General features: G+C 37.2%; 1 protein-coding gene and 2 pseudogenes across 5 annotated transcripts; 1 reads left to right on the forward strand and 2 right to left on the reverse strand.

Moving 5' to 3' along the window:
- Positions 1 to 6,522: 6,522 nt before the first annotated feature.
- On the reverse strand, positions 6,523 to 8,373 carry LOC311601206 (glucosamine-6-phosphate deaminase 1-like; annotated as a pseudogene). The gene is made up of 3 exons: positions 8,302 to 8,373; positions 7,342 to 7,591; positions 6,523 to 7,184 (listed from the first exon to the last, which is right to left on the reverse strand). The product of its transcript is annotated as a glucosamine-6-phosphate deaminase 1-like (transcript).
- Positions 8,374 to 13,731: 5,358 nt separating this feature from the next.
- Positions 13,732 to 76,818, reverse strand: P2RY10 (P2Y receptor family member 10). 3 transcript variants are annotated; one of them, XM_084790751.1, is made up of 3 exons: positions 76,802 to 76,818; positions 30,406 to 30,503; positions 13,732 to 18,201 (listed from the first exon to the last, which is right to left on the reverse strand). In XM_084790751.1, exon 3 carries the CDS (start codon positions 18,150 to 18,152, stop codon positions 17,166 to 17,168), a length of 987 nt encoding a protein of 328 aa, XP_084646877.1. In that variant the 5' UTR covers positions 18,153 to 18,201; positions 30,406 to 30,503; positions 76,802 to 76,818; the 3' UTR covers positions 13,732 to 17,165. The 3 variants fall into 3 exon arrangements, with proteins under 3 accessions (XP_084646877.1, XP_084646879.1, XP_084646878.1); XM_084790753.1 differs by lacking the exon at positions 76,802 to 76,818 and adding an exon at positions 30,690 to 30,737; XM_084790752.1 differs by lacking the exons at positions 30,406 to 30,503; positions 76,802 to 76,818 and adding an exon at positions 30,104 to 30,365.
- LOC311601207 (actin-histidine N-methyltransferase-like) lies at positions 49,761 to 51,893 on the forward strand (annotated as a pseudogene). Its single transcript has 2 exons — positions 49,761 to 50,106; positions 50,642 to 51,893. The product of its transcript is annotated as an actin-histidine N-methyltransferase-like (transcript).
- Positions 76,819 to 144,179: the final 67,361 nt, after the last annotated feature.

Genomic DNA, 144,179 nt, shown 5'->3' on the forward strand with positions numbered 1-144,179 from the left:
TATGTCTTTTTTTTTTTTAAGACAGGGTTTCTCTGTGTAGCTTTGGCTGTCCTGGGATCCCTTTGTAGACCAGGCTGGCCTCGAACTCACATGGATCCACTGGTCTCTGTCTCCCTGAGTGCTTGAATTAAATGTGTGCGCCACCAAGCAGGCTCTGGCTCTAACTTCTAAGTACTGTGTTTACACGTATGTATGACAATGCTGGTTACAGATTCTTATGCATTTTGAATACTAACACCGTATCAGAAAAAAATATTTCAGATACTTTTTCCCATTCTGTAGACTTTTTTATGTTGTTGTTTTCTTTGTCCAGCAAGACACTTCTAATTTGAGGTAATTTTGCTTCCTGAATTTTGCTTTTATATCTGCACTTTGGGCATTATATCCAAAAATCCTTTCGAAAGTCAATGTCAAAGACCTTTTCTCATTTCAAGAGTTCCATATATGCAGGCCTTATGTTTAAGTCTTTTTTTCACTTGAATTAATTTTACATGTGACAAAATAAAAATATAGTGGCATTCTTTTATGTGTATTATGCACTTTTTTCAACTTGAAGAGGCAATACATTATGAGTTCCTGAAAACTTTGGTGTTTTATGTATAGGCAGACTCCCAGAGAACTAGTTCAAGTTTCTCAGGTTCTTTTGTCTGAAGACAAAAAGTTGGATGACAGATTATACTTAGAATTAGAAAGAGACAACTTGTAAAAGGAAAAGTTCTTCCCTGAAAATAATTTTTGTGCAGGAAGATAGATATGGGTATAACTTTCATTCTACTTTTTCAATAATTTGAAAAGTATTGGATGCAATTCTTCTTTGAAAGCTCACTAGATGACTGTGTCTCTATCTGGACTTGGCGTGCAATTAGTTGGAAGAATTTTTCTTACTATTTAAATCTTCTCACTTGTTCTGAGACTGCTTGAATTGTTGAGTTCTCAGTTTAATTTTGGTGGTTTAAGTGTGTCAAGAAACTCATCAATTTATTTTAATGCCACATATTTTTTAACTACTCTCTTATAATTTTCTTAACTTCCTTGGTATCTGTTTGCAATGTTTCTTTGTTCATTGCTAATTTTATTATTTTGGATCTCCTCTTTTATAAGGGGAGTTGAGCTAAATGTCTGTTGTTTTGTGTGTATGTTTGTTTGTGTGTGTGTGTGTGTGTGTGTGTGTGTGTGTGTGTGTGTGTGTTTCAGAGAACCTGCTCTCAGACCCATTGATTATCTACAGTGTTTGTTAGAATTTTCATTTGTTTTTCCATGACATTAATTTCTACCCTGATGTTTATTTCTTTCTGCTACTAAATTTGAATGTGGTTTGTGTTTTTACAAACCCTAAAAGTACATAAGTTATATATTTGTGCTTTTTCTAACTTCTGAATGGAGATACTTAGAACTATAAATTTCTTCTTAGCAGCAGTGCTTCCCAGATGTTTTCATTTTGACTCCTTTATGGGAGTATTTGATTTCTTTCTTTGTGCTTTCTTTGACCCATTCATCATTCTGTAGTGTGTTGTCTAGTTTCCATGCGTTGGTGGAACTCTTAGAGGTTCTTTTACTCTTGATTTCTACCTTTATTGCATTGCAGCCATATAAGACACATGGAGTCATTTCAATTTCTCTACTTATTGAGATTTGTTTTGTGTCTCAATATGTGGACCGTTTTAAAGAAACTTCCATTGTCTGTTGAGTAAAATGAATATCCTTTGGTGTTTAGGTGGAATTTTACATATGTATCTATTAAGTCCATTTGATGGATAAGATCTGTTAATGCCAATGTTCCTTTTATTTTTTTTTATTCAGATGACCTGCCCATTAGAGAAGGTAGGATATTAAAATCACCTAAAATTACTGAAATGGGGTTAATCTGCACCATGAAGTCCAGTATAATGCTTGTTTGGTCTATAGATGTTTAAGATTATGTCTTCTTGGTTAATTGTTCCCTTGATTAGAGGGAAGTGGATTTCTTTCACTGTTTGCTCATCTCATATGAGCCTAGCCTTCCCTGCTGATGCTGAGTGGAAGTTTGCTCAGTTTTCGCTATTGCTTCAACGTGGTTTCATTTCAGGTCAGATGGAAAGCATGAGCAGTTTACTGTCATAGCGACTCAGCATTGGTTGCTGATTGGAGAGGATGAAATACACTCGGTGGTAACTAGTGTGACAGAAGGGTAGTGTGATACTGCTTGGGTGAAGTCCCAGATTGTCCTCTGGTGTATCTCTCAGCTGTGCCTTGGCATAGAAGATTAGTATAGGTCAAGGGACCAGGAAAACTCTCTGAAAAAGCATGAGAATCAGCATATGGTCGGGTCTGGGCCTGAGCCTATGGGAAACACAGGCCCAGTGACCTGGGTCAGACTCACCAAATGAATCCACAGATGATGATCCTGGCTAGGTGTGAGCCAAGGGAACTTGAAAAAATGTCTTCCTTCTGAGCCTGGAAAGGTAGTGACAGGTGAGTCGTTTATCTGACATAGCAAGAGAGCTTGCAGGTGTGGCTTCTACATGTTCCTTGGCCATGAGAGGTGGTATTAAGCAACAGTAATGGCTCAGAGTGAGAGTCTTAGGTCAGACTCAACAAGAAGGCACATGGATGAGGCTGCTGCCTGGGCTTCATCTTGGCAGGAAGGCACCGTGAGAGAGGGAAATGTGTCACAAAAAGAGTACCCAGAAGCAACTGCTACTTGTGCTTAACCATGAAGAGGCAGCATAGACTGAAGGTCCTGCATCAGACTTACCAAGAGAGCTTTCTGATGTATGTGGCTCAGTCCTGGGCCTGATTCTGTCTCTGGGCCTGGAGTGTAAGCATGATGTAAACAGAATAAGGATCTTGGGGCAAAGAGAATATTTTATTGAAATAAGACATCTATCCATTATCTGTCCTCAGACAGCAAAGCACACCTCTTAAACTTTGAGCACCAGGGCTCCTCCTGGGGCCAATTCTCTGACAAATCTAAAGCCTCAAAAATAATTGAATTATGTCACTGTTGTTCCTGATTTGTAGGTTGCTGGTGGCATGCTTTAACTTTTCTTTACCTTCATAATTTTATGATCCTATACTCAAAAGCCTCCTCTTTCAAAGGCATTTATTTATTTATTTATTTATTTATTTAAAAATTTTAAAACATGCTGCATGTTAAGTATCATGGTATAAAAAATCTGTTTTCACATCTCTACATATCTTATTAGTTCTGTTTCTCTAGAAAATTCTGACTATTGAAATTTTTTTGGTATGGAGAATTTTGTATAAGAATAATTTTCATAGTAAACTGAAGTCGTCACAGATCTGCCCTTTCTTTGCCCAGTTGTTTGTCCTTTAAAAAGAAAAAAAAACCCATCAAGATAACACTGTGCAGCCTAAATATACTTGTATGTGTGTCCTTCGGGTGGAGCCTTACCTTTATGGAAAACTGTCTCTCTCTCTCCCTCCCAGAGTATAACAATTGCCAAGCAGCTTCATGAATAAAAGTGGGGTTTCATGTCCAACTCTCCTCTCCATAGTGGGGCTTAGTCTGACTTGGGTTTTCACAACTACTGTAAGTTCATATGTGAGGCCTTCTTGTTGTGACCAGAAGATAATGTTTCCTTGAAGTCACCCACCACCTGTAACACTTACACTCTCTCCTCTCCCTCTTCTCCACTGACCCCCAGACCTTGAGAGGAGGAGCTGTGGTGTATATGTTCCATTTAGAGCTGAGTATTCTGAAATCTTTTACTAAGTAGGAATGGTTAAATGGGGTTGAGGAGAAAAGTGTATGGTAGAGGAGCGATATGAGAGGGATAAATGCCACTAGTGTTTCTTTCATATATGAAATGTTTCATATATGAATATTAAAGATTGATTACCTTTTTAGGCTTTTTGCCCATGTTATTTCTTCTGACTGGACTCTCACTAGCCCTTTGGCTATCCTTTTTATATTATTCAAGTGTCAGCACAAATATATCATCAAATTATTTATTGCCCACATATTACTACCTAAGTTTCTTCTAATTTATTATGTTTCACAAAATATATTTACTTTATGAGACTTGATACAATTAACAACCTTTTTAAAAACTTTTTACATTCTATGGTGACAGATATTATCTTTATCTTCTTTGTCAGTGTTTTGCAAATACCTAGTAAGTATAAAGTTCAATATATACTTTTCAAATAAGTAAATAAATAAATATTTTTAGAAAATATATTTGTATATTAGTGGATGCACCTCATATGTGTTTGTTGGTAGGCTTGCTAATATGTGCACACACACACACACAGGAACCAGAAGAGTCTTCAAGTGTCTTACTGCAACACTCTCCACCTTATTCTATCAGACAGAGTCTCTTGTTAAATCTGGAGCTAGGCTAGTAGCCAGCAAATTTCAGTGATCCTCCTATCACTGGCCCCCATAATGCTGGAGTTATAGGCTCATGAGGTTATGTCCAGCTTTTTGTGTGGCTTTTGTTTGAGATTTGAACTCAAGTTCTCGAATTTGCACAGAAAGCACATTCACTTGTTGAACTATCTCTCTCTCCAATCTCCAAGTAAATATCTTTCTTTTAAATATATTTTTATAATATGAAATTTTAATTAGCTCATAACTGTATACAAAATTCTGTATATTCAAACCAAATGCAATCTTGCATTGTATCTTAATCAACATTGTAATTATTTTAAATATTAATAAAATAGTTTGGGAGTTTAGGAGACGGGGACTTTTTTATTTTTATTTTTTTAGTATTCTTTACTTTTAATTAAAAGAAAATAAAACCTTTAAGATGACATTGTAAGTTTTTCTATTCCAACATGATTTATTTTTGATAACAAGAATTATTTTCACAACAATCTTGGTTGTAATAGTATCTTGATTTTTGTTTTTAAAGCATATGATTGCATAGGGGAGGGGAATAAGGGGAAAATGGGAGGGAGGGAAGAATGGGAGGATACAAGGGATGGGATAACCATTGAGATGTAACAAGAATAAATTAATAAAAAATTTTTAAAAAGAGTAAATTTAAAAATAAATAAATAAATAAATAAATAAAGCATATGACTGGTTTTGATGTTGGACATTAATTTTGTTGATGACTTTAACTGGATGTGAGGCTTACTCACTTTCTAGATTCACCTTTATTTGTTCTGGAGCTCAGTTGTGCTGCAGGAGCTTTTTAAAAATACTAGATTTAATAGAAAATATCACATTGTAAACAAGTCTATTGATCTATTAGCTTAATACAGAATGACATCACAATCACATATAAAAACTACAAACAAAATACTGGTACCAACACAGTACTCCTGGAGGGGCCTGGGCCAGGATCTGACAAACCTCTCCTTGAAAAAGGCAGCTGTAGTTTCAGACAGGCAGAAAGACAGAAGAGGAGGCAGACACATGCCAAACAGAGGAGCCTGGAAGGGGGGCTTGAAGGACAAGTGGGTGAAGGTTTGTTTTTCTGATGCTCTGAGAACATCAGAGGTTGTCTTGCACCCCTGAGAGGTAGGAACGAGAGGGTTGTTTAAGGGAGGAGACAGTACTAGTGTGTATATAATCTTGGCATTTTGGCTCTGAGGAAACGGAACACAGAATGTGTTTGTGCAGATGCCAGGTCTCCACTTTGGGTTAAAAAAAAAAAAAAACAATTAAACCATGGCCTTGTCTATTACCCGAGTGGACCTCCTCACTATGGAGTGTTTAAGAATATGGTGAGAAAACCACAGCTCAAATGGGAAGGGGCTTTAACCTTTCTCTGCTTGGAATCTTGAGAGAGGACAAGACATGGCTGGCCTTTGGAAGGTTTGAGTTCGTCTGTGAAAGCCACCTTAGCCGCCATGCCCAAACTTACCGAGAAAGCCTATTTACAGGAAGGCTAGCTGTTGACAGAAGAAAAAGAATATCCACACAATGGGAAGGAATAAGGGACAGGCTTCTCCCTGAGGTGCTTGGTTCCAGCAGGAATGGCTGCTTCCTTGTGCGTAATTCAGGTTGAGGAAATGTATTTTTTAACAATGATTCTCAATGGGCCGGCCTGCAGAAGAGGGGCTCTCAAGGTTATGTTCAAAATGCACAAGCCCTAATCCTTGGCTACTTGAGAGAGCACTACTACAGATTCTTAATGGGGGTATGTTGCTTACGTGTGTAGGGACAGAAAGTTAGTCGAGAGTCCTCACTTGGGTATAATGACAGGCAATGATGGAGATCTTATCTGATAATTACAAAAAAAATCATTAAAAGGGGGCAGAAAGTTGGGCACATAGCTAGTTAGAGGAATTGCCTGGCATGTGCAAGACCCTATGTTCAACCCCCAGTACAGAAGGAGGAAGAAGAAGAAGAAGAAGAAGAAGAAGAAGAAGAAGAAGAAGAAGAAGAAGAAGAAGAAGAAGAAGAAGAAGAAGAAGAAGAAGGGAAGAGGAGGAGGAGGTAGAGGATGAGGAGGACGGGGAGGAAAAGTTATAAACAGAAAAGTAATTCTATCTCCTACTATTTCCAGACCTGCCTGTCCCTCTGAGGTACTCAGTGCCATGTTCCATCACAGGTTAGTCACTCTAGGGCTTTTTAGCAGACTGGCTTTTCTGAATTTCCTTCTCCTTGATACTGTACAGGGGGTCCACCACCAACTTGTTATGAACAAGCATTAAACTTTTGAAATGCATGACTGTCTTCACTTTCACCTCCAAGGTGGCATCCTCATCACACACAAACTTAGTTCAGGGATGTTGCAGGAAGGCCAACACAGTCCACATATGGTTCATGCCCTCCTCACTGGCTTTGTGCAGAGCAAAAACCTTGTGAGCACCTGTGATGAGGATCATCACCTCTTTAGCATCCATGGCAGTGCCTACACCCACTGTAAGGGCCATGGTGGACACCTTGATGAGATCTCCATCAAAATTCTAGTATTGGCCAGGATGGTGCCCATGGCCAGAGTCTTCACCTGGGTCCTGGACACCAGACTGGAGCCTGGCTGATTGAAGGCAATGTGCCCATAGGGGCCAATTCCTCCAGCAGAGTTCCATCCTGCCTGCAGCCTGAATCTTCTCCTCTAAGGTGTTGCACTGCGCCTGCATGTTAACAGCGTTCCCATCCAGAATGTGGGTGTTTTCAGGGTGGATGCCCATGTCCTTGAAGAAATTATTCCACATGAAGGACTGGTAGCTCTCTCGAGAAAGGCCCATGTACTCTTCCATGTTGAAGGTTTTCTTCAAAGCTGTCAGATACAAATAGCCAAAACACTATGAATGTACATGTATATAATTCCTGATTATTTTATGATTGTTCTTGCTGTAGGTAGTTTATTGCATATATGTGTAATAATATAAATGTATATGTAAAAATATTTAATAAAAATTGTTTTAAAAATATATAAAGGGACAGGTTCCCATTCTTATAGTACTCAATCAGTTTCTGGTAGAAACTAACTAGGGTGTTTCTGATGGGGAGCCCCAGGGTGAAGTACTTGTCAGGCCCTGGGTTAAACTGGATGATGCAGTTCCTAATATACTTGGCTTCCCATTCACTGGCCTGTGAATGTTTCAGGACAATGAGATTTATCTTGTAGCAAACGATTCCATCAACCCGCTTCCCCCCCCCCCCCAGAACTGTACCAGCACCTGCCTTTTTTTAAAGCAGTAACTTAGTGTGTAGTTCAAGCTAGCATACATCTTGCTATGCAGCCCATACATAATCTTGCTTTCCTCCTACATCAGCCTCCTGACCATTAAGATTTCACATGCATGTCACCACATATGGCCCATAACATAATTTTAATGACTGTTTAAAATCATGCCAGATGGTAAGATGTCTTCAATAAGAAATGGCCACCATAGACTTGCTCCCCAATTGGTAGCACTGTATGGAAAGGTCATAGAACATTTAGAAGATGGAGACTTCCTTAAGAAAGTACATCACTGGGTTGGGCTTTGAGGTTTTATATCTTTTCTCTTCTTCCTGTTCCTCTTGCTTCCTGTGTTCAGTTAAAATGTGATCAGTCAGCTTCCTGCTCTTGTCACCTGCTACCATAACTTCCCCACCATTATGGACTCTAGCTCTCTGGAACCATAAGCTAAATGACACTCTTTCTTCTATACATTGCTTTGGGTCATGATATTGTATTACAACAATGAAAATTAATTAAATACAGATGGATATAATACAATTTATTTTATCGCCCTTCCCCCATCATTGGTCATTCATTCTACTTGCAAGTATTTACTGCCAGAGTGCACTCGTATCTTTAATTTTTATTTATATATTACATGTGATTGTATATGTACATGGACCACAGATCAGAGGACAACTTGCAGGAGCCAGTTCTCTCCTTCTACCATGAGGATGATGGGGCTTGAACACAGGTGATCATCAGGCTTAGTGGCAAATGTATTTAAACACTGAGTCATTTCAATGGCCTCAAAATGAACTTTTGTCACAAGCAGTTTTTTCAACTTTAATTCACCAAGGAGTCCTCAAAGTATCATTGCTAATTCAAAATGTATGAATATTTTCAAGTCTTGATAACATTTTGCCAAATTACTTTTAATAAAACAAGTCATATTTTTACATTTCAGTAAAGTCTTAGCAAGGCTGGGCTCCCACATTTTGTCAGTACTCAAAACCACTTCCACATGTGATCTACAGAAAGCTGAACTTCAGGAGGGTGGGGCACTTGAAATTCCTTCTATTAGTCATCCCTCTGTTTGCTATATAATCGTCTAAAGTTCTGTTTTAAATGTTCATATGTTCTGATGGGTAATCTATAGTGCTCCCATGAGGCAAAAACACATCATCATACATTAGTTTATTGATTTGAAAGAGAACACTGGGGTAATGTGACATAAATCAGGTTAGATTGTGAAACATGCATGTATATGAAAAGATGTTAAGTAGATGTGCCCAGATTTTAGTGAAATCTTTCAAAGACAAAGATTGTCATATTTTTATGAATTCCTTAAAAGTTTGAAAAAAGATCTTCCACCACAGAATGAGCACTAATGGAAACTATTACTACAGCAGTTTATGGAGCCTGTTAATTGTCATTAGTTAATCTTTATGATGCTATTAGCAGGCCACTATTGGTAGTCTATGTTTATATGTTAGAAAACTAAGGCTTGAAACTTCTTAGTTAAACAAGGTAAAAATGACTTACCTATGGTCAAACAACCAGTAAGTAGAACCAGCAGAACTTAAAAATCAGTCTATGCTATCCCAAAGCCACATTTCTCTAGTGAATTCTTCTGATTATCTGAAAGAGTAGACAGAAGAAAGAGAGGACACAGACTGTTGGCAGAAGAGAGGCCAGTGTGGCAGCTTCTGTGCAACCAAAACTGAAACAAAGTCAGAAAGAGATAGACACCAGGAAAAACTGGCATGGTGAAAGCTCAAGCTGACTTCTTCCCACGCTTGGATGTTCCCTCTTCTCTGTAACATCATTTTTTAATTACCAGAATTCTCTTGTGCTTCTGTGATGGTTTGAGTACCATCAGAAAGAGGAGTTGAGCATCCTGCTTCAGTCTGTGGTTGGAAGGAATCTGTGTCTATGGCATCCTTAGATACATGTCAAAAATCCAAGTGTAGCCACACTGTGTATCAGGAACTGATGATTCACTGCTGTGGCTTGCCGACTACATAGAATGAAGCTCAGTAATTCTTGGTTAAAGTAAGTTTCATTTTCCAAAGAAAAACAGACTAAATTCCTTTCCCTCAAACACTTCATGTTTCTTGAAGAGTTACAAAGAATTTTAATGAAAACTTGTCTTTCTTGATGGCCTACTAATTGTACTATGAAATTTTTTATACTTATTCCTTCATAAAACATAGTTCTTCATTTTTAAATTTTTCCACATGCCTGAAAATGCAATTTGACTCATGTTTTAATGCCTTGTCTATATTTTTCATGTCTACACGTACATAATTTTCTTGATCATGAGCATAGACATAGACTGTAGAGATGGTTATAAAATATTTCTTATTCCCCAAGCATAAGTATGACTGATGTTATGCTTTCTAGACTCTGCTCTACTGTTCATGAGTCAAGCATTTATTTATTGCAAGTGCCTGGAAATATTACAAACTTCAGTTACTCTAGAATTTAAACACTCAAACTCAGGATCGAATTTCTGTTTTAAACAAATGTTAATAATCAAGTGACTTACATTTGCATTTGACCTCTTTAACTATTTAATAACAGTCAATTAAGGCAGCTTTGCTGGTCCATTCCTCACAGAATGAAAGATATTTAAACTCAATTTCATTTTTATTTGGGGAAGAAAAGGAACAGCAAATTGATTTTGTTAGGTTTATTTATAATTGAATAGATATTTTATTGAGTTCTTATATTCCTAACAGTATGCTAACATTATACTCATATAAGCTTTGCCATAAGACTCTACTTAAATATAATATTTTTCAGATTTTAATGCATTAAATTGTATTTTTCATCATTTTACCTAGAATTTTTACTATATTTTTAGAGAATTTAATTCATTTTTATGCACTTCAAAGTAAGGATACAATTGCATTATAGGATGATTTACTATACCTGTTTCTGCATTTTAGAAACCACACCAAAAAATTAACAGTAAAATTAATAGGAGTCGCTCATAAAATCCCCTGGAAAAGGGGGAGAAAGGATTTGAAGGAGCCAGATGGGTCAAAGACAAGATGAAAACACAGCCTACAGAATCAACTAACCAGGGCCCATAGAGGCTCACAGAGAATGAAAAGACAACCAGGGAACCTGTACATGTCTGACTTAGGTCCTCTGCAGGTATGTTATAGTTGTGTAGCTTGGTGTTCTTGTGGGACTCCTAACAGTGAGATTGGGGTATCTCTGACTCTTTCATCTGTGAATGAGACCCTTTTTCTCCTCCTGGGTTGCCTAACCCAGCCTTAATATAAGGTTATATGCCTGGTCTTATTGCAGTTTGTTATGCTGTGTTCAGTTGATATCTCTGAGAAGCTTGCTCTTTGCTGAAGGGAAACAGAAGAATAGATCTGGGGGGAATTTTGGAAGTAGAGAGGAGGTGTTGGGGAGAAGTAGCAGGAGAGGAGGGAATGAAAACTGTAGTCAAGATATAATATATGAATGAAGAATACAGAAAAAGAAAAAACATAGTTCAAGTCCGCAGAAGAAGAGAAAAATGTGTGTGTGTGTGTGTGTGTGTTAACTTTGTAAATTATTTTAAAAATATAATCAATAGTAATATGATCATTGAACATTTTAAAAATATACATCATTTATAGCCAGTTGCCCTCAGTGAAAATGCACTAAGTATTCATAATTTTAATGTAATCAATTTTTAAACTATTCTTGATGCATTTTGGTAATTCTTACACATAACCATCTATAACAGTAGGATTTTCATCAGTGTATAACTACAAGCAAACAGTGTATTTTAGATACTGCAGGCCATTTTCACATAGGAAATGACAGCAGTTGTGACAGAATACACAAAACCTGTCAAGGTCAATGATTCAGCATGAAGACTGGAGTTTATTATGAAATTACAGGCCTAGCCAGGAAGTTGTTGACAATTTTGAGCTTTTGGGAGAGAGAGAGAGAGAGAGAGAGAGAGAGAGAGAGAGAGAGAGAGAGAGAGAGAGAGAGAGAGAGAATTTTCTTTAAGGGTTTAGCCCTTGGTGGATTGACCACACTACAGTGAAAGTCACAAACCAAAGAGGATATGATCATCACAAACTATATTTGATGGGTTAAAAAAAGAAACAGGACACAAAATTGGATGGGTAAGTAATGGAGGGTACATCCAAGAGGAGTGGGAGAGAGGAGAATGTGATCAAATTACATTGTGTAAAATTATCAAAGATCTGATAAAATTGTGAATAAACATATTTTATATTTATTTGCATTGGATATATTATCATGAGTCTGCTTTCCTTAATTTGTTTTTCAGAGGTAGGAATTAAATTGTATCCAAGGTCATGCACATATTCCAAAATACAACTTTAGCAATTACACAACATTGTTTTCTACTTTTATTTTTGAGGCAGAGTCTCACTTTTTTATCTAGACTAGCCTCAAACTCACTGCGTAGGATAGGGTGGCCTTGAATTTGTGATTTCTTGCCAAAACCCCTTCTGTCTGTCTGTTTTGTCTTATTCCAGTGTGTTAGTTTTTGTTTTTATTATATTTTATTTTCTTATCATTGCTTAGAAGCCTGTTTGTTTTCTAATGAAAGACAGAAAGGGAGTAAATCCAGGTGGAAGGGAAGCTGGGGAAGAACGGAATTGAGTAGGGGGGAGACTATAATTAAGATAGATAATGTAAGGGGGAAAAGCTATATTCCATAAAAGAAAAAAATAAATTGCAAATCACAATCTAACCCCATGCAACCAGTGTAGAAAAAAGTCTTTCAAATAAATTGAGCATTAAAATGTGGAGAAAAAAAGATTTCCTGTATGCAAAGGTATGCTTCCTAAAACTAAGGCCATGAATAACATCAAATGTTTAGGACTTGTTGTCACATAAAAGACAGAGATAAATATTTAGAAAAAGTATGATACAATGATATTTAAATTTAGGGGGTGTTGAGACAGGGTTTCTCTGTGAATCCTTGGCTGTCCTGGACTCATTTTGTAGACCAGGCTGGCCTCGAACTCACAAAGATCTGCCTGATTCTGTCTCCCTGAGTGCTGGGATTACAGGCATGTGCCACTGTGCCTGGCTTGACATTTAAATTTTTAACTTAATATTTCTTTAATTTTAAAATGACAAATTATGATTTTATATTTTTAGATTTATTTTCATTTTTGTTTCTGTTTTAAATCTTCTTTATTGTTATGAGATAGTCCTCATTGTTGGAAATAATAATTCCAAATATAGATTTATAAACAGCACCCTTCTTTCAGTACTTGTCATCTCTGTCTATTAAATAAACTCCCTAGTGTTGATAACTGATTTTATATTCAGTGTGGCTCTCATTAGCAAAATATAACTGAAGGAAAAGTTGTAACCCATCTCCAATATCCAACTTTTTTGAAAGTTGAATAAAGTTGAAAAAGATGAAATCCAGTGGTGTTTGAAATCAGTTTGATAATTCTTCTGAGATTGTTTTCAAGAAAACACCTATATTCATAATCACCTATATCCATATTGTCCAATAGACAAAGCCTCATAACCTAGTATCTGTTTCAGATATACTCATTAATTACCTGAGTTTTAGTTACACCATTGAAAGCAATCGGAGAAAGGAAACTGCGGTGAGAAATGGTCACTAAGCTTCATCAAGGAGAAAGTTGTTAAGCGCAGTTGTTTGCAAGCTCCAAGAGACTGGATCAGAAAGCAATTACACTTTCAGAGACAGACTAATAAGGCATTGCAGGTTCAGTCGGCACTGTCCCCTCACCAAGTCCAAGTGGATTATTTTCATTTTTACGTGTGTGTGTGTGTGTGTGTGTGTGTGTGTGTGTGTGTGTGTGTGCAGATGCCAGACCGTAAAAGTGTGTCAAATCCCCTACAGTTTAAATTACAATCATTTATTTGCTGTCTTCTGTCCTCTGTAAGATCAGCATGTGCTCTTAACGCCCCTCCCCGTCATCTCTCCATCCCGTGTGTGTGTGTGTGTGTGTGTGTGTGTGTGTGTGTGTGTGTGTGTGTGCGCGCGCGCGTGCGCGAGCGTGTGTTAAGAGATTTTATGAGTTGGGTGTAGTGGCTCATACCTTTCATCCCAGAAGAAAGGGAGGAGAAGAAAAAAAGAAATTTTATGATTTGGGAAAATGTGAATGAAACAGCACCACAAGTATCACAACATTCTAATTGTATGGCATTTTTAATAAGATTAAAATTACTTTAAAAATATGAATGAGCATTTGTCAGACATAGTGGTAGAATCCTTTAATTCCAGCAGTCATGAGACAGAAGGAGATGGATCTCCATGAATTCAAGCCAGCCTAGTCTCCATAGTGAGAACCTACAAGTTCCAGAGCAGCCAGAGTTACATAGTATGAGATTCTGCCTTCAAAAGCAAATGAGCATTTCCTAGAAACTTAATTTAGTTGTAATATTGTAGTATTATAATTACAGAATAGTATAATTCACTTATAATATAGAAGTATAGTGATTAAGGACATAAACTCTAAACTCCAAACTCCAAAATTAAAAATCTTGGCCCCATCATTTATTAACTGTATACTCTTCCTTTGAGCTGTCATTAATGTTTTTTAATTAGCATATGAAGAACTGGGTTTCATTCTGACTAGCAGCATATGCTATAGTTTAAGTGTAAGTTTGTCTTTTTGTCTTTTTTCACTCTGGAAAGAGGAAATAAATATGGTACATACATGATGTTATTGTAAAAAAAAATAGTAAGTGTGAAATCCATATAAAGACTTTCATATAATTATACTAACTAGATGATAGCTATTTCTTTTATATCTTTCTGATTATTCAATATACCTTTGTGACATTGTCTGGAGAAACTGTGCCTCAAAATGAATGAGTAAGCAATGATATACACTAACCCCTAGTACTGTGTTCTTATTCTTGTGTTCCAATCATTTATGCTTTCACAATTTTAATTGTCAGCCTTGTATCACACTACAAATTCCAAACCTGATGCCTGGCATTCAAGGCTTCCTTATTCTAAACCTTTAATTTTATAGCCATATAAATTGCTCCTTTTTAAATTTCTATCCAAACTATAATGCTCTTTGCTAGTGACTTTTTCCAACATTTGTATAGGAGGAAATTGACAAAAATGTTGTCATTCTCACAGAGTGAACTGAAAAATATTATACCTATATGTTTTCTGACATTTACCATTGTATGAAAAATAAGAGTAAACAACACCTTATACAAATAAAATCCCTTTCTCCTAGAAAGTAAACAGCATGCCTAATCATTCAGAAACTGCATTTAAATACACATGTATTTTGAGTTATAATATTCTTTGCAGTTTTTTCAAAACTATTAGAATTAGTTAGTATTATATAATTTGATATGATTTGTAAGTAGAGTTTAACAATTATCTTAGAGATTTTGGGGATACTGTAGGACAGGTACAATTGGAAGTGACTTTTGAAGAGTCAGTTCTCAGTGGTATGGTTTGCTATCCCCTTCTTCTGACCTCATATTTCTGTGATAAACATAATCATAACTTTCACAGTTATTATCCACTGTATTAGCTTAAATCATCTTGCTGGTTACTTTTATTTCAACACAAAGTGGAACAGAAGAGTTACCAACTATAACCTGTTTCTTTCAGATTTCAGGCTCCTCATGTAAGATGAATCTCATCATTTCAATTAGCATCAACATCCTCCTTGAAATCCAAAAACAATCATTGCTTACTTAGATATTATCTTTTTTTCCTCTATGGCCACATTACAGATTCACAATTGTAAAAAGCTCAGATTCCTTTTATATGAAGGACATATTGGAAAATGTATAGTTTAATTTGCATGCTGTTCAACAAACTGCAAAAAGAACGATATTTCTCCCAACACTTGCAAGGAGTCATATAAAGTGCAAACTATGAGAGATAATTTTTCTTTTCTCCACAAAGATATAGTAGGATATATGGTTCCAAGTGAATTTCTTAAAAAGTCATCTCTTTAAAGTGAGAAAGTCTGTACAGTGACTGTGGTAATGCTACCATTAATCCCTAATGCACTGAGAACCCTCGGTAAGCAGTGCTTACAGATTCAGGCTAATAAACCACACACTATTCCAAACTTTTTAAAAAAACAGTTTATTACTTATAATTACAGAACTATCTCATGCCCAAGAAACCAAGAACTGTGCCTTTTAATTCCTCCTTTTGCTGGTCCCTTCCTCTTCCTTAGTTGACACAAACGCATATTCTAAGAACTACCACTTCCTTCCCTTGCCTGTACACCAAGTGTCTATGCTATATAAATTTCATACCTAAATACCAATGAACTATCAACCTGAGAAGTTTAGTGGCCTCTCATATTTATATCTTCTACAAGACACTTAAAATAATAGCCATAACTTCCAGAAAAATAAAATAACCTTACATGTGTCTTTTATAGTTATACAAATGTGATAATACTTCTGTTTCTAATGCAATTTGTGAGTTATAATAACCAAAAATGTCTTGAAATTTTGTTTAGTGACATGTAGGAATGTTTAAGAATTATAAAGCAGAATAATTTTTAAAAAGAAAACCTACATAGTCTAAAATGTGGCTCAGTTTTATAGCTTTCTATTTATGAGATTTGCAAGACTTGCATTATGCTATAAAATTGATTTTGAAATAATGAACTACTGGGCTTCTTCTCATCACAACTATATGGATCATTACAGTATTAGGACCATATATTTATCATAGAATTCTCTGTAGCCAGATTCATACTAATCCTCAACCTATGGATTTTTTGATGAGCCCAAGAAAATTGTGTTAAAACGATCTTTGTTTCCTATGCTTATCATTAGTTTGTGTCTTCAGAATTCAATTCAAACTTACTATTGACTTAATACATATAAAATATAAGCATATGCCATGTATACGTAACTGTTAACCCTGAGGCATACTGCTTAAACTTTCTGCTATTATATTTATTCATTTGTATTTGTAATGTCGTTATTTATTGTCACTTGTATTGGAAAACTAAGATGAGATTTTTTTGTAAAAATACATAGCAATATGCCAACCCAGAAAATAATAGACATCTATGAATGTTCAAGGAGTGGATTTTCATGCCCTCCGTTCAGTCGCAAGAATCCAGTGCTAAAATTTTAACATTTTGTGTCACTTTGCCCGTGTTTTATGTTTTAGAAATACTTGAAATCTTTACCACATTCAGAAATTAAGTTACTCTATCCAAGCCATTAACTTTTCTGTAAAGATTAATATATAGTTTGCATCTCAGTACTATTCTGTTTACAGAAGACAATTTTAAATACATGCATTCAATTTATATTTGGTTGGAAACATCTGTTAAAAATTTAATCTCGGACTTGTAACTAATAAAATACCATGAATTTTAAATTGGAAACAGGTGGATCCCATTTTCCTTTCTTCTCCCACATTTTTCACATTGTGCCTCCATCAACTGTGGAAGCACAACACTGAGACTACAGGCATCACACAAGAAAACTTATTTCTGCTATTTCCAAGATTATGTAAAGAAATTGTTTGCCTGGCAGTTCTTGCCTTTGGAACAAGCCAATGAACATAGGGAAAGAGAATAATAGCTGAAGAATTCTTTCATTTTAGCCAACCATTGATGAACCACTCTCCCTGCTCATGAGACGAGAACGGGTAACAGAGCTACCATGGCGAGATAGTTGGTCACGGAACTCTGAAGCCATGAAATAATAAAGAATTGGGTCCAAAAGGCAACAGAGACTTGCAAGACACAGGCAAAAAGGATGGAAATACAGTGTGCTTCTGACAATTGGACAGCTGGCAATGATACTTTCCTTTACCATGGTGTAAAAAATGAAGTTAATGTGATAAGGAGTGAAGCAGATAAAAAAGACTGCAGCACACATGAAAACCATCCGCAGAGCTTTTTTCCTCTCACTAATCCCTTGAAAAGCAATTGGTGGCTGTTTCAAGGATATAGTTGTTTTCCAGGTACAACATGCGATGATGATCACCGGAATCACAAATCCAGCAAGCTCAGCTACTGTAACCATGGTGACCAGAACCGCTGCATCCATCTGTTTGTATCCAAGATCAGCAAAGCAAGATTCACTATTATTGGTTAAGCCAGCACTTCTCAGGATGGGAAAAGGCAAACAGGCAGTCCCCACGACGATCCAGACTGCAGCACTGATGCCCACGTCGTACCTACGCTTCCAGTTTCTGGCTCTGAATGGCTTGAGGAGAAAGAGGCACCTCTGAAGGCTAATGCATGTCAAGAAAATAATGCTGGCATACATGTTGAGATATTTCAGATAGAAGCACAGCAGGCAAAGGGCCCTCTGGAACGGCCAGTGACGGTTGATATAATAGTAAATCCGGAGAGGTAAGGACAGGACGTGAGCAAGGTCCGCTACTGAGAGGTTGATCATGAAAATGATGGCCTTATTCTTCTTGCTGATGAAGCGGCACAGGACCCACAGGGCTGCACTGTTAGCCAGGAGACCCGGGATGAATATGAAGATATAGGTGGTGGCATAGAGAGAGTACTGAAATGTCAAATGAGTGGCACTGCAATTACTCTCAGCGGTGCTGGTACTATTGCTGCCCATCTTGAATACCTCAGTGTGCTCATCAAGGTAAACTGTGCAGTTATGGCTCCTGCCAAAAAATCAAATAAAAAGCACAATAGTTAGCAAATACTTTAGTGAATATCCAGGACTCTGTCTTCCACTGAGATAAAAAATATTCCAATTAGAGATAATGCACAGATCTGTAAGTGAACACTCAAAGAAGATGATGTACTACTGACCCAAGATTGCACAGTAAATTAGTTAAGATATGATGGAAATGTGCCTTGATATGTTTATTATATTCTTCTTACCATACCAAGGACATTGTGCATTTAAATATATTCCTTAACCTGGTTCTCTAGCATTAAAAAAAAATGACCTTGCCTCCTTGAGTTTGAATTGCCACTGAGCTGGCTGACTTGGGGGACCTGGGAATATGACTGTTTCATAAATTTATCACAATAGCTTGCTACTCTGGAGTCTTCCTGAAGTTGTTTTATCTCCCTGGGTTTGTGTCCCATTCTCAGCTTATATGAAATACTTCAATGTTGTACTATTTTAGATACTGTACTATGATTACTTCCTTCTTGTAATCTTGGAAGTATAGTGCTGAGGTTTCCCTCTCTGAACAATCCTATATCATTACACATGTCAGTCTGTATACATAGGCATATATACTTTAAAAAAATGTTCCTATCCAATCTGTATACATAGACATATATACTTTAAATAAAATGTTCCTATCCAGGATGACAATACTCTCCCCAAAAGATATAGACTATCTAGCAAAACCCCAGTGCCAGGCAAGAGAAGCCTCTTCTGAGTTGTTGATTAGGGATGTTCAAGAGACTCCCCACATTATAGGCTATAGCTGTTGGCCTTGCTCAACAGAGGTGGAAGGTAAGTTCCTATTGCTGAAGACACCATGCACTTTGGACACAGGACCCAGAGAACATGAGCTGTATCTGACCTGAAAGACACCTCCTTGAGGACTTAGCTTTCATGGTACCAGAAGTCACCATGCAAAGCTTCCAAAGGAATAAAGTAGATGAAAGCTATGATGCCTATGAATCACAGAAACAACCAGCATTAGACAGTAATCCCATAGGTCCAATCAGTACTGCTATGTTACCTTGGTGGTAACAAATAGCTCTCTCACTTGGACTTAAGGCCTGCCCACTCAAGAAGAAGGAAATTATGCCTGGTACTGGAAAACAGTCAACTACCCCACACTAATGAACTCATGAATATTGGAGGAAAACTTACAGCTGACATTTCACTAAAGCAGCATAATCCCTAACTACCTTCTAAATATTTGTCCTACCTAGAGATGTGTAGCCTTCACCCCTCATTAAGTAAAATCCTCTTTGCAATAAACAGAGGCCAGTAAAGAAAAAAATGCAGATATCTGGACCCCAATCCTAAGGAATACTTCTACAGTACAATTCCTGAATCTAAGGCTTGGAGATTACTGACAAAGGGGTGGAAAGATTGTAAAAGCCATAGAAACAGTTTGCTGTTTGACTGTCTCTCTTAGAAACACCAGGGAATATATGCCCATAAAGTCACATCAGCATGACTGCCTAAACATAAGCTAAACATGGATACCACCAATAGACACACTAATGCGGAAGGGGGAAACTCATGAGACAATAACCCTAGCAAAGAATTACAGACAACTAAGAAATGTTGAGAGCAAGAGAAATAGTCTTCACCAAGAAAGAGCACACTAATTGGTTATCCAGTGCCAAATGATTAGCCCTGAAAAAAATATGTATGTGTGTGTGTGTGTCTGTGTGTGTGTGTACATATAGATGTATATAATGTCATTATATGAACTGAGCACATTATATGTATATATTTAGGAGTGCACACACACACAACAACAATAAAATAAAAAGACCATGAATTTTAGAGAAAGTAAAGTGGATACATGGGAGGAGCTGGAGGAAGAAAAGGTAAAAATAGAAATGCTGTAATTATATTATAATCTCAAAAATGATTAAACATTTTAAAAGAATCCTATACTAGTACAAAATCAGTAGAGGATACATTGTCCAATGGTCGCAGTGAACATTGTCCTATTACCAGTAAAACAGGCCATCTGAACAGATTTTTGAAAAGAACTTAAAATTTAATTTTGTATTTGTTAAAGTAATCATCATAGGAACAAAACTTTTGGATTTTATATCATATGATGATTCATTGTGGTTTTAGTTATGTGTTGTGTTGGAGTATAGAAAAAGTAGACTAATCTGTAGGGCTTCTCAAGTTCTGCACAGAGTTGTACAGGTTACCCGCAAAAGACATTGAGAGGCACCAACAGACACATCATTTTTATTTAACTACTTTATAAAATATCAAATTAGAAAGACCTTTGGAATAATATATATATATATATGTATGTATGGGAAACAAGGGCCAAAGAGAGATTTACAAGTGAAAGATCTAAGAATTCAAATGGGAGGTATCTTAATCTCTACACATAATCTTCTAAATCTTCATTTCCCACCCCACATCAATTTACACAAGCATCCCTTTTATAAGATTTTAGAAATATTTATTTTATTCAAAGCTTCAAAGGAACAAAAAAGAAATAAGGAAGGAGGGAAAGAAGGAAGGAAGGAAGGAAGGAAGGAAGGAAGCAAGCAAGCAAGCATGCATGACCTGGGGATGTTTCTGATGTGAAGTGGCTTATTACTTTTTTTTTATTCTGTTGTGCATTCTCTTTATTTGAGGAGGATGGCATTTTATATCATTTTCTGTACAGCTGCAACACAGAGAGATGGAATAAAACCCCAAGTGATGATTTCACAGATAGAAAAGAATCTAAGTACTTTCACTTTTCCTCCTCTTCTCCTTCACATATAAATCTACCTGGCATATCATCAGTGCTATGTCATAAAACATAATGTAATCATCGTGTGTGTACACGGATGACTTAGAGCAGAGAGGTACTCAAATATAATAGGGAGGAAGTCATATTTTAACCATGAAGGTGTACACTTGAATCAACAAAAGAAGTATCCATATGTTTTATCTAATTCACTTGTATACAATATTATTATTCATTATTACAAATAATAATAATTATTATATATTATAACAATAATATATTATGATTATGATTATTATCATAACACAGATGGGAAGACTAATGTTCAGAGAAATTTAGTGGATTTAGATGTTGTCTTAGTCAGTGTTCTATTGTGAGAATTCACCTTTACCAAGGTAACTCTTATAAAAGAACTCATTTAATTGGGAGTTGCTTACAGTTTTAGAGAGTTGGCACATGCTCATCATAGTGGCAAGGAGAAAGGCATGGAGCTGGAGCCTTATGTCCTGATCCATAAGCATCAGGCAGAGAGAGAAGAGACAGAGAGAGAAAAGGAGAGAAGGAGAGGGAGGGAGAAGAGAAGGAAAGGGAGAGAGAGAGAGAGAGAGAGAGAGAGAGAGAGAGAGAGAGAGAGAGAGAGAGAGAGAGGAAGAGAAGGGGAGGGGAGGGGAGGGGGAGAGAGAAACGGGCCCTGGCATGGGCATTTGAAGTCTCAAAGCTCATCCCTTCCAGTAACACACCATCTCCAACATGAACATCCTTCCCAGAAACTTCCACTGTTGGTGATTAAAGGGTGTCATTCAAATCACCACTTAGGTAACAAAGCTTTTTTTTTTTTTTTTTTTTTTTTTTTTTTTTTTTGCTTTTCAAGACAGGGTCTCTCTGTCTAACAGCCCTGACTATGCTGGACTCACTTTGTAGACCAGGTTGGCCTCGCACTCACAGCGATCCACCTGCCTCTACCTCCCGGGTGCTGGGATTAAAGGTGTGTCAAATTTTAAGGTATTTTCATTTTGTCAGTTGCCTCCGTGGCGCTGGGTGTGACTTGAAAAATGTAGCTAGCTTATGCAACATTTTCACAGATTCAATAAGAATTCCCCCTGATTGATTCATGTGTTAGGTTCTATGTCCTCAGCTCATGGTGCTCTGGAAAATTTAGAAGTTGAGGTCTAACTTAGTGAGGTGGGTCACTGAAGATCAGCTCTGTCTCTGTTTTCCATCCACCATGCTGGAAGCTCTCTGCCATGGTAAACTGAATCAATGTGAACCCTTTCCAACAACCACTCTGACTTCAACCTTGGCATGGCTTCAGTTGTCACCTGTTACCCATGCAGAGGCTGCCACAGAGCAAAGGAAGTTACCAGCACACTACAATTTCAAGAACTACGAACAGCTCACGCCCAGTCAGATCACACTTCCGCTTCTGCACTTAACAAACATGGCTATTTGGTTTTTGCTTCATTGGTGCAGACAGTTTCACTTACTAAGAGCACATTCCCGGCACACCCTTGAGCTAAATAACAGAGCTCAGGTCGGCCAAAACAGAATGCTCCAGTCCAATTCACACCTTTTTTTAAAAAATTGTGGGTTTGCGTGCCTCTGAATCTGTCACATATACAGCTCAGAAATTCACCACTAGTCATGAAGTTAGAGAATGTCACTACCTGGTTACCAAGGCTCTTTTCTTCTCCAAACAGAAGAGTAAATGGGAAGAGGTTTCCCTCAATCTCCTCAGTGAAATTTAAGTGTAAAATCCCCATGCTGGAGAGAGATGGGGAACTTATTTTTGATTCAACAGAAATATAACACCTTGAAAAAGGTACACCTAGCTTGCTCTGAATAATTTGTGTCACTTTGAAATTTAAGAAATAAAAACAGTCTAAAACTCTACTAATACCAAAATGTCCAGTATGTCCCCGCTTTGCCTCCATATTTGTTCTCTATTGCTTCTGTTTTTCTAAGGTCTGTGCCTGTATATCCCTCTATCTCTCATTTTCTCTTTCTCTCTCTATTTCTGGGTAGTTTTTCTTACGTTGCCAACATTGGTCTCATTTAACCTACGTGTGTTTTGGTTCCTGTGGCATGAAGAGATGTGAAATCCATGACTCGTTCTGAGTGTGTGCTTCCCTTTTCTGCATCTGTTGCTCCCTATATCTAGAATTTGCCCCTCCATATGTTTTTATATCTAGCTACTCTGAGTCTTGGTTTGACGGTTAAGGAAGCCTTCACCATTTGATCTTTGTAGGCAATCCTTTTATCCTTGCATGATCTTTATTCTTAATCTTTGTAGCATGAACATTGGAAATGCACAGGCTCACTTACTCATTTACTCACCACATTATTCACTCTGTTGTTGACTTCATTGGTGGCATAAAAAGATGTTTTGTCCATCACCATGTAGCTACTAAGCACTCAAAGAATTTTTATGTAAATTGCTCTAAGCCCCATCTTAAAGAATTTGGCAAAAATAAAAACCTTGGGGTATCAACTAGCACACTTTTGTTACCTGCTGCTTCCCTAAACATTCTGTCTGCTGATTTGGATTATTCGACTGCCTAGCGTGTACTCTTTACTGCTCAGGAAAGTCAGGCAGGTCTGTAGAAGCTTAAAAGAAGAGGAAAGGAATCATTTAGAAGTCACAGATGGTCACACATATCCTTTAATAAAATTCAACATATCCCGGGGTCTCAGACTATCCATCATCAGCTGGACCACAGGAGAAGGGCAGTCTTTGTAATAAGTTTCTCGTGGATTTTTATACTTTCATTAATTTTTGTTGCACATGATAAAAGTATCACAGATATATGTACCTGATTTATTTTATTAGAAAATGGCTTGTTATCTGCACATGGGACTCAGACTGACAGTGAAAAGACTGAATCTGCAGATCCCAAAGCTCTTGACATGTAGAAAGGAAATATAAAATGAAATGACCCTGCATATTTACCTTTCCCCTGATGGGCTTCTGAGGACTATGGCAGAATCCAATCCTATGAGTCTTGTGATGGATTTTGTGGAAAACACAGAATTTTCACAAATAGTATCGCTATGAAGCTCACTAGAGGAATTTTCTAGAGAAATCTTTGAAAAGATGTTTCAAATATCTATAAAATCAGTGTATCACATGCATTAAGGTGAATGTGTTGGGTAATAAGGATTTTTTAATCCCTGTGAGGTAAGTAGAACAGATATCATAGTTTTAACTAACTGGATGATTGTATTCAAGAAAATTTTAGTGCCTTGTTCATAGTCACAGGGTTATTTTATGCTAGAACTAAAATCAGGAATCAGGTATGTAGGCCTATTATTGACCTTTGTGCCTTGTTCTCCCACTTTTGTGAAATTCTAGGCTATACGGTATCTCAACTGAGTGAAGATGGTACTCATGCTGAGATGTTTATACTCTCAGATTGATCTCTATAGGAACAGGATTTGGGAGGAAAACTAAGGTTGGATCTGGAGAAAGGAAAAAGTTAAGCTTAGTTTGCCTGAATTGTTGACTACTCTATTTACATTGTAGCAATCTTTCAAAACTAAAGTCAAGTTCCATCTCTCCAATAAAAACTTCCACAACCATGGCAATATGAATTCATTGTTATTAATGAAATCCATCTGGGACTTAATTTGCAGTTTAATCTAGCAAGCAGGTATCCTAATTACTGAGGATAGGGAAGTCAAATGATAAATTCTAGAGAAAAATGTGCTTGATTAATGTCCTTGCTTAGTCCTGATGCCACTTGAGGTGTCAGGGTGAGTTGATACCCCTTGGGGGCCTCCAATTCCCAGAGAAGAAGGAAAGAGGATAATAGGGGAGGGGGCTTGTGGGTGGGGCTGGGAGGAGAGAAGGGAAGGGCTGAGAACAGGATGTAAAATGATAACATAAAAAAAAAGTTTGCATCACTGGGCTGAAGAGATGGCTGAAGACTTAAGAGTACTTGTTCTTGCAGAGATAGAGTTTGATTCTCAGTAGCCACATGGAAACTAACAATCATACATGACTTCAGTTGCAGGGGATCTAATGCCCTCTTTTAACCTACACATGCACCAGGCAAGCATGTGCTGCACAGGCACAACGGCACATAAAATTTAAAATACTAAATGGATCTTTAACAAAGAAGTTTGTAGTCATGTGATAGAGAATATAAGAGTAATTCACAATAATAAAATGTAAAAGTATGCCATAAAAGATGTACCAAAGTTATTTCTATAGAAAGAGAAAGAAAGCTTTTGTAGAAATGGTCAGAATTGAAAATTGAAGGATAAGGTAATTTTGACAGTCAGAATTGAGGGTAAGCAGCTGTAGGAGAAGAAAGAACTTGAGAGAGAATTCAGTGAGAATGAAGGTATAAAAGTATACCAAGGTATAAAAATGGCAAAATAGTCATTCTACTGCAGCTGGTAAATAAGATTAGATTGTAAGAGTATGAAATAAGAGAATCCAGTTTAAGGGAAAGATGATTAAGGCAGATGGTAGCATATCATGAAAGGTTTTAAAGGCATTCCAGGGGAAGATACAATGCTTGAAAGATGCTAACAAGGATTCTGATATAACTATAACTTAAAGTTCAGAGTGATCCCTCTGTCAACACTTAAAAATTGTTTGAAAAGATGGGACATGGTACATCCAAGCCCTTTTGGTATAGGTAGGTTGATCAACAGCTCAGGATTGCCAGAAATGTGTAGGATGTGCTATATTCAGTGCCCAAACCACAAAAGACCAAGTCAACAACAAACTGTTCCTCCTGACTAGTACAGCAACTGAAGTGATAAAGAACAAGCTCTAACTTGGTAAGACATGAAAATTAAAATTTCAAGTAAAAGGCAGATAGATTTGGATAGGTCCTGAAAGTCAAAGACAGTTTTATTATAAAATGTTATAAAATTTGCCTCTCTTAAACTAGTATCTCTGAAATTTTCACTTTCTGTCAAGATTCATCAATTTTTGTCATTTCCATGAACTTTTTATCCAACATAAACACTAAGTTCCACGCTAAAATGTACCATGCTCACTTGTCCAAGATATATCAAATGTATTTATACTCTCCTTGATAAAATCTTTTCTTTAGATATCATCTCAGAGGTCAGTAGTTTCCTCTTGTCTCAAATGCTCACTTTGACCTTCATTTATTTTGCAGCAGTGGGCAACTATACTTTGACTTTCCTCTTCTTCAAATTCCTACTCTATTTACAGATTTCACTAAGAAAATGCACGTTCTATATAGGAAGATTCTGTATCTTAGGGGTATATATATATATATATATATATATATATATATATATATATATATATATATATATATATATATATTAGTCTACTTAGCAAAGGTTTAGACAAGCAATAGGAACATATACAGAGAAACGTACGTAGTGTAGGTATATGTTAGCAAACACTTAAAAAAGGATGCTTCTTGTGTCTGTCCCATGAATTACTTTCCCAGTAAACAGACATAACCTTTCACCCTCTGCTCCTGAAATAAATGAGGCTAAACTCCGTCAAGACATCTAAGAAATTCAAAGCCTATAAATTCCAGATTTCTATTTCCAACAGGAATCTAAAATGCTTAAGTAGAATGTCATCACTTTGCTTTATATTTTTGTAGGAACAATTATGTTTTGTTTCAAAATACATGTTTATATCAGGCTTTTGAGTCTAATTTACTAATAATGCTCAGGCTAGATTTTAATAGATTCCAAAAAACTAGCTCCCCTTCCTAACAAACTATATTAATATCCAGCTTTTACAAAGATACAACTAAAGCATGCCTATATAATTATGATATGAGCTTTGTCCTTAATTCATAATAAACTGATAAATCCAATTCCCTATGTTTCCTATCAGTTATTTAATGCTATTCTTATGTATGTAAATAATTCTTGTAGGAATTAGGAATTTTATTATACCTTTAAGAGATCAGGAAACTTAGTCTCAGCAGGATTAAGTTTCTTTCCCCAAATCCAAGAGGGACTGAAATTTGATTTGTAATAAAACTCTTCACAAAAATAGAGAAAGCTGAAACTCCATTTCCAAATGAATTTTTGCATGGAAGAAAACTATTCTAATATGCCCTGATATGCAATATACTCTTCCTAAAAATAAAGACAATGCACTTCCTGGATCCAATTCTAGCACTTTTATCTGTATGCACTATGCATATATGGCAAATGACTGCCCACCAGGTGTCAGGGTGCTGTCATATCAGAATCAAAGCTATTTATGAAGTTTTGTTTTGGGACTTAAATCTTAGTAGACTGCCAATAGAAAATCTGGGACTATTTAATTTTAATTTTGATTGCAGGAGTGCTGAGTTGAGCAAGACTTGTAGGATATATAAGATTTAAAACAGTAGACCATATTTTTTTAAAAAATACATTTGGATTAAAGAGACTTTGATTCTACAAGTCAAATACGAATTCTCTTTGCTGCTGGGATAAGCCCTTTCTTTCATTTCTTTATTGCTAAAATAAGACAATTGAACTCAATGGTCTTTAACTCTGTTCTAGCTCTAATGTACCTTGTCTATATGGACACTGCCCCTAATGCTCCTAGCACTGCCGCTAGATGCCATCAGCATTTGGCAATCCTGATGCAACCACTGTCCCTGATGAGCGCATACACAGAGCGTTATGGACATGTATTTAATTGTCAAAAATCATTATTGAATGATAATTACAAATATTCATATCAAAGAATATCATCTAGTTGAAAGTTGAGGATATTAGCACTCAACTATGAAATCCCATTTCTCTGAAGGTATTAAGCTCTTCCCTCAGAGTATGGAAATTCAGTTCTATCCTTAAGCACCATCTCTATGAGTCTTCACCTTTTCAGCTCTCCTTCTTTTTTTAACCTCTTATCATTAAGAAAGCAGAATAATTTAACAAACATGTTTATGAAAATTACTTCTATTTTCCTTGATAGGTGGAGCAGCCTGTGAACTTGTTTTCTTGGAAGAAGAGAAATTTAAAAAGAGGAATCACTACATACATGTCGGGGGAAACAAAATCACTGTCTTAAGAAAACTTTTGAAAGTATAGATCTCCACATATTTCTTGGTAACTGGATACATGGTAGTTGCAAAGTATCAATGCAATGGGGTAGATTGTTCTGAATCCAGGATTCAGTTCTTACAATCAACAGCAACCCTACATTATTTTTGTTTGTTTGTTTCTTGAAGGAAATGATGGCTTAAAAATTCTTATCTGAACCTCAGGTAAACTTTTTTGGATAATTTGATAAAAATAAACTATTACAACTTTCTGCCCAATCATTACCCTGATCGTGGAAATTTGTCCATAGTGTGATTTCACAGAAACATCTCTATGTTCTTTGTAAGAACTATGAGACAGGCTTTGTAGGATGACAACTTACTTATCTCAAACACAGATAGCCACCAAACACCACCCCAAACTTCCCCAAAATATGTGCTCATTCACGTAGAGTTCTTTGCTCTTCTACTACTAGGATTTAGTAGTCCATACCTTTTGAACTAAGCAACTTTCTCAGTTAAGCCCTAAAAAGAACGGTGTTTGACCAAAGAAGGGACTGTTTTCAACAGAAACCATTTACAAAAAGCAACTGTCCTAAATTTAATGACCTTATTTTCAGTATAGTTTATACAATTAGCAACCAAAGTATATCGGCATATCACCTACCTGTGTACCCTGTGTTTTAGTTTTTCCTAGATAAATTCCCCAATTAATAGAAATAGCAATGAGTACCTGCATCCTATTTAAACAAACAAAATAAGAATATCCTCATTTGAAGAATTCTAAGAATTCAGACTATCTTCTACCAAACACCAAAGCAGAACCATCGCCATTGTATCTAGGCTAATTCTGGAATCAGCTAAGCACAGTCTACCGTGAAAAACGCCCCAGATAAGCTTCCTTTTGACTCACTACTGCTAACTCCACTCGTAAGAGGCATCACTGAAAAGATAAATGACCCACATTTGGACTCTGCTTCCTAGAAGGACTGAGGTTAAGACAGCAATTGCCCATTAACAAATCAAGGAATATCTCTGAACAAACTCTAAAATCATCTGATACATTATTTTCCAAAAACAAAATGGTAATAGGTAGATTTATGATATTTCTGAAAGACATGGGCTTCTGTAGGGGAAAGGAACATGAGTGTTAAGACTCAGTCCCCAGCTGGCTTAGAATGGAGATTTCTGACAAGAGACTGAGAACCCCATGTTCTGCTTCTCCAATTTGAGGGATGGGGCCGAGATTGCCTCAGGAAGAAGACTGGGGACTTCTTTTCCTAAGTGTTGACTGGACCTCAGGAGGACCTCATAGATCCAAGGGAACCTGTACAGTCACGAAGCTTCTGGGAAGGTCTGAGAGGAGTCTGGCACACACCTCTTTTCCTATTGCTCTCAGCCCCTTCCAGGGATGGTGGGTGGGCACAGAGACAGTTGCATCTCCTGAGCTTCCAGATGTGAGTGGTATTCTAACCAGGCTTCAAGAGCCTCTTTGCCTTCCATCAAGTGTATAGATGGACATTGCCTGCCAGTGGCTTGGGCGTTTCACCTCACAGACAAAAAGAGACCAGAGCCCCATCCACTCCATGGAAGCCTGTCACCACTTTATAAGCAAAGGCATGATGTTTCCAGCAAGACCTGACATAGCACACAATGTTCTCTCCAGGGCCTGGGAGGGTGGCAAAAAATAAAATAAATAAAAACCACAGTCCTTAGCTGTCTGTAATCCTGCCACTAATTACCTGAATAATCTTTAAGTGGTTTCATTTCACTGAGTCAGATAATTAAACTGTAAAAATCATGAGGGATTTTTATCTCTATAGCCATTTTAGCTCTGAAATACATTATCTGATGTTCATTTTTTCTTAATATTTTTATTTTATTACACATACACTTATATACTACATAGAGCATGAAGAACCACAAAACAAGAAGAATGTCTATTTGCATTCAAGGTTACCAAATACAAATAGACAATCTTCTTTTATCTTAGAGGAAAATACTATTTGTCTCAGTACACCTGCAATCTAAGCTTACCATTAAGAGCTCAAACCTAAAATGTTTTCCCATGTAACCAGATAAATTATACACAACAGAAGTTCAATTCCTCATTTATAGGCTAAATATCAAATCATCCCAAATGAAAGTAAATACCACCCTGTACCTACCTTTTGTGGCATCCACTATTCCTTGTCTACTCTACAGAAAGCCCTTTTAGCAATCAGTGAGTTGTATCACATACTACAAACTGCTGTTGTAACAGTGGGTGTTGATAATATTAAACTTCACTTTGAACTCTGGTTAGACTCAAAGGCAGTCACATCCGTTCCCTCTGTAAGAATCTGACAAGAATCCAGAGACCATTTCATGCAAAACACTGCCTTCACATCTGCTCTTGTCCTGATCTCCCTGTCTCCACCAATCCTCCCAAATGGAAGCACAAATGTAAAGGTGCTGGGCTAGAACTTACCCTGATGCTGAGCTGGGAGAAGGAATCTTGTACCTTTGCAAGGAGATGAGAGCAAAAAATGTACAACTCTGGGCAGCATGCACATATCCTGCTGATAACTGTAAAAAAAATTAGTGTTGAAAGAGGAAGTTGAGCACACTGATGTCTCACCACAGAAACCTTACTTGCACAAAACGAAGGTAAGTCCCTTGAGCAAATGACGCAAGTCGAGTTTGATTTCTTCTTTATTTCATTGGTGCTACACAAACAACTAATACATCTTTGCTTTCTTAACTGTTACCCACCTTATTTCCTTCCACCACAACCCAAATGTTTTTCTTATTATATTCCAGTATGCTTTGTGTCAAGATAAGACTTCAATGCCAAAGAAGAAAAAAGTTTGCCTAAGAACTGGAAAGCTTCTGCTCTTTCAATTCCAGGGGCAAAGGCTGAGGAAATACAAAATACATGTCAAAACTAATAACAGGGCTGTCTTTGTTTAAATATTCCACTCAAGTGAGTACATACCATGTGTGTCTTTCTAGGCCTGGGTTGCCTCACTCAGGATGATCTTTTCTAGTTCAATCCATTTGCCTGCAATTTCATGATTTCCTTGTTTTTAATAGCTAGATAGTATTCCATTGTGTAAATGTACCACAATTTCTTTTTTTCTTTTTTATTGTAATTTATTCAAATTACATCCCAAATGTTATCCCCTCACTTGTATCAGTTTCTTTATCCATTCCTCAGTGGAGGAACATCTAGGGCTGCTGTGAACATAATTGAGCAAATGTCCTTGTGGTATGGTGGAGCATCTTTTGGGTATATTCCAAGGAGTAGAATAGCTGAGTCTTGAGGAAGCCCTATTCCAAGTTTTCTGAGAAGGTAGAGCTGTTCCCAATTTTCTAAGAAAGTGCCCGATTGATTTCCAAAGTGGTTGTACAAATTTGTACTCTCACCAGCAATGGAGGAGTGTTTGCCTTTCTCCACCTCCTTACCAGCATGTGCTGTCACTTGAGTTTTTGATCTTAGCCATTCTGACAGGTGTAAGATGGAATCTCAGAGTCATTTTGATTTGCATTTCCCTGATGATAAGTGGATTTTAACCACTTAGTAAAGGATAAACATACTACAATTCATAGACCCAAAGAAGGTAAATAAAAAGGAGGACCGAAGATAGGATGCTTAAAACTCCCTCAGAAGGGGAAATAAAATAGACAGAGGTTGTGGTTGAAGAGAGGGAACAAGGTAGGAGAGAGAATGCAGAGAGATATGAGAGTAGATATCAGACCAGGGAAAAGCAGGGCCAGGAGGACAGAAGGCAGGCAGAAAAAAAGCAGGGGTATCTCTGTAACAAGCTGCAGACCTAAGTTAGCTATTACTAGGCCTCTGGGAAAATATGAGTGGGACTCTAGCTGAGACTTTTAGTAGTAGTGGTAATGGAGACTGAAGAGGACACCCACTAACTTGACAAGATTCCTAGTGGAGGGAGGGGATCACCAATCCAATCCACCCACAAAAACTTTGATTCAAAACTTACCCTGCCTACAGTATATGCAGGGATAAAGATAGAGCAGATATTGATGTAGTGTCCAAGCAATGTCTGGCCCAAATCAAGACCCACCCCATGGGAAAGATCCAATCCCTGATACTATTAACAATACTCTATGCTTACAGACAGGAGCCTATCAGGGTTGTCCTCTGAGAGGCTCCACCCAGAAATTGTTTGAAACAAATGCTGAGACTCACAGCCAAACACTGGGCAAAGCATAGGGAGCCTACTGGAAAAATGGAGGATGATGGAAAAGAAAGGGATCTGGAGGTAACAGGAGCTCCACTAGAAGATCAACAGAGCCAACTGACCAAGACCCAGAGGGCCCTGTGGAGACTGAAGCACCAACCAAGGACCACGTATAGACTAGACCTAGGTCCTCTACATAGATGTAGCCTATGGGCAGCTCAGGCTTCATGTGGGTTCCCTAGTAAGAGTAGCAGGTGCTATTTCTGACACAGACTCTGTTGCCTGCTTTTTGATCACTTCCCCCTGATGGGCCTCCCTTGCCAGGCCACAAGGAAAGAGAACAAACTCAGTCCTGATGTGACTTGATGACCTGAGGCAAGTGGGTAGGGGCAGGGTCTCCCCTTTTCTAAGGAATATGGTAGAGGGGAGGAGGAAGGGAGGGTGGGACTGGGAGGAGGGGAGGGAGGGGGCTATGACCTAGATATAAAGTGAATAAATAAATTAATTAAAATAGAGAAAAGAAAAAAATTTCCACCCAATCTAGATCATCCTCATCTTGATCCATCTATCTTTAGGTTGACATTTTAATGTATAGTTTAGTTGTTTTGTGTATTTATTGTGCCTTTAGTATGTATGTCTAGATTATCTCTGCGTTCCAAACTAAGCATTTTCATGAATGTTGTTTGTATGAAAATGGAGGAAAGAGGTAAATAAATAAATGCCCAAAGAATGCATATGTAAATAAATGAAAAGTACAATTAATTGTAGAGTATGCATCTAGTGTAATAAGAGTGTAATGATTCTGTACTGTGTCTACAGGATCTTCAGAAATATGAAAATAAATATCACCAATTAGAAACAGCACTTTCAGCTGAGTTTCAGAATAATTCTGAGAAGCAAGGTTTAAAAAGTAGTGCAAACCTCTACAGGCATATAAAAGAACCACATGCAAAATTTTTAGCCTGGAGCTGCAGAGACTTTTTTGTAATAACCATAGTAAAGAAGAAAAACATAAATACTTGTGGGTTATGTCAAAGAGTAGCTTTTTGATTCAAAGATAACACTGATTAAAGAAGGAAATGGAAGACCGTATTTTTGTAGGAGGGCATACTGGATCTGCAATAGTTCATTTTGAAACAAACACATCTTATAAAACCAGAACCAGTAAAGACCTAGATGGAGCTAGGCCCAGTACTCAGGGATGTCCAATAAAAATCACAGGGGCATGGAGGTATGAAAAATAAATGGTTTTAGCATTGGAAACTAAGAGCCTGGGCTGATTGATGATATGACCATGACTTGTGAGAACTGGCAAGGGGATAGGGTATTCTTCCTGGCTAAACTATGTAAACGAAACAAACTTGACCTTGCAGTACTCTTATTAATTCTGATTTCATAGATGTATCCAGCTTCAATCTGTTGTTAATTTAGTTTTTTGACTTGGCATCCCTACAGAAAAGAGACTAAGTTGACAGGCCAACACACATCTCAGTCCATTTGGCAGTTCTCTTCTCTACTATAAATTATTAAATTGGCGTCATGATACAAATCTGTCCCTTGCGAGTTTGAGTAGTGTGAGCCAGTTTTCTAGGGTATTATCCTTCTCAGACCTGTTAAACTTTGAAGCCAAAGCCTGGGGTAGAGGGAGAAAGAAATTCCTTCCTGAAAAGTGACCAATGTCACCACATACCACAGTCATTTTACAGACACCTTCTTAATGTTGCTAGAAGAAAACTTGACTACTGACCTCACCTCTCTCTTATATATAAGTAGCCTTGTCTATCATTGGCTCTAACAAGGAGAGGAACAGATCAGAAATTAGTGACTCAATTCAGGCAAAAACATTTGAATTCAGTTAACTTTGGAAGTCATCTAAAAGGAAGAAAGCTGTAGACAAAGTAAAAGAACTAATAACTTAGCAATCATCTGTAACTAGTTGCTGAGTGCACTTTGTGGCCTGGGTGTCAATATCCCAGGCATAATAGTCTAAATTTACTATAGTTGACTCATCTTACCCATCAGTCTGAGTGCTTCCTTCCTTCTTGCTTACTACATCATATACTCCCTAGGCTGGGGAAAGTTTACAATTAGTGCTTCAAATGATTTTAGGCTTTCTAAAAGTAGCATTCAATAAGTAAAGATAGAAGCATAAAATGCAACTTCTGTTCTCCATGAGTTGATTTATGACAGGTTGATCATTCCTAAAATTAACTAGAAAGTATAGCATAGTATATAATTTGATATTAAATTGTGTGACTACAGTATGAGTTTGTTTGGCAAAATATGTAAGTTCTGGATGCTCAGTAGACAAATTTTACATCTTAGAGCATAGAATTAATTAGATCCAGGAAGTTATGAGGTAGGTTTTTAACAGAACCAAGACGGGGGAATGAAAAGTATTATGAATACTTTTGGTGTATTGTCAGAATTATACCCAATTTATGCTTATCATCTCATTGAATCCTTCCTATCAAGTAGGAACTGATATTATCTCTTGTCTTATCCATTACTGGATTGAAACACAGAAGAGTAACTTCTGAAGATGGAAAAACACGTAAATAGGAGAGGCAAGATTCTGACCTAAAGCTGTTTGCCTCTACAACTCCATAAAAGAACTCTTAAAAGGCAAAACTAAATGATGAAAGCTCTTTTGGAGGATATATTAGTAATTTAAGTATAAGATAATAAGCATGAGGATTATGGCAACAACAGTACAAATGAAGATGAACAGTAATTTCGAAAGAATTATTTTTCTCTAAAGGGCTCTTAAACCTGTAATCAGTAAAATGAAAGAGGAAATGAACCTTCATGAAAAGGAATAAATCAGTATTTGAAGGGAGCCAATTTTTGCATATTTTCCATTAAAGGTTTTTGAATTGTACCTTGAAGTGTCTTCTTTCAGGAAGAAAAATATGATTAACAACTGGAAGAGAGGTTAATTTTCCTGAGCCCCAAAGGCTTGTTTCAGAGATATTTATTAGCGCAGGGACACTTCTTGAGGCCCCCCTATGAGGAACCTCCTGTCATAAGAAGAGAAGTAGTTTCAGTGGATATGAAATCTAATGAAATCTATTTCAGAGGATTTTCAGGGGAAAATATTTCATTAAGACAAACAACTGACCAGTTGGGCCTATGCAGTGTAAATCAACCAGAATGACTAAAGTTTACTTGATTCTGGATAGTCTTTTTGGTTTCCAATCATCCAAAGTAATGAACAATAAGCAAAATGCTAAGGACTGAGGACAATAATGCTACACCTTGTCTAACTTTCTTATTTTATAAATAAAGCATGCATTTGTCAATGAAACTGGTAGTTGGGAAAATTTCACAACAGATGAAGACAATATTCCTTCAACACCTTTCATTGCAAACAATTTAGTTTAGCTTTCTTTTGAAACATATATCTTTGCACTGTGTTCTTGTTGTTTTACAGAAGATTGTTTTATGTGCAAAGATGGATAGCATACTTTACCTTACTTGTGACATCTAGATTTTGTAAAATATTTGATTATTTACAAAGAACAAGGACACGCATAAAATGTGAAATTCATTGTTTTGGGCAATTAATATTTGGTAATAGAATAATAAAAAAATGGCTCAAGTGACTCACATACTAAAATAATTTTTAGAAATGGCACTGATAACACAAGGATATGGAGTCCAAACGTAGAGAATTTCAGTTACCTACAAGTAGCATTGTTTGATTTATTGATTAATTTACATTATTTTACTCTTAGAAATTATTTAGGATCCAAGGCATGGTATGGTGGTACAAACCTTTAATTTCAGCAAATTAGGGGGGCAAAAGGAGGCAGATTTCTGTGAGTCTAAAGTCAGCCTGCTCTACATAGTGAGTTCCAAGACAGCTTGTGCTACAAAGAAAGACCCCCATCTGAAAACAAACAAACAAAAAAAACAACAAAAACAAAAATATTTAGGATCCAAATAAGTTATTCATTTCTTTGTATTCTATCTTTTGATAGTTATCATATTTCACAATAGAATATTTATTAATCTGTTCAAATTAATGAATTTATCATTCCTCAAGATAACATGGTTTTGAAATGAGATAGGGACAATATTTCTGAAGTTTTACAGAAAAAACAACAGACTGAAGGTTAAAAACATAAGTGATAAACTGTCTTTGTTAAGTGAGACATCAGAAAGGGTTACAGAGATGCCAAAGAATAGTCTTCATTATTTTGTAAAGTAATCTCATTTCAGCATCTCTCTTTGCAGCAGAAAAGCAATTAATCTGCCCCTCCCTTTTTCTGCAAAGTATAAAGGTTTTGACACATAAAACTTCAGAGGACACACTCTATACTTGCTTAGCCAATAATTTCATAGTGACAAATTCACATTATTAATTTGTCACTGAGAGATCCATTGAAAGAACAAGGCACAATAAATATTTTTAAAATACAATAGGAAAATCCTCACTTTTTTCAGAATCCACATTGCAATTACTCCATAAAATACATTATTTTTCAAAATGAAACAAAATAGACTTTATAGAATATATTAAAATTGAATTCAGAAATAGACAAATCATTTTAGTTGCAATGTGTGTCCTAAAATACCAGAGAACCATTTCTACTGTGTTTCTTTAAAATTCATTGGTTTAGCTGTTCATTGAATGGCTCTCAAGTGACACATTAATAGCATGAATTAGTCTGCAGAAAATTATTGGCTAACTAAGTGGATAAATTGTATCCTCCAAAAGTTGATCTGTCTGAACCTGAAATTTCCCATCAAACAGAGTATATATGAAGAGATGCTTAATGTAAGGTGCTTTGCTCATGAAGGCAGAGTCCTCACTATAGAACAAATGCCTTTTTAATGAAAGAACTTATAGTCCACCCTTTTTCTCTTCCAAATGTTGTGTTTATTTTGTCTTTTACTTCGGAACGTTGAAGCAGCCCATAGCTCTCACTGGAAGTTGAGCATATGTTCTTGTACTTTTAAGCCATTCATGAGCCAAAGTTTCTTTCTTTTCCTTATAATTTATCAACCTCATATTTTTAGTTATGCGAAGAGAAAGCAGATTAACAGGCTGAATTAGAAAAATTCTGACACTTGGTGAGGACCCAGGGTCCCCCTAGTTCTTCCTAGTGGCCCCTTTCAGCCTTTCTTTCTAGTTTGTTGCCAACCTTTTCTGACTGTACTAGAACCTCTCCCTACCAGAGATCCAAAGCTGCCACATGAAACCGGAATTCACGTAGGGGATCTTCACCCTCCTGCCAATCCTCCATGTCTGTCTTTCCAGGCTTAACTGCCTGCAACATGCCTTCTTCCTAGCACAAACTCACATCCTGGGACTCGGCCATTTTGTGAAGACCCAGAGTCCCCTCATTCTCATTCTTCCCTGCTTTCCCTTTCCACCTTTCCTTCTAGTTTCTCTCTCTCCATTCCTTCAGGACTCCCCGATGATATACTTGAAATCTCTATGAAAAAAAAAAAGGACTAATATCCCCCCAAATAACAGCGAGAAATAATCAAACTGAAATCAATGAAACGGAAGTGTAAGCAACAAGAATACACTATGATAAGTAGCAACAATTCAATTCCTAAAGTACTTACATTATATAATTGTAGTTGTTCAATAAAGAAAAAAAGAGATGATAAATGTGAAGAAACAAGAAATATGGAACTCAGAGGGAAAAACAGAAAAATAAAGGAATCCTAAACCAGTCACGGTGGCGCACGCCTTTAATCCCTGTACTAAGGAGGGCAAAGGCAGGTAGATCACTGTGAGTTAAAGGCCAGCCTGGTCTACAAAATTAGTCCAGGGTCATTTAGAATATATTCAGAGGTCCAAGGAAAATAGGAAAATCATTTTGTAAAAAAAAAAAAAAATCACCTAACGGTATGAAAATAATAGCACACTAAAGACTAAAGACACAAATTCAGTAGAGAAAGAACTTCAAACAAGTCAAATGAAAATGTTAAAAATGACAGTATAAACACAATTAAGTATAATTTAAGATAGAATGATTGAAATTACCAATCTAAATAGTCTTCCTAGAGATGGGCCCCCTAATTGGTCATCTCTGAAATCATAAATAACTCTAATTGGATTGAGCAAGTTGTATTTGTATATTTGTGCACTTCTACATGCATATGTGTGTCTGTGCTATGTGTTTATGTAAAATAATATCTTTTTAAAGAAAAAGGAGTGGTAGGAGTGCAAACTTGTACAACCAATTTGGAAATCAATCTATCACTTTCTCAGAAATTTGTATAGTGCTACTACAAGACCAGTCATACCCAGCCACACCACTCCTGGGTAAATACCCAAAAGATGCTCCACCTTACAACAAAGACATTTGCTCAGCCATGCTCATAGCAGCCTTATTCGTAATAGCCAGAACCTGGAAACAACCGAGATGTCCCTCAGCCAAAGAATGGATAAGGAAACTGTAGGTACATTTACACTGTGGAATACTACTCAGCTATTAAAAACAAGGAATTCCCGAAATTTGTGGATAAATGGATTGAACTAGAAATGATCAGAATGAATGAAGTAACCCAGACCCAGAAAGACACACATGGTATTTACTCACTTATAAATGGATATTAGCCCAACATAGATGTCTTCTGAAAAATTCCACCCAGTGGGGGATCTGGACAGTTGCTGGGACTTGCTGCTGGACTCTGACCAGAGTGCTAAAAGTGGTATGGAAGAATCAGGCATGGAAGAACCCAAAGGGTTCAGAAATCCCACAAGGAGACCATTAAGACTGGCGGATATGGACCGGGGAGAGGGGGTGCTGAACAAATTCTTGTACCAACCAAGGACAACACATGAAGTAAACCTAGATCCCCAGTTCAGATATAGCCAATGGACAACTCATTCTCCAAGGTTGTCAGGGGAGCAGGGACTACTTCTGACTTGAACTCTGTTGCTCAAAATTTGATCACTTTCCCTTGGTGGAAAGGCCCTGCAGGCACACAGAGGAAGGGGAAGCAGGCTATCTGGATGAGACCTGATAGGCTGTGATCAGAAGGTGGAGGAGGAGAGCCCTCCTGTCAGAGGTATAAGGGAGGGGAATAGGGAGAGAGTGTGGGAACAGGAAGATAGGAGCTAGGTGATAACAACTGTGATGTAAAATGAATAAATTATAATAAAAAATAACAAAAAAGGAGCGTTGTGCAGGAGGGAATGGGGAGATGAATGGAAAAGGGAAAAATTATGTGATTATATTTCAATTTCAATCCTACAGTTAGTAAAATAACAACAAAAAGAAAGAATAAAAGAATGAAGGAAATACATAGCATTACTAAGCAAACCAATGTGTACATAATGGGAATTTCAGAAAGGAAAAAAGAAGCAAAATTTTTTTCAATTAAATATTTGAAGAAATAATTGCCGAAGGCATTGGACTTGTGAGAAAATTTAAATGGCAGAAAGCATACAAGAAGCTATAAAACCTCTAAGTAGGATAGATTTGGAAATACATGACCACACCAGAGTGATTAAGCAAAACAAAATAAAACCAAATCTTGAAAGTAACCACTTCTCATCTTAAACTACATATGTGTGAAGACAGAGGCCTAAACCAAGACACAGAAGCAGGATGGAGTCAAATGTAAATAATGATGAGGAATGTATTTTGGCCCTCTAAAGAAGGGGGTAGAATCAGTCATTTAATAGGGAATCTGAACACATCATATATTGAGCCATACAAAGATTAGCTACATCTTTAATGTTAAATAATTCAACCAGATAAGAACTTTTCAACCAAAGTCTGTTACATTTGAGGTAAGGTAAAGGGCAACAGTGAAGCCAACAGAAATATTAACACTTCAATCTTAGCAGTTTTGTTTGTGCATTCTTCAGTTTTTGAAGGACTACCAATTGTGGTGCTTGAAACAAAGACTGGGTAAAGATTATTAAATAGTTTTATGAATCTACAAAACATTGATAAAGTTTGTCTTATTGTACATGATTAATACAACTGAAAAGGTCTAGAAAGACTGAGACTTTTGGAGGAACTTAAGTACTACACTGAGCAGTCTTAACACTGTGGGTGTGGGTAGTACTGAAGAGTTATTGAAGGTTCATTGGTACAGTATTGTGGTCACAGTGGTTTTTAAAAATATTTTTGAACAAACTATAGACCCATATGTCATTTTGAGAGATAGTATCTTGTGCCAATTATAATTGCTATGATATAAAAATATAATAAGTGCTTTTGAAGATGTGAACAAAATAGAACTTTGATATATTGTTTGGAAGATGTAACTAAGTACATTAGAGACAATGCATGGCAGTTCACAAAAACTGAAAATGGATTACTATATGGTATAGTAAGTCACTGAAATAAGCACACAAAAGAGATACTTGTATCCCCATGTTAATTGCAAGACTACTTGTGAGAATGAAGACATGGAATGAGTTTAGCAAATCATAAACAGATGACTAACAAAAACTCATGGGTTTGATGGATGATACAAGTGCAAGAGCCTGAGTTTGGCTCTCCAGCACCCATTTAAAAACAAAAACAACAAAACAATCCTTCAGTTTTGTAGTTCACGCTTGTAACCCTAACACTGGGGAGGTAGAGACAAAGTAATACTTGGACTTTGATGGCTAGCTAGTCATGCTAAGTTGATGAGTTCCAGGTTAGTAAAAATGAGGTACCTAGCCTCAAAACATAAGGCAGAGAATAACAGAGAAGATCTCTATCTGATGCTTACCTCTGGCCTCCACATAAATGCGTACTACATTTTGATTACTAGACTTTTGGGACAGTGTTGGGCAGGGTAGATAAATGAAAGCTAAATTTAACTAGTTCAATGCTGCGTACACACGTTACAATACCACATTGTATTCCATTAGTATACATAAGAAATGAATGTTGATACATAGTTTTAAGTTATATTTGTTAAGGAAACATCAAATACACAGCCCAATTAGCTGATGTAGTGATTCACATTCTGAGAAGCCAGACCCTCAGTTAATGAAAACAGTTAGTTCTTGAGCTGACACACTACTCTGCCCCCCAGGGACTCATGTTTTGGTTAAATTGAACAATTGTACCTTCCTTGGAAACTTATGTATTGTCTCAACTCCCAGGTAAGCAAAGCATTATCTATGCGGAACTACCCTACCCTCAGTGACAAACATTTGTGGTGCTTTGGTTCCCTGGATGGAGTAGGCTCCAGAGGCAGTGACTGGGCTGCTCTGCTTCACTATAAAACAAGGTCAGCACTGTGTTTTTGACTGCCTCTCAGCACCCAACCCACAGGTGCACTCTATCATTCTTAAGTTCCTGTTGTCACTCAACTTCACTTCAAAGAACATGATCCACTCCCATGCCACAGTAGCCCAGTGTCTTAGGTTACCACTATGTGGCTGTTCATCCCCAGATGCCTAAAGTTGCCACTGTGTACTATTTGTTTGAAACCAAAATTACAGTTTCAGAGCCCTCCATCTTTCCCAATGCTGTGTTCAAAGGCCAGAGACAGCTACATCTTTACCTCCAAGATTCAAGCCACTAGGGTATGTCTCAGAACCAAAGACATTGGTTGTGTGAGTAATATACATCCAGATACGTTTCAGAGAGTAAACATATAGCTTATGTTCCAGGTGTTGCCGTAGCTCCCACAACCTCTAAGCTCAGGATCTGTGCACATAACCACTATGAGCACTGCACCCTACAATACAGTGCACCTGTGGCTTCCTTTCTGTTATCTCAAACTCAACAACAACAAAAATGAAACCCTTATCTAAAATCCCCCATTATGCAAACGATAAGTATCCAAAAAAGCCACTCACATTGAACAATAATAACTTGTTTTGCCAAAGCCTTGGCACCTTAGGTATTTTAAGTACACGATTAAACACAATTGGATAAGTTGCACAGAGAGACTATGCCACTATACCCACTCACAGAGTGTCGTGCACAGTGAGCTTCTGTTTTCATCTACATATGAACATGACTCCCTAAGAAAGCCACTCAGAAATGTTTAGAAGTAACTGGGTTAAAGGAACTCAGCAAAGAATCATGATACCAGTTGAACTCAAACCAATGAAAATTTATAAATTACTGAAAGTCGAATTAAAAATAGTGATCTTGAAGAAATGTGGTTTTATACAATAAAATACTGATAGATAATTAAATATAATCAGAAAAATAAGTCATCATATGAACTTTTAATATCTACTAATATATACATTAACTTGCATTCAGAATGGAGGAAAAATTATATTTGCATCCACCAAAAAATAGATGGAACTTAGCAATAAATCTGGCTTTCAAAGGTGCCTAAGTGCATTCTTCAAAAGAAAACAAAACTATGCCAATTATTGAAATGATAAAATATGAAAATATAAAATTCAGCAACAAATATAAACATTCTCAAATTCAGAGCACTCCAATATTATAATAGTAGTTAATTAATCATCTATATTTCTAGTATAATGGTAAATAATAGAAGCAATCATGAATAATTAAATTAACAATAAGTTTTTGAGGAATATATAATATAAAAAGATGTAAAATGTGACAACAAAAGTTATAAATTATAAAATGGATGATAAAGGCTACAACTTTTCATATACGGCATGTCACATTGTCAGCTGAAAATACTATCATTATCAGATATTATATGTCTCACAATAATAACAAAATGCCATAATAGATGCAAAATGATAAAGTGAATCAAAACATAATACTAGCAGAATTTCCAAAAGTGTAAAGGTATACAGGACAACAAGACCAATGAATCTATAAACATCCAGAAAAAAAGTAACAAAGTGGCAGTGGGATTCCTGTATATTGACTTTATTTTATTGATATATATTCCCTATATCCCTAGATTCTCAAGGCCAGCACTTTTATGATGTTGGATCTTGTCAAAGGCCTTTTCTTCATCTAATAAGGTGGTTGTATGCTTTCTGTTCTTGAGTCTTTATGTGCTAGGTTACATTTATTGATTTCTGAATGTTGAAACATCCCTGTATCTCTGTGATGAAGCATACTTGATCCAGAACAAATGCCAACCTGGAGAGAGAAAGTGAGTATGAAGTTTCATGCCTATCTTAAAAGCTATAGGCAATTGGTAGCTACTTCGAAAGGAAGAGTCCATTTTCTTTTGTGATATGTCCCATGGTAGGTTGGCCATGTTCCAGTGGAAGCCTCCCATCCAACAGTATGGACAAATTTGTCTTGGTAGTATTTTTTTTAAAGGGAAGAGAATTAAAAATTGGATGAGTTAAAAAAAAAGAAGAATGGATCTTGAAAAAGCTGTGGTAAGGAGTAATATGATTAAAATACATTGTACAAAGTTATCAAAAACTAATACAAATATATCTTTAGTTATACCTTTAGGGAAGCTATATTTTGGACTACATGATCTAACTAGAAAAAAAAATTGACTTAGGCCCATATAAATGAAATGCAGGCTATTCATAATGATATTATTACCCATAATTTTTAAAATTCCATTTTATAAGTATATCTATCTTGATAAGAAAATAATTTTACTTTAAAGCTCAATATATGAATAAGAAAAAATATATATAATAACACAACTTTGGAGGATATAAATATAGAAGATGCAAAGGGAAAAGAGGCAGAAATACAGTAATAGAAAGCACCTTCAGCATTCTGTACAACAATAATTGTACAGAAAAATACTAGACTTGAATGGTATTTCAGATGAAATGAACATAAAGAAATGAAGACTAGTTCGTCCAATAATGGCAAAATACACATTGCTTTCTACCAGACACGAAACATTGTCCAGGATGTTATGCCACAAAATAAATCATATCAAGTCTAAGGAGACTTGAAATTATATCTTGTATTATGGCCTAAAACTCAAATATTATAAAAAAATAGACATTAATAACAAGATAACTTTTTTCATTTTTTTCTCCTTTATTAATTTATTCTTGTTACATCTCAATGGTTATCCCATCCCTTGTATCCTCCCATTCTTCCCTCCCTCCCATTTTCCCCTTATTCCCCTCCCCTATGACTGTTCCTGAGGGGGATTTCCTCCCCCTGTATATGTTCATAGGGTATCAAGTCTCTTCTTGGTAGCCTGCTGTCCTTCCTCTGAGTGCCACCAGGTCTCCCCCTCCAGGGGACATGGTCAAATGTGAGGCACCAGAGTATGTGAGAAAGTCATACCCCACTCTCCACTCTACTGTGGAGAAAGTTCTGACCATTGGCTAGATCTGGTTAGGGTTTAAAGTTTTTTGTGTATTTTTATTAATTTATTCATATTACATCTCAATGGTTATCCCATCCCTTGTATCCTCCCATTCCTCCCTCCCTCCCATTTTCCCCTTACTCCCCTCCCCTATGACTGTTCCTGAGGGGGATTACCTCCCCCTGTATATGTTCATAGGGTATCAAGTCTCTTCTTGGTAACCTGCTGTCCTTCCTCTGAGTGCCACCAGAGCCAGAAGGGCCTGGACGAAGATAACTTTTATAACGTTTGCTGAAGGAAGTGTGTCACTGGGTGTTTCAGATGCTCAAGGCAGATTTAGTGTGACACTTCTCTTCCTGCTGCCTGTGGATCCAGATGTAGAATGCTAAGATGTTCTCCAGCATCATGTCTGCCTGCACACCACCATGCTTCCCACAATAATGACAATGGATCAAACCTCTGAAACTGTAATCTAGCTCCAATGAAATGTTTGCCTTTATAAGAGCAGTCTGCAGAAAAAGCATTTGATAAAATCCAACACCCATTCATGTTTAAAGTTTTGGAGAGATCAGGGATAAAAGCACATAACTCAACATAATAAAGGCTATGTACAACTATATACAACAAGCCAATAGCCAAAATCAAATTAAATGGAGAGAAACTCAAGGAAATTCCTCTAAAATCAGGAACCAGGAAAGGCTGCCAACTCTCTCCATATCTCTTCAATATAGTACTGGAAGTTCTAGCCAGAGCAATAAGACAACAAAAGGAGATCAAGGGGACCCAAATGGGAAAGGAGGAAGTCAAACTATCCCTATTTGCAGATGATATGATAGTCTACATAAGGGACCCACAAAATTCCACCAGAGAACTCCTACAGCTGATAAATACCTTCAGCAAAATGGCTGGATACAAAATTAACTCAAAAAAGTCAGTAGCCTTCCTATATACAAATGACAATCATACAGAGGAAGAAATTAGGGAAACTATACTTTCACGATAACCACAAGCCATATAAAGTACCTAGGGGTAACTTTAACCAAGCGAGTAAAGGATTTGTTTGAAAAAGACTTCAAATCTCTGAAGAAAGAGATTGAAGATGACATCAGAAGATGGAAAGATCTCCCTTGTTCATGCATCAGGATAATTAACAAAGTAAAAATGGCCATCTTATCAAAAGCAATTTACAGATTTAATACAGTCCCTATCAAAATACCTACACAATTTTTAAAGATATTGAAAGATCAATTCTCAACTTCATATGGAAAAACAAAAAAACCAGAACAGCTAAAACAATCCTGTATAATAAAAGATCTTCTGGAGGAATCTCTATACCTGATCTCAAGCTGTACTACAGGGCAACGGTAACTGAAACAGCATGGTACTGGCACAGCAATAGGCTGGTTAATCAATGGAATCGAATCGAAGACCCAGAAGTGAGTCCACACATATTTGGACACTTGATTTTTGACAAAGAAGCCAAATCTATACAATAGAGAAAGGATAGCATCTTCAACAAATGGCCTAACTGGATGTCTACATGTAGAAAGATGCAAGTAGATCCATATTTATCACCATGCACAAAACTCAAGTCCAAATGGACTAAAGTCCTCAACAGAAAACCAGAGACACTAAATCAGTTAAAAGAAAAAGTGGGGAAGAGCCTGGAACACATTGGCACAGAAGATAACTTCCTGAACAGAGAACAGCAACAGCGCAGGCCTTAATGTCAACAATCAATAAATGGGACCTCATGAGGCTGAGAAGCTTCTGTAAAGCAGGAGACACTATCAACAGAACAAAGCGACAGCCTACAGACTGGGAAAAGATCTTCACCAGTCCTACATCTGACAAAGGACTAACATCAAATATATAAAGAACTCAAGAAATTAAACACCATCAAACCAAATAACCAAATTAAGAAATGGGGCTCAGAGCTAAACAGAGAATTCTCAACAAAGGAATATCAAATGGCTGAGAAACACTTAATGAAATGCTCAAGGTCTTTAGTCATCAGAGAAATGCAAATCAAAATGACACAGAGATTCCATCTTATACCTATCAGAATGGCTTAAGATCAAAAACTCAAGTGACAGACAGCACATGCTGGCGAGGACGTGGAAAAAGGGGAGCACTCATTCATTGCTGGTGGGAATGCAAACTTGTACAAGCACTTTGGAAATCAATCTGGCACTATCAGAGAAAACTGGGAATAGGGATTCCTCAAGACCCAGCTGTTCCACTCCTTGGAATATACCCAGAAGATGCTCCAGCACACAACAAGAACATTTGCTCAACCATGTTCATAGCAGCCTTATTCATAATAGCCAGGACATGGAAAAAGCCTAAGTTTCCCTCAGTAGAAGAATGGATAAAGAAACTGTGGTACATTTACACTATGGAATACTACTCAGCTATTAAAAAAAATAAAAAAGAAAAAGAAAAAAGGAAAATCCCGAAATGTGTGGACAAATGGATAGAACTAGAAATGACCATAATGAGTGAGTTAACCCAGAAGCAGAAAGAGTCAAATGGTATATACTCCCTTATAATTGGACACCAGCCCAAGAGGAGATTGGGATAGATGTAAGAACATTCTAATGGAACTCTAGGTGAGAGAAGTATGGGAGGATAGGGAAATAGAAGGATCCTGACCGTCCTAGAAACCTACAAGAAAGACGTGTATCTGGTCCCAGGGGCTCAGCTCAAACTGCTGCACCAACCAAGGACAATACATGCAGTAAACTTCGAACCCTTACTCAGACCTAGCCAATGGACAGGACATATTCACAGTTGAGTGGAGAGCAGGGACTGACTCTGACATGAACTCTGGTGCCCCATATTTGATCACTTCCCCTTGGTAGGGAAGCCTGGTGGCACTCAGAGAAAGGATAAGCAGGCTACCAAGACGAGACTTGATAGCCTATGATCATATAGTGGGGGAGGAGGCCCTCCTCAGTCACAGACATAGGGGAAGGGAATAGGGTGAAAGCAGGAGGGAGGGAGGAATGGAAACGTACAAGGGATGAGATAACAATTGAGATGTAATCTGAATAAATTAAATAAAAAAATAAGTTGTCATGGTCATGGTGTCTCTTCACAGCAATAGAAACACTAAGACAGGTACTTTTACTCAAACTTTTCTTTTAAATTTTATTTTTTATTTTTTAATAAACTCATAGGATAGTCCACATTATGTTTCAGGCATCTTTAGTGTTTGTTATCCTCCCTTCATCCTTTCCTTTCAGCTTTGTTGACTGCAGCACATTCCTTTCTCTTGAGCTGTTTCTGCTCCCTGATAGCAGCTCTGCTCAGCAAGTATCCCATGACTCTGGCATCTACCATATTTGGAGGTATCCAAAGAATCCAGACTTCACCTTCACAGACTTACACAGTGGCCTCTCTAAGCCTCCATTCAGGGATACCCCTAACACATGCCTGGCCTCAGCAACTTTTCTTAGCCACAGAGGGAGATTCTTTAGCTCCCTTCTCATATCCTTGACTCTAAAGCCAGAACCATGTGGTCAAAGTTGCCAAACCCATACTGTTTTCTGGGGCTGAACATGACCCCCTCGTTCAATTACATCTACACCAGCTTTCTTTTTTCAATGGTTTCCTTCACTGCCCAAGCCGGCTGTTGTGGAACTAGCTCGATAGATCAGGCTAGTCTCAAACTCAGATATCTGCCTGACTCTGCCTCAGGGGTGCTGGGATTAAAGGCTGTGCCACCACACCTGTCTCTAAGATTTTCTAAACTCCCTTCCACAAATTGGAAGCTTAGCTGTGTGAGATCTTGCCCTGAGGTCACCAAAACCCTTTATTTTATTTAACATCAGGGATTTCGTTAATCTGTTTCTCTCCTTGAACATAGGATTTAACTCCATTCCACTTCCTTGAGCCCCTTTCCTCCTCCAAATGTACATTTTCTAACTTTCCTTTCTCAGCTTGCTCCTGTTCATTATAGATCTGCACAAATATGGGCACTAATAATCACATGCCACAATCCGTACTAGGCTGCTTTGAAATCTCCTCTGCACATGTAAATAATATTCAATTTAGCTTCAGGCAGGCTTTTTGAACAAGTGATGAAAGCAGCCACATTCTTTACCAAAATATCTCAAGAATAGTCTCTAAGCCAGATAGTAACATTCCACTCCTCTGAAACCTCTTGAGTCGGGCCCCCACAGTTCCAATTATCTTCAGCACTACTGTCTTCTATACTTCGACTAGGATGGCCCATTAAGCCCCACTTAAAGTATTCAGCTGCTTTTCTAATAAAAAAAAATTACAAAGTCGACATTCCTCCAAATAAAAGCATAGTCAGGCTTATTACCCCAATGTCTTACTCCTGGTACCAAATCTATAAAAGATAATACTCCTCACAGAAATCGTAGGTTTTAAAACAAAACCACTCTAGGGACAGGATAACTCCCTTTGAGTTTCTTTGGTTTTGTTTATGGTTTTTGTTTTTGTTTTGGTTTGGTTTGGTTTGGGTTTTGTCTAGGGGTCCAAGAAACCCCTCCACAAATAGTACAGGGTATTGGAGTTGCTTTTTGTTGCCCACTAGAACTTAATGACCACTTGTGGCTTTCTGTAAGCAAAAAGAATCTTCTTTGGTAAGAGGTGAGAGCTACACTCATTGAGAAATATAAGTATTTAGAATACAAGTAGAAGTTATGTTGGTTTAGGAATGTGGCAGTAGTAAGTTCTCTTTTAAGATCCATGACAATACTAGGCCTGGGCAGTTGGATGGGTTTCCAGTACCAAATATTACTTGGACTGCTGTTGGTTACTGCCAAGATATAAGTTCCACTATTGAACCTTTAGAGATATCTTGCTATAATGGTCATTATTGTCATGTGTAAATATCACAACTGGGAAGAATATCAATTGATTTCCTCCTTTGGCAACTTGCATATCACCTTCCAGTATTATGAAAGTAAATCTTCAGGGAAAAGGCTTTTGGGTCAGATCTGGGTTGAATATTTCCAGGCCTGTAATGATTGAGTAGTGTACAGGCTAGAGCAATAGGGACTTATTTTCAGTTTCTAGGAGAAAACCAAGGATAACAGGAACAGGCTATTTTGTTTTAGGAGTCTCTTGGACTCTCTTGAACAACAACTCAAAAGAAGATGCCACTGACCATCACCACAGCTGCTACAGTCAGAAAAGAGTAACAAGAGTTGAGTGAAAACTCAGATATCAGATACTAGGGCCACAGCCACCGTGCCACCAAAGGAAATCTTGAACTTGACAAGTGAACTGTCAAGAAATACAGCAGTCCTACACCCAGCCCAGGAAAAGAATGGGAAGAGTACACAAAGATACAGTCTCTGGTTAAGAAAATATGGAAGAAGCAAAACAATCTGTCTACTACTTTTGATGGGAAAACATAACATTACTTTCCTGATCTAATGCAATGGACCTCTGAAAGCGGGGCTTCTATCAAGGGTTTTGTAATGGTTTAACTTCAAAGAAGAGGGCCTTGGTTTGAGAGCAACAAGAGACATCAAGGCAGAGGAATTATTTATATGGGCTCCATGAAAGTTACTAATGACTCTTGAATCTGCTGAGAATTCAATATTGGGCCGTCTGTATTCTCAAGACAGAATTCTGCAAGCTATGGGAAACATTGCACTGGCCTTTTATCTGCTCTGTGAGCGAGCCAGGCCCAACTCTTTGTGGCAGTCAAACATTCAGAGCCTCCCCAGTGAATATGACACCCCTCTCTACCTTGAAGAAGAGGAAGTGTGGTGTCTTCAGTCAACACAAACCATCCATGATATCTTCAGCCAGTATAAAAGCACAGCATGCCAGTATGCCTATTTCTTTCTTTTTTTTTTTTTTAGTTAAAAACAAATTTATTCAAATTCCAAGGGTTCTTCTATTGGGCATTATTCATAAAAATACAACAATAACTAATAGCATGTAAGTCTCACAATTTCAGAATCAAACTAGTTTAACAATGCCTAATGCATATGAACAGCCAAATAGGCAAGTGTGACAGGTCTCAGGTACCACTTATAATTTACTTCAGTGATATGACATCTTGCTGTTCATTACTCAATTCTCCTTGGCCTGGGAGAGGAGGCAAAATCAAGGTAAATGAGTTGTGAATGAAGATGCTTCATAGCACCACAAATGCAGGCGATTTTGTTTCTCCTGACAATACCCTACACTCGCACTGCACTTTATTTGAATGCAGCATTTGGAATTCTTTGTCCAAAAGGACTGGGATTTCCAAATGTAATCAGAACACAACGATGTGAGCCACAGAACAGTGCTTGGGCTTTTCTAGTCCTCATCATTGAAACTGAGTGCCTCCCATAGTCAATATTCTATTGTGCCTAGTACACAGTATGCCTATTTCTATAAAGTCATCCAGACTCACCCTCATGCCAACAAACTGCCCTTGAAGGAGATTCTTTCACTTATGAGAACTACAGGTGGGCACTCTCTTCAGTTATGACACGACAAAGCCAAATGCCTGCTGAGGATGGCTCCTGGTGATCTTTGCCCTGATTCCATTATGCCACATGTGCAATCATACCAATGGCCTGATCACACCTGGTTATAACCTGGAAGATGACTGCTACGAATGTGCAGCTCTGTAGGGCATTCAGGCTGGAGATCATATTTACATTTTTTATGGCACATGGTCAAAAGCAGAGTTTGTGATCCACAATGGCTTTTTCTTTGACAATAATTTACATGACAGAGTGAAAATAAAGCTTGGAGTGAGGAAAAGTGACAGGCTCTATGTCATGAAGGTTGAGGTCTTGGCTCCTGCTGCTATCCCAACAGCTAGTGTTTTGGATGCACTATCCTGAGCTGCCCATGTCAGCTCAGCTTCTGGATTTTCTCCTAGTATTCTGCAGCTCAAAGAGGAACTGAAAGAGCATTTGCTAGGGGACCAGGCCATTGATAGGCTCTTCACTCTGGGGAACTCTGAGCTTCCTGTCAGCTGAGACAATGAGGTCAAACTTTGGACATGTCTAGAAGATAGAGCCTCACTTATTTTAAAACCATATAAAACAACACTTGACGAAGATAAGATGGCCTTGAAAAACCTTGACCTGTCTGTCCCTGCCACAACTGCCATCAGATTACGATTGAGTGAGGAGATTTTGGAAAAATCAATAGAGAGTGCAGCCAAGAACCGAGAACATATGGGAGAGAGGGTGCCACTGCCCAGATAAGAGGAATGTGACCTGGGCCTAGTAGAGGGTGGTGTGGGGACTCGAGTCTCCCTCTGGTCCTGAGACAGCTGGAGGAGGAGGTAGGTATTCAGGAGTCTCTGAGCCTCATGGAAGCTGTCAGCAAAACCAAGGCTGCCGAAAATGGGCATGTCAACGGGGAAGACTCCATCCTTAATGGGACCAGGTCTGAAAATGAAAGCTTAAGCCCAGAAAAAATAAATAAAAATGTGACTGGAGACACCAGAGAGTCTTCAGGCAGCAGTGGCCAAATAAAGGGTGACTCTGAGAAACTCGTTGGGATTCAGTCTAGCAGAAGGGTGTGGACAGCCTATTACATCACCGTGTACCTTGTTAACATTTTTCTTTTTTCAGAGAGGAAAATATATGTTTACTGCTTTGTATAAAGTGGTTTTTAAGTTATTTTACAGATCTAGCTTCCTTTTTCTTTTTTATTAAGATGGCCATCTTGCTTCTGGGCAGAACAACATAGTCAACAGCAGCAGAGGGAGGTGCCCTTGAAAGACTACAGACCAGTACAGACCAACTGTGGACACTCACTTTGTCTCTTCCTCAGCTCAGCTATGCTCTGTAGGCCTGCCATCCTGACTCCAGAATGAAAGCTGATGCTCTGTAGGCCTGCCATCCTGACTCCAGAATGAAAGCTGCCTCTGCCTCCTCCTGAGGAAGGCAGGATAGACTGTGGGTGAGAGATGGTGGTGGGGACGACGCACAGTGGAAAGAGTGCTGAATGAGGTCATTACATGTAGAGTCTGGGTAAAATCTTTTTTTCCCTTCTTTTTAAAAATATTATCTCAGTACCAAAAGGTACAAACTACATACAGCAGGGAGAACCATGCGACAATCATGAGAATAATGAGTTCTATACATGTTACATTCATAGTGAATTGGCCATCTACATTCGTCCAGTCTGAAGTGTCTTTCCTATCTTGTTGGGTCTAAATTTCTGAATGAGATTCAATATCTATCCTATCTCAACTCTAATAGCTTAACTTCTTTATCTTGATCTAAAACTATCTTGTCCCCTAACCAACTAGGGCAAAATGTCCTCGTTCCTGCCACAAACAGAATCTGCCTAAAAATGGGCAACTTAGATGCAGGCAGAGTTGAAGACTGCACTCTGGCAAGTCAGGGTAAGCAAGTCCTCAATAGTTCCTGCCCTGCGAACAAGTCTGGAAGAGATATTAGGCCAGAAAGCTGATGATGAGGCTCCAACGTTATAAAGTGTATTGAGTGACTGGTCAGTCAGTAAATTGTCTTAAGTCAATTTGTACATTTTGGAAACTGCTAACCCACACTGCTGGTTCACTCAAGAATTTAAGTTTTATTCCTTCTCAAGTCTCTAAGAGGCATTGAAGACAAGATAATATAGTTTTACAACCAGACAATCTAATTTTTATTGACTTAAAATGTTGATGATGATTCTAATTATATGAATACATGTCTAGTGATTTCTAAGGATTTGTTTACTTTTTTGTTCTGTTTTGCTTTATTAAAAATTTGTCTTTCTCACCGGGCAGTGGTGGCGTATGCCTTTAATCCCAGCACTTGGGAGGCAGAGGCAGATGGATCATTGTGAGTTCGAGGTCAGCCTGGTCTACAAAGCAAGTCCAGGGACAGCCAAGGCTACACAGAGAAACCCTGTCTCGGAAAAAACAAAAAACAAAAACAAAAAAACAAAAAACAAAAAACCAAGCAAACAAAATTTGTCTTTTTCCATAAATCAAAGTAGGATTTAAGTCCTCCTCCTTAGGTTCAATGCTGGCTCTGATTTAAAAGCTGTGCACTGACTTCCATTTATGGCAGTAGAGTGTCACAGACACCTCAGCAGCTGCCATGGCTTCACACAGGGTGTTCAGGATGAGGAAGATCCCTGGCTTCCTGGTTTTCACAACAAGCTAGAGATTTTCAAAGCTACCCTTTTGAGTAGCTCTATTAAAAGAAAAAGAAAAAGAGACAATGCCTATAACCTGAGTTTTGTGAGACAGTCTAAAGCTCTTGGAAGAGGCCTTATCATCCCAAGTGACAAAATTTCATGTAAGTAATATATGTTAGTATTATATATAATTTAATATAAGTACAAAAGATTCACTATAACTATTCCAAACATCCTCAGTTTTATTTATCCCTCTTTCTTTCCTCTCCTTCTGTATTGTCCACCCTCCCCTTCACTAATATAAGCCTACTTGTCTTTCCCATTTTCCCCTATATATCACTTGTATCCTACTATTTCCTTTAAGATAGCTCCTTTTTCACCTCTATGGTCACTTTTGACTTTCCTGGTTTCTGTGGTTACTCCAGGTTATATACTCACATATGAACATTTGGAATTAGGAACCACAAAAAAGCAAAAACATGCCATGTTTGTTTTATTGAGTCTCAATGTATTTTCTCATTCCACTCATTAACCTTCAAATTTCAATTTTTCATCTTTTTTTCAGCTGACAAGTATTCCATTATATGTATGTATCACAAATTAATTATCCACTCATTAGTGAAGGACATTTGTGTTGTTTCCATTCCCTGGTATCTTTGTTACTTTTCTGTTGCTGTGATATGTCAACAAGACCAATGCAACTTAATAAAACCTACCTAATTTGGGCTTATAGTTTCAGATGGTTATAGTCCATGATGTTAGAGCAAAGACAGTGGCAGGACGGACACACACACACACACACACACACACACACACACACACACACACACACGGATAGGGAATGGATCCAGTCTTTTGAAAAGCCCACCCTTAGTAACACACCTCCAACACACTTTTTCCAATAAGGCCATGTCACCTAATCCTTCCCAAAGAGTTCTACCAACTGGAGATCAAGCATTCAACATATGAGCCATAGGACAGTCTTATTCAAACTACCACCCCTGGCTTGAGTGAAAATAAAGATAGCCTTCAAAGTATGCATGGAGTAGGATAGAAAAATAATTTAGGCATAGCCAGAGGTTAGCTGAATCATATGGAAGACTGCTTTTAGACATTTGAGAACTCTCTACACAAGTGTTTGCATCAGTTTGTAATTGCACCAACAGTAAAGGAGGGTTCTCCTTTTCCTACATCTTCAACATCATTTATTATCTGCTACTTTCCTAATCTCAGCCATTTTGAAAATGGTAAGAAAACAGTCTCAAAATTGAATTTCATTAATTGCTAAGAATGATGACCACTTTTTGAGATGCTTCATAACCATTATTTTCTTCTTTTGATAATAACGTTCTTGATCCTGTTATTTTAGTTCTTTATAAATTATGGGTATTATTTCCTCTGTCAGATCAATACCTGGGAAATATTCTCTCCTACTCTGTGGGCTTGCTTTTCACTTGACAATTTCCTTAGGCTATAAAAGAAGCTTTTAAACCTGAGTGCCTGGAGTTGGGTCTCGTTGTGGAGATGCCATCTGAAGGCTTGGTTATTCTCATTGGCTTTCATAGTTTCATGTATGTTCTGAAAAATAGTTCTGTTTTGTTTCTGGGTAGAGTAATCTCTTACTCATCTTCTTAAAGCTGGTCTGGTGGTCATTGGTTAAAACATCTTCATTTCTTAGATGGTAGGTTTTTTTCACAAGTTAGGATCATTCATTCTTTCTTTCCTGTCCTCTAATTTTGTATTAGTGTATTTAGAATTCTCCTAAGTGTGACTTGGATCATTTTTCCTTGCAAATTTTAGGATTCTTTCCCAATATTATACTTTTGATAGTTTGGTAGTCACATGTTTGGCTAAGGTTCCTTCCAGGCTGTGCTTATGTGGCATTCCTATAGGTCCCATCACCTAAATGTCCATAGAGTTATTATTAGGATCATGTTTAGCTGAATAAAATTTTCTAGGACTTTTCAGCACCTTTATCCTTCAAGTACCACAAAATAGAGATATTTGCTAATTTAATCATGTCTTAAAAGTCCCAAGTGTTGCTTTTATTGTTTCTTTAATTTTTTTTCTGACTGATATATATCAAAATACCCATCTTAATTTTCATCAAAATACATCTTCTGCCTGATGTGTTTTGGTTTTATTTTCAGGGTTTTAATTGCATGTTTTATTCTTGATAACATTTTATTTAGCAAAATTTATCCAAATACTGTTATTTCAAAATTTAATCAATAAAAATATTTAAATGGGTATTCTATGCCTGTGAAATGATGAACATACTTGCTTGAGCAAGGCTAAAGGAATCTTGGTTGCTAGCAAGGGCCTCTGGCACCAGGAGCTCAATTACTGCTGGGTAGTTGAAACATCTGTTGAAGAGCCATGCATAATCACAGGCCAAATGCTACAAAGGGAAAGGGAGAGCTGCATATCTCATTTCAGTGTGCGCACATCACCCTGATAGCACCATATACTCAGATATGATGCAAAGGCAAGATGGTAGTAACTACCCCTGCAGCAAGGATCTCATGTTCAACAGGATACAAGCATGCCACCTACCTGTTGTGAAATGCAATGTAGCAAGAAGATACCATGCATGTTTGCCTTCAATGCTGGTATTGTCACAACTATACATGGAGCTAGACATGCACTTATATACAGAAAACAAATGTCATGAGATAGTGACTTTTAGACCAGTATACATACAATTGAGCTATAGCTCCTTTCTCAGGATGCTGTCAAGCCATAGCAACCTGAGTTCTGGTGTTTTGTGGGAAGAATATGTGAATTTATTCTCCAAACAGAGCTACTTTATAGGTATGTATGTTCCTGAATATTCTTATAACTAGTTTGGAAGCTGTGGTGCCTATTAAATTTCCCAGCCAATAGTATTATCAACATCTGTACTAATGGAATCTACTAACACTCTTCTATTTACTCTCTCTTCTTAAGGAGGATATGCCTACACCCTGAATTGAATACCCAGAGGCTCAACTACTGAAATTCATTTGACCTCTGAGTCATCTCTCCTGCCTACCAATTAGAATATCTCTTAAAAGCAAAGAATATCAAATATTAGTGAGTATGTAGAGAAAAGGGAACTCAGTGTTCCCTGCCAATTAAAACGTAGATGAGGAAAGCTATTAGAAAACAGCATGGAGTTTCATAATGAAAAAAGAAAGAAAGAAAGAGTCATCCACTGCTGCTATTCTTCATAAAATGTATATATTCCTAAAGGAATGGAATCATCACCTTTTTTAAAAATTAAAAAAGTGTATTCCTGTCTATAGTATTATTCATAAAGCCTATGATAAAGAAACTACCTAGGTACTTATAAACAGATAAACAGATAACAAAAATATTATATATATATATATATATATATATATATATATATATATATATATATATAAGATACCATATATAGCAAAAGTACAACCCACCAAAATGCAGAGACCAGGAGACTGCTCTGTTGTGCCCAATCTCAATGTCTGTACATAAGGCAGGATTCTTTGCTGAAGAGCACCAAAAGACTGCAAAAGCCAAAGAAACATGAAATTTGTTGGAAGATTGTGTCTCCTGAAAATGTTACAGAAGTTACACCCATGAAGTCTCATCAACATGTCTGCCTAAACAGTACCTGAACAACGATGAAACCAATGGACATACTAACATGGAAGAGGAAAAGCTTGCAGGATCTCAACCCTAAACAAAGAACTGCATAAAACTGGGAGGTGTTGAAATCAGGAAAAATGATCTTCTCTGGAGAAGATTGCCCAAACTGCTAATCCAATACCAAACAGTCATCCTAAAATCATATACATACCAATAACATTATATGGGCTGAGGAGGTTGTATTTAGGAATATTTATGTGTACATATGTAACAGCAATGAAAAAAAAGAAACCATGCCTTTGAGAAAGAGAAGGGTAATGCATAGAAGACATTGAAAGGAGGAAAGGGAAAGGAGAAAATTATGCAAGTATATTATAATTTTAAAAGTAATATATATGTATATATATATATATACATATCTAAAAATCAGATTTGAAAAGTCTACGTAGCAAAGTGATCTCCATATGGGATGGCTTTGTTTTCAGTTCAAGAAAACAGACAAGTAGAAAACAAAGCTTCTTCCAACTACAAGGATATAGATTTTAACCAATAATGTAAAAAGTATTGAAAATAATCTTTTCTTGGTGGAAACTTTGAAGAGACCTCCATCCTAACTAAAGCCTGAAGGAGCAAACACAAGTAAGGGATTAACCAAAATGTATCCTTAGAATTGCACCAGTAGAAACTGAGATAATAAATTAGTGATGTTTTAAATCAAAATTTTTGATAATTTGCTAGACAGCATACAAAACTAAAGCAGAGATTAGAGGCAATTTTCTCCCAAATAATGCTGTTCTTGAGGAGAAATTCTGAATACCTTGGCACTTAGAGACAGCTAGAGAATGAAACTATTAAACTAATGTTTCTACTGTTAGGAATAGACCTCTTCCACTTAAAGACCACACTCAAGACACTTCACAAGCAGATGAAAGTATCATATGTCAGAAAGCTAGATTCTGGCACTTTCTCAGAAAACTGGGAATAGGGCTTCCTCAAGACCCATCTATTCCACTTTTTGGAATATACCCAGAAAATGCTCCACCACACAACAAGGAAATATTTTCAACCATGTTCAGTCGAATGTCAGTCGAAGAATGGATAAAGAAACTGTGGTACATTTACACTATAGAATACTACTCAGCTATTAAAAATAAGAAATCCCAAAATTTATTGACAAATGGATGGAACTAGAAATGATCATAATGAGTGAGTTAACCTAGAAGCAGAAAGAGTTACATGATATATACTCACTTATAATTGGACACTAGCCCAAGAGGCATGTCCCACAAAAGTCTTCACATACCAGGAGATCGGGATAGATCCCATCCTAATGGGACTCTAGGTGAGAGAAGTATGGGAGGATGGGGAAATAGAAGGATACTAATGGTCCTAGAAACCTACAAGAAGAACGTTATGATGGGTGGATCGGGACTCAGGGGAGAGTCTGCTCAAACTATTGCACTAACCAAAGACAATACAATAGTAAACATCAAACCCCTACTCTGATCTACCCAATGGACATGACATTCTCCACAGTTATGTGGAAAGTAGGGACTGACTTTGACATGAACTCTGGTGCTCCATATTTGACCACCTCCCCTGGGTGGGGAGGCCTGATGGCACTCAAAGAAAGAATAAGCAGGCTACCAAGATGAGACTTGATAGCCTATGACCATATAGTGGGGGAGGAGGTCCCACTTGGTCATAGATCTACAGGAGGGGAATAGGGTGAAAGCGGGAGGGAGGGAGGAACGGGAGGATGCAAGTGATGGGATGGCAATTGAGTTGTAATCTGAATAAATTAATAAAAAATTTTTAAAGTCTACTAAAGAAGAATACAAATCCAATCAGAAAACCAAACACATTCCCAAGGGATCATATTACCAAAAGAATAATATAAACCAAATGCTTAATGTATTTAAGTAAATGTAGCTTATTTCAGCCTGAACTTAACTTCCCAGCTAAGAGAAGTCATAAACTGAATAAGGAGGGTCACAATGTGTTTCAATTGTATGCATTATTACTGATAAGAGGACCTTGGTCTAAATCAGTGGGGCCTTTAGCGAAATCTTTGTGGTTGCTTCATTTCTGTCAATGAACTCCAGCAAAAGACTACCAGAAGCACATTTTGAATTGGACAGTTCAAATTCGGTACTAGGTGCTGAACAGGAAACTATATATTATAGGCTGTTAGATAGGATACATGAAATTTGAAGTCTGATGAGAATTTTAGGAAAACCACCTTAGATTAGATGATGATGAAAATGCGTGTCTGCTTTTGTTTAATTTTACTTATTTTCCAAGTATTAATGTATTTGATATACTTCTTATTTTATTTTAAACTAATATTTAATATTCATTTATGTTATATATAATTGTATTAATATATGCTATGTCATATTAATATCTGTTATATTAATTATATTGATTATGTTTGTTAATCTGCAATATATTAATTATGTTAATTGATGTGTAATATATTAATTAGTATAATTGTATTAATTAATACATAAAGCACATTGTTTTTAATGATGTGATGGAATTATTTTAAGTCCTCAGACCTACGACAAGAAGTACTCAGGATAATCTATGTTTTGAAATGTTATTTTGACTCAAACAAATAAGGTAAAATCATCATGAAAAAGTGGTGATATTATCCTCACTCCCAGGATCATTAATCACTATAAAACATGGTTGAAAGAACCATCAGCATATATAAAACAATTTTAATGAAAGTGCAGAGGAGAAAATTGTGTCATATTTTAAGTAACATTAGAAGAGCTTCTTCTCCCCCATACCCCCTACAATGGGCAAAGAGACACCTTGTTGGTGTTGTCAGGGACAGAGCTGATGGCAGTCCTTTGTCATCCTAGATTAATTCCTGCCTTGGTGGCCAAAGCTGTCTTGTGCCTAGGACTCATAAAAATCAAATCAAGTCAAATTCAGGCATCTCTGTGCAGGAGTAGAAAGATAGAGACCTGCTGACTGTCATGCCGCCAAAAGACATGTCCTCAAGCACATGGCACAGGTTGGCCATAGATTCCTGCTTGCTGACACATTGTGCAGCATAGATAGAGGTTGCCATCAGCAGCCTGGCAGGGGTCACCACAATGTGAGAATATGTGGTGGTCAGGTGCGAGAGAGAGAGCAGTGGAACAGCTTGAACTTTATGAAGAGAGATGGAACTGAAGACTCAAAGACGGAGAGAAATAGCCTGTTATGAGTGGCCATCCCCACCACCTGGGACCATGGTGAGGTCCTAGCCCAAGCTGCCACTGAGGGCCATGTCTGAGACCCTGGCTATGAAGTGGCAGGAATAAGTTTTGATGTCTGTGGCTCATATCACCATTTAGAGAACATGAAGATGTCCCTGGTCAGGGCAGCCGCTAGGGACCACATGGATGTCCAGGGGCTGTGTAGAACTGGTGAATCACTAGATGAATCACTCTGTAGAGCTGGCTCCATCTCTCACTGGTGACAGCACTAGGGAGAGTGAGCCCTGTGCCTTTCCTGAGCAGCACAGTGGAGCTTGTCCTAGTGGCAAAGGTGTGAATGAACCAGCCCTGAGAGCATGAGTGTGGGAGACCTGACCATGCCAATCATGGTAGCATGGGCACAGAGGTGATGACCCTCACCCCTCATGACCCCCAGCAGTGGGGAAAGTTGCCCATAAATTCATGAGCTCGGGAGAACTATCCCTGCCCCTCACCAGCTGCAACACTAAGGAGAGGAGCCTTGTTCCTCACTTGAACAGCACAGCAGATCTGACCCTGATGGGAGGGGTACAGGTGAGACAGCCTCAAGGTCAAAACCTTGGGAGATCTGGACCCACCATTCATCTGCTGTGAGGTGGCATGGGTGCTGGGGGTTATGCCTGCCCCCACCCCTCACCACCTGCCATAGTTTGACAAGCTGGCTCCACCTTCATGAAAGCAGGTCCTGGCCCTTTCGGGCTTCTGGGAGGGTATGAGGAGGACCCTAGATGAGACTCCTAGTAGCAAGGGTCATGGAGACTGAGGAGGACAACCTCTAACTAGATAGTACCCCTAGTAGAGGAAAGGGAACATTAACCCATTCACAAAAACTTTGACACAAAATTCACCCTGCTTATAAGACATGCAGGGATAAAGATGGAGCAGAGATTGAGGGAATGTCCAACCAATGCCTGGAGCAACCTGAGACCCACCCCACGAAAGAAAGCTAATACCTGACAATATTAACATATCCTGCTATGCTTGCAGACAGAGGCTCAGCATAGCTGTCCTCTGAGAGGCTCTACCCACCAGCAACTGAGCGAACTTTGGTCAAAGTATATGGAATCTTGTGGTAAAATGGGGGAAAGGATAAAAGGACCTAAAGATGACAAGAACCCCACAGGAAGACCAATAAAGCCAGCTAACCAGGGCGGAGTGGGGCTTGTGGAGACAGAAACACCAACCAAGGATCATGCACGGACTGGACCTAGGCCTCCTACACAAATGTAGCCTATGGGCACCTCAGGCTTCATGTGGGTCCCCTAGTAAGAGGAGCAAGTGAGAGCTGTCTCTGACATGGACTTTCTTGCCAGCTTTTCAATTACTTCCCCCTGGTGGACTTCCTTAGTCAGGACACAGGAGAAGAGGATGTGCTTAGTCCTGATTTGACTTTATGAGTTAGAGTGGGCGGGTAGGTGGGGCGTGGCTCCCATTTCTGAGGAATAGAGAAGGGAGGAGGGAAAGAGAAAGGGAACGTTTTTACTTTTCTTTCTTTCTTTGTTTCTTTCTTTTTAGACAGGGATTCCCTTTGCAGCCTTGGCTGTTCTGGACTCACTGTATAGACCAGGTTGGACTTGAACTCAGAGAGAGCCACCTGCCTCTGCCTCCCCAAATTCTGGGGTTACAGGTGTATGCCAACAACCCAGTATAAGAGTTTTTTCTAGTTGTTTGCAAGTGCGGTCTCTTTCTTTAGGGAGATTTTTGAAGTTGAAGTTTGAGACTTTGGTGGGCTTCGGGACATTTAAGACATTTTAAATATTTATTGTTATTTATTTATTTTATTGCACAATTTTTTGCCTACATGCATGTCTGTGTACCACATATGTGTCAGAAGAAGACACTGGAGTTCCTGAAACTGGAATTACAGGTGATTATGAGCTACCACTGAGACATCACTCAAGCCCCGTTTTTAGATGTTCTGATCAATATTTTAATCTGGGACCATGTTTCTTTCCGTTTACATGTAATGATAAATACTACAGAGATCATTATATTCTATTTAAAATGGAAGCATATTACAACTACAATATTAATATTGTCAAGGTACAGAATGTTTCCATTTATGAAGCTTTTTCATGTTGACCTTTTATAGACACAAATCTTTCCCACTACACATTCTATTTAAACATTGGCCCACTACTATAATCACCATATTTATAATTTGGTCACTATAAAAATTTCATACAAATAAGAGCTACAAAATATTTAATCTTTGGAGATTAGTATTTTCACTCGGAATAATTATCTAGAAGTTTATGAGGAGTTGTATGTGTCAAGAGGTCATTTATTTGATTTTCAAGCAATATTCTAATATATATCTTATTATATACTTATGACAAATCTCTGGGCTTTGTAAAGTCCCATAGAAGTGTAATTTATAAATAGAACCTTTTTTAATATTTTTTTATTTTTTACATTTACATTTATATTAATACACACATATAAAATAAACTACCTATAGCAGGAAGAACCACAAAACAATCAGAAATTATATAAATGTTGCATTCACAGTGTTTTGGCTATTTGTGTCTGACGGCCTTGAAGAAAACATCTTTCTTTTCTTGGTGAGTCTAAAATTCTGGATGTAAATCAATATCTATAATATCTTATCTCTATCAACTTAAAACATCTTATTTATACCTAAAAACATTTTAACCCCTAAACAACTAAGCTTAATTGTAAAACTAAACTATTTGGTCTTCAATCTCATCAGAGACTTGAGAAGGAATAAAATTAAATACCTGAGTAAATAGTAAGTGCAGATTAGCAGCTTCCAAAGTGAAAAAAAAATGACAGAGACAGATTGCTGCCTGAACAGTCACCCAAAACACTATAATGTTGGAGTATCATCTTCAGCCTTCTGGCCTAGTATATCTGACAGACATATTTGTGAGACAGGAACTACTGAGGACTTGCTTACCCTGTCTTGGCAGAGTTTGGCCATTGACTCTGCCTGCATCCATGCTTGCCCTTTTTTAGGCAGAATTCTGTCTGTGGTAGAAACAGGACATTTTGCCCAGTGGCTTGTTTGCCACATTTCAAGGCATCTCCATCTTCTTTGAGGTAGGCTGGGTGTAGCCAGGAATTAACCTGCCACATTGTCAGTAAATCTTTAAAATAATAAAAACATTTTCAAATGCCATATTCTGTATGCCTTATCTTTCTATAGAATTATGTCTATCTGTTAAACCTAGGATGTATATTTTTGTAATAAAAACTGGTATTCTTTTATGACTGTCTATTTACTTTATTGTAAGTTTCTGCAATCACAATTCTGTGTTCAATTTCTGTAGGTCATCCCCGCGGCTAGTCTGATTTTTAAATGCTGTATGTGAGACAATGAAACATTTGTCTTTGAATTCTCTCCCTTAGCATAATACCCTCCATGTTAACCCATTTCATCAAAAATAAATACCTCCCCAGCCTATTTGAAGGAATTCTGAATGATTTTCCAGAACAGCTGGGAAAAAAGTAATGTGAAGTCTTGTGCCTATGTAAGGAGATCCTTCCTTTTAAAGGCTAAATATTTTATTATATACACAAACATACACCAATCACATTTTCTCCATCCATTCTTCTGTTGACAGATACTTAAGTTGTTTTCACACATTGGCTATGTTGAACTGATTTGAAATACTCTTCAGAAATTATTTTATTTTTATTTTCATGCTTTGGATTGAACCCAGGACTTCCTGGATGGAAAGTAAAGTGGGCTTTCCACTATCCACTGAAAATGGAAAGAAAATCATAGTACTATGTGGAGTCCCCATATTCACACAATTCAGATAGTCCGAAGTGTCTTATTTGGAATATGTGTGTGTGATACTGTCAAAATTAATGTTCTAGATACATAATGCCCATAAAAAGTTTATGCCTCTGGAAATGTAAATGTAAGAAGTAAAGGCAACCCTCAAACTAGTCTCAGTGATCTAGATTACTAAATATAACAGTTATATAAAGATGATTCTGTAGTATAGTACCTCATCTTAGCTATATATATTTGCCTCTAATAAGGATATTTTTGCTTTTAAAATTAAATGTTACAAATCAATCCAATTTAGTGGATGGTTTAGGTGTGTGTGAGTCAAACACAAATTATACCATTGAAATGTCTGAGTTCTGAAAATCATCTTTAAAAATTCTGTGATTCATTTCTATTTTTTAGTTAAATTATCTTATGCTTGTTTTTACATTCTTAAAGCAACTGTCATACCTCTATTTGCAAGAGATTTTCTCTGTCAAGAGGAAAGAACAAGAGATAAATAAGCTGGGCTTCAGTTCCGGCTCTGCTGTAAAATGTAGATAAAAATCCTTGCCTCAGAGGATTTTTGCAAGAACTAAGGGCAAAAATACATGAGAAGTGAATGCTTTTGAAATAGAGAAAAGCAAGACACCGAAGTAAGGTATTGTTACATGCTTCACTGATCTTTAATGAAAATATTAGATCAGCACAATGCATTAAAAAACATAATTAGATTAAATCATATGAAAGTCTTACTTTTCTTCCTTGGTTGAAGAGAAATGTATAGATCCCAGAACAGTTGATCTGATCAAGTCATCTTAGCAACCAAAAAATAAACACGAATAAACAATTCAATTGCTAAGTGAATAACCTTCCAAAAATCAGCCTGGCTTGTCAAATCTGGATTCAGATTTATTCCAAGTGCTTTCCCTTGCTCTTTGCATTTCAGTCTAATGATATTTTAAAGTATACAGAAACAGGAAGCCAGTAATGCTTTTGCTGAAGTCATCCTTGGTCCCTTTCCTTGATCAGATCTCTTGCAGCTGTGTGGTAACTTATACCAGATTCTCATGGGGGAAAATGTGCGTACTGATTCAAGAAGTTACCATAGAATCTGGCAACATCATACTGTTTTTCTCTAATTCAATCATTTATCTCATCAGTTTTATGTAAAAGGAGTTTGGTGTACAAAATATGGAACATTTCACATTTATCCAGAGCCCTTGAAAGTCACGGAGAGGGTAAAGTTGTGAGGGTATGAAAATAGCATCCACCAGAGAAGCAAGTTTTCTAATCTTAAATCATTTTATATGTACTAAATATATGATCATGTAGCTTTCAGAATAGAAGCATTATTTAGTCACATTGTTAACAACGAGCCATCATTATCTGGTGTCTTTTGAAGTCAACAAGCACTTTCCTAGAAAAGTTGATGTATTTCATGAAGAGAAAAACAACATATAAAATGAGAAAAGTTTCTATTGATAATATTTAATATTCATTAGGAAATAGGGAATAACTTATGCTCAATATTTTGAAGGGTAATTAGACAATGTCTAGAGGTGTTTTAAAAACATACATCCACTGATACCACAATTCCACATTCATCAAATGTGTTTTATAAATACTCAAGGGTTTATAAGCACAGCAATGGGAGGATATTTAATGAGATGGTGCCTCATTATTTTGACTTATTCTAGAATGACTGCAGAAACATATAAAATTTTAAAAAATGATAATAAATCTCAAAAAAAGAAAAAACACTTCCCTTTTTCTGTTTGACTGCGGCAGAAAAGATAACCAGAGTTCTAGTGTATCCATTAAACCACAGAATGTTTCATGAAAGAACTAGTTCCCTTCTTACTCCACCTTACATACCACTTTTTTTTTGACTATGTAAACTGGTCCTACTTGAGTATCTCAAATATGATCAAATATACCCAGAAAACTAGACATACCAGAAACTGTAAAATTGTTATAACAAGAAAGATTCATTACAGACTAAGTGTTCTTAAATTTGTGTCACCAGAAATTAATAGTTCTCTAATCCCAAACAGCTATTCTACAAATGCCCACTGAATGTGTCTTCCTTATTGTCACAGACACACTCAAATGTAACTACATATCTGAAATAGAATTTAACAACTTCCCCTCAAACTCTTCTTCTTTTGTGTTCAAAAACACTACTATATCAAAATTTTAAATTTCATTCTTTATTCTTATCCTACTTTTAGCCTAATACCTAAACAAATTTTAATACTGTGTGTTTGGGGGAAATGTTCACATGAACAGCATGTAGCAACAGAACATTGACTATCTGAATCCCTCTATCTATCTATCTATCTATCTATCTATCTATCTATCTATCTATCTCCCTGTTGCTTTGAAACAGGGTCTCTCACTGAACCTGAAGTTCACTATTTCAGCTAGGTTGTTCTATCAGAAAACTATCTGGTTCAGATAAGCCTTCCTCTTCTCCCAGTGTTGGGGTTTCAGGAACATGCAGCTATGTGTGGATGTTTGGCTTTTTATGCTGTTTCTAGGGTTTCAACCTCAGATTCTCCTGGTTTAGAGCAAGAACTCTTACCCACTGAGGTATCTCTATAGTCTCTTGGTTATTTTATCTCTGAATATTCTCTCTAATGTATTGAGTATTCTCTCTGCCCGTTAGTATCTATCTACTTTGGGTCATCATCATTCAGCCTTTATGATAACATTTTGCCTACCATCAGAGTGAATCCCAGCAATCCACATTATGAGTGAGTCATTACTCATGTTTCTGACACTTCAGAGACATTTATACACATATTCATTAGCATTGCTTGAAATTTTATATGTAACTTAGATCCATGTTGCCTGTTCAGTTTTAACTCCTATCCTAGACTTTCATCTCCAAGCTCAATGAGGACTTATATTCTAGTACTTAGGTTGTGTCAAACAAAAAATAACCTCTCTGTAACCTTTGGTATTGATCTAGAAAGTTTGGGCCATGGGTAGAAAGATTCTGATTTTAACACACACTTCACAGAAACTCTAAGTTCAAAAGAGGAACTTAATTTGGATTGACCAATGGACTCCATCTGAATGCAAACAGCCTCTTCCTTCCCTGTGCTTCAGCTCAGATAATCCTTGTGCAGCTTTCTGAGTTGGTTGAAACTTAGGAGACTTGTATCCTACAATAAAACAGATGGTCCCTTCTCAACATAGCCCATCTGTGTAATATTTTCTTATAGTACTAATTGTTTTCAGATCAGCCACCATAATCTTTGATTGAGATAAGACTTTAAAGAGCCCTAAAGACAAATTACTTTTGGCCAAGAGCGGAGACTTTTTTATATAGGCATTTAAGGAAATGTATTTTCATTAGTCTTGATGGATATGGACCAACTGATCCAAAAAGCCATTTGTGCATTCATATTTGTGTTTTCTCTTAGATTTTATAATCAGAAGCTTTATATGTACTGCTATTTCACACACACAAATGTACTTACTACAGGCAAGTCCTTTTATTGCTTACGTGACTTTAGGCAAATTATTTAACTCCATTGAGTCTTTTCTTTATATATGAAATGGAGATTAAGAATAAATATTTAATTTAAAAGACTGTGGAAAATTGAGCCAATGCACTAGGCTAGGAGTCAGAGCAGTGCATCACTCAACCCTCAGCAGAGAAGTTTCTTCTTGTAGTATATAGTAAATAACATAGAGATGCACTGGTGCCAATAGACAAGACATTCTCCACAGTTAAGTGGAGACTAGAGACTGACTTTCACACGAACTCTGGTGCCCCATATTTGACCATGTCCCCTGGATGGGGAGGCCTGGTGGCATGCAGAGGAAGGATAGCAGGCTACCAAGAAGAGACTTGATACCCTATGAGCATATACAGGGGGAAGATGTCCCCCTCAGTCACAGTCATAGATAAGGGGAGTAAGGGGAAAATGGGAGAGAGGGAGGAATGGGAGGATACAAGGAATGGGATAACAACTGAGATGTAATATGAATAAATTAATAAACTATATTTTAAAATGTGACCAATAGAGAATCATTATCATCATCCTCTCTCTCTCTCTGTCACTGTCTCTCTCTCTGTCTCTCTCCGTCACTGTCTCTCTTTGTCTCTATTTCTCTCTCTTTCCATACTCTATATGTATGTATAAAATCAGAACCATTAGATCAGTATTTAATGTTATTATCTTCTTCAGTCATCAAACCAAAACAACCTCTTAAGTTTTGGTGACCCTATTTTTTTTGTTTACATTCCAACCACAGTTCTCCATCCCTCTTATCCTCCCAGTCCCTCTTCCTACTTCCTACTTCCTACTTCCCACCCCTTCCCCAGCCACTCACGCTCAATTTCCCTTCAGAAAAGGGCAGGCCTCTTATGCATATCAACCAGCCATGACATAACAAGTTGCAGTAAGACTAGACACATCTTCTAGTGAGGCTAGACAAGGCACTCGAGTTAGGCAGAAGGGATCCAAAGGCAGGCAAGAGAGAGAGTCAGATACAGCCCCAGCTCCCACTGTTAGAAGTATCACAGGAAGATCAAACTACACAACTGTAACATATGTGCAGAGGGCCTATGTCACTCCCATGCAAGCTCCCTGGTTGTCAGTTCTGTCTCTGTGAGCCCCTATGAGCCCAGGTTATTTGATTCTGTGGGTTTTCTTGTGGTGTTCTTGACCTTTCTGGCTCCTACAATCTTTCCTCTCCCTCTTCCATAGGATTCTCCAAGCTCCACCGAATGCTTGGCTGTGGGTCTCTGTGTCTGTTTCCATCAGTTGCTGGGTGAAAACTCTTGCTTTTTTGCCATTCATGTTTAGTTATTTTTCTTTTTCTTTTTTCCTTTTTCTTTTTCTTTTTTTCTTTCCTTTACTTTCCTCTTCTTCTTCTTCTTCTTCTTCTTCTTCTTCTTCTTCTTCTTCTTCTTCTTCTTCTTCTTCTTCTTCTTCTTTTTTCAGGTTTGGTTCTAACCAAGGTCTCTGAGCTATACAGCCTCTGGTTTCTGGCCCTCCAGAAATGGGTCTCATGACATGGGTCTCAAGCTAAACCAGTTCTCCACTCCCTTAATTTCTGCTCCATCTTTACTCCTGCATATCTAGGCAGGAAAACATGTAAGGTTTTGCGGCTGGGTTAGTTTCCTAAACCCTTCATAGGAAGTCTTGATTGGGTACAGAAAATGGCCTGTTCAGGCTCCATATCCCCCATTGCTAGGAGTCTTAGTTAGATTTAGCCTCATAGATTCCTGGGAATTTCCATTGCCCTAGTTTGCTACCTCGTCCCAGAGATGCTCCCCAATTCCAAGTGTCTCTCCCAGTACTCTCTGTCTCTCTGTCCTTCCCACACCTCATCCCTCCTGCTCTCATTCCCTCTCCCACCCACATTTAATTCCCTTCGCCAATCCACCCAGTATGTCTATTCTATTGCCCCTTCACAATGACATTTATGTGTTCCCCTTGATCCCTCCGTGTTACTTAGGTTCTCTGGGTCTCTGGATTATAGTGTGGTTTTCCTTTACTTTATGGCTAATATCCTCCTATAAATGAGTATATATCATGCTTGTCTTTCTGGATCTGGACTACTTCACACAGGATGATCTTTTCTAGTTCCATCTATTTGCTGGCAAATTTAATTATGTCATTGCTTTTTAACAGCTGAGTAATACTCCATTGTGTAAATGTACCACATTTTTCTTTATCCATTCTTCAGTTGAGGGACATCTAGGTAGTTTGGAGTTCCTGGATATTATAAATAAATCTGTGATGAACATAGTTGAGCAAGTGTCCTTGTAGTATGGTGGAGTGACCTTTGGGTCTATGCCCAGAAATAATCTACCTGTGTCTTGAAATACACCAATTCCCAGTTTTCTGAGAAATTGCCAGATTGATTTCCAAAGTGGTTGTACACGTTTGCATTCCTACCAGAAATGAAGGAGTGTTCCTCTTGCTCTACATCCTCATCATCATGTGCTGTCACTTGTGTTTTTGATCTTATCCATTCTGGCAGGTGTAAGATGTAATTTCAGAGTGGTTTTGATTTGCATTATCTTGATGGCTAATGATGTTCAACATTTATTTAAGTGTTTCTTGACCATTTGAGACGTCTCTGTTGACAATTCTCTGTTTATCTCTGCACCCTATTTTTAATTCGTTTATTTGGTTTGATGGTGTTTCATTTTTTGTGTTTTTTATATAGCTTGGATATTAGCCCTCTCTCAGATGTAGGGTTGGAAAAAACCTTTTCTTAGTCTGTAGGCTGTCATTTTGTTCTGTTGACAGTGTTCTTTGCCATACAGAAGCTTTTCAGTTTTATGATCTTGGTACTTTAATTTTAAAATGTCTTTTCCTATAAAAAGCCTTTTCTATAGCTTCCTTAACATTTGTGTCCCCAGCAATGCTAGTGAATACACGCCAAATAAATTTGCTCTTCAAATTAAAAATACTTTAGTAGTTTGCCATTTGTTTCTTTCTCTGATGAAAATTCTCTAAGTTGATTTTGAGTTTTCTTACTATTCTGACTGTGTCCTTACTTTCCAGTTTCATCCTAGCCTTTTCCCAGTTGCACTAAGTTTTCAAGCATGCCTTTGGACAGTTTTTATAAAGGGTTTACAGTAAGAGCTCAACAATTAAGTTAAAGAGAAGATATTCTGAAAGATATTAATTTTACATTAGTAATTACTACTACTTTTCATTTTATTTACTTTGAGCTTTTTGAAATCTCATACTTAAAAAGAAAATGGAGAATTTTAAGATTCTCAGGAAAATCTAAAGTTCCATCCATTTGCCTGTAAATTTCTAATTTTGCTTGTTTTTAATAGCTGTGTAGTATTCCATTGTGTAAATGTACCACAGTTTCTTTATCTATTCTTCGGTTGAGGGACATCCAGGTTGTTTCCAGATTCTGGCTCTTACAAATAAAGCTTCTATGAACATAGTTGAGCAAATGTCCTTGTTGTATGGTGGAACATCTTTCAGGTATATGTTCAGGAGTGGTATGACTGGGTATTATGGTAGCACTATTCACAATTTTCTGAGAAAGGAACAGATTGAACTCCAAAGTGGTTGTACAAGTTTGCACTCCCACCAGCAATGGAGGAGTGTTCCTCTTTCTCCACATCCTCACCAGCATGTGCTGTCACTTGAATTTTTTATCTTAGCCACTCTGGTAGGTATAAGATGGAATCTCAGAGTCATTTATATTAGCATTTCCCTGAAAACTAAAGATGTTGAGCATTTCTTTAAGTGTTTCTCAGTCATTCGATATTCCTCTGTTGAGAAATCTCTGTTTAGCTCTCTACCCCATTTTTTAATTAAATTATTTGGTTTGGTGGTGTTTAATTTCCTAAGTTCTTTAGACATGCATGGTACATATTCAATTATGAGTGGATATTAGCCCGACCTAGATGTCCTCTGAGAGCCTCTACTCAGCTGGGCATAGGGACAGATGCTGAGACTTGCTGCTAGGCTCCAGGTGGAGCGCTGAGAATGGTATGGAAGAATAGGGGGATAGAAGGACCCAGAAAGTTCAAGAACCCCACAAGAAGACCATCAAGGCCAGTGAATCTGGATCCAGGGAGGACTGCACAAATTGATCTACCAACCAAAGACAATGCATGCACTAAATCTAGACCTCCTGTTCAGATATAGCCAATGGACAAACAGTTCATTCTCCAAGGTTGTCGGGGGAAGAGGGGACCGCCTCTGACATGAACTCTGGTGCCCCCAATTTGATCAGTGCCCCTTGGAGGAGAGGCCCTGTGGGCACACAGAGGAAAGGGAAGCAGACTAACGGGATGAGACCGGACAGGCTGTGATCATATGGTCGGGGAGGAGGTCCCCTTCTGTCAGAGGTCTAGAGGAGGAGGACAGAGGGTGGAAGAGGGAAGGAGGGTGGGAAAAGGAAGATACAAGAGAGGAGATAACAATTTTAATGTAATCTGAATAAATAATAATAATTTTTAATTTAAAGAAAAAATAAATCTAAAGAACTTAGGACAACATGGGTTTGTGCAAGTACAGTTTGCATTAAAGCTTTGTGTACATTGAGTCTTAGATCATGTGGAATATATACAAAAACTTGATTTGGTCTACTTGCACTAATAGTAGAAACAAACTTCTTTACCCAAATGACTCCATGACTAACATGAATATGAATGAATTAATGGACACAAGAACTCTTATTACTTTGAAATCTGGGAGTGGAGAAGTATTTGTGCAGAGCATTTTCAGGAAAATCAGTCAGAGGATCCTAATAATATAGCCATTTTTGGTAAGACAAAATAAACAGTAATATCTGTACATAAAATATACCTCAGGGTGTCCTGTTTACCCCACAAGATGCCATACTTTTGCATGCTCCCTGGTATGGCTTTATAAAAATATTTGAATTCACAAGCATGTGGTATCCTTAAGAAAGAAATTCATGGTTTTTGAAATGTAGATTGAACTATGATGTTTTTTATATTTTTCTGAGTCTATGCATCATATATCAAACTCTTACTAATTCCAAGCCAACTATGAAGAGTCATATTTAGAAAACAAAAGCCAAAGGTGAAAGATTTATATAAACACAGGCAACACTAAACAGACTCGGAAGGTTGTGTTTATATATTTATGCATATATGTGTGATTTGTATGTGTATATTTATGTGTGTGTACCAGTAATCTTCAAATAAAATGCCATCCATTTGAAAGAAAATGAGGGGTCATAGGAAGGTTTGGAAGTAGGAAATGGAGAGGTGGGAAGAAATGTAATTATATTTTAATTAAATTTTTAGAAAAAAGAAAACAAAAGTTCCTAAGCCTTTGTTTCTTTTCATTTTGGTCTAGAATCAGTAAGTCTCCTTTCTTTGTGGAACTAGTTGCAAGTTGTACTAGCTGCCAGGCTGAGAAATTTTACAAGTTGAAAGGCAAACAATTTTGAACTGCTATGAATCCGTGGCTGGCAATCAGAGAAGTAGTTCACTGGAAAATGAAGAAGCAGTTCACAGATTTTCCTTATAATACTGAACTCTAAGAAGATCATCAGCCAGAGTTAAGTCTTTGGGTGCTCTCCAAAGTATAAACAAAGTGCATGCCAGTGTGGGGGAGTTCCTCAGCATGGTCTCCAGACCGAAATGGCTGCCTAATGAGGGTCAGGTGCTGGGACAGGCAGTTAAGAGAATCAGTGCTAAAGAGGATCAAAGCCAAGTGGTCAGTCCAATGTTAACATGAAGAGTTTGGGTGAGAGTCAGAAAGAGGTCATCAGTCTCCTATCAAAAGCCACAGTAGGCCAGGCAAAGCGATGTTGGGGAAGAGTGTTGCTTGGTCAGTACTTACCAAAATAAGCTTATAAATTATACTCGGATTTCATGCTGGGGTCTTTTGTTTTAAGTATCTTCAGAACAGAAAAAGCAATGATGTCTGTCCCTTCATGATGACCTCTTTAATTATAAAATATTGTCCCTTAATCTCAGCAACCACAGTGAACTGGACTTTGATAAGCCATAAATTGAAAGAGATTTTAGTTCCTTTTAAACAGCCTTGCTGTTTCAGACACCAATTTCTCACTTTCTTTATTAGAAATATTAGAATTTTGCTCACCATAGTGACAGAAAAATCCTGTGTTTTGAATATTTGTCTTATAGATAATTCTTTTTAAAAACCAAAATGTATTTCTGAAACTCCCATCCACCCAATCATTGAAAAATACTCTTGTTTTTTTCATATTCCCTGTTACTGGGCCAATGGCTGTATTCAGCATGACACTAAGAAATTATGAAATTCTCTTCTACTGAAACTGAGTTTTATATGAGACAAGAAGGGTGAGTAATGGCTTAGTGAAAATATCAATTGATTACATGAGATTTGGTCTATGAAATCCTACCATAAAAATGATGATTAATTGAACCACTTTTAGGATTATATCTGTCTGCCAATTTTCTTATAAGGGTATACATTATCAGTAACACTTTGTTGAAGAATATGGTGGAGGATCCCATGCTAGCTGGCATAAAAGAAGAGTAGAAAGAGTGAAAAGGAGAGAAACTGTCTTATAATTAATTATAATGGAGAGAAGAGTAAGATAGTAAAGAAGTAAAAGGTGAAAGGATAGGCTTGATAACGCTGTCTTACTTGTCTAATAGGTTCAGACCTGTTCTAGGTAATAGATTTGGATGGATTAGAACTCATATACACTAGAACAAGGATACCTAAGCATACACCACTGGACCAGAAAACCTCCATACTTGTGGGCAGCTGTTCAGTGTTGTCACTGTGGTAGTGAAAATTTTTGTAGTGACCCTCAAATTAAGATTTTTAAGAGCTAATTCATCTCAGGCCTATAGAAAATGTCTTAGTTGTCATCTAAGGGACCAAAGTCTCATAAACTGACAAGGTGGTTTCTAACCTTGCCTTCACTATAAAAGAAGATTCTGAGAACCCAAAGCTATTTCTCTAGGGCTCAATGAACACAGATATATTGTGATTGGTAACCTTGACTATCAATCTCATTGGACTCAAGGATGCTTACATGATTAGAGAAAAGTACTCTTCTGGATGTTTCTGTGAGGGTGGTTACTGAAGAGATTGGCATATAAGAAATCCCTAAAGGTAGCTGGTAACATCCGATACACTGGGGGTATGCCAAATAAAGATGTACATTTTCCTGAGCCTGTTTCTATCACTTCTCACTGCTTCCTGACAACCATGAGGTAGGCAACTTTGCACCAGAAGCAGCAATGGAGCAAGCCAATCATGTTCTAAAATGTCTGAAATTGTGAGTCAATTTTTTTCTCTAAGGTATTAGTTACAGCATTGGAAAATTTGACTGACCAATATGTATACAGTGAGACAAAAAGCACCCGGTGTGAATATTAACTTTTAAAATTACCAGGAAGGAAGTGGAATCCCCACTTGTTTGGATAATTTGCCTACATAAGAGTTTTGGTTATTAACAACAACAAAGTTGAACTATATTGGTAGAGAATTCATCTTTACTTTTAGTATGGCTGACAAAATCACTTTTTTGCACTAGAGTTTCCAGTTCAACTTTTGTAACACTTCTTTTTGTAGGAGAGAAATATGACTATAAGGGGGAGAAATTAGAGTTTGTGGCATGTACAGCCCAAGGGAAGTATTGTTCTAAGAAATAAATGAAGTAACACAGAGATCTGTTACCATGTATCTCAGTACACATGATCTTTTCAAAGTTATAGCTCATGCTTCCAAGAACTACAATAATATAGCCAATAAATAGTAAATGGAATGCTTGGGTCCATAACAGAGTCATCTGTCCAGAGGAAAGGATGTAAATCATTTCATGAATTTCTGAAGAGCAATAATAAGCCAAATGCAAGTTAAAAATAACTTCCATCTGCCCTCACTATGGAGTATGTTGTATTCTTCAACGCACTGGACCTCGCTCATTTTAAATGTCTAATTTTCCTCTATTCTTTTTCACATAAGGTTTTACTGAGGATCTGCCATGTCCCCAGCTCTGTATATCATAGTGAAAGAACATAAATTTGTGGACTTGTAGCCATCCTTTATCTCAGGATTACTCTGTTAACTAAAAATGTCTAGATAATTAGTTGAGTCCTTTCTATCTCAAAGGCCTGAAAGGACAATAAAGTTGAAAGGTAATAATAAGGGGTCTTATCTCAAGCGTAATGACAGAAACCATCATCTAGCCACATGTACTACATATTAGCAAGAAATTGACTACATTAACTGTAATAATGATTGCTTGACCAGCAGCTTAGAAAAATGAAACCAACATAGATTAATTCCTTTTTAAAAAAAGATTTATTTATTTATTATGCATTCAGTGTTCTGCCTGCGTGTGTGCTTGCTCCCCAGAAGAGAGCACCAGATCTCATTATAGATGGTTGTGAGACACCATTTTGGTGCTGGAAATTGAACTTTGGACCTCTGGAAGAGCAGCCAGTACTCTTAACCTCTTAGCCATCTCGCTAGGCCTATTTTTTTTTTTAATTGTACCACAAAATGTACAGAGAGGGTAAAAGAAAGTGCGGCCTAGCTTATTTGCAGAATATGTTTTATTTTGGATCTTTGGATGCAAGTATCTTTGGATACCTTTCTCATCAAGATGAACTGAACAAAGTCAATCAGAATATTTTATATATCTTCCCTTCTTTGAGGCAAAATTCATTCTGAGATCCTTTATGGGAAGTGCTTTGGATAGTAGCAAAAGTAACCTAACTCTTCTTGTATCAATGCGCTGTCCAAAAACACTATGGGTTCAAGAAGATGGTTCAAGTAGTAAAAGTATTTGTTTTAAATCTGGTGACCTGAGTTCAATGCTTGGATTTCACATAGTAGAAGAAAAGAACTGACACTCTTATTTTGTGCCCTGACATCCACACACCTACTGTACAAACTCCTCTCTCTCTCTCTCTCTCTCTCTCTCTCTCTCTCTCTCTCTCTCACACACACACACACACACACACATACACACACACACATACACACACACACATACACACACACAAGCAGACACACTAAGATTTTTAAAATTAATTTAAATAACTTGAAAATAATTATATATGCATAATATATATACATAATGTTGAAATTTGTATATAGTGAATACAGGAAATGGTATTCAATATCCATAACTATTAGAAATATGCAAATGAAAATTACAATGTGACAATACAATGAATAAAATCCCACAGACATATGAAATGGAACAGCTAGTCACACACGAAAGTACCAACACAAATCAAGGGCAATACTATAGTACTTGCTTTTAGTATAGCAAAATGAACAGAAAAATTGAAAGAGAAAGAAAAGAAAGATCACATACCACTTCTCCCCTAGTTTCAAGTACCCCAGAATGAAGACAGGTGCTTCCACTTGGAGATGGTGAGAATTCAGCTCAGGTTTGATACTTGATACCAAGATGGCCGTGTGAAACCCTGTCTTAAACAGAGACCCAGGGTTCCAGCCACCAAGCCTGTGAACTGATAAAAAAAAAATAGCATTAGGCCAGGTGCCTATCAGCTTCCACCACCCCTTCTCTAACTTCAGGCAGTGCCGACGTAAACAGGAAGCATGAAACTGCCTGCTAGAGAGACAGCCATGAAAACTAGCACATAGACCTTAGATTCAGAATCTAGTATCAGGCATGCTGTATGAAGACGAAGAGCATGAAAAAAACTGAAGGCCTTGTATGCAGACTGTGTGCCTCTAAGATAGACCTTTGGGCCACATCTGTTCTAACCTTAGATTAGGCTGGAAAACATTTGCATTTATCCAGAAATTGAGAGATTGAGCTGATCATACACTCCTAAGTATAGGGCCATCCACCAAAGCATGATTGACCTTAAAATAAAAAAGTTGTCTCTTCCCAGAAGCTGCCAATTGTCTATAGTTCCATTTGAGGAGTCGGGGACCTTGACTCCCTTTCCCCTCCATGTTAGAAAGTTAACTCTGTTAAATTTGTGCATCCACAGCTGCTATGAGTTCATGAGTGCAGCTGTCATGTCCAAAAGACAGTATTTGGCTCCTGTCCTCCTGGAGCTCTGGCTCTTCACAATCTTCCCACCACTTCTTCCACAATAGTCCCTGAGCCAGGATGTGGAGGGAGATGTTGATGTATTGTTTGTGGGTGGGCGCCACACTGGCATTGTCTGTACTTTGATTAGTTATGAGTTTCTGAATTAACCATCATCACTGTAGTATAGTCTTAACAGTATTTTGACTATCTTATTGATTTGTCTGTTCCTTTTTTATTTTGTTTTGTACTGCTTCACTGCTTCTTTGTTTTTAAAGCCTTCTTTCCATTTTTATTCTTCTTCATACATTTATCTAATTTTATTTTTAAATTTCAAATTATTAGTAAATTTTTGGGTTTTTTTTTCTTCCTTTTTAAAAAATCTTTTCTAAGCTCTTCATCTTTCATATTCCTCCCCATAACAAATCATTTCCACTTTTTAAATTTTAATTTACTTAATCTTGTCTCTACTTTTCTTTTACCCCTCCTTCTACCCTTTATCTCACTGATTTGCTCTTTCTTCATTTACCAAACATAATTTTTAATATTCTACATTAGTTTCCATGTTTGCTAGCTTATGGTCAATTGGCAATATGTTAGTGGCTTTATTTAATTTATTTATGTATCTTGTACAGTTTGATGTTTGTACTGTTGCTGTAGTGTGTTTTTAATTCTCTGAGTAGTACTGGACCTTGAGTCCTCAAAAGTAAGCTGCTTAATAAGAAGTTCACCATATAAAACTGGAAGTTATTCAAACAAGCCTATTATATATTGTAATACAAAAATACAAGAGACATGATAAAGCAAGGTGTGACTCCTCCAAAAGAACATAACTCCTCAATTATGATACTGAAATAGAATTTCAAAAATTGCTAGTGAAAGACACCAGTTATCTCAAAGAAGATACAAACAAGTGAATTAATGAAAGCCAAAACATAGAGAGGGAAAAAAATTCACCAGTGTGAATGAAACAGCAAATTGGAAGGGAAAACAAGTAAGGAAATTGAGATTTTGAAATTAAACATGTGAAAATATTACAAATTAAGAACTCAGAGGAAGGACAGCAGGTTACCAAGAAGAGACTTGATACCCTATGAGCATATACAGGGGGAGGTAATCCCCCACAGGAACAGTCATAGGGGAGGGGAATAAGGGGAAAATGGGAGGGAGGGAAGAATGGGAGGATACAAGGGATGGGATAACCATTGAGATGTAACAACAATAAATTAATTTAAAAAAAATAACTCAATGAACCCAGTAAAATCCACAGTGGAATGGGAGCAGTAATGGTGTACACCTTTCATCCCAGAACTTACAAGGCAGAGGCATGGATGCGTTCAAGGCCAGCCTGGTCTACAGAGTGAGTTTCAGGACAACCAGAGCTTCACAGAAAAGCCTTGTCTTGAAAAAAATAAAACACACACCAAAAAAAAAAAACAGAATAATGTTCACAAAATATCTGATTACTGAACCCTTAATAAGTTGCCACACAAAAGGAACCATCATACCTGGATAGATATTTAAGATACCAGATGAAGTTTTTAATAATGATAATGAAGAACTCAGCTATATTCCAAGTAACAACCCACACTGAATAGCCATATCATCTTAAGTCAGATTACCTACCAACTCTCAATTCACCTCTATGTAAATGGAAGACCCCAGTGTCCCTATTAACTTGGGCATATAATCAGTATGCATAAAACTGAATGCTAAACTGGAGTATTGTCAATTTGGGTTTTTTTAAAAGACAGGGTTCTTCTCTTGTATACTTGGCTGTCCTGGACTCACTTTGTAAGCCAGGCTGGCATCACAGAGATCTACCTGCCTCTCCCTCCTGAGTGCTAAGATTACAGGCATTCACCACCAAGCCCAGCTTATTTTAAAGTTTTTTAAGCTTTGAAAGGAGAATTGTTATTCTGAATTGCTCTGAAATAGTGATACTAAAGGTGAAAATCTCTGCTTTGTTGCCAATGGGGTAATTCAATAGGAATGTGGCACTGTATATATATATATATATATATATATATATATATATATATATATATATATATATATATATATATATTCAGATCACCATCCTCATTTTAGCTCAACTTCTAGAAAGTCAATAGTGAAGTGGATTGCTAACTTCAAATGGATCCCACATTCTCAAACTGATTGTTCTATTGCCTGAAGTTTCACTATTTGTCTTTGTTGTCTGGTATTAACATAACTGGTTGGTTTTGCAAGTTGCCTAGATGTCAAAATATCCCTACCAATGACTGACCCTACATTCCACAGTACCCTCCATCTTTCTGCCTACAATCTCTTCCTATGGTCTTTTTCTTTTAAACAGCTTTGTGGTTCCATTACTAATAACTATTATCTGCTGACTGTTTTAATTAGTTTCTCACCTTTTTTCTCAGTCAAGTTTATCCAATAAGATCCATAATTCACAAACATTTTAATCTCTAATCAACACTTTCCTTTCTCATTTCCTGCAATCTGGCATTTTCTCCACAGTTCCACTCCGAACGTCTAACCTGCCCTCTCCAAGGTTTCTGTTGTTTCTTTATCAGAGCCTATCCAATCCTTATTGGTTGTCTTTTTAACAGCATTTATTGGTAGAGAAAGAGGCATTGGGAAATCTCTTCACTTCTGAAAAAATAATATACAATCATTCCACTCTGATAGAAACTGGTCTCCTCTTGACCAGAATTGGTGTCTGAGGAAAATGAGACACAGTATTCAAGAAAGAAAAACATACTCCTCAGGAAGAAAGACAAAGTCTGGGCAATCTGGGTTACAATCAAATTGTCACTGCACTTAGTTTTCCAAAGCCATATTTGTCTGCAATTTTTATTTTATAAACTGATTGCTGTACATTGCTTCTTGGGAGCAGCACCTCTGTATCCTTTCTATGCACTAGGTGGCAGTGCAATGATAAAAGAAGAGAAAGTAAAATTCATAATCCGAGATCTGTACAGAGAACACACCTTCAAGGGAGGTGACTCTCCAAGGTCACAAGCTGCTTAGTGCAATTACCTGTTCAACTATCTATCCATCCATTTGCTTCTCATCCCATTCTTCGGGGCCCCTCTGTCATTCTAGTTTTACATACTTGGGATTTTACTTCCTTCCCCAGCTACCTCAGCCACCCCAGCCCTCCTTTTTACCAATACATCTAAACTCTCCTCTTCTCCCTTCCGCTCACAAACTGCACTCACAACAACTCCTTAAATGAATGGACTCATCAGAGTACCTATTTTATCTCAAAGTACATACACACACACACACACACACACACACACACACACACACACACAGAGAGAGAGAGAGAGAGAGAGAGAGAGAGAGAGAGAGAGAGAGAGAGAGAGGCAGACAGAGACAGAAAGAGACAGAGAAAGACAGAGAGACAGAGACAGAGAGAGAGACCACATCGCTCTTGGAAACATATAGTCTCCAAATTTACCTGGAAAGTCAGTGCCAAATGGGGCTCTTCACTGTCTACACTCAGCTGTCTTTCTTCATTCAAATGGGAATCAGTAAAGACATCCTACACGCCAAGACTTCCACTTTCTACAGAAAATATGACCTCATATTTCATGGAAAAAGCCATTCTATCATGAAACAATATTTATTCAATATACTTTTGTTTATAGCTATTGTTAATTCATCTCTTTTTATCCTGTGTCAAAAGTCTGGCTTTCAGGCTATGTCCATTTAGAAGCTCAATAATGTTTTCAACTCTCTACCTCCAACCTAACCCCAAATTGGAACCTATTTGACCCTATTCTCAGTCCTCCATTCTATTCTGTATTCTATCTCAAAACATGAAAACACAATTGACTTTCATTACCATCAACTGCGTTGCTCATTAAACACAGTGTTCTCGGTGTACCTTCACTTCATTAAATACCAGAAATGATGAAGGAAATACCTGTAGTCATTACTATTTTGAAGATGAGAAAAGGAAAGTATAGGATGGTGAAGTGCCTTGCCTAAGATCATAGAGCTTGTATTTAAAAAGCAAAATTGGTTTTAAGGTGTAGATTGTCATAGTCAAGAGAACTACTGTTCTATGTTATCAGAGTCATAGAGTTTCTACAATTATTCTTCCATGTATATCCAAACTTTTCAAAATAATTTATTTTCATTGCCTTTACTTTTCTATTGTCCTTTCATTGGTAACCTTTTGTAATTAGGAGTACTCCCCCATAAGGTTATCAAAATTCTTCTTGTAAGTTATAGATGAATTCATCAGACACTTTCCTATTACTCATCTCTTTTGCACTGAATATTATTGATCATTTTCTTCCTAGAGGTCTTTTCTTCCTATATGTTATTCCTTTATGCTCACAAGATTATTTTGTTTCAATAGGGTCACAGTGGCACACACTGGTAATCCCAGCACTCAGGCACACAGAGGCAAACGGATCCCTGTGAGTTCAAAGCCAGCCTGGTGTACAAAGTGAGTTCAGGAAAACCAAGGATACACAAAAAGAGAAAGACCATTTTGAGAATTGAACATTTCTTTATTGCCCTCAAGTAATCACTCAATCAAATCATATCCACAACATGTATTGGAGAATGTATTGTGGGGAATATGTTTGACATTTTGCCAATGTTGCCAGTGTGCTGACTAGGAATGTCAATTTACTGTGATGGAGGTAAGTAAATGAAGAAAAATTCATAATTCTGTTTTTTACTTTGGCACACACTGGAATAAGTGACTGAACTTTTGTGGGTTCTAGTTTTTATCCCCCCAAAACAGAAGCAATTAAGAGAAAAAAATAAAGCCCTTATTACCTCACATGGTCCAGTGAATTAGTGTGGATTGGATGTCCCCAAAATCCAGGGTTAAGTCTTCATTCTGACTTTCTCTAGTTGACTGTCCTTGGAAAAAATCACTCATCTAAGCCTCAGCCTTCTAGTGTGAAATGCACATGCACCTTAGTGCAATCATGGTGTGCCTTATTCCGTCGAGTTTAAGACTTTGTAGCACTTTTGTACAGAGTTTTTTTTAAACAACACTTAAAGTTTTCTTCATAAGTCTGTGTCTTCCTTGAGCAAAACTACTCTAAGGAAGGAACAAGAGGCGAAATTCATACTCAACTGAAAACAAGAGCTATTGTTCTCCATCTTCAGTGTATATGCATGGTATGTCTCTGGTGTCATTTTTATTACAGGCCAGGAAACAAAGTAGATTTGGAACAAAGAAAACTGCATGCAGTCCTAAGCCTTTAGAGCTGAAAGAAGAGAGAGTTCTCACTTGTATGTTAATTCTTGTTACTATCTAGACTTCTCGCAAGAAAGAACAAAGCCTCAGTATACTTAAGTGACTTTCCTAAAAGCCAAATGGGTAGGAGAAGACAGGTACACAATTTAAATGCATAGATGTTTGAATTCTAATCAACACTACTTGGGTTGAGTTCATTTTCCCCACTTTTTCACATTTCCTAGGATACTCTTTCTATGGCATTTCTAGCATTGGCAATCCTATTCCCTTATTCTCTGGTTCTCTCTTTATTTGCCTTGCTTTGGATAAGGCTCTGCTAAAAAGTCTAGCTGCCTGAGATAGCCTTACTCATACAATTTACTTTAGCTATGAAGAGTAGCTCAGGCAAGCCATCACTTTTCAAGGGTAAGAAACAAAGCCTGTTCACCATGTGGATCTTTGATGACCTCATCTAGCCACCCTGGCTACACATGAAAATCACTGGCTTGTACCACACTGTCACTGATGATGAAGTGGTACTGACAGTATGCTAGACTTCCCTGTTAGGCAGCCAAATGTATTTTCAAAATACAGGGCACAACGGTTTCAGTCCTTATTCTCATTCAACTATTTTACATAAAAACATAGCAAGAAGTCAGTCTCAAGCATCTGTGGCAGGCCCATCCAAAGTGCCTTGGAACATTATGTTTTATGTTCAAAACTAGAAACAAAACACAGATGGCTTTCACTACAAACAATTCTCTCATCTTCACTTCTCCAGGCCATAATTAGGCTCATGGTTGTCAGAGGTACTACCTCCAACTGACAAAGCAGAGGCATTTGGATAATTTCTTTGGCTGGTCTTTTGCTGGCTGTTCTTGTCATGTGCTTGATGGCTGAAATAAGACAGAGAGTCACCTCCACAATGCATGGTGACCTCTACTGATTATGATTATGCTACCTTCATCTTTGCAAAAATACTGTTTCCTAAAAGTCAGTTAAGCTCTTGTTCTGCTTTTGAGAATGAGCAGTTAAGTGCACAGACAATCATGCTGAGTCTTGCCTTGAAACTTATATTGGTGAGATGACCGGAGGGCAGACAGGGCTGGCTGTTAATGTATAGACTATAGCCAAGAAACAAATTGATTCTTGAGGTAAATAGCCCTTTTGACCTTGTCCTCATTAACTCCATACTTTAAATTCTGACCCATAAGAGGCAGTACTCCTTTAAAAGTAGTGAAGAAATGTCTAATCTCTAAAAAATGCAGCAGATTATCCCTATGATTTGTGTACATTTTGTCACCATGGATAGCTGATACACAATGATGCCAAGCCAAGCCAGAGTCTTGAACCATCTCACTAGAATCCTGGAATGCTAAATTGGAAAGGAGTTAGAGGATTATCTTGTTCAACCCCCTGATTTTATTGTTGAGGAATTAAGGCCACAAAAAGGAAGCAGTTTGCCCAAATTATACATCTAGTTAGTGGCAGCATCAGGAAAAGTCTCATGCCTCTCAGTTTATACTTTAATACATCAACTATATTGCATTTCAGGACAGTGTTCCTTTATGCGAAGAGGACAGACAGTGATTTAGAACCACATGTTATGTCTAACTGTGCCCTGGAGGAGAAAATGTATTACAGAGCCTGGTGAGGATCTTGGGGGTGGGCAGGCTGTCTCAAGCAACCTGGGGAATTTATATTTCATTGTTCTGTAACTCATGTATAAGGAGTTTCGTAACACTCAAGGACAAAAGTTTTGGGCTAACTGCAAGTTTAGTATAGTTTTATAAGAGAAAATAAATGAGAGGAAGAGGAGGGGGAAAAGCTATTAAAAGCAGAATGTGGCCAATGCCATAATTCTCCCTAGGAGTGGCCAAAGCTATAATCATCTTTCTCTCAGACATCGTCAAACAACAATGGCAACCCTATTTGGCATTCTAAAATTTTTATCTGCCATGTTGTTAGAGACTGATGAATATAAATCACATAAGACTATCTATTGTACCTTCACTCCCAATAAACCAAGGCAGGTTCAAACAATAAAAGAAATAAATTTTATTTCATAGTTATTTCCTGTCTGAAACCATTGGTGTTCCCTCTTAGTGTAACACTAATTATTCACCCAATGTTATCACTGTTTTCTATAGCTAGCATTTGAGTGTTGCTATAATGGGAAAACTGGAAATTAAATGGCAGAAGATTGGAAATGTGCAGAGCTCCAGTTTAAGTTCCTTGAAGGATAAGGGTTTCGTCAATTTCATTCAGCACTTTCTCACTTAAATCACCAACTGGCACAGAGCAAATATTCAATTAATATTTATTAAATGGCTAATTTATGAAAGATGCATGTTCTATATAAATCAAAGTGTCATTTAACATAATTTTTGTGATCATGGAATGCAGTTATCCTTGAAATAATTATAACTTGAAAAGGGACATCAGTCAACCAAATAGGAGCTGGGTGTGGTGGCGCACACCTTTAATCACAGCATTCAGGAGGCTGAGGCAGGCAGATCTTTGTGAGTTCGAGGCCAGCCTGGTCTACACAGTGAGGCCAGGACAACTAAGGCTACACAGAGAGATCCTGTCTCTAAAAACATCCCCAAAAAGTGTGAACCAAGAGATGTTAAAGAAATTTTAAGCTTTCTGAATGTAGAAAATCCTAATAATGTTTATAACCTCAATGCTTAGCACACACCCTGGAACATAGTAGATGGTCACTAAATATTTACCAAGTGTTTACTGGCTGACCAAATCTGTAGGGGTGGAGGAGGATAATAAATTAGAGAATCATTTCAAACATTGAGTTTTAGTGACAAGAAGTGTCAATGCCCAAACAACAGTCTTCATAAGATGCATGAAAACAATGATTAGTCCCACTTCACAATGCTGATTTGCAAGGACAGCAATGTCTTTAGACTTCATAGTGCTCGTTGCAATTACACTTGAGATAGTCTTTCCAGCTGGGCCTCTTGCTGACTTTATAAAGGACAAGGCACACACATTTGGGGATTCTTCACATGGTACTCAAACTGTGAAAGTACATTTGCATTCAGATATAAGAAGGAAATAATTTTCAAACCAGACCCAAAGAAATAGAGCATATACAGGGGGAGGTAATCCCCCTCAGGAACAGTCATAGGGGAGGGGAATAAGGGGAAAATGGGAGGGAGGGAAGAATGGGAGGATACAAGTGATGGGATAACCATTGAGATGTAACAAGAATAAATTAATAAAGGAAAAAATTTTAAAAAAAGAATCTACACAAAAAATTAAAAAGAGCAATAATATAAACTTTTAAAATTTTCCAGAAAAAGTCATGGAAACATAGTTAGAAATGGATTTCCAGAGTTTCAGGAAGAGATGAAGAAAAACTAAGTAGTTCTTTATGGATTACAGTGAAAGATCACTGTTCTCAAACATGTTCATGGGAGACAGTGCAGCATGGTGGCAAGTGGCCCCAACTCTAGACAAAGTGCCTACATTTTAATCCAGCCTCTAGTCCTGTGTGAGCTTGGACAAGGTTCCTGACTTTCATGGCTGTTTCTTCATTCTAAAAACAAGGTATCAATAAACAGTACTTACTCCATGAGGTTAGTCTAAGGATTCATAGAGCTGAATTCAGTAAACATTAGCTACGATTACTGCATAGGCAATGAGGAAATGGAATCAGTGAGTCTTTTGGCAATGAAGAAAACAAACAGGCAAAGGGAAACAAAACTTTTGGAGGCAATGAATGTACTTATTTCCTTAATAGAAAACTGTTATGATTAATACCCAAATTTATCACACCATATGCATTAACTGTATGCAATTTATTTGCATATTAATCACACCTCAATAAAGCTGCAAAACATAAATGGATCTCTCAAGAAAGAAGACAGAAGTAAGAAAAATCTGTTAGAATGCTGTCTCACTAAACTTGTGTGGAGACTAGAGGCCATGAAAGCTGTAGCTAGATGAGCAGTATAATTAAATAACCGACAAGATTAAAAATGTATAGTAGATTATCCTTGGAAAAGAGGACCTATATAGAAAGGAAAGAGCAAATTTTAGGGTTATTTTCAAAGCCAGTTTCCATCCAGAGGGCAGCCAATGAAGACGCTCTCAGCAGATGGCTTCAGTTTTCCCAGAGAAAAACATAGTCAAATATCAAAGGAAAGCGAGCAGCACTGAATGCCCAGAGGCTCAGAATCAGTCTCCAGTCACAGAAAAGCAGGTGTACATACAAGAAGTAAAGGACATTATTGGTGCCCCCATCTTAAAATAAGCAGATGCTCGCCCACTCATTTTTTTGGCTTAAGTGCAGCACTGGGTTTGCATGCCCAGGAAAAAAAATACTATCCAACTGCCGGGAATTCATATGAAAGGACACTCTTTATAATGTTTCTCTGTATAGTAATTCATTGCATATGTCAAAGAGAATCGCAAGTCAGTCCAAGAAGACTCAATTAGAACCATATGGCTCAGGCAGCAAGGAACACTTGGCACGTTTTCTAAGTGAAATGCAGGTGTGTTAATTACCCTGCTTGGATCTTTGCCATTGTGGGCAATCCCTGGAGGAATGCTTCGGAGGACATTTCAAAAGCTCACTGTTTAAAAGGAGGTTTACTTATTTTTTTTAAGTTTCCTGATTGCTAGCTGATTGTTGCTATTCTCCCTTGTTTCCTAAATCAGATTTTTCCACCTGGGACATCTCCTTCCACTCAACCTTTGACAAAAGTACACAACAAATATGCATTTCTACGGCAACAATTTTATGGAAATCAATATGATATGCTTGGGTGAGTGTGGGAATACATTGCAAATGTTTCTTCCAGGGAAAGATTTTCATTCAACCACACTAACATGCAATGGCAGGATGAGGATAAGGTTTGTATATACACCAAGGTCCTCTTTATACATCACAAAACCATTCCTCATACACTTTAATCTCTCATAATGAACGTAATCTCTCCAGTCAATGTCACTCTTTTGCTCAAAACTGTTCAGTGTTCCTCTCCATCCATTGTCTTAAGCCTTACAATTGAGGTCCTCGGAATCTGTTCCCACATCTTTCCTCCTGTTGCATCTTCCCATCTCGTACATGAACAGAAATATACAATATAGTCTATATATTCTCCAAACCTGTTTCAGTTTCTTTACTGAGGCTATTCCCTCTGTCCAAAAATCTCATCTACCCTTCTAGATCTGTTTCTGCATGTACAGATTCTGTTCTTATTGGTGATATAGCTCTATTGCCACCATCTATATAAGAGCTTCTGAAGTTCTATTTTTCACACATCCCATACAAGCTAGATGTAAAAGGAGATTTCTCCCTCCTCCTCCTGTTGCTTTCCTCCTTCCCGCAGGACTACCAGAGCAAAGAGCTGTATTTGTCTTGTTTCAGTTATCCTTTCCCTTGTATTACACAATGCTTCGTGTACATGCCTTAAGAAGGCTTCTCTAGGGTGAAACTGGGAAGAGCCATTCCCTGACTCGGCCACCACAGATTAATCTGTCAGAGTTGCTGATATGAGGCAACTCTAGAAACTACTGCTGAAATGAATGATAACCATGTCCCAAGACCCAATGGGTGAATGCAGTCATCTTCAAACTTTGATGTTGTCAAAAAAACCCTGATTTTAAAAAATACAGCATCACATACAAACCAAGTGTATATAATCAGTATACACTCTGGCTGACACTGAGCTGCAAGGACAGAGTCTCATTTACTTCTCTCTGACCTACATAGCAGCCCCTGAGGCATCTATGTAGAGTCTCCAGTGCTGCTCAAAACAGTTGGATAAGCAATGACTTGAGTCAGAAGTTCTGTGCACAGTTCCAACCTTGTAGGTCTCACTGCATCTGATATGAATGATGCTTGAATCCCCTCTGAGCAAAATCAATCACAAAACAAGAAAAAGAATTCCTTCACTGACCTCCTTTCCTACCTAAAATCCTCTCTTTCAAGTGCCTTCAATAAACTCCTACTTAAAAAAAAAAGGCAAATATCTCCATAAGCTAGTTCATCTAACTAGCTCAGCTGCATCACAGTTTACTCAATTACTCCAGCCAGAAACTTCAACCTCTTTCATCTTCTATATGAAATCTATCAGCAAGTATCTTAGATGTAACCTAATGCCTACCAAATCCCTCTTCTTGCCTATAATAATCATCCTAGTTCAAATAACTCCCAGTTATTTCTCAATTAATCTGTCTCCATGATTCATAACTTTATTAAAAAGGGAATTTCCATGCAGCTACGGTCATTTCTTTGGTGCCTATTGGGAAACTGTGGGTAACTCACTGTGTTCCCATACTTTTTGATTCAGTTCATTCTTCCATGTTTTCAGAGGCACTTATTTGTCCCTATGGTTCTCAAAACCAGCTTTCAATATCTCAGCACTGTATATTTAAAAAAAAAAACACTGCTGCTTATACACATGACTCAGAGCAATGACAATGAAAATACTGAAGCCTTCTGAAGAGGAACTGGACACAGCTCACCATCAGTCTACAGGTAATTCCAGTCAGTACCAAGCCATAGAGAATTTCTTAGTTCCAATGATCCAACGTAACCTGTATTCTCAGTAAATAATCCTCAGGTGTTTCTTTTTTTAAGATTTATTTATTTATTACGTATTTAGTGTTCTGCCTGCATGTATACCTGCATGCCAGAGGAGAGCACTGGCTCATATTATGGATGATATGAGCTACCATGTGGTTGATGAAAATTGAACTCAGGACCTCTGGAAGAGCAGCCAGTGCTCTTAACCTCTGAGCCACGTTTCCAGGTTGCTCTTCAGGGGTTTCTATGCAATAGGAAACTATGACTAAGATGAATAGTCGCCTGTCTTGAGAGTACATGATATGAAGTGAAAAGATTCAAAAACAGAGTATCATTCAGCTTTGGATGTTGCATCAGGTTTGTTCCCTATGAATTGAAACATGTAATATTTAGAAAAGCATGCTAAGTGTATGGAAATATAAAGTTCATAGTAATAATGATTATAGTAAGTATGATTTGAGATTGCATCTTGCCTTGATTTTCCTTTTTGAATTTTTACTGACATTCAGAGAAACTAGATAGAAATCTGTCTATAAGATTTAAGCAAAGCAAGTAGGCTAATTGCCCATGGTTAGATCAGCAACTTCTCAACATAATTAACAAATAATTCCATGTCTCAACAGTTAACAAAACCCTCAATTTGTTTAATGGATATAAATAAAAATAGGATAAAGTTCTGAATTTGTTGAACATGTATATTCATCTCTGTACCCTTGGTGCATGTATAATAATGTCACATAGTAACAGTTCAGAAGACTATAGTGAATGCAAATTAATGAGTAAATGACAGTCTTGATTGTGTCTTTACTATCAGTCAGTGACAGTCCTTACACAGAAACAAAAAAAAATGGATATCTATGTATTTTGAACTGAGGAGCACTGTATAGGCTGCCTACCCTAAAATGCCAATGTTTTTATCCAGGCAATCAACATCACTGTTATATTATTGAACACAAATATTCTAGGTAGTTTGTGCCCAGAAATAAATTATTTTGGTGTCTTACATTAAAATGGAGATTTTTATCATTTTTTCATAAATTTGTTCCATAAAACAAGAGTAACTAGATTATATAAATATGCAGGTCCTAGAACATATTCACACATGTTTGTACTTCTACCCATTGCCTGATATAACACTGTTACACTTTACTTAACTGAATCTTAAATATTGCACAAAACTAACTTTTGAACTTGAAGTAACTAAATTCATCTTCATTTAGAAGGAAAATTATAACCCAAAGAAGAAAAGTAACTTATCCAAAGGCATGTGGATAAAAGACTGTACATTCTGAAATAGTATAAAATAATTTTTTATAAATATTTGTGTATTTATAATTTTTTTCCTTTATTAATTTATTCTTGTTACATCTCAATGGTTATCCCATCCCTTGTATCCTCCCATTCTTCCCTCCCTCCCATTTTCCCCTTATTCCCGTCCCCTATGACTGTTAATAATAACACTGTTATTACTACTACCACCATTTTTTTATTCCTGTAACTAAATCTAGGGGAAAAAACCCAAATTCTTTTGAATGCCAATTCAGTCTTCCCACTACTACCCAAGGTGGCTGCTATTTTCAGATAAACACTCTTATAGATATGGGGGCTAAAATGGTGCTAAACACTGCTCTTAGGACTCTTAAAATACAATAATCTGTATTCCTAAACTAATTAGGAATCTATTGACCAATAGGCCACAGCATGATCTTCTTGGTTAGACAACATCCATCCCACTCCCAAAGCAGCAGGCCTTCTGCTCTGGGCAAAAGCTGGAGAGATTTTTGGTTTTAATAGGTGAAGCATGATCAGAAAAATTTCTGCCACTGCACCATGAGGCTCTGTGAGTGTACACTTCTGCCAGAAATAGAAGCAAAATGTTGGCCTTAATGTGTCGCTATGAGGTGATTTCACTTGGAAAAGATACCATTTCTCCATCCCAACAGAGCCTCCTGCTGCTTTTCCTCTGGGTAGTCAGGGTATGAAAATTTGCCAACAGGAGATGGGACCCATACATGGGGGAATCTGTCAGTGTTCATGTGAACAGACACGGGTTATTTTAGAGAAGTTAGCTGTCACTCTTGAAAAAAAAATAAGCCTTCAAACAACTTCACCTCCTGACTGATTTTCAGTGACACTCACCTCAGTCTTAGCCTATGCAGAAACTTAGTCTAGTTATGCAGAAACATAGAGTCTCTAAGACTCTGCAGGACTCCATAATTTTCACATACACCCTTCCCAAAGATCCTGATTTAGACAAATACACACAAAAGTTTAAGTCAGTTAACATAGCTGGTCACCATCCCAGGGGAGGCCTCCTCCCTTCTATTGTATTTTTTAATCTGGCTGTTTTGAGGAAAAAAAAGAATCTATAGGTTCCTAAGTTCAAGATGTGAAAAAAGAAAGGAAGAAACTGTGAAAAGCAGGAACAGCTTAAGGGAGTTGACTGGGGCCCACTCCCAGGCTGAACTGCTTCTGGTGATACCCTGAACCAAAAATATCTCCTCTCATGCTGCTCCATTGTTGTTGTTGTTTTCACTTCACTTTGTCACACAGTCAGAAAGTCTACTAAATGGAAATTCACATGAGCTAACAAAGCAGTCTCTTTCAGTTACCTCTGGGAAGGTTCAGGAACTAGCCTTCATTTATGTGTAATTCTGAGCACATTAAATCACCCGGCTTTCCTCCAAAGCTACTTTCTCACTGAGACCTACCAGCCCGAGGGCAAAAGGGAAAGGAACAGCAAAAGGCATTCCAAGAGTCAGAAGTCTGGGAGGAATGCCTGACCTTAGATACTTCAGGTGTGAACAGGGGGCCTATATTCTGTCCCTACCCCAATACGCACTCTGTGGAGAGTTCTAAGTGGTTTAAAAATGCTGGATACGTGTGTGTGTGGCAGGGCTTGTAGAGAAGGGAAAAGGAGAGAAAACTGGAGAATAGCAAAGGCCAACCTGAACATCAGAACACAATGAAAAAATATTCCCTCACCTTCTTTTGTGCATTCTCAAGTCAATTTAGGTTGTGTTGTTGTTGCTGCTCAGGAGCCTTTCTTGTTGAAACAGGATCTCTCTCTCTCTGGCCTGGAACTTACTGAGTAGCCTAGGAAGACTGGCCATTGAGCTCAAGGATTGGCCTTTCCCTGCCTCCTCCTGGGAATATAGGCATATACTAATATACCAGGCTCTAGGAAACAAATTCATACATGGCTCTAGGAGACAAATTCAATTCCTTGGGTTTGCACGGCAGGCACTGAGCTATCTCTTCAGCCTCCTTGTCGTCATCTTCTTCTTCTTCTTCTTCTTCTTCTTCTTCTTCTTCTTCTTCTTCTTCTTCTTCTTCTTCTTCCTTTACAATTTTTTAAATTATATTTCATTTTTACATACACATTTATATTATTACACAAAAATACTACATACAGCAAGAAGAACTACAACACAATCAGAAATTATATAAATGTTACATTCTTAGTGTTGGCTATATAGTTTAGTCTTACAATGAAACTTAGTTGTTTAGGGGTTAACATGTTTTTAGGTCTAGATAGATGTTTTAGGTTGACAGAGATGACATATGATATATATTGATTTACATTCAGAATTTTAGATGCACCAAGATAGGAAAGATGTTTTCTTCAAGGCTGCCAAATACAAATAGCCAAAACACTATGAGTGTAACATTTATAAAATTCCTTCTTACTGTAGGTAGTTTATTGTATATATGTGTAGTAATATAAATGTATACGTTAAAAAAAACTTTTCAAGAAATACAAATAGCCTCTTTGTCTTCTTAAGAGTACCCTTCTTCCACTCACAAGCAGATAAGCAATGTTAACCCTTAAGATGGTGATTAATCAGATGTACAGGACCCCATCTGTAGCCTTAACAGGGATATAAATTACTGTTCTTAAAGACAATCATGTCTAAGTCTTGAGCACATAACTTAAAAATACAGTCAGCCTTTAAAACGCTATTCTTCGGTTACTTAGGGCTCCACTTCCTTCCCCTGTTTCACTTTAGCTCCTCGACTAATATAATCAGCAACACTCACAATTCCACACATCCTACAGTAGAGAAAGCTAAATACAATCACCTGGTAAATACTTTTATAGGTTAAACTTGTGAACTTAAGCGTTTCTCCACAAAATGAAACTCAGATCGGCCACCAGTATTGGGCTAAGAATCTACCACGCTGCTGCCAAAAGGACACAGTATTAAACTGACTCCCAAGGAACTACTGTTATGCCAGTAGACTGACCAATATACCTTTCAGTTTTTATTAGAGAAGCCTCTATTTGCACTAGATGGTGATTAACACAGTGACCCCTATCTAGCCGAGGTTCAGAGAAGAAGAGACCATAAAATATGCAGCTCTAAAAGAAACATATGTACCACAGCACCCTCCTAAAACTCGGGGATCATCGAGGAAGATAGGGCAGAAATGGATAACAGAGGTAGTAGACAACCAAGATAAACTATTCCCTTTGGGCACAGCAGAGCATCTGTATAGGAACTCAAAGCAGTAGCAATTGGGACAGCATGTACAAACCCTGTGCAAGCCCAAGCCAGACCAAATCCTAGCATGGAGAGGGCAGTTGGACACACAATCTTACCTGATGCCATGAAGTTATTGGCAATTGTCAGCTGCTGAGATGGGGACAGTTTTCTTAAGAGTGTAGCCCAATAATTCTCAATCTTCATAATATTTTGGCCCTTTAATATAGTTCCTCATGTTGTGGTGACCCCCCAACCATAAAATTATTCCATTACTACTACATAACAGTAATTCTGCTACTGTTATAAATAGTAAAGTAAATATCTGTGTTTTCTGATGGTCTCAGCAGTAAGTGACCCCTGCGAAAGGCTCCTTGAACTCCCAAGAGGTCCCGACCCACAGGTTGAGAACCACTGGTATAGCCTCTGCTAAAGCAACCACTTTCCAGTGGAAAACCAGATAGCCAAGAAATTTGGGCAGCACAACTTGGTCTAGAAAGTTTAAAAGAAAAAGAAGACAAATTAGAGTGGAGAATCAGGGGAGAGTTGGGGGATGGGTGGATATATTGTGAACATGGCAAAATTCTCAAAGAATGAATTAAAATTATTAAATGAAAATATTCACATACATTTGACACCGGTTTTGGAATTATGCTTAGATGTCAAATTTTGTCTGTCTTTTCCCTATCTTAAGACCTGCTTCTGTTATTTTCTTTTCAATAAACATGAATAAAATTGGCTTAGTATTTTCTAAACTTTTTCAAGTTTTTTTGAATAAACAGTAAAGCATTCCTATTGTAGTGTTTATTTTGCTCATCTACTACCAGATAGTTCAGTTTTTAAAAGACAGTGATGTGAGAACTTAATAAGGCCATAGTTGTAGTACTAATTATGTAAACCAAAGAAATGTACCATTTTCAGGAAGATATCTTATATCTATGGACGTCAGTTACATCATTTGTTAAAGTCAGCATAACCACTTCTGTCACATTTCTTCTTCCAAAAGAGCAGTAGAAACCAAAGATAATGACATCTATGTATAAAAAATCCATAATGAAACAAACTATCTTGTTTATTAACTTAAAATAATTAATGGGTCATTATTTAAAATCTAAATGAAACAGTATTATAAATATAAGGCACGATCACCATAAGCATCCTATTTGAACTGGCTGCTTTCCAGAAGTTTGTTATTCTATTTAGAGATACACAGACATCATTAAAATAGAGGGAAAAGGAAGTTCCTGTCTTGACTATCTCCATAGGAATGTTATAGCAATGAAATGAGATAACAAGTATGGAAGTGCTTAATAAACCTTAAAGTGTTATTGAAAATCTTAATATTTTCTTATGTTTTTGCATGGTTTTTAATTAGGCTTTTATTTTAGTTCTAGAGAGATAGGGACTAGAGGTAGAGACTAAAGTATTTAGACTGGTTATTTGGTTTGGGAGAGCATTGCTAGATAGGAAACAGGCTCCCAGAGCCCAGGTATTGGAAGCCTACATCAGCTCATCAACTCATTGCACTTCTTAGTGGGTGATCTCATCACACACAGAGCATCAGCCACCACCTATATGCTGATGATTACCAAATCTTTATCTGCATCCCCATCTCTCAGTTGAGCTTCAAGCCATTATTTCTGTCTACTTGTGCTCTCCACCTGGATGTCCTACAGTCAATTACACTTTAGCAAGTCTAAAACTGAACCTTTTCTTTGCTGCTTTTATTCTCCTGTACTTCTAAATTAAAATCCACCACACCATAGAAATATTACTGGATTTCTCCAGGCAGTGAGCTACTACTTGAATTTCTCTCTCTCTCACCATTATTGCCTAGTAGGTCACCACAGAATTCTACAGCTTCAATCTCTATAACATATGTCTTCTCCATTTCTCATTTTCATCTAGTTCATGACCTCAACAATTCATCCTGCTGCCAGTGTTATCTTCACAGACAACTCCTCTCTCAGACATCTTCAAACATTTCCCTGAGAGATGGCTCAGAGGTTAAGAGCACTGTCTGTCCTTCCAAATATCCTGAGTTCAATTCCCAGCAACCACGTGGTGACTCACAACCATCCATAATGAGATCTGGTTTTCCCATCAAAATAGGCTTAGAGTTTCTTCTTAAAATTATATGTGATGTCTTTCATAAGCTTACTCATAGCCACCTCACAACCTCATGTGACCTTAGTCTTCCAAATACACCATGTTCAATATATCCCTTTTCTATATTTATACTTTGTGTAAAGTGACCTCTCTGTCTTGTAATGCCTTTTTCTACTTACCTACCAAAAACCCTACTTGTCCTCCTTGACTTAGTTCAATATTGTCAATTCTTTATTAATAAAAGTCACTTTAATATAACAATTTGTGAGTAAAAACATCATCTATTCTTTAAATTTTTCTTTTTAGAAAACTATATTTTGATTAGTTATTTGAGAACTTCATATAATGTATTTTGAGCCTATTTCTCCCTACTACTTCTCTACTTAATTCTTCCAAAATCCATCCTCCATCTCCCTATCAGCTTCTACCTTTATGTCCTACGTGTGTGTGTGTGTGTGTGTGTGTGTGTGTGTGTGTGTGTGTGTATGATGAATGAATGGGAATTAACCTACATGGGGGATTATGTTCATCACCCAAGTCATAGGTTGCCAAATACAAAGCCCAGTGCCAACTGTTGGATTTTTTCTCTCAAGTCATTGCTCTGGAGTGTCCTGGAGAGCCTACAAACAACACAGACTCTTAGTAGTAAGAATTTATTGCTTAAGTCCCAGTATCTGTCCCAAATCCCCCCTGAGTGGAGTTTCTCAGAGGACTTCTCTGTTGGGCTAACATCCACTTGTGAGTGAGTATACACCATGAATGTCTCTCTGGGTCTGGATTATCTGACTCAGAATGATCTTTTTCTAATTCCACCCATTTGCCCACAAATTTTAAATTTTACTTGTTTTTGGTAGGTGAATAGTATTCCATTGTGTAAATGTATCACAGTTTCTTTATCCATTCTTCAGTTGAGGGACATCTAGGTTGTTTCCAGATTCTAGCTATTAGAAATAAAGCTGCTATGAACATAGTTGAGCAAATGTCCTTGTTGTATGGTGGAGCATCTTTTGGGTATATGCCCAGGAGTGGTACAGCTGGGTTCTGAGATAGCACTATTCCCAATTATCTGAGAAAACCCAAATACAAAGTAGTTATTACTATAAAAATTTTCTTAACCAAAATTGCTGCACCAAAAATGGCTGCACATGTTATAACCTCAGCACTATGTCAGTGAATATGGAAATATAGAGACAGGAAGATTTCCAGATACACACACACACACACACACACTAAAAATAATAAAATTTATGTGGAAAGAAAAAGGATCTTGAATATGTAATGTAATCTTGAACATAAAGGACAACTCTGGAGTCATCACACTGCTTCACTTCATAATATACTACAGTTGTATTAATGAAGACACTATGATATACTCATAAAAATAAATGCAACAGGGTAGAGATCCCAGAAATAAACCTTTACCTACAACTAACCAATTCTTGACAAAAATAAATATTGCATAAAAGAGAATCTTTTTGATAAATAGAGTTTTAATAAATAGTTTTTTTAAGGAAAAAAACCTATGAGTTGTTGGTGTTTAAAAGACTGAAATTGCAACACTATCTCTCACTGTTAAAAAAACAACAACAAAATGTATCAAGCATCAAAATGTAAGAGTCAATGCAATAAAATTGCTAGAAAAAATAGACACTACAACATTGGTTATTTGATACTATGACAAAATATCTAACAAAATAACTTGATAATTGCTTTATTTTGGCTTAAAGTTCAAGGGAAAGTTTCTCATAGAGAGGACATCAGAACAGCAAAAGCCTGAGACAGCTAGTGACATTACATCTGCATACAGCAGACAAAGAGAGATAGAGGCTGGTGTGCAACTTTTTCTCCTATTCTAATTTTTTCTACATATACATTTATATTATTACACATATATACAATAAACTACCTATAGCAGTAAAAATTATGACACAATCAGGAATTATATAAATGTTACATTCTTAGTGCTTTGGTTATTTGTATTTGGCATCCTTGAAGAAAATATCTTTCCTATCTTGGTGCATCTAAAATTCTGAATGTAAGTCGATATCTATCATATCTCATCACTATCAACTTATAACATCTATGTAGACCTAAAAATATCTTAATTCCTGAACAACTAAGCTTAATTGTAAATTAAACTTTCTGGTCTTCAACCCCATTGGAGATTTGAGAAGGAATAAAATTGATTACCTGAGTACACCAGGAGTGCAGATTAATAGCTTTCCAAATGAGATGACCCAGACAGTTTCCTGCCTGAACAATCACCCAAAACTCTCTATAATGTTGGAGCATCATCTTCAGCCTTCTGGGCCAATATATCTGACAGACATATTTGTGAGCCAGGAACTATTGAGGACTTGCTTACCCTGTCTTAGCAGAGTTTGGCCATTGACTGTGCGTGCATCCAAACTTGCCATTTTTAATGCAGAATTCTGTCTGTGGTAGAAACAAGAACATTTTTCCCAGTGGTTTGTTTGCCACATTTGAAGCCATTTCCATAAGGGGGTTCTTTTTCTCCTATTTTGTAGTTTATCTCTTTACTCTGCTAATTTTTTAAAATTTGGATATAGTTCAGTTTGTGTATTTTTTCTATTGTCTTCTCCTTTTTGTTCAGGCGAGAATCCAGGTTAAGGAAATGGTGCCACCAATTTTAAGGATGGGTCTTCTTAAATCAACAAACATAATCAAGTTAATCCTTTCAAACAAGCTGTGAGATTTGCCATTCATGTGGGCCTAAGTCATATGACAGTATACATCAACCTTCCTAACATTAGTTTGAGTAAGTTTTTCTTTGCATGAAACCTCATACAGCATAGAACGAAAATACAAAACTTGAACTATATCCAAATAAAAACTTTTGTGTTGCAAAGAAAACAATTAGCAGAGTGAAGAAATAAAATAGAAAAAGGCAAGTTGCTTACAAAGTATTCACTCAGAAAAGAATATCTAGATTACCTTTTCATTATCCATTCATCAGCTGATGGACATAAAATGATGGTTATATATACAAATTATCCACCTACCAAGACAAGTGAAATGAAAGTAGATGTAATTATTCTGAGTGAAGATAACCCATACTCAGAAAGGCAAATGATACATGTTCTTTCTCATATATGGATGCTAGCTTTGAGTCATTAGATATATACAACTTGCTGAGTCCAATTACTGTTGCTTGTATGTTTACAGCTTCATAACTGGCCATTTGGTATTGGATTAACAATAGGAAGCTCATCTCTGGAAAACACTAATTTTCTATCTCTAAGCCACAATAATTTATTATAATTCTTTTTCTGGGCATGAGACCCTGTGAGATTTCCCTAATTCTGTTGAGGATATAGAAAGAAGAAAAACTACCACTCATAGTAGGTATAAAATTAGTATAGGTAGCATAAACAACAGTATATTGGTTTCTTAAAAATCAGAGGCACTAGAATCTGGAAACAACCTAAACGTCCCTCAGTAGAAGAATGGATAAAGAAACTGTGGTACATTTACACTATGGAATACTACTCAGCTATTAAAAACAAGGAATTCCCAAAATTTGTGGACAAATGGATTGAACTAGAAATGATCATCCAGAGTGAGTCAACCCAGAAGCTGAAAGAATCACGTGGTATATACCCACTTATAATTGGACACTAGCCCAAAAAGGATGTCCCATGAAAGTCTTCACTTACCAGGAGACTGGGATAGATATGTGGACTTCCTATTGGGACTCCAGGTAAGAGAAATATGGGAGAATGGGGAAATCAAAGGATCCAGAGGATCCTAGAAACCTACAAGAAGAACATCATGATGGGCGGATCTGGGCCCAAGGGGGTCTATACTCAAACTACTGCACCAAACAGGACAATACAGACAGTAAATATTGAACCCTTGCTCAGATCTAGCCAATGAACAGGACATTCTCCACAGTTGTGTGCACAGTGGGGACTGACTCTGGCATGAAGTCCGGGGATATTTGACCACTTCCCCTTGGTGGGGAGGCCTGGTGGTACTCAGAGAAGGGATAAGCTACCAAGATGAGACTTGATAGGTTGTGACCATATGGTGGGGGAGGAGGTTCCCTTCTGTCTCAGACCTAGGGGAGGGGAATAGGGTGAAAGAGGGAGGGAGGGAGGAACAGGAGGATACAAGTGATGGGATAACAATTGAGATGTAATCTGAATTAATTAATTAAATAAAACTTTTAAAAAAGAAAAAAAAACAGAGGTACTGCATAGACTGGACCTAGGTTCTCTACATAGATGTAGCCAATGGGCAACTCAGGCTTCAGGTGGGTCCACTACTAAGGGGAATGACTGCAGTCTTTGACATGGACTCTGTTGCCACCTTTTCAGTCACTTTCCCCTGGCAAGACTGCCTTGCCAGCCACAGAAGACGAGGCCAAACTAAGTCCTGATATGACTTGATGAACTGGGGTAGGTGGGTAAGGGCCTCCCCTTTTCTGAGAAATAGGGGATGAGGGATAGGAGAGTGAAGGTGGCACTGTGAGGAGAGGAGAGAGAAAGCTATGACTGAGATGTAACATGAACAAATTAATTAATTAATAAAAAGTAATAATAAATCAGAGGCACCTATGCCCATGTTCTTAATGGCATCGTAATTCACAATAGCCAAAGTGTGGAGTTAACATGGATTTCCATTAATGGATTAATAAATAAAGTGTGGAGTACATACACATTAGACTATTATATAGCAACAAAGAAAATAAATCCTGTCATTTAAAGAAAAAGCAATGAACCTTGCGGAAGATTGGTTAATTAATGTAATATAATCTACACTCACACATACACTAAATAAACCATTAATCTATTTATATATGCACACACACGTGTAGTTACTACTACTACTATGACCACCACCACTACTACTACTATTGCTACTACATGTTTTGTCTCATAAGTGGAGAATATTGAAAACCCCCACCTGAATGTAGAAAATTAATTCTATACTTTTGGAAGAAGAGTGATAGAGTAGATAAAGGAAGTTTAGTAATAGACAATAAACACTCCTTTAAAAGAAACTGTTAGTATTCTAAAGCACAGTGGATTGACTAAGGTATTTTTATTAAAAGATGGAAGAATAGAGCTTGAAGTGTCCAAACATAGGAAAAATGTTAAGATAGGACTGCTTATTTAGCATGGGCTTTAGCTTTAGGATAGACCCAACATAACCCAAGAAAATGACCACAACTGTAAGTATATATTCTGAGCTCTCAATCATATTACTAAAATTGTTCATCTTGGTCATTTTTGTTTCTAATGGTATTGCTTCTGTTGAGAAAGTGTTTTCTGGTGATTCTTCACCCTTTCAGCTTATATCTTTTAATTAATGCTTATTGTGACCCTGTTGCTGTTTATTTCTTTATTGAAGAATGGCCTATTTTTTCTTTTTTTCTCTATAATAACTTTTGAATGCAGGGCAAATGATATAAAGGAATAGTAGAGTTGAAGCAAATAGTATCTACATACAAAAACATGCCCACTTACTTTGTAGTAGACCATAGCTAATCTTGTCTTAAATTTTGTTACAGCTATTATTACTTTCAGTGTATTATATATAGGCTTATGCCACTGAGGACAAGTTCATCCATTATCTATATCTATCTATAACTGTGCAATATAGTTGCTTGTGGCTTGTTCCTGTCCTTATTGTGGTCTTAGTAAGAGGTCCCATTCTCCTGGTCCAATTTAAGTTTCAGGCAGGACTTTTGTACCTGGTCCCCAGGGTGGAACCTTTTCAGAATCCATCCTTGTCCTGTGCTGTTCTATTAAATCTTATGTCTAGGGTGAGTTTGGAGTAAGGGGAAATTTTCTGACCCTCTTCATAGCAGCAGTTGTTTGTTTTGTATTGGTGCAGCATCCTGATGGCGACCTATCTCCCTGCCTGTTTCCTAATGCAGAATGCCTTTCTTCTACCTCTCATCTTAAAATGCTGGTTCCATGCCCAGTTCCTAGTAGTAGAAAAAAGAAGGCTTAACTTCCTTTCTTTCTTGTGAGATAAGGCTTCTATTGCATATGAGAGAAGGGCTCAAGGAAGGATTGCATTATTCCTGTTATCTACTGGCTGTCAAACACCTTTTCCACTCCATTTTCCTATTTTTCTTTCCATATCTCTAAAATTATTCATTAATACTTCATACACCTCTGTGGAGAAGAGCTTGTGAAAGACTTTAAAGTTTCCTTATATTGGAATCACATTTTTTTATTCTGGACTTAAACACTAGCTCACATCTGGCCTCTAGGAAGTAGCAAAATTTTTTCTGATTTATTCTTTTCCACCTCTATGATGGTTGGTTACTTCTCAGGTTCTGTCAACAGTGAAATAACTCATGTTTCTCATCTCTCCTTGGAGGAACTAATCAGCATTTGACTTTCAGAAACCTTGGGTGCCTTCAATATAAGTTTTTTGATAGAAATAAATAGCAGCATGGGAAAGCCATTGTTAGTAATTTCAACAATGATTACTATTTTGATATTTCTGCCTTTGTATATGAATTGTCCTTTTTCTCATGCTATGTCAATGAATATTGTTCCTTTATACTTTTGGCATCCTGGTTATATGTCATGGAGAGTTTATTGCCTGGTCATATCTATTGAGAGTTGTATATGCCCTTTGTGTTTGGTTGCCTACTTCTTTCTGTAAATTTGGCAAGTTTTCTACTATGATCTCACTAAATTGTCTATTTTATTGGGTTTTATCTCTGTTTCTGCTTCTATACCATGAATTCTGAGGCCTGTCATATTTAGGGTCCCATTCTTGGACATATCCTTCATGCTTCTTAAACTTTTTCTTTCTAGATCTCCACTTGCATTATTTTTTCTCACCTTTATCATCCACTCCTAAAATTAGTTCTTCTGTATGATTTTGTCTAATGAGGACAGTGTTTGTCGTGCTCCTTTTCTTATTTGATCGACAATCTTTATTTCAAATATTTGTTAGAGGGTTTTCAGTGTTTCAATTTTCTTGCTAAACTTCTCTTTCATATCTTGAGCTTCTACCTCCAATTTATTAAATGTTACAGTTGTTTTCATGACTATTTGTTCAAGGTCTTGCATAGATTCCCTTAATTAGTGCATCCCTTTGTTTGATTCTTCCACATGATTACTAATTGTTTGTAACAGTAAGAACCTAAGCTCTTTTGAGGGTATTTCAGCTATTTCTTTGATATTTTGGATTCCCTTACTGGTGGGCTGATTAGTTGGCAATGAGTTATGTGTAGTACTTGTGTCCTTTTTTGTGTTGCTTTGTCATGTTTTATACATCTGTTGAAGTGGATTTGTTTTGACTTCCTCTTATTTGGAGCCAATTGACATATTCTGGTTCCTGTGACTCTTAGAGGAATAGTGACATGCAGTTCAGCTATGAAGACTGGTAAAAGTTGGTGTTGATTACCAGATGAGTTGCTGAAGTGATCCTGCCCTGGCTATGTTCCTAACAGGACCTAGAGTGGGTCTCTACACTAAGCTGCAAGATAGAGTCAAACTCTTAGACACCCACAGATTCTATGAAACTTCTTGGAGCAGAATAACAAACATTGGACCCAATGAAGCCTTTCCATTATTGTATTAGAACCACAGGACCAGACTAACCTCTATAACCACAGAAATACATACTCTGGATCATGAAGTGACCTTAAGTACCTCAGACATCAGAACCTCACACACACACTCTGACTGCAAATATCACTGGGATGAAAGATCCAGTCTCTCAGGAGACCTTGGGAACACTTGGGCCAAAGTTAAAGCCCTATACTGACCTCTTAGACCACTGGGCTGGATACCTGCACACAAGATGTCCTGCAAAAGCCATAGGCATGGTTTCCCAAAGCATTCTTCCTAGAAAATTTTAAATGTGTGCCTCTCTATTCACACTTTCACTGGAACAAGTTTTACCAGTCAGCTATGATATTTATGTCTCTGTGAGGCAAGCATGGAAATATAAACCAGAGAGAGGATGTTGCTTTGCTTCTAAATCATTTGAGTCAACATCTCCTCCCTCCTGGGTGCAGCAAGATCTACAGAACTAAGCATTCTTCAGAATTGTTATTCTACTGAGATACTAGGGAGCAAGATTGGGCTCCTATCACTCCTACATATCCCATTGAATGAAATACAGGAATTATCACAGACATTTCATCAACAACCATGAAAGCCAAGAATATGTGATGAAATATTTCAAGGTCTAAAAGTAAACTATGAACTTGAAATCAACCTAGTTTTTTATCAACAGAAGGATGACTAGTGGAAAATTGTTATATTATTCGTCAATAGAAGGATAACTAGTAAAAAATTGGATATTCTATACTACTACCTATTTCCAAAGAATAAGGAAATTAAGAATTTTGTAAATATGGATGAACTTATTTAAGATTTATTTATTATGTATATAGCATTTTGCCCACATATATGCCTGCAACCAGAAGAGGGCACCAGTTCTTACTATAGATGGTTATGAGGCACCATGTGGTTGTTGGGCATTGAACTCAGGACCTTTGGAACAGCAGCCAGTGTTCTTCACCATTGAGCCATCTCTCCAGCCCTGGATGAACTTATGATATATAATATTAAATAATGTTACACACAGAGAGAAAAAATGTTTCTTTCATATGTCGAATCTAACCAATAATGCGTGCGTACAGATATACATGTGGGTATAATATAACATAAATGAATAAAGAAGGTAAATATTAGGGGAGGAATGAAAGTAAAATAATGAACACGAGTTCTAAAAGGTGATGTAATTGGTTTTCTAGCTCTAATTCTGTCATGGATTTTTCAAATTGGTTGTAAATAATATATAAAATATATTTGATATTAAGAGTGTAAACTTTAGTGTGAAGCTTCTCAGCTTTTGTTCTGAATGTTTATTCTAACTGTATAAAAGTTCATTAAATTATATAGACTTTAGGTCTGATTAAGTTTGGTGTATGATAATTTCATTTGTTTGCAAGCTTTAAAAAGAAAAATGTTTATAATTTTAAAACAACTATTATTTGTATCATCACCATATGCATCATTATATTTCCTAATCATGCCCTTGAACTAAAATGTGACCATGAGCTTGGGATGTGTTTCTTAAGTATGACAGAGATAAGAAGCATTTCTCACTGGTCTTTTATTCATTTACCACACTGCCTCATTGCATTGTGCTTAACAAAAATGCCATGTCATCTTAAGAGACAATATCAAGAATTCTGTGGCTTTACCTTAATCAACTATGTTACTGAATAAAATGAAGAACTGTTTCATTCTTAAAGCAGACTGTGAGGGCTGCGTATCTGTATGAGAGAGCACAAGACACTGGTTTCAATGACAAACACGTCTCAAAATTGATTAGCCAGAAACTTATTGTAAATGAAACTGTTGGCATCATGAAATATAATGAGGTGAGGGGTTATCCTTGGAGGCCTGAGCCTATGTGCACCTCTGAGAAATTATGCCATGTGACAGTAAAAGGGGTTTACTGAGGGAAAGGATTAAGGACCTAGTGAAGGGGTAGAGGCAGGGAAAGAACCATAAGACAAGAGGCAGAGAAGAGGTGTGCACAGAGAACAGAGAGAGGGGACACCTAGGCTGGAGAGAGAGCTCTGGGGTGGTAGGTGGGCCCTCTTATCTGGCCACACACACTTGGCATACCTGGTGGCAGTGACTGCAGGCAGGTCTTGACTTAAGCAGATACTAGGTACCTGAGAGCGAGCTAGTGGAATTGCCTGTAAGCTAACAGTATTTCCTTGTCATTGACTCAATTATTTACTGTATCTTTACATTAAAATCAAAACAAAAACAAACATATAACAACAACAACTACTAGCAGGGATCAGTACTATTGAACAAAATTCAGCATAAAATATGGTCCCTTTGATGTATCCGACCTCAAATTCATTGCCCCTCAGTGTTTATTCCTTACATGTTTATATGAAAGTTTTCACTCATGTCCATATTAATTCTCATGGGAGTGCAGAAGTTGTGCCTATGTAATACAATTACAGATCCAAAACCAGGGACCTTAGAGAAATGTCCAAACTCTGAATTGAATTTTGCATGATGAAAGCTATTTGTATTTGCCCCTTGCATGCCATCTGTGCAAACTAGAGAGGCAGTGAGCTAGTATTTGTCTATGAACTTGTCTTTAACTATTTTTCCACTCTTCACCTTTACATCTGTACTTTTAAGAAGCAATTATATATCCCACTACATGGATAAATGCTATGTGCCTTTATTCATATCTGATTATCCCATCGTCTATCTGCTTGAAGTCTTTTAGCCTTAGGAAAAATTCCTTTGGTAGACATGCAAGTTGTTTTATGAATTGGGTCCTGTCTACCTCTTCAGATACATCTCTCATCACTCCCCACCTCACATTTTATGCTCTCATCATACACAACTTCTTGTGGTTCCTAGAATGCAACATGTCCTCTCATGCCTTCTTATCTTCACGCCTTTGCCTGGCATGCTAGTCTCAATCTTTTTGCTGTTACTGACTGACTGACAAAGTGTGTTGCAATAAGGATTAAATGAGATGACTTGTGTTAACCACAAGATTTAGTACTTGATCTTCATCCATTTGCTCATTGACCCATACAACGAATACATTAAATTTATAACATATGCATATATTCTTTTAGGTGAGCATCCTACAAAAATTAGTATTTTGGTTCCTACCTTCAAGGTGCTAAGATTCCTAAAAAAGAATCTGATATATAGATAAATGAAACGTACTAAGATATACAGAAAGGAACTTTGCCACAGAGAGAAAGTAGTGCCTTCTCACAATAAGATGGAGAGGGCTTCAAGAAAGGCTTCTGGGAAATTAAGATTGTCCTGAACTGACCCTTGCAAGGCAATTGATTAGAAGATAACCAAAGAAAGATACGGTTTACAGCTACGGTTAAAGGAGGGTGTCTAGGACACTGATTCCTAGAACGGTGCAAGTGAAAAATTTATAATAAAGGAGAAAGAGGAAATCAGGAACCTATAATAGCATCCATTCTTCTCTCCTTCCTTCCATCCTCTCTTCCCTAGTTTCCCATCTGCTTCCTGACGACTTTGTTTCATTGAATATCCACAGGGAAACCATCAAGCCCCGCAGGACCCAGGGGGGCTGGCACAAACTGACACACCAGCCAAGAACATCACAAGCAGAGAACCTAGACTCCCTGTTCAGACATAGCCAAAGGACATATGAGGGAGGGGGAGCAGAAACTGCCTTTGACATGAACTCTGGTGCCAGTGATTTGATCAGTTCCCTTTGGCAGGGCAGCCTTGCAGGCAAACAGAGGAAGGGGGGGGATGCAGGCTATCCTAATGAGACCTGATAGGCTGTGGTCAGATGGTGGGGGAGGAGTTCCCCCTCAGCTGTCTAGGGGAGGAAAATGGGGCAGAAGAGGGAGGGAGGGTGAGAACTGGAAGATAAGAGTGAGGGGATAGCAATCAGAGATGTAGTGTGACTAAATTATAATAAATAAAAAAATTTAAAGAAAAAAAATCCACAGTAGTTCCCCAGCTGGCCTTTGTGCCTCCTTACTAAGATCCTTTGTGTTCTGAGCTCTCCTTAAGGCTTCACTGCTTCCTCAGTTGCTCCTCAACACAATCTTTCGTCTCATTGTTCCCTTTAAGTGTTGTCTAAGCCCGTCCATACCTGTGTACTTTCATACAATATTTAGTATAACATTGTTTTTGCTCACCATGGAAGGCAAAATCAAACAACTACAATGACCATGCAAATGAGTAAAAGTACATATGTGGGATACAGTAGGGATTACAGTAAATTTGCCTTCCCATGTTTGAATTGTAAACATAAAATCAACTTAATGGGGCTTTCTTGAAGAAAGATCAAATGGAATTATAAAAGTGTACTAAGTGATTCAGTGTGATAGCATACACACACTCAATATGAGGTAGTATTTCTTTTTTGTTAAGATTTTTCATTTTTTCAATTGTTTCATTACAATTGTTGAAGTATTTTTATTATACCTGCTTAAATATCATTGTCACCTAAATTCAGCATCTATCTTGGTATTGATGTCACTATTTTTCAAGTTCAAGTTGTGATATTTGGGGGGGGGGTTGGTATGACATGTGACTTGTTTATCTTAGACATTTCTCTATTAGTTTAAGAAACACTGAATCCTATTAAATTCTTTCATCTTTTACTTTTAGTTTTTATTGCTTTTTTAGACAAGTCCCTTCATTCAGCTAAAATGAGCCAGTGTCTTTGGTAGAAAGGAGGTGAACATGCCCAATAAGGAGAAAGACTTGCCGACTGTTCCCCCCTTCCCCCCGCCCCTGACAATTGTGCTTATAGCGCCTTTGTTTCTAGATTCAGGAATTCATTCTCTGGGTTGTGCCACAAAGATTCCTCCTGCTCAGAGGCACCCCCTGTGGCTGAGTCTCCAATTTTCTGGATGTCTTTGTCATTGTCATTCTCTTTCTATAGGGGAAGAAAGCCATCAGCAGAGCATCAAGTACATATCAAATAGTAGCCCATCCAAAAGGAAAGGCTAGTAGAGACATTTCCCCTGAGCAGGTTAAGGACTTTCCAATATCAGACAGATTCCAGTTTGAAACAGGAAAATACTGAGTTTACCAGGGTATTTTTCTATTTTTATGTAGTAAGACAGCACTGGGCTAAGGTCATACTTTGCTATTAAATTGGAGTATTCTAAACTAATTTTGGACTTTAAAAGATCTTTTAGAATCATCTTCATTAGGAAAATTTCTAAAGTTTTTAATTCTATTTTGTGACAATAAGAAGAAAATGGGTTTAAATAGTCTGGTCCTAACAGGAAGTACCTACAATTATTTTCAATAAAATTATTTTTTTTAAAGAGGACGTATGGACAAGTTGATAGTAATAATATTTTATTTAAGTACATTTGAATAAACAAAATTGATTATTCCTGAAATCATGTATTAAATGGAATAACAAGACTTTGCAATCCCAAGTTTGGTTACCAGGTTTATGACTTCTAAGGGTAGTACATTGGACAGATGATGTAACTTCTTTTAGTTTCATTTTAAAAATCAGCCTACTAACAGCTTCATTTTATATCCTTATGAGAATTAAATGACATCATGTATGTGATATATTTAGAACAATATTTGATCAGTGCTCCATAAATGGTAATTACAAAGTCTTTATATATAACATGTTTCTTCGAAAAATCCACTCTTCTCAATGTCAAATGTCAAGACTTTGGCCACTAAGTGACTCTCCTAGTACTTTCTCCATTCTTGAGAGATTTAAGTTGTTTCTTTCTGAAAGTGGCTAGCTTCCACTCCACAGACTGGATCTGGCAAAGACCGTGCAAACTGTACTGTACACATCTGTCTAAGTGCTTAAGGTTTTTTTTTTTCTCCTTTGTTAAAAGCAGGGCTCCCCGCTTCAGAGTGCCAGCAGATGTTTCTTTATTTAAACTATATTCACAGAGAGGAAGGAAAGAGAAGCAGACACACATAAGGAGGAAAGAGGTCTGGGTCATAGCACCACATTTATTCAGGGGCCACCATGCCAGGAAAATTGTGCACAGCAATTGTAATTTGTTTTTTCCGTTTCATTTGATTTTTTTTTCAAACAGGAATTTCTTGTTTCCTTAGATACTAATTAAATCTCGGTTACTGAGAACCATCCAGTAGAGTTTCAATGCTGTGGTATTCAGTGATATACTGTATTTATTTAGTTCTTTAGCAGGAAACTTAACTTTCAAGTAGTGGCTGCTTTTGTCTTTATATGCATGTGTTCATTTTGTATGCTGTGGACTCAGAAAAGCATACCATGGGGAGAATTAGGTTTAGAGTAGTCATTTACTTTTAAATTGGGGAGTTTCTTTCACAACATTCACACATGCCATGCTAATATCATGTATTAATTGAATCCAGAGAACTGTTACCATTTTAAAAACATATTTATCCCTTCTAATGAAGAATCTAAGGGATTATCTTAACCTGAAGCCTTTGTTTCAGTTCAAATTGTCATGAGTCACAAGTTTTAATACTAGCTATTTCCGTATAAAGTCAGAAGAAAGTGGGTGAAATAAGGAAAACTGAGTTAAACTGGTTATTGGGAATAAAAAGAAAATAATTCTTTCTGAACTGTCTGGATTGAGCCTGGCTTTTATAACTAAATGTGATCTCTCTGGTCAGGGGGAACTGCTGTAAAATCTGGATATATGACTATGTTGAGGAAAACTTGTAGAGGACTAGAATAGGAGCTTTAGACTAGGGCTGGATTCAAAATCCACTCCTTTTGTTGTTTGACAGTTTCATATGTTTATATAATGAATTTCAATCATTGTTAACCCCAGTTTTCCTCACTCATCCCCCTCCCTCTTTCACTGAAACTTTTCCTCTTGCTTTCTTTTTCCATGTGACCTACTGGGTTTAATGAAAGCTCCTTGATTGAACAAGCTTGGGTGGAAGGTTGTTTCCCAAAGCAAGGGTGAGTTGTCAGTGGCTATATACTGTTAAGATTCTGCTTCAGTCTGCCTATCTGTGATATCATTGCCTGGGTGTCATAGGGGCGTGGCCCTACTCAAGGTTATAAAAGACCAAATCCTCTTTGTGGCTCTCTCTCACCTCCCTCTCTCTTTCTTCCTCTCTGTCTTACTCTGTTACCTACCTCCTTTCTCTCTTCTTCTGTGTTGCTCTCTCTCTCTCTCTCTCTCTCTCTCTCTCTCTCTCTCTCTCTCTCTCTCTTACCCCTCTCCCCTTTCCTTCTCTCCCCATGCTCTAATCTAATATCTGTTGTTTATTATCTTATTTCTTATCTTTTAATCATTAAATATACAATGAAAAAAAAAACAACATGCATCTCTACAGCTACCATTAACTACCAGTAGTCCCTCACGAATAAATAGGACACCATGGGTCCCCTCCCCAATCCACGATGAATCATTAACAGTCCCAAACATGTGCATGTCTTGTACAGATAACCACAGCAGCTGTAAGTTTGTGAGTGGAAAGCTCTGTCATGTCCACAAATACATGGGTTCTGGAATACATGGAATGCCGTACATTCTCCCATCCTCTGGCTCTTTCATTCCTTCTATATTTGAAATCCATTCTTTTTGGAATATCTGGACTTGAGATGAGGCTAGAAATTAAATGATATGACATCCTTAACAGGAAAAACTTGATGACATGAGCATGAATTTAGATGATGAATTATAGAATTTTTCACTTATAAGGAAACCAAGTACTTATCAGTTGTCTCTCACTAGCAATTACTAAGATCATTAAGAGAACTGTTGCATGATAAAAAGAGCCTTTGAAGGCAGGCAGAACTGACATTGAATGATATTTATTATGCATGAGATCTGAGGTGATTGCATAATCCCAGTTTGATCATCTGAAAATGGAGCTAACCAAATATATATGACCTCAACTGATAGGTAAAATACTAGAATTTCAAAAGAAAATGGACAAATAGTTTACCGAAGAACAAGTATACATTACTGAAAAGTAAAAATTTATGATCTCATGAACAATAGATAAATATGTTCACATTTTATGTCAGCCAAGTTAGCAAAACTGCCGAAAATAATTGTTCCCTGTCATCATGGATATAATAAAATGAGCATTTCTGTATAATACCATGATGTAAATTGATACATCATGTCTGGCTAGTACTTACAAAGCAATTTAAAAGTTTTCAAACAACTTATAACCTTTAAAACAAAAGAATAGTGAGAAACCCAACAAGCATTAACTCACAAAGCCACTCATTGTAACACTAGGTATAATAGCAAATTTGGAAAACTAAAGGACCAACAATATAATAAAGTTAAATAAATTGTGATTTATTCCTTCAGTGGGATATTTGGAGAGCATTTTAAATGGAATTTAAAATATATTTAATTATATAAGGATATGTTTATAATATGAAAGCAAGAATAAATAGTATTAAATATTTTTCCAGTTTACAACTGTACACACATTCTGTTGATAATTATATTTGTGTGTATGTTTATATATTCATATGTAATAGGTATAACTAATAGATAATATAGATTTAATATATAATGTATTTGAAGAAAACAATATTAAGTAGATTAGGTACTTTATAAAACAAATGCAAGGAAATATGCATTTCAAATGGATAATTATGAAGAAATTACAAATTATCTCTTCTAGTTTTTATTGCATGCTTCCTTACTTTTCTAAGCTTTTATAATTAACATATTTTCACAACTAGAACAATGCACCATAGTAGCAGGGTAATTGTAAGGATGAAATGAACTGTAATTTGCCAAGTCACTTAAAGAAAATATGTGTGAAATTTCTACATTCTAAATTTTTCTTTATAGTATTTACGTATTAATTCAGACAGAATCTGTGTATTAATTCCAATCCTGGCACTTGTTATTATTTTGCTCAGAAATGACCAACTTTATGTAGGCTCTGTTTCTTAACAATTAAACTTTATTATACAACCCAATTAGCTTACACAAGAGGGAAAAAAGGTTAAAGGGAAAAAGAGTGAACCTTCGGTATCTGTTCCATGGGACGGGTCCTTAGGTGTCTCTGGCCTACTTGCTGGTCCAGCCTGTTCGCTGATCCACGTGTGCGCAAGCCCAGTCTCAACCTGTTGTTTTCTCCTCCCCGCCTGCCTGTGTCAATGTGCGAAGGGCAGTCTCCTTCTCCCATTGAGGGTCGATTAAAAAAACAATAGTCCAGGTGGAGTCTCCAGGTCTGCTTCCTGAATTCCAGGCCCAGGATGGCTCCACTCAGTCTATCACAAGGTATCCATGGGGTGCCCAAGGGTAAAGCCCACCAAGACTGCTTTTACCTGTGACAAAGTTTAGTCTTTCCCACAACTTGAAGACTCAATTTACTGCCTAGTGTTCGCTTGTCCTTCTTTCTGTCTCTCTCTCTCTGCTTCTCTCTATAGATAGATAGATAGATAGATAGATAGATAGATAATAAATAGATGATAGATGGATGGATAGATAGATAGACAGATAATTTCAATATCACTAGGAATCTAGGAAATACTTATCAAAACTAGATTGAAATATCATACATATCTATCAAAAGAACTAAAATGTAAAACAAGAATGTTGCAACACCAAATGTTGACAAGGATTCAGAAAAGGAGATTGTTCATACATTCTTGGTAAGAGTGTAAAATTGCACAGTCATTCTGGAAACATTTAGCCATTTCTTCTAAAAGTAAACATGCAATTACTGTATTGCACAACTGTAATCTCGGGCATTTGTTCCAAAAGAATCAAGACATTCACAAAAAAATATCAGCACATGAATATCTATAACAAGATTTTACACTATTCAATACTAGAAATGGTTCAGAATTTCTTCAACAAGCGAATAGACAAACACTACCTCATAGGTACATAGTATCAGGAAATACTATTCAGAACTTTAAGACAGAATGAACTATTGATATATGCAACAACTTAGCCTCCAGGAAATTAGGCTAAGTGAGAAAACCTCTAAAATCCTGACCAGCCACATACTGTATGATAACATTTATTTAACATCAATGACTTGGCAAAGTTTTGAGAACTGATTAGTTGTTATTAGGGACTATGGATTTGAATATGGAGGCAGGTGGTGTGTGTGGCTGTACAGAGGTAACTAAATAATGCTAAATATTTGACAATAACTGTTTGTTTTGATTCTAGCTACTTACCCATCAATCAAAAATGATGATAAAACTGCAGAGAATTTAATATATACATATGTACAAAATCAGTTCAAATAAAACTGAAGAACTCTAAATAAGATTGATGGAGTGTCAGTTTTCTAAATGTGTTATTATAAGATAGTTCTGCAAAATGTTTTCCACTGTAAGAAACTGGAAAATATGCAAGGAGCCTCTTTGCATTATTATAACTGTGTATATGTATACAATCAGCTCAATATAAATTTCAGCTAAAGAACCAATAGATACCCTAGTACTTACTTTATTCTGTGCCTGTGTAGACATTCTTCCCTGATCATCACAACCCATGCATATAGACAATGAATTCTGGTTTTGCATAGGGTTGAGCCCAACAATCTTGGTCTATTGAACAGGAAATCACTAACTAACCTGCTATAATATTTTCATTATTGCTATAAAAAGAGTTTGAGAACCTGCTTTCAGAAAACTACAAGAATATAGAAAAGGCCAATAGATGTTTTCTAGTTTCTATGTATTATTGAAAACATTGTATCATATGATTAAAGGTAACCAAAGAGGGCATGAGAATTTAGCTCATTATCACAGTACATGACCAATATGATCAAGGCTTTTTGTGTTATCCATATTATCTATCTCAGAAAAGCAGTTACATAGACCTGAGTGGAAGCCCCAGCTTTACACTACTTTAGGCTTTATATGTTACTTAATAGTATCCCCCCTCTCTCTTTCTTGGAACATGGTCTCACTTTGTAACCCTGGCTGACCTAGAACTCACTACATAGATCAAACACACACATGCCCATATGTCTTCGTCTCCCAAATGCTGGGATTAAAGGCGTATTTCCACCACACCTGGACCTGTTCTTTATTCCATAATATGAACATGATAATATATAAATCATAGGGCTCTTATAAACATTAATTTCAAATACAAATTCATTAGGATGGAATTTCTAATAAAATAAACCTTTAATATATTATTTATTTTTCCTATTGGTAATATTCTTTTATCAGTGCCCAATGAAGGTGCTAGTTGAGTGCTTAACCACATGATAGAGACAAGAGATATGCTAAGGAATTAGTTCCCTAGGACTACTGTAATGAAGAATCACAAATGGCATCCTAACATGACAGAAATTGATTACAACCTGTTATAGAGACTGAAAAGCTGGAATCAAGAGTAAGATTGGTTTCTGGGAGCATAAAAAACAAACAAACAAAAAACTGGTTCATGTTTCTCTCCTCGAGTTTGTAAGTTGCCAGCAATCCTTGATACTATGTGAATGATAGACTCATCATTCTGATCTTTTCTTCCATCTTCAAATGGTATTCTCTCTGGATGTATTTGATTTTTAGCCCATATTTTCCTCTTCATATGATATCAACCCTACTAGGCAAACGCCCCATCCTACTTATCCTACTTCATTATAATATCTTCTTAAATTAATTACAACTTCCAATTTACAGATGAATATCCACCCACAATTTCCTATTGTTAGAATGTCAACTTTTGTTTAGAATAGATCTTGCTACTTCTCCTCAAACTTGTGATCTTCCTGTCTCAGCCTACTAAGTGCTAGGACTATAAATGTGTGTCATCAACATGGTGGGCAACAACACCTTTTAGAAATACATAGGAAATATACTAAAAGTAGTGACTGATAAGCAACAACCCTTTCAGAGGACATGACTCTAAATGTCATGATTTGAGCATGTAAAGGAGAGCATGGAGAGGAAAAATAATGGCAACGTATATAGGGATATTTAGAAACAATTCACCATAAATTCATTTACTCAGTTTTCTCTTCATCTCTTTTTATAATCTGTGGGACTCGCATGCGGTTTGTCTTAACCTACATATTGCATACTAAGTTGAGAGCTATTACCAGATGGAGATAGCTATTTCCTTCTCTGTCTGTTTCCCTACATTACCTCTTGAAGGCAATGCATAAAACATGCAATCAGTGCAGGTTTTATAACTTGAACTTGTTTGTCCATTGAATCAGTCTTGTACCTAATCCAAATGACCTTTTCCATCTCCAAAAGGGCTTCCCCAAAACAAACAAATGTGTTTCAAAGATCGCAATAATATACTTTCAATGAAGATGCCAAAGAAAGAGATCCAAGAAGCTGAAGCTCTATCTGATGGCAAGTCCTCTCTACCATAGATAACTGCCAAATTTCTTGGGATTTTTAAAAACATGGCCAACTTAGAAATTCCCATAATTCCAGCTGTTAGAAAGGTTTTGTTGTTATTGTTTATTAGTTTTCCCTACTTTCTTACTTGCTTGGTTAAATATTCAGGTCAAAAGTCTGATTCTGTTATTAAGACTCACTGGCCTTTGGTCCTGTCTTTTGGGAGTACACAAATTAAGTACTATTACAAAATCACAGGCCAAGAATTAAATTCAGAGCTGAAAGCCAAAAATGGCAGTGATTTGAGTAGGATTCTCAAATTTTATAATTTCCCTTTAGAGCAGATGACTGGACACAAGCATTAGAACCACCCTCTCCTTATAGCTCCTTCGATTTGTCTTATTCAAGTCCAATATTTATATATGCCACCGAAATGCGTTTTCATACCTATGGCAGTGAGTAACCCAGCATTAGAAGATGCCTGCTTCTCTGCTCCTCTCTCACACAGGGATTCAGCACATTTAATGTGGCAGGAAGCAGGTTTCATTGTCTTCTTGGTCCTTATATCAAGTATTTCCACAGGAAACTAAGCATCCCTCACTTATACACAACTTTTCACTGTTGTGGCTCCATATTGCCATGAAGCAATTGAGCTATGAATGGGTGGAAGAGCAGTGGTCTTAAGCTGGAATGGTACAATCTCTCCTAGAATCTGTAACTCTCCACCAGTGGGGACTATGAACTAAAGGATAGACAGGAATTCTACACTAGAAAAGAAATAGACAATCCTACAGTGAGCCACCATAACCAACAAGTTGTTGCTGAGAAGAAACATATATTAATCTTAAAATTTATCCTAACAAATTTGCCAAAATTTGCAAATTTGTAGTTTTGTTTTGTTTTAGATTCAATAAATATGAAAGAGAATAGAACCGCTGGCAAAGTAACATTAGAGAGGCCAATCCTACTTAATTTTTCCCAATCATATGATCCTGACAAAACCACAGGCTGTACCCTTAGAAGCTTGGACCCTGTTGTATAGCTAACCTTAGCCTGACAGTTCACCATTTCATTTCCATCGACTAGTTTTATGCCATGAAGGACTTTAAGGCCTCTTTTAGCCATTCATTTAACTATCATGATGGCCATTAACAAAGTCTCATTTTACGGGTCCACTTGCTATTCAGGCTACCTTAGTTTTTCCATTTTGAAGGAAAAACATGATAACACTTAACTTTATTATTTCCATGCAACATAGAGCTGTGACTATACCTAAAAACAAAACAAAGCAGTCATACGTTAGGTGAACTTTTAAAACCTTGATTATTGCCTGCATATCAAATGAAATAGCTAATTTGGAAGGCTCCATTACCACCCACAGGGAAATAGTTCTTGCTTCCTAGTGGAAACTAATCTTTTCCTTCTCCAATTGCATTCCTCTTTCATGTACACATTTTCTGGGTTTCCCCAAAAGATATAAAGGACAAGCTTTTTAAAAAAAAAAATCACTATGATGTTGGTCCTCGTCTGTAGTAATGTAACACCTGTTGTTTTACCTTCACAAAATCACAAAAAGGGAAATGTAGTCAAAAGAAAAAAGTTTCAGCATTGAAACCATATTACACTGAAATAATGACTACAGGAAACATAATAAAATACATGTAACATCTTGTTTTCTTAGAGGTATACTATGGGTTCATAGGAAATTATATCACTAGAAAATCTAGCACAAGACACAGTTCAATAAGAGATGAATGATTCCAGAAAACCTATTAGAGTCCTTAGAAAGCTTTAATATGAAATTGAAACCTGTGGCTATATTGGGTCATTGTGGAGCTTTTGATATTGGTTGGGTATTTTAGAATTGTTTATTGAAAAGTAAATTTGTTCTTGATATATTTTAAATGAAAATAAAATTAAAATATACCTGTAGTATGTTCCTATAAAAGAATTACTAGTTAGATAATAGATAGATAGATAGATAGATAGATAGATAGATAGATAGATAGATAGATAGATTTCTAAAAGAATCCATAACTGGAATAATAGTAAGATTAACTTGGGTAGTAGATGGCATTTTATTTTCTCTGTGCTTTTCTATATAATTTGATTTTTGATACTTATCCTTGTACTATTTCACTATTATTTGTCTTAAATAAAATCTGACAAAAAGTAATAAATACTGAGCCTTAGAACTATAATCATAAGATTATTTATGCTATAAATTGTAATAAAGAATATACATATGGAAACTAGATTTTACATATATTTTAGAAACTCCCCAGATTGTCTCATTGATGTGAATATTTTATGTAATACTTTAGAGCTTCCATCTTAAGTAAGATTTTAATACATTAACATTCTGTGTCTTACACATTTGTACTTCTTACTTGAAAGAAAGGCTTTGTTCCAAGAGGCATCACTGATACTTCAGGTAGTAATATCATTTGTTTGATATGAGTGCTATGGTTTCATTCAGTGACTAAGTTTACACTTAGTACTCTATCCATGAAGAGCTGTATCCATGAAGAACTACTAATGTGGATGATTACATTTCATTGAAAGATAACCAAAGAAAGATTCATTTAAAACAAGAACACTGCTACATATATGAAACTGGCTAGCATAAATTTTTCACTTAAACTCTATACCCCCAAAATTGCACCATATCAAGGGGCTTCAAGCAAAGAGACAGGGCACAGTCTTACTAGGAGTGTCTGAGAATCCTAATTCCGCCTTTAACTCCATACACTTGACTTGTAGCCTATACAAACTCTCACATACCTCAACATGTTTGCTTGAGGTTTGTATGCTTCCATCTCAGTATTGTCTGGCTAGAAGTCCCCACCCAGCTATAACACCAGATAAGACTCTGTTCTTCTGGAGCCCACCTGTTTCCAAAACCACTAGAAATATGACAGTGCTCCTTCACACTATAGGCAGAAAATTCCACCCTCCACCTAGAGAACAGGGCTTCTTAAGCCAGGTGCAGAACTGATGAGATGAACAGGCTGCCTGTCAAGGTCAATTGGTTAGCAGGCACACCCATTGCACCATGTGGGACTGAGCTGGGCTTTTTTACAGAGCTCCCCAATCCATTTGAAGGAGTACCAATAGTTTTATGGCATTTAAGAAGTCCTTTCAAGCAAATGGTTTTCCAGATGACCAAAGGCGTTTGACAGTTTTGTATAGATTTAAACTGTGGGAATCCTCCAAGTAACTGAGTAATTTAGTTGGAACTAAATGGAAAAATCATCTGCCTTGTCAGGGACATAACTCTGTATGTGCATATAGCTTAGATTCATAATACAGCATAGCTGGATTTTGGGGTCAATTCCAAGAAGCATGTTGAGGTGGAATGGCCAGGGATAAAGTAATGGATTTCCAGACTCTGGAACACTTGCAGATAGAATCGTGGTTTAGTATATAACGAGAGCTGCTCTAGACATAAACCTACCGCTGAATTCATATACACGCTCCTCCATTTTTCCTCCCAAGCCAGATTAACATCAGAAGCTACAGTCTTTCCAGAGATGTTTAGGGAGGAGAGACTGTATAAGTAGTGATGAACAGTTCAAGATTTGTAGTTCAACTGCTTGAATTCAAGTACTTGCCCTCACTCTTGAGTTTTATAAACTTTCTTCACTGTCTCCCTCCCTTCCTCCCTCCATCACTCCCTTCCTCCCTCCCTCCCTCTCTCCATCTGTTCTCTCTCTCCTTCTGATCTTCCCCCCATGTGGTGAGTTATCGTAAGAGGTTGTTTAAACAATTGTACGATGAAGTGCTTTACTATAAACAACAACAAATCCACAATCTAAGAGATTGAAAACAAGAATGAAAACAAACATAAACTACCTAAAATATTCTATCTAGAACACACACTCTAGCTTTCATAACAGTAGGGACAAGAACCCCACCTCCTTGACACCATTTCCAAGACACAACCTAGCCACTAAGAATGTTCTCCATTGCATATTCCTATTGAATGACCCCATGAGCTTGAAGGCCACTGAAAAAAATCACCTTATCATCTACAACACATACTTTCTGAAGTATGTTTCTCTGGTATTAAAAACTATATTGGTTTTGTTTATTGATATGACACATACCTTACACACACACACACACACACACACACACACACACACACACACACACACACCACAAGAAAAGAGACTCACAGCTCATATCAGACACTATGAGACCTCAGTTTATGTCCTCTTCCTCTTCCTTTTTCTCACTTCTTGCTTTCTTGTTTTCCCCCAATTTCTCAGGGTTTTGTCTGGAATCATGTGGAACACTTGAGCTGAGACAATTGCATCCAATGAATGCAATCATATTTCTGGCACACTGCACAAAGTGTGGCAACTGTGGGGAAAGCCATCCAGGATCCCCTTTCTCTGGGCTACTCTACAAGCATGCTTTTTCAGTGACTTTCTTGGCAAGTGAAAACATGATTTTAATTGCACCATCATCCTGACTCCCAGGGTATAGATCTTTGCCAAGAGGGTTTGATTGTTTTCCAAAGCCAAAGTATAAGCATTTAAAAAGCTGCTTAAGCACACTTTCGAACAAGCAAGGTTCTGAGAAACATGAATATAAATTATCCACACAATAAGTAATAAGAATCCTTCTCATTTTGCAGAGATACCAGATACATCAAGCTATATGCTGCTTTCACTTACAAAAATAATAAATAACTGAGCCCCAAAGGATAGTTCAGCTAGTAAAGTGCTTGGCTTGTCCATCCCAGAGTCCACATATAAAAGCTGTTCACAGTAGTGAACATTAGTAATATCAGCACTGAAGAGGCAGAGAGAGGCATATCACTGCAGTTCACTGACTTGCCAGTCTAACGTGCTTAGCAAGTTCCATGCCAAATTGATACCCTGTCTCAAAAAAAAAAAAACAAAACAAACAAAAAAAAAAAAACGGTGGCTAGTGCCTGAGGAAGAATGCCAGCCAGGTTTGTCTTCTGTGCTTCATATGTATACAGCAGAAGTATATATGTGCCTGGAAACGCATGTGCAAACACAAATGGGCATATCCACATATACATATATATCACGCAAAGAATATAAAAGCGATCCTGTGCCATTTGTCATACCTGACAGTAGTTGATCTAGGTGGCCTCACCTATCTCTCATTACTAGAAGGAGCGCTATACCCTTCCCAAATAAACAGGATCCCAATGAACAGAGAGCACATTTGTGATCTTCCTCTCACTGTAGAAATTATTTTCTACAGTAACAGAGATGATTAATAGTATGTGTTCAATGGGAAGGAACAACCTCCATAGCCCTCAGGCATCATGGAACTAGCTCACACGTCTAACTTCACAAAGCCATATGGTGCTCCAACAAAAACAGAGGCTAAGAAACAGGCAAAGCACAGAGAAACTGTACCTGTAAGTTTGGCAGAGGAACCTCAGCACCAAACACAGATACTTGTTTTTGTTGATCACCAAGTGTTCCTGGTTCTCTGGTAGAGCTTCTATCCAAACCCCTGCAGACTTGAATCATAAGCTTACCCACAGACTTTTGTCGGTGTACTTATTACACTGCCACCTCCTCTGCTAGCCCAGAAGCTGAGGTTGGCTGTTACTCAGCCCCACCTTGGTCCCACATTCTTAACTTCACTATCCTTTTCATGCTTTCCTAAGACTCCACCAGAGTGTCATTCTATTTTTGGCTTCAACACTCTCAACTTAGCAGCTGGTTAAAAAAAAAAAACCTAACTCACTACATTATCAGACATGACAGGATAAAAATAAGACCCTGTGAGATAAAGGAAACTGCCTGGAAGTAGAGTTGTAGACAAAGTAAACATTAACAGATTCTCCCAGATACAGCAGTAGTTTAGTCTGTGCATTTTCACTATGGTTTTAGTAATTCCAAAAGCATACAAACACCTCATTTGATATTACAGAGCTTTAGCATACTTAGTATACCCCATTATGAATGTGCCACAAGTTTTGTGTATCCTTAGCAGACTATCAAAATCTGTAAAGGCAGAAATAATGGTAGCCTGAGTTTATCTACCTTGTTTTTGGGGCATGGAGGAGGCTGCTACTGCATAGTCTTCAAGCTTTCACAGGATTTCCTCCTGATAAGTAATAGATAATTACACACTTCCTGGGAACTGTCAATTTAATTTTTATTGCCTCATTAGACTTGGATTTCTACCTTTCCTTCTCAAAAATTCCCTGTCTAACTCTGTTGATAACTCCTCCCTTCCACATCCTCTGAATTATTGATTTTGAGGGGTTTTGGCTTTGGATCTGTTTTCATGCTAAGCTGTTGCTCTGGGGATTCTTGTTTATGCTGCAAGTTTTACCATCCCTAATATAACGAACTCCTTTGTCCAATCATGAGCTCACTCCTGAATTCCAAATCTTCACAGAACTGTCTCCATGAAGTTTCCATTGCTTGTCTTGTGATGTGTTTATCGGTCAATATAAACAAAGCTGAAGTCAGCGCCTTCTATTCCTGCCCCAAAGCAACCCTCTTTCAGATGTTAAGTCAGTTAGCACACATCATCCATAAACTGAAGCCAGAAACATTCAATAAGTCATTCAATACATTCTATTTTTGTTGTTTAGTACCAGCTTTAAAAATAGTTTTAGTAATTTCCATCTGATATGTAATAAGGTGTCATATGGAGTTGAGTGGTTTACTGTTCGTGCGGAAGGACCAGGTTTGTTGTCCAGTACACACATGGTGACTCACAACTTCCTCTACATCCAATTTAATGCCCTTGTCTGTCTTCTTGTGGGAATGCAAGCACCCACAAATACACATATAAGTTTTAAATAATAAATTAAGCATGTAGCTATATATATTTTGGCATAAGTAATATAGCTGTGAATTTGTTAGTATAATCAAAGCATGAACGGCGTTATCATTTTCATGAGTAAAGACTTACAGAGGTTGGACAGATGGCTCAGCAGTTAAGAGCACCGGCTGTTCTTCCACAGGACTGAGGTTCAATTTCCAGCACCTACGTGGAAGCTATCAACCATCTGAAATGCCATTTCCGGAAGATCTGACATCCTGTTCTGTCCTCCATGGACAGTGCATGCACACAGTACACAAACATACATGCAGGCAAAATTCTCATATACACGAAATAGAAAATTAATTAATTAAAAAGTAAACTTCACTCACATTACTTTCCTCTACCTACCCTTAATGCCACATTTCCAACACAAATTTATTTTTCTATCAGAATATGTTAGTGTCGTGGGTTTAATTGTTTGACTACTCCAAATTCATATACTGAATTCCTAAAGCTAAATACTTCAGAAATAACCCTACTTGAAAGGATGGTATTTACAGAAGTAATCAAGATTAGGGTAGGCCCTAATCCAGTATGATTGATGTTCTCATTAAAAAAGAAATTTTTAACACAAACACACACAGGAAGAATGCCTTATAAAAATTAAGTGGGAGATCAATGCGTTTCTTCTTTACTCCCGAGAAATTCCAGAGATTGCAGGCAAATCATCAGAAACTAGGGAAAAAAGGAGGGAACCAATGTTTTATCACAGCTTCCAGCAGGAAACAAGCCCGTGAGCACAGAAATTAAAGGTTTATAGCCTCCAGTACTGTGAGATAAGAAGTGTTCGTTTATGATCAGCTCATAATATTTGTTATGGCAAAACTGCAAATAGATATTTGGTTTGCATTTAGCCTTTTATATTAAGGGGATTACATGAATGTATCTTGATTTTCCAGCTTCTGTCATAGAACTATTATTTTGAGATCCACCCATATTTGAAGATATCAATAGCTCCTTCTGTTTAATGCTGAATAATTTTCCTCTGTATGGAATAATGCACTTAGATTGCCCACTCGCTTGTTGATGGGAATTTGGGTTATTTCCAGTGTTGAGTCATTAAAAGCAAAGATTATGTGAGGATAAATATGAGTCTTTGTAATCAACATGTGCTTTTATTTTTTATGTAAGTACCAAAAATGTGGAATGATTGGGCAATAGGGTATGTATGTGTTTGAATTTTTTAAATCCTACTAAATTATTTTCCAAAATGCTCCAAATTATCATTTTATATTCCCACTCGATGTGTATGGGATTGTCAATTTAAATACAGCTACAGATACTTAGTATGGCCAGGATTGTTGTTTCTGGTTTTAGGTGGTTTCTTTGTTTGTTTGTTTGTTTTTCAAGATAGGGTTTCTCTGTGTGCCCTTGACTGTCCTGGCTGGCATCACTATTTTTGCCTTCTAATAAGGCCTTTTTGCTTCCAGTATTGTCCTTCTCTAATTCAGTCTTTACATTGGAATGAAGTTGTAAGTATATAAAAAAATACCAATCTTGATATACTTCTAATGTAGCACTTTAACTCTCTATTCTATATGCCCTGCATCTCTTTGACATGGTACCTAAATCATTTTACAACTTGGTCCTTCTCGCTTCCAAATCAACCTCTACTCTTGTTCTTTGCCTAACACTATAAGACGTTCTAACAACCTTAAGTTAGTTTACTATAAAAGTTATATTTTCTGCTAAATAACATTCAATATCAGTAGCACTATACATATTTTCATTTAATTAAAATTCATTACTTTAGCTTGGTTCAGTTCAAACAGATGTTTCTTTCTGCCCAGTTCCCACACGTAATGTTGCACTTTTTCCTTTCAAGTTCTCCAAGACAATTGATTTATTGCTTTTCTCTAGAATTTACTATGTTACATTGTTAATACCTGTTTACATTTTCCCAACATGCTAAACTGAGTGTCTCAAGGGTCAGGATGAATTATGTTTTTATTTGAACCTATAAACTCATGCACCTGTGTTTAACACATTGCCTGGAATTGTGCATCTGCACAGTAAATACACGTTCAGTGACTCAGTGAATAGCTAAGAAGATGTTATCGAAGTTCCTTTTGTAACTATTTCATTCCCCAAATTTCATTAATTCCCCATCTGCCTCCTAATTTCATCATATTAGCATACCATATGTGTGGTTAATTTTTTTTTTTGGAGTCAATACACTTTTTTTCTCAATATGTACTCCTAAGGAAGAGTACCTTCAAAAACTAATATTCCATGTATGGATTTTATAATGCTGATTAAGTTAAATGTATTCTCAAATTAACAATCCATTTTAAAATTTTTATCTATCACTAAAAGTCAGCTTACAAAACTGCCAGTGATATGCATTACAAACATTAGGAGCCACAGAATTCTGCATTTATATCCTTTGCCTGTGATCAGGCAAAACTAGTGGAAAATGAATACCACAGTCCAGGTATTCCAACCTACAGCCAAGAATTGCCCTCCTAGATTAGATTGCACTTCCATGGATACTCTTCCAAAAGAGAAAAGAATGCATACAAATGCCCTGAAGACTCAGAGAGAGAAAACGAGAAAACCTAACTTAGTATAAAACAGTGAAGGCGCTATTATTAGGTCAGCATAAACATGAGTGATGCAGAGAATATAAAGTGGAACATAAGGTGAGCATCAGCTGAGTAAGGTGACTCATGTCATCTTTCAGAAGCTCTTAATAGGAGATGCCTGAGAAAGCCACAGTAGCTTCCAAAGAAGTTTGAAGAAATCCTCAGTAGTTTATCCCTGGATCCTGCCATTTAGTAAATCTTGTGCCTAGTGATTTAGCCTAAGGCTGGTGTCTGCTTGTCACAGCCTATGTACAGAACCATTCATCACCAATGAACTCCCCAAACACTGAACTTTTGAGTTATCCTTTTCTCTTAGGAAGTGCAGAAAATTATTTTTTTCAAAGTGAGAGAAAAATAATAGGCTATAGGAACCACATTAATGTACTGAGTACAATTTTGGGAGTTAAAATTTCTGAATCCTTACCTTTGTTCTCCCACTGATTCAGATTTAGAAAAACACGCCTCTTCAGGAAGTTTCCAGAATAAACATTTACCTTGGTTTAATTCAGGGCTAGTCTCACCATTAAGGACTATTTTTACATGAAAAAAAGTGACTATGTTGGCATTCATACAAAATGGACACCGTTTAATGAGGCCTTTCAATGGATCAGCTCAGCAGAAACACAGGTTCTGGACAAATTCTTTTCCGGGACCTACCCTGCTGAAGTCCTTTTTCTGAGCTAAGTGACTGCATATTTATGACCTAGTTTTAATAGGTGTTGTTGACTTGGCCAAAACTGTGATGTCCCAAGCAGGATCACACCAATGTAAATTATTGAGTGCAAAACTGGACTCTACTGAGGAAATTCCACTATAGCAGTCAAGGATGCAGCTTTAGTAAATCTTTTCTTGCTATAGCTATCAAGAATAGAATAATGAAAGTCTGTTTTTCACTAATATATCCAAAGAAATTGGGGAAAGTAAGAACGAAGGCCTGACTAACCTGCTGAATCCCAATACATCTCTGTCACTTCCATCACACATATGCTTGTACATTTCCTTCCTAAATTTGATAACCCTAAGTTGGAGGAGTCATAGCTATTCAAATACTTGCTTGTAGATTGCAATAGCTATCTCTGAGCACACCCTGAGTTTGGCCAGCCTCCTCAGATAGTGCTGGTGGTCCTGTATTTCTTAATCATTCATGTTTTCAAAATGATTGATGAACAGTGATGTGTAGTTTGTAGTTTTGTTTAGATGAGTGGTCCTCAGAATCATTTGGTGATTAGCTACAAATACAAATTTCCTTGGCCCATCTATCCATAATACTAAATTAGAACCTCCGAGAATACAGGCTAACAGTCTGTATTTTAACAATAAGTATAGACATTTGCTTTCGTCACATTTCACCCAATAGAGCACAGTATTTCACTGTGATGTTAGAACACTACCACCTTGGTCCTGATGTTTCCACAAGGTTGATCTCCCTCGGTAGCTTTCCGCATAGCCATTGCCTTTTTGGGTAACTCATATCCTCTATCTCCATTTAGTTACCACATCTACATCTATCCAGCTGTTACCCACAGCTGAGATTCAGTCTTCTTTCCCCAGGAAGTCTTGCCTTACAAATGTACACTGACCTCTTCCTTAGCATCAATCCAACTCTTTTTATGGTAGTCAAGACATAATAGAAATCTGAATTATTTATTCCCTTATTTAAATAACCCCCATGTCTGTCTCATTTTTTTTTCAGTTTGATCCAAGGAATTGAACCAATATGTCCTTTTTTTATGTTATGGGAAGCTGTAAGGAAAGAATTTATTAAATTTTTTCTGACTACATTCATAACAACCTAGTAATTTCTGCAAAAGGCAAAATGACAAAAGATTACATTGTTTTCTTCGTTCAGTTTTCCTTCAATTGAGGTGAGGAAATATGCTGGTGAGGAGGATTGTATAACAGAACATTTAATATTTCCAACCAGTGTAGGTAATTTTTCCTCATTGTTACAAAAATGTCTGATATGAAAAAGGGAAGAAGAAATGTTTTGGGGTCACAGTCATAGAGGTTTCTTTCCATGGTCAGCTGGCTTCATTGCTTTTAGGGAAAGATAAGGCAGCTTATCATGATAGAGACCACATTGTAGGACAGTGCTTCTCAACCTTCCTAATGTCATGGCCCTTTAATGCAGTTCCTTGTATAGTGGTGAGTCCCAGCTATAAAATTATTTCATTGCCTCTTTATAACTCTAATATTGCTACTATTATGAATAGTAATATAAATATCTCATACACAACCCCAAAGGAGTCACAACCTTCAGGGTGAGAACTGCTGTGAGGACAGATGTTGACCTCATAGCTGAGAAAGAATACAGAGGCTGATAGGGAAGGAGAAGGGACAAGATATGTCTAGAATGACTTGCTTCCTCTGAGTAGGAGTCCTGTCTTAACAAGCCATTTGGCCATGAACTGATCAATAGATCCAGTTAGTGCTTTCATGATCTGATCATCTCTCAATAACACCAATAGCTGGAGACTCAGTGCTCAATACTTGAGCCTTTTCGTGAGACACTTCATTCAAAACACCACACCATCTCTCGGTTCTAGCCCAATGTAAGATGGATTCAAAGAAGCAGCAGCAGCAATCAGCAGACAAATGAGTCAGGGTTTTCTATATACTTGACTACAAGAAATTGATTGTGACTTATTCCACAGTATGCCTCCTTAACACTTTAAGGGTAATTCAGAATGTCCCTAGTTAGCAACAACTTTTAACTAATGTGTCTGGAATGGGGAGAAATGGAAATAAACACTCAGTTTCACACCTGTTGAAGTCTTTCCCCACTCAAGGGGAAAATGTGAGGTTATATGGATCATGTTTTCTATGAGAAATCAGCCCTAAGAAGCAGTACTAATAAGGTTAATAAAATTTTACTCTATGGGCTGTAGAACAAACATCAAAGTGGCCAAAATGAAAGGTAAATACACGTTGACTTTTAAGATCTCCTCTTAAGAGTCTCATGGTGTCTCACTAGATGTGTGGCTTAGATCACAAGCCAATATTGGCAGGATCTGGGAGGCTCTGCACATACAGTTTTGAAGGAGATGTTTGTTTTTTGTATGAAAGGGAGTTTACTTGCTTTCTGTAATCCCTGGGAACTCTGGGAGACCTTAGATGTTATCAAACACAGAGAACTCTGATTTCAGTAGGATTACATAAAATACTTTCTTTCTCTATTACACAATGACATATGACAATAAGTATCTCATAAGGGTAACAGGTTGTTGCCTGAGACTAAATGAAAACTGTGAAAGCCAACTTTGAACTGTGGAAATCTATCTGGATAACAACTGAAAAAGCCAACAGACTCCAAGTATTACATATTACTTTTCTGATATTTTAATTGACAAATACTGTTAAATAGCAATTTATCTAGCTGTTTGCATTATTAAGCCAGGTGCTTCACTGAATTAATCATTTAACAAGAGTATGGTTCATTCTGTCTAATATTATCAACAGAAGACAAGAACAATATTATTTATGTTTAAGATTGTCCAAATTGAATGGAAAAAAGATTCTTGAGGGAGAAGCATTCATTGGTAAATGACTCCATAAAAGTACCATTGCAAAACGTAAGTGAAGTAAATATATTTTTCCTTAACCTCTTTACATTTTAGTTACCTAAAATAGAAATATATCCTTGGATCTGTTTTTTAGTTGTTGTTGATATTTATTATTACTTCTTCACTCGCTAATATTTATTGTTCCTGATGATTTACCCATTTGTTTCTCACAGTAATTCTGAGAAATGGAAATCAGTACCCCCATTTTGCAAATTGGAAATTGAGGGCAAAGAATTTGAATGACTTACATATTCACATAACTCATAACGGCTGGATAAGAAATTCTAGTCCACTACTATAATTCCTGGGTCCATCTACACTGCTTAACTCTTATTTATTTATTTGCCTCATAACAGCTTCATTCTAACTAAATTTATTTATATATACTAAAAAAAAGAACTACAGATTTGAGTGATTAAAAAGATAGACAGGTTTTAGAGTCAGAAAGAGCTAGATATTAATTTATTTATTTTGTTTATTTATTTGGTGTATTGTGTGAGAGAGAAAGGATATGAGAGAGGGGGTGAAGGAGAGAGAGGAGAGAGGCTGTGAGAGAGGGATATGGAGGGGGAGGGGAGAATGCCCTTCTGGTGGTCAGAAGACAACTGTCAGTCTCTTTTGTTTCTGTCACTATACTGTGTTTATGGAGCTTCCAGTTAAGTCTCCTGTCTTTGCCTTCCATGTCTAAGTAGTAGAGCTACAATACAAAATCCTCCTTTTACACAGACTTGAAAGGTAAGAACAGAGAAAATTAAAAGTCTAATCAACTAATAGAATAAAATCTCAGATTTCTATGACTGCAACAATTAGTCAACTCTGAGTTAACTGGTTCTCTTGAAACCAATCAAAGAGTGGCTATGGTTCTTCCATGTTCCTCACACCCCCAAGTATCACACTTATTTTTCCTTGCACACATTGCTACTTCTAACCTAACCTCTACTTTCCAGGCTCTATTTTTTGTCTTTTAATATGCATACAACCTAGTTATAATGTTCTTTTCACTCTGATGCTGTATGTTGACCACTTACTCACTTCTTTCATGTGTACTATATTATGGTACATCGCTACATTATCTAAAAAGATGTCAATGTTTTGGTAAGTAACCCACTTCCTATTTTCAACTGATGGTATCTAGATTTCTTTTAAATACAGCAAATAATTTCCAAACTGCTTCAGCCACAAACTCCCCTGGTTTTAGTTATTAAACATTAATTTAGACCTCTCACTAATGACCCCTAAGACAGCATGTGCCTAGCTCTGACCTACAGTCGTTCACATCCTCCCTTTATCTCAGGGTACAACTTGTCTCTTGTTTTACTTCCTTCTCTATCTAGTCTGAACAACTTGGGCCTCATTTCAATTGTGCTTTTCCGTGCACTCTCAACAACCATTTGCTTTCATCCTTGAAACATATGTCCCATAATAAAACCCGACACTTTTCTGTTCTGCTGCATCCACGAATTGGAGTGCCGAGGAGGGAGGGGGGTCACTGCACAACTATGCAGAGTGACCCCCACAAAGCCCTACCGAATAGGGCTTCAGTGTAGCTCAGGAATTCTGGACAACTCCTTCTTTCATTATTCTTAGGAGCAAGTCCAAATACTTAAAAAAAAAAAACCCTCACCACCACTTCCCTCTCTCTTTGAGCAGATGACATCATCTCCTACTTACCAGAGAAAACCCAAGGTCAATAGGCAGAAACTTCCACGACTTCCTGACTCCAGCTCTACAGATTTATCTGCATCTGTAGCTGTTCTTAAATCCTTTTCCCCTCACAGCTCAGTGGGAAAAGGTATTCCTCCTCCTACCCTACTCAACACTTGGATTCCTTGACAAACTTGCTCCCACTGCTTTTTTTTTTTCATTTACCATATGAATTAAAGTATTTTCAGGCTAAAGAAAACCACAACAATAGGATAAAAACCCCTCCAAGCCCCATTTTTCCCTCTAATTTGCTCTGCCCTTGCTTTCCTTCACAGACAATCCTATAACTCACAATAGGCTGCCTCCACATCCTCAAACGGATTCGGTCCTCAATATCTTTTCATTTAACTTCTGTTCTAACCACTGCTACCACAAAGGCCACTGGTCAGTCCTGAGTTTCTAAATTCACTGGACTATTTTAATCAGAAGATTCCTTTATCCATTAGTAATTTACAATCAATCAAAACATTTCCTCCTCCTTGGGACAGTGTCCCTGTTTGCTTAGCGAGCAATTAAACTCCTTCATGGGCTCCTTCTAGTATGAACCCTTTTCTCATTTTTCATTCAGTACATTTTCATTTGATCTGTATCATTCATGTATGTGTATATATATCTGAGCTCCAATTCACTAGTCCATAATATATAGCAACCGCTTACATCTTAAAGTGTTGAAGCAGGCATTCTTCCACTGCCCCTTTCTCTTTTAATAGCAATTTTGTATTAGCAAAATCATGCACCCGATGACCCAAGTTAAAAAAAAAACTGGGTCACCCTGGTCATCTTTCCCCTTCCCTTCTAAGTATTTATGAACATATCTAACTTGTTTCTTCCTCTTCATTCCCTGTATATAAGTCAAGAACTGAACATTTGTCATCTTGACTAATAAAAGCACCATAAATATTCTGCTCACTTCCTTTTCTCTTTTGTGAACCATTCCCTACAGAGCATTCAAAATAATGTCACTAACGACCAAAAATGGTTGTTATTTCACAGCTTTAACCCCTCAGTATCCGTGGGTAAGATACAGAACAACTTCAAATTCCTTCAAATAGGAATGCAAAGCTTGTGTACTAGTGTTTTTCATCTCTTTCCCATAATGTGCAGCCGTTTATAGGCATGCAGGAAATTCTTTCAGAGTTGTACTTGAAACGGGACACATAATCACTTGACCAAGTGAATTCCTTACAAGGAATCTGAATACTGGGAAGACTAGTTTTCTAAGAGACCATGTGGTCTATCTCATCATTCACGGATCACAACGTCATCTGGATTTTTAGCAACTGAATGAATACAAGCAAGAAGCAAAGGCTTGGACTTTGAAAGCTGTGGGTGGAAGTAAAATACATTGCATGCTTCTTTCTTTAACTGTCCTTGGAGAAACTTGTGTATCATAATGGAATGCCTGACACCTTTCCTCTCTGAGAGATATGAAAGGTAGCATTTTTAAAAAGCTGGACTTAGATTTGATGTAAATTACCTCAAGAAGGCTTTGACTATCTGATTTTAAATGTGCTGATTTTTAATGTAGTCAATACTAATAAACGCATTTTATTTTGAAAAATAAAATAAAAAGAATGTGTATTATAGGCATACACACTTGTATTTGAATATTGAGACTTGTCCACTGGCTATGTGGCTTGAGGCAAATTATTTAACATCTGTGAATTTCAACATTATACAAAATGGAGATATTAATATCCATATCACTTCTATCACAGGAGCCTTATAATGAAAGTGGTGCACAAATACATAAGTAAGGATCTGTTTAGCGCATAATAGAGGGTCTAAACCGTCCCCATACCTTTGCTACTATATTATCTTATACTAGTCTACTATATACGACAGCTTAATCAATTTTTTTCTGAAAAAGGAAAACAAAGGAGTAAAGAACTTATGGAAAACAACACATTATTGTACAAAAAAGCAATAATTTAAATTTCATATAAATCTAAATTGTTAAGACACAGAGAAAGGGAGCAAGCTCACAACTTGTCTTTTAAAATCCTTATATGTTCTTTTCAATGTGAAAACAAAGGAAGTAAGAAAAGCTAATGAATCTTACTCAACCACCTCTAGATTATTAGGACACTAGTAGACAGGATAGCAGATTTTATCATTGAAGTGTCCATATTCTCAATTCCTTATCTCTGACTATCTATACCTCTAACCTCCAGTGTTGTCCCAGTTTTCATGTTTTTTCTTCAAGAAACTGTTAAATTATGTACTGATTATTTGGAAGCTTACCATCTACGTTATTTATTTAAAGAATAAGCCATCCCACCTCGAAAATCTCTCATGCCACATAAGCCAAAAACTGTGATGGTGACAAAGAACAAAGAAGGTTACTTTGTCCTTCTAAATTGATTTTGTCCTTTCACTCTTACTGTATGTTCATGATTTTTCATCACTTTTATCAAACAGAAACTGGCTCACATTTCTGAATATGTTTGAAAGGTAGGTAGATAGGAGATGAATAGATGATAGATAGATAGATAGATAGATAGATAGATAGATAGATAGCAGTAAGATGAAAATGAAATCCATGAATATCTCTGCAAAAAGTTTGATACTGCTGCTGGAAAGATGTCTTAGTGATTATAAGTGTATACTGCTTTTACAGAGGACCCAGGTTCAGTTCCCAGAAACCATATGGTGATTCACAATCCTCATCTATATCTTCAGTGCCAAGAGATCTGAAGTTTCCTTTTGTCCTCTCCAGGCACCAAGCATGCATATGGGGCATATCCATACATGCAAATACTCATATACATTAATGAAAAATGAAGAAAATAAGGCTTTGATATACTAGATTGTGTGAAAGGGTTCTGGAGATGCACTTGATATACCATAGCATTACTATAGTCAGGTGGTTCATGTTGGGCATTACTAGGAAGGCACACATCCTGTGAGTGCCATAGTTCAAGGGATGAAGGACTTGTAAAATTTTGACATTAAAGTTCCCATTTCCACTTTCTGTTTCTTTGCCAGGCCACACACAAAACTGCAAACAACCAGTCTACTCATGAAGTTCTCTAGACCAGAGTCACTAGAAAAAGGAAGACTGTTCTATTTTAGATCTGTTTGGTCCCTGTAATCATACCAGTGGGTGATGGTGGGCTTGGGAAAATATGAAAGCTCCTTGGGGCTTTGGGAGGGAAGAAGGGAAGAGGACCACACATGGTAATCAGCAAACAGAGTGGCTCATCCAAACAGCACAGTTACCTTCCACCTCCAATTTGTATTAGGCATGTCTTTGAAATATCTGTTACTAAGAGGCAAGCATTTTTTTTTTCAGGAAACATAAATTGGATTTTACAACTAACAAATAAAGCTAATTTTTCTTGTAGAGAAGATCAAGTCATTATTTTCCTTCCTCTTCATTTAGAAGGGCACAAGTAGAAGAGATATTTTTCAAATACCATATTGGGTAATCCTTAGACTTGAAAAGTGAAGTGATGTACAAGTGCAAATCTGGGTCAAGGGAAATTAGAGTTGAAGAAAACGTTCTATTCCCACCAAGGTATTTGGGAGGCTGGTCCTCTTTTATGTAGATTGGTTGATTGAACATTGATGTTAGTTTTTTTATTTGTTTTTCTCTCATAATATAATACTCTGTTTTATTGGTAATTTTCCTGGCTCCTATCACATATTTATTTTTTTTTAATACATTTTTATTAATTTATACATATTACATCTCAGTTGTTAGCCCATCCCATGTATCCTCCCATCCCTCCCTTCCTCCCACTTCCCCCCCCTACTCCCCTCCCCTATGTCTGTGTCTGAGGGGGATCTCCTCCCCCTGAATATGCTCATACGGTATCAAGTCTCTCCTTGGTGACCTATTATCTTTCCTCTGAGTGCCACCAGGCATCTCCATCCAAGGGATATGATCAAATATGGGGCACCAGAGTTTGTGTGAGAGTTAGATCTTCTTCTCCACTCAACAGTGGAGAATGTCCATCGGCTAGTCCGGGTAGGGGTTCAAGGTTTTTACTGCCTATTTTTTCCTTGGCTGTTGCCACAGTTTGCGGAGGACCCCAGGGCCCAGACTCGCCTGTAGTTTTCCAGGACCCACTGGATCCTTCCATTTCCTCTTTCTCCCAGGCTTCTCACACCTAAAGATTCAATAGGATGTCCTCCCCTCTTACCCATTATTCTGGTAGGTACAGTTTTTCATGGGGACGTACACCTTGGGCTAGTGTCTCGATATAAGTGAGTATATACCATTTAGCTCTTTTTGCTTCTGTGTGAACTCACTCATTATGACAATTTCTAGTTCAATCCATTTGTCCACAAATTTTGGAAATTCCTTGTTTTTAATAGCTGAGTAGTATTCCATAGTGTAAATGTACCACAGTTTCTTTATCCATTCTTCTGTTGAGGGACACGTAGGTTGTTTCCAAGTTCTGGCTATTATGAATAAGGCAGCTATGAACATGGTTGAGCATATGTCCCTGTTGTGTGGTAGTACATCCTCTGGGTATATTCCAAGGAGTGGAATAGCTGGGTCTTGAAGAAGCCCTATTCCCATTTTTCTGAGAAAGCACCAGATAGCTTTCCAAAGTGGTTGTACTAGTTTGCATTCCCACCAGCAATGCAGGAGTGTTCCTCTTTCTCCACACCCTCGCCAGCATGAGGTGTCAGTTGAGTTATTGATCTTAGCCATTCTGATGGGTGTAAGATGGAATCTCAGTCCTATCACATATTTAGATGAAGACTAATTCATTCCATAGGAATGTGGTCAATTCACATAACACACAATATCATTTTTGAAAAAAAATCAGGCTGAGATTTCCTTTTCTCAATCCCAATTTTACAGTGGTTCTCAACCTTCCTAATGCTGCGACCCTATAATACAGTTCCTCATATTGTGGATACACCTGACCATAAAATTATTTTTCTTGCCACTTCATAACTGTAATTTTGCTACTATTATGGATTTTGATATAAATATCTGATAGGCAGGATGTCTTATATCCGACCCCTTCGAAAGTGTCTTACATGGCTTGAGAACCACTGCACTATTACAAGCCACATTCTAGGCCTCAATCACCAGGTGTGAAATGGATCATGTGTAGTCTCTCTTATGTCTCTCTCCCTAGCCAGTGTCCAACATAACAAGGAAGTGAACAGTAAATTAGTAAGTAAAACCAACCCCCCCCCCCGAAGGTAGAAAAAAGAAGGGATTTTCCCTGAACAAAGTAGCTTTCATTCTTATATAGGCATTGTGTGGTATGGATGATTTATGCATTTCTATCCCCCACTCAGCTATGTACTTTGACTATTTCATGACTAGTCAAAACTGGCTCCTTTTCTAACTTATTGACAAGAATGACATATAGTTGACAGAGTTTATTTGCATGATCTCCTTCTGTTTCACTGGGTGGTTCAGAAGTTAAGCTTAGGTTTTCTAGAGGCATGATTGGAATGTTAAAGATGATAAGCCATGATAAGAGAAATCAAAGAGTAATTGCTAGCTGAAGGCAAAACAAAACACAATAGTTTGGAAATGCTCTGCATCCATTTTTTGTCACTTTTTCAACACCATATCTGTAGATATTTAAGTGATGCATAGTAATCACAAGTATCAATGGAGTACATTGTCATAAATTCATGTGCATATAACACGTAGCAATCAGAGTAATTGGTATACTTATCACCCCAAAAAATTGAACTTTCTTTTTTATGAAACCATTCAAACCTTTCTATTCATAGGACTTTAAAATTTATTTGTTTTATTTGTTTGTATGGATATCTTCTTTCACTTTTTTATGAAGACAATTTATTTCAATGTGTATTATGTACTTTGCCCATAATTACCTGATATGCCTCTTTCTTCTCCTTCTATTAGTGTTTTTCCTTCTGCTAATCTACACACATACACATACACACACAAATAAACATGCATAAACATGGTTTTATGTTTCTATATAAAATACAGGATTCACAAATGAGAGTAGATATCTGATATTTATTTTTCTGCATTAAAATTATTCCACTTGCCAGGAGTAGGATGCACAACTTTAATCCCATAGTTAGACAGGTCTTTCTGAGTTCAAGGCCAGCCTGGTCTATATAGTGAATTCCAAGGCAGCCAGTGCTACAAAGTGAAACTCTATTTCAGAGAGAGAGAGAGAGAGAGAGAGAGAGAGAGAGAGAGAGAGAGAGAGAGAAGAAGAAGAAGAAGAAGAAGAAGAAGAAGAAGAAGAAGAAGAAGAAGAAGAAGAAGAAGAAGAAAAAGAAGAAGAAGAAGAAGGAAAGAAAGAAAAGAAAGTATTTCATTTCACTTCATATGATAATTTACAAATTCATCATTCTCCAACAAAAAGAACAAAAAGACAATTTTGTTCTTCTTTATGGTTGAATAAGCTCACCTGTATATATGCATTGTACATCATTTTCTTCATCCATTCCTGTGTTAATGGATAAGCTTAGAGTGGTTCCATACACAGATATTGTGTATAGTGCTGCAATAAACATAGATGGACAAGTATTTCTGTGCCATTCTTAAGTAGGTGTCCTAAAGATGGTTTTATATTTATATCTTAGTTGTTTCTGACAAGCATTTTCAAGTCTTATTACAAAATTGATGTGTACCATCAGAGCTATCAATGACAAATTTGAAAGTTCTGTGACAGAAATTAGGCAAAGTGGATAAAATTCTTCTAACTAGGTAAATGAATATAATTTCAGGGATTCTGGATAGAAAGACAAAAATGAAAGTTTGATTGTAATATTGAACTTGCCTAATAGTTGAGAGCACAAGAATGTTTTAGGAAATAGGCCAAATGCCTTATGAAAAATGGGCCATCTATTTTGTGATTAGCATAGACCTAAGAATATAGTAGGGGCTTAATCAAAATGTATTGTATTAATGACTAAAATTTTAATGAATTTCTTGACTGTGAAGACTATGACTTGATTCTTTTTGTAGCCTAAGCACTTATCAGTGACATACAGTAGGTACTCAATGATAGTGGTCTTGAGACATGAAAGACAAAAACATGTTCTAGGCACCAATATCTAATAAGTTAATGCTTTTCCCCATAAAAAAATCTGAACTCTGAAAAGAAAGGGTCCTTTTTAGGACCATATAGCTATGAACCACAAACTTCAATTCATTTTTCTTATCTCATATTCTATACAGACTTATATAATTGCTAGGTTTGTTGTGGTACCAACTTATCACTGATTAATATAATATCTGATGAGGTAGACATTTATATTTTCATTTTTAAACTAAATATTTATTTATGGGTGTGGGGTATACCTGTGCCATAATAACCATGTGAAAGTCCAATCAGAAGATAATTTTCAAGAATCTATTTTGTCTTTGCAACTTACAGCTTCTAGAGATCAAACTCAGGCCATCAGCTTGGTAGCAAGGATACAAAACACTACGCCATCTTTGAGGTCTGATGTTTTTATATAATTTCACTTTTAATGAAGATTTTGTATTCCAGAAATGTCAGGTTATTTAACAAAAACCATTTTAAGTACCATGTGAAAAAGTTAAGGTTTGAACCTGCATCTGAGTTCAAAGTAAGTTCTCTTCCTACTGTTTTCTTGTCTCTTACTAGTGAATTATGCAGTGCAACTATCCAGTGAGCAATCAGTTTTCAAGACAAGCAATTCCCTCTGGCTATTTCCAGAGGGGACGGAATTGTCTCTATCTCCAACCAGAAGACAGCCTCTTAGAGATGAATGCTTCTTTTCACCAGATCAATATATATTGCTCCTTCTCACAAACCATAGCTGGGCCTTGGAAACCCTCTGCATAGAATGAAGTTCTTGCCACCAAGTCATTCTTCCCAGAGGGTTCTGTTAAATATATGAACAATGCCTAGAAAATTTCCTATAAGAAAATACACGCACTATTGACAATCTAGGATACAAAGTCCACAGGCTAAAAGCACATTTCCAGGAGACTTTTTGGATATATCTGATAATTAAGTTATTTGCAGAAACAAGTCAAGGGGACTCGAGAAGAATAGAGAATCTTTATGTTCTTTATTCCTGGGCTTAGGTGTGAGTAGGCCTTTTCCAACCACTCAAGAAGTAACACATTTCCACAATTAGCACTACACAGACACTTGCTGCTCATGAAGCACAGATTTGCAGCTATTTTCATTTGTTTTTCCTTGAGGCAACCAGTGGACAAATATGAGGCAAGCGTGAAGTATTTACACAAGAGGAGGGATTCAGAAGCAGACTCTGGAGAGAGTGAAAGTAAGTGACTGTTATTTTCTACAGGCCATATCCGTTCATGAAGCCTCCATGAATAGTTTAGAAAATGTCCTCTGAAAGGGAGAAGTAGTAGGTTAATGTATAACTAGTAGCCATTAATCTCCTCTCCAGGACTCCCACTTCACTACCCAAATGTATAAGAATATTTAGAAATCACCCTTACCTCCCACCAGAATGAATATTCTCACTGAGACTTAGGTTTACTTGCTAGGGGAGCATGCCAACAAGAAGCTGCAGGAGCTTGGAAGTGCTCTTGCCCTTCCTCAGGATGTACCCCAATCAGCTCCAAGGTCAGAGTAAGGGCAAGATTATATACCATAGCTCATTCAATCTTAATAGATACACAGAATGGTATCAATGGTAGCCTTGTACCCATGCGCTGTAGTGGCTTGCTTCACTCCTAGGACAAAAGAATAGAGTCCATCATAGAGGAGGCATCTAGGAACCCTATTACAGTAGAAACAGAAGAGAAAATGTATAGGTTTAAAATAAAGCCAAAATCAGCCAAGGACAATATGTGCAGTAAACTTCAAACCCCTACCCAGATCTAGCCAATGGACAGGACATTCTCCACAGTTGAGTGGAGAGTGGGGTATGACTTTCACACGAACTCTGGTGCCCCATATTTGACCACGTCCCCTGGATGGGGAGACCTGGTGGCACTCAGAGGAAGGATAGCAGGCTACCAAGAAGAGACTTGATACCCTATGAGCATATACAGGGGGAGGAGGTCCCCCTCAGTCACAGTCACAGGGGAGGGGAGTAAGGGGAAAATGGGAGGGAGGGAGGGGGGAGGGAGGGAGGAATGGGAAGATACAAGGGCTAAGAATTGAGATGTAATATGAATAAATTAATTTTTAAAAAAGAAAAAAATAATAAAATATAGCCAAAGGCTACATACATGTGCACTATACATACTCAGGATATATACAAAAGATGGCCAATACAACATGAACTCAGAGGCATTTTGTAGATATTTTTGGTCTCCTATTACTTTGTTTATATATTTATCTTACTGGTCCTTTGTTTGTATATAATAGCTTCTGATTTCATGTTTTATGGGCTTTATTTTTTGGTGTGTTTCTGTGTTTCTTGTGCTTTTTCTTTATTTTGATTTTCGCTTTTTTTTATTCTTTGTAATTTTTTCATTGCCTGTTGGTTTGTTTTTTTTTTTTTTCTAAAGAGAGAAAAATAAGGCAAAGGCATGAAGTTGGATGGATGGGAAGATGGGGAGGATGTGGGAGGAGATGAGGAAGGGGAAATTGTGATCAGAATATATTGTATGAATAAAACTTTATTTTCAGTAAAAAAAAAAAGACTTTAAAATGAAATAAATAGCAAATAAACAACAAATTCATGATATTGCTGAATAGACTGCTATGAATTTGACAGAGCATGTTAGTACATTTTCTGTTACTATCATGTAATACCTGAAGCTGGGTATTTATATAGAAAAGATTACTTAGTTCAGTTTTGGAGGTTGAAAGTACAAACAGCAGAGAGCTGATCTGTTATGGATCCCCCTTTGTATATCACTTGTGGTAGATAGTATAATGGTGGAAATACATGGGACAGTTACCCATTCCCTGACAACTTAGAAAGCCAGGTAGAGGGAGTGAGGAATAGGCCTGCTCTGTTAATAACAGCCCATAAATTATGGCTGAGTCAGAAGAACTGCTTTAATTGGTTTAATCTTTTCTTTTCTGTTTCTTTCTCTTTTCCTTTTCTTTCTTTTTTTTTTTTTAATGGCACAACACCATTGACCTCCAATTAGTCTTCACCTTCTAAAGATTCTACCATCTCAACACTGCCACTCTGAGGATCAGACATAGCAGGGGTCATTCCATTCTATTGTTGAGTTCCATTTTGACAGTGCATATAACACTTCATATAGTATTTTGGCTTTCTAGAAAGCAACAAAAGAGAAATTTCTTTTTTATTAATTTATTCAGATTACATCTCAATTGTTATGCCCTCACTTGTATCTTCCTGTTCCTCCCTCCCTCCCTCTTTTACCCTATTCCTCTCCCCTAGGTCTGTGACAGAAGGGGACCTCCTCCCCCACCATATGGTCACAACCTATCAAGTCACATCTTGGTAGCCTGCTTATCCTTTCTCTGAGTGCCACCAGCTATCCCCACTAAGAGCAAGTGGTCAAATAAAGGGCATCAGAGTTCATGTCAGAGTCAGTCCCCACTCTCATCTCAACTGTGGAGAATGTCCTGTCCCTTGACTAGATCTGAGTACAGGTTAAATGTTTACTGCAAGTATTGTCCTTGGTTGGTGCAGTAGTTTGAGCAGACGCCCACGGGTCCAGATCATCCCATCATGATGTTCTTCTTGTAGGTTTCTAAGACCCTCTGAATCCTTCTATTTCCCTTTTCTCCCATACTTCTCTCACCTAGAGTCCCAATAGGATGTGCCCCCCCATCTATCGCAATCTCCTGGTAAGTGAAGACTTTCCCGGGACATTCTTGTTAAGCTAGTATACAATTGTGAGTATATACCATGTGGGTCTTTCTGGGTCTGGGTTAACTCACTCAGGATGATCATTTCTAGTTCCATCCATTTGCCCACAAGTTTCAGGATTTCCATGTTTTTATTAGCTGAGTAGTATTCCATAGTGAAAATGTACCACAGTTTCTCTATCTATTCTTTGACTGAGGACATTTAGGTTGTTTCTAGGTTCTGGTTATTATGCATAATGCTGCTATGAACATGGTTAAGCATATGTCCTTGTTGTGTGGTGGGGGATCTTCTGGGTGTACTCCAAGGAGTGGAATAGCTGGGTCTTGAGGTAGCCCTATTCCCAGTATTCTGAGAAAATGCCAGATTGATTTCCAAAGTGGTTGTGCAAGTTTGCACTCCCACCAGCAATGAAGAAGTGTTCCCCTTCCTCCACATCCTCGCCAGCATGTGCTGTCACTTGAGGTTTTGATCTTAGCCATTCTGATGGGTGTAAGATGGAATCTCAGGGTCGTTTTGATTTGCATTTCTCTGTTCACTAAGGGTGTTGAGCATTTCTTTAAGTGTTTCTCAGCCATATATGATATTCCTCTGTTGAAAATTCTCTGTTTAGTTCCAAGCCTCATTTCTTAATTGGGTTATTTGGTTTGGTGGAGTTTAATTTCTTGAGTTCTTTATATATTTTGGATATTAGACCTTTGTCTGATGTAGGGTTGGTGAAGATCTTTTCCCAGTCTATATGCTGTTGTTTTGTTCTTTTGACAGTGTCTCCTGCCTTACAGAAGTTTCTCAGCCTCATAAGGTCCCATTTATTGATTGCTGACTTTAAGGCCTAGGCTGTTGGAGTTGTGTTCAGGAAGTTGTCTCCTGTACCAGTGAGTTTCAGGCTCTTGCCCACTTTTTCTTCTAACAGATTTAATGTCTCTGGGTTTTATGTTAAGGTCTTTAAACCACGTGGACTTAAGTTTTGTGCGCAGTGATAAATATGGATCTGCTTGCATTTTCTATATGTAGACACCCAGTTAGACCAGCACCATTTGTTGAAGATGCTATCCTTTTTCCATTGAATAAATTGGCTTCTTTGTCAGAATAAGAAATCAACCCTCTTGCCTTTCTTTCATAAAAACTACTTCTTACAATCATTTCATAGCTAGCACAGCATTTCTACTTGTAGCAACTTTCCCAAATATTGTTGACTATTCACAGACATAATTTAAGAAAGATATACTATACACGTATCATACATATACACATTTATATCATTATAAAATGTGATGTGTAAGTGTATGAGTGAAGTATATACTAGACATCCACATATACACAAGCACACATACATGGGCAGCAAGTTTCATGATGACTGTCAAACATGCTTGAGCACAGTGAATAGTTTGGGGCTCAGAAAATACTGATTTTGCTTGTTAGATTCTGGTTTGAACTTTTTTAACATCAACAAAAACAAGTATATAAAAACAATTCTGGTGCTTTTGTACTCTATAATTTCATTTTAAGAAGACTAATTTAATTTCTTTTTAATTTACCACATAGTGATTCAGTGAAGATGGCTCTTTTTTTTTTAAGATGGCTCTTTTTTATTGGCTTTAATTGTTGTACCCTGTTTTTCAAGTTAGCAAAAGAGTTTTTTATTCATTCTTTTTACCACTCACTTAGCTCACAGCCCTAGCTTGCTACTTAGCAGACACATGCCATTTGTCACAGAGGGCTGTGAAAGGCAGAATGAACAGTTTATAGAAATCCACTTCAGTTTGTGAGAACAGCTAATCCCCAGGCACACTCAGCTTCAGGGAGAGATGTGTCAGGCACTAGCTATACTGAAACTAAAACACGAAGCTAAAAATGGCCCAGAATAAACTATATGTACTGTACCGGTTGTGGAAAATATACCAGCACGTGTTTCAGCTGACTAAGAACTGATGAATGTACAGTGGAGTGAAAAGTGCCCTTGACAAACCAGATAGTACTACTGATCTCTTTCTTTTTCTCTTCTTGAGATTAATCTGGATGCAAGCAGGAAGAATGGTCAGGAAATAGGTCATTTCTGGTTAGTACTCAAGAGCTAAGCACCTTTCGTCAAGAGACAGCCTGTATGGAAGGGGAGACTCCAAGAACACATCCATCTCTGATTAACCAGCAGAGAATTTGTTTGTCCTTCAGGCTTTGGCCAGGCTACAACTCAACGTTTGTTCAAAAACAGGCGGCTATACATTTTCCATATAAATTCCAACTAGGCCTTGTTCATTTGCATCCCCTCCCTCATCACACGCCATCCCAGTTCCTCTGAGGTTAGCTGACCAGCGGCTGCAAAGAGACCTTTGCTCCATGAATGCATAATTGCTCATTGATGACTGAACAGGCACTCACTCAAGTCTACCTGACCTAGGGGGAAAAAATCCCTGACCATCATCCCAGATGTCCATGTTGGTCAACACAATCTCCATATAATTTATAAGGTATTAAATATCAAAAATAATGGATCTTTTCAGTTAGCATCTTGGCAGATGATGATAGCAGTACATTTTATTTGAGAAGCCAGCACAGACTTCTCCCAGTAAAACTGCAAACAGAAAACTGTGAGCATTGGCCCCAGATCCTCCTAGAAAAAGGCTGCCATTATACTCCATCACAGTTGAGCCTATGTATGCGCCTCCTGGATGGCATCCAATTACATAGCACTTTCCCCTCCCTTCTTGCTTGCTTTTACTTTTTTCCCCTTCCTTTTTAGTAAAAGCATGTTCTCTGAATGGCTAGACAGTGGTTTATAGTAAAGAAATAGCTTACAAATCAACTAGAGGAATGTGTGCTAAAAGGAATGGGAGCTTTTCAGAATTACCAGTAACAAGATACTTCTTTGTAGTCAACTTTATGTGCTATGTGACATGCCATATGGACTGACAGTTCCAGTCTAATATATAACTCCAAGTCCCAGCAAGTGTCGGGGAGTACAAATTAAATGAAGGGAAGCTGTGAAAGCAAAGGTAGAGTTATTTACTTGGGATCTGAGTACAGCTTGAGGTTTTGTTTTGTTTTTTTCAGCTTAAGAGTTTTAAATGCACTCAAGACATGTCTTTTGTTGAGCTCTTCCTTTAACATTTTATCAGAGACCCCCTGTATTCTGCAGAAAGATAGACTAATGAGTA

This window comes from Acomys minous (assembly GCF_964271855.1).
Source record: "Acomys minous genome assembly, chromosome: 7".
NCBI lineage: Eukaryota > Metazoa > Chordata > Mammalia > Rodentia > Muridae > Acomys > Acomys minous.

Bases quoted from the DNA above. Each gene is read 5' to 3' on its own strand.
- P2RY10 (XM_084790751.1), bottom strand. From the start codon at position 18,152: ATGGGCAGCAATAGTACCAGCACCGCTGAGAGTAATTGCAGTGCCACT.